The sequence below is a fragment of the Ptychodera flava genome, chromosome 5, assembly GCF_041260155.1.
Source record: "Ptychodera flava strain L36383 chromosome 5, AS_Pfla_20210202, whole genome shotgun sequence".
In the NCBI taxonomy this organism is placed as follows: Eukaryota; Metazoa; Hemichordata; class Enteropneusta; family Ptychoderidae; genus Ptychodera; species Ptychodera flava.
In genome coordinates, this window is record NC_091932.1 from 44,758,802 (window position 1) to 44,902,980 (window position 144,179).

Sequence of the window (144,179 nt, forward strand, 5' to 3'; positions counted from 1 at the left end):
ACGATCGTTTCTCCCTCTGCAGAGTTTCTGTATCCCGTTCAACAACGCTGTACCTCGATCACACGATAGTGACGCTATGTAGCTGTGCAGTATTGAAACTTATCATAAAATGGCCACCTCGTCTAACAGTAACACGTATTGTCGGGATTATCGTACGGAAAAAAGACTGCAAAAGTAAGACTTATGAATCTTCATCAGAATTGAACACATCATGATTGTACACGAGTATCAACCGTGAATGCACGTTGAGCTCGGCAGTTACACAAGCATGGTACGCTACATGCATAGCCCTACGAGTATGGCGACAGTGTCCGGCTTTGGCTACGCCGCCTACCGGAGGTGGGAGGCGGCGTAGCCAAGCCGGACACTCTCGTCATACTCGTAGGGCTAGCTACATGCACTGCCGCGATGCCGATCGTATGCATTCCAAGGCCTATCCCGGAATTTGTTTCACAAACAACCTCAAAGGAGAGCAAACATACTTCTATGGACAATGACGAACACGTTTCTTGGCGAAGCAAATTCAAAACAGTGCAGAAGTACATGAAGTAGGTCATGGCCTTGGACTCTGTGCACGAACCTGATTGGACACTTCAATACCTTTGACCCAAAGTTATTATTCATCAGCACTTCCATGCCATGAGGCTAGGTAGAGAACGTATGTACTCATTTCTGGCGATCGAGCAGCGAGGGAAACAATCAATTACCAAGGATAAAGCTAATTTGCTAAACGATATTTTATCTTGAATAGTGAGTTGAATGAGTAATAAAATATCATATTTTTAATGTTCAATACGAGGTTGAAACACGGAGGGACCGTGGTTGAAACCAGTGCTATCCAGCTGTAGCCAACCTGGACAAGCACATTTCACAGCGCCCTCAAACAGTCGATTGTTTTCACTTGTCATACGCGGCGTAACAGAAAAATTAAAACTTTCATAACTTCATTAATATCCAAGCCACGCCCACCAAAACCTTTTCAGTTCTAGCCATTTGAATTCTGAAGATGTCTACCAAATTTGACTGAAATACGTTCAGCCGTTTTTGAGAAAATGGACCAACAGACAGACAGACAGACACACAGACAGACAGACAGACAGACATCGCTGCGACATATGCTCACGTGTTCACACGTGAGCAAAAAATCAGACCTCTAGCTCTATTGGCTCGCTCAAAATTAGATATGCGCATAATTAATGAGGTACAATATGTGGCGTCATAAGGTGTCCCATCATACCATACATGAAGGCTGTAGCACTTGTGGTTACTGAGTTATGGACAAATATGTATATTTGAGGTCAAAGGTCACCGAGGTCACGTGACATTTTGTCAAAAAAATTGTATTGCTAAGTTATCCCTATATACCAAAAATCAGACCTCTAGCTCTATTGGCTCGCTCAAAATTAGATATGCGCATAATTAATGAAGTACAATATGTGGCGTCATAAGGTGTCCCATCATACCATACATGAAGGGTGTAGCACTTGTGGTTACTGAGTTATGGACAAATATGTATATCTGAGGTCAAAGGTCACCGAGGTCACATGACATTTTGTCAAAAAAATTGTTTTGCTAAGTTATCCCTATATACCAAAAATCAGACCTCTAGCTCTATTGGCTCGCTCAAAATTAGATATGTGCATAATTAATGAGGTACAATATGTGGCGTCATAAAGGTGTCCCATCATACCATATATGAAGGGTGGTAGCACTCGTGGTTACTGAGTTATGGACAAATATGTATATTTGAGATCAAAGGTCATCAAGGTCACATGACATTTTGTCAAAATATCCGAGATGTCTGCGTGAACGGATGGACTCACGGATGGACGAACAGACGGACATGACCCAATCTATAAGCCCACTGGACTTCATCCGTGGGGACTAAAAATTGTGTCACTGCATCCTTTTTGCAATATGAATACGATGAGAAACTAATTTTTATTTTTCGTGGCCTTATACATGGGAGTCTATGGAGATCTGCCTATACATGGGAGTTTATGGATGTGTAAACTAAAAATATGCAAATTTCACCACAATTTGCCCAAATTTGGGAAAGGTCATTCCTATGCACTTCCATACCAAGTTTCAAATCAATCGGACTTGTGGTTTCAGAGAAGAAGATTTTTTGACCAAAAATGGGAGAAAATTACAAAAAAATTCATGAAAAATAGCAAGTCCAAGATACTGACCCAAGATATGCACAATCATTTCATGTCAGCCCAAAGTACTTACATGCCAATTTTTCATGTAGTCTGCTCAGTGGTTATTGAGTTTTTTCAATTTTGACTGTTTTTACATTTTTTTCACTTAATTTGCATATTTTTGGCAATGACAACTTCATTTGAATAAAATCTCATCTACAGCCCATCATCCATGTACACACCAAATATCAAGATGAAATGTACAGCGGTTTTGGAGTTTTTGATGTTGACGGACAGACATACAGACATACAGACATACAGACATTTCCCTAGCCTATAAGAATAGCTTCCATTGCCATATATACATATGGCTATGGGAGCTAAAAAACAATTGAGAAAATTCTCTGGGAATGTAGAACGAACAAAGAGAAATGGACAATAGCTCAATATCAGGTGTGCACATTCTATCACGGACAGTCACGGTTTTACACCATCGCTCATTTACATAAAAACACACTCCGCCGCATGATCTTTTCCTGTCTTCTCTTTGTCTCAATCCAAATGGATTGGTGTACCAAAACCATCAACAAATAAATCTTGATCACAAACCTGTTCATCCAACCAAGTTTCCGTGAAAGCAAAAAACATGAATGACATGTAGTTTACAATTAGCTTGCAGTTCATCGACCTTTGCACGTAACGAACGAACATTTGCTAGAAGTACAGTTGGTAATGGCAGTCTGGATTTTCGCTGTCTCAGTTTTTGTCTTACACCACCCTTCCTACCTCTTTTCCTTCGCTTGTGAGTTCCTGCAGTAAAATTGTCGTTCCCGTCTGAGTGTATCGTTGTACGTAAAATATCAACTGGAAAGTTAGCATTCAAAACATTACAGACACCTGTTGGTCACACAAGCTCAGCAAGATTTCCCGGCTGTAAACAAAGGGAAATGCACCATGACCATGGCTGTTCTGTGTCTTCACTCCGCCACATCGATGAAAGTGTACAAACAGAGCCAGGAACACCAAAAATACACAGAACGAGTTGCCGTCCAGTCTCCAACCATTCATGATGAAAATACGTATGAGAATGAGGGAAAAATATCACTCACAAGGACGAAAATCCAACAAAAAACGTAGAGATAGAGCCACAGTGTCGCCGCTAGTGCAGCGCCATGTTATGTAATGATTGTCATTTTTTATCATTATTCGTTATATAAATTATCCTTTTTACCTCTCCAGTGGTATCAAAGTTCTTCATCTACAGATTTCCATACCAAACATCAGGGTTCTTAATTTTGAACATAACATTATGAGTGTTTCATCCAGGATGGCATCAACAAGGGGGATTTTCCCCCTTTTCCAGAAAATTTTGGGGGCATTTCACCAGTTCATGTGTTCTACTTGTACCTCTAAGGTGTAACTGGCACCATTACATGGAAGGGGGGGCAGTGCATGGTCCTTGACAAATTAAATAGGGGTGCCAACATTTCAACAGAGGGGGAATCCCCTATCCCCCTGTCTAGATGTAACACTGTATAATATCATCTACATATCAAATTTATATCATTAATAATAGTGAATCATTGTAGTTTACCTCCTAAAAGCATAGAGGCCCTAAAGACTTGTTTTCTTTGTTCAAATTATCGTCAACATTACCACATTTTATCATTTTTAATTATGAATTATCATATTTAGGCCTAATCTCCCAGGAAAATGGCTTTTATGATATGAACAAAAATTGCCCTGGAACACTGCTGACAATTCTCCTGAAAATACTAGAAATTCAAGTGACTGTAAGCTGTAAAAAGTAAATTTTAGCTCATTTTTAAGGGTTTTCGGCCTTCGGCCGGGAGGGGTAACACCCCCTCCCGGACCCGCCCCCGACGACAATTACCGCTTTGTGGTCATGGCAGCTGCAAGCTGCCTAAATTTCCATTCTAGCCCCCTACTTCAAAACTTAATGAAACCCCTGAAATTGTCTCCCAATTGGGATCTTGATTATATATATATATATATATATATATATATATATATATATATATAGATATATAATATTACATATTACCGGTACATGTATGTACCGTATTTAGACATGCATAGCTTTTGTAAACAAGTCATCATTGATGACACAGTCCCCACTTGTTAATGGGTATTTCAAGTACTCTTCCTTAAAGGTATACTGTCACCTGTTCCAATTTTGCCACAGTTACCATGGTAATAGAAATTCTAACCAATCACAGATTTTAAGCGGGTGACCGCTTTTTAAAAACAGCGCCCTCACATGGGCATTTTGAATACCAAGGAACGCCCCTTTGACTATTTATGGGCATATTTAGATTAGAGGTGACTGTATACCTTTAATTGAGTCTGTCTGCTTTACAAAGTTTACTCATGTACAGTGAAATCTACAATCTGGCATGACAAAAAGTGTGTGTGTGTGTGTCTGGGGGGGGGGCATGGGGGTCATCCAGTTTTCCATTTTCCATGGGGGCTTGGGTGGTGGGGGTGGGGATTCAGTCACTTTTCGATGTTCACAAAAAATAATCCACACCCCCCAGCCAAAGAAACTGAACAGTCCCTGTGTCCATGTATGTGTTCTCCCATGTGACCCTTGCATGACCTTACATCCTTCAAGTTTCATTCATCCAAGTGCATCAGTTTCAGAGCAAACTCTGTAAGTCCATCAAGCCACTGAACTTGTGTACATCTAATTGCTTCTTTGCTAAAATTAGTGACTTTGTCCACCTTCAAACTGAGAAAACATGATAGCAACAATATATAAACAAACTTTGCATCGACCAATGTACGAGGTCAAGTAGCCAAGAAGTGGACTAATTATGCAAAAAATGTAAACTCTGACTGAATAGTAAACAAGTAAATAAAAAATAGAAAAATAAAAAAAAATGGAAAGAACGGTGTAAAAAGAAAAAATAGTGACAACATCACTGTTCGCTCCATATAGTTATCAAAACAAGTCAACAATTGTATGAAACATGGACATACATATACAGACAGACTGACATACACAGACTGGCACAGAGTGATGACATTGACCCCAAGTGTGCCTTGGCCCATGGAGAGTGATAAAGATATAACAAACAGCTGAATGTAATGATAAAATAGTTAAGTATAGGCCTATACAGGCACTGAAGGTGAATATGGTTACAGCAATTTGATTAGTTTCTTTCCTTTTCTACTTCTGTGATAATATTTAAGACAATCAATCTGCAAGGCAGTTTATGTATTGACAAATATGTATCTTTTACAAGCACACAGTAAACTGTTCTTGATTTTTCATTTACAATATTTGACATAGACTGAAATACATGACATGCAACCAATGTTTACACTTTGCCCATACACCAGATACATGGAGAAATTTCAACATACAATCATCAACTCAGAAACCCTACAGGAAAAAGTAAACATTGTTTTCTTCCAGAACAGCTGGTACATCCACATCTGGAACAACTTACAAACTTAACCAATTACACAAGGATGATGACACAAGAGATAAAGTTAAACTGTGGTGAACTTGACTATTCCTTTCAAATCCTTACCTAACTTGACATCTTAAACTAAAATACACTGCATGGTGAATTGTGTACAAAAATACATCGGGGTGGACCATTTGATAAGGGATGGTGTCTGGAAGATCGATGAGACCTGTACATTATCTTTTTTATCCGATCCATTGTACATTCTTTTTTCCCCACTCTCTCACCTTTTCTTTTTGTCAAACCTTCTCTGGCTGAATTTTTTTTATTGGCATTTGTTAGGAATTTTTTCAAAATCTGCCAGGATTTTTTTGCCGCATTTCAACACCAAATACAGTTTACCATATCAAATGCTTACTAAATCACCACATTATATACTCTTAGTTCCAGTAGGTATAAAATTACCAAAAAAATCTTAAAAATACAAAATGAAAGATATATCCCAGTAAAACTGAAAGTTTCGCAAAGTTGCCCCAAAAATTCAAATTCCGGATTTCAACTTAATTTCAATATATCTTATTAACAAAAACCCTAAGGACTGGTTTACTAAATATCAAAGCAATCAGACTGGTAAATTTTGAGAAACAAATTTTTTGACCAAAAATGAGAAAAATTGCCCACAAAATACAAAATTGCAGATTTCATCCTAATTTTAAATATATCTAATCAACATAAACCCTAGGAACCTGTACACTAGATATCAAAGCTACCAGATCAGAAGTTTTTGGAGAAAAATTTTTTGACCAAAAAAGGCAAAATTGCCCAAAAAAAAAAAAAATTGCCAGTTTCAACATACCTTCAATACATTATATTGAGATTAATCTTAGATACCTGTATACCAAATACATGTATCAAAGCTATCAAATCAGCAGTTTTTGGATAAAAAAATTTTTATCAAAAATTGGGAAAATTGCCCCAAAATTACAAATATGACAATATCAATACAATTTGTACAAGCATGACTGAAGTCATTCTGAGGAACATGAATATTAAGTTTCATAGCATTCAGACGAGCGATTTCAGAGAACAAGATTTTTTGACTAAAAACGGAAAAAATACCCTAAAAATACAAACATGCAAATTTCATCCCAATTTTTGCACACATAATTTAGAATACCTAAAGAAATCTGCATACCAAGTTTCAACCAAATCTGACCAATGCTTACTGAGTTTTAGCCATTTGTAGGATTTTTCCTTTTTTCCCCTCATTTGCATATTTTTGGCACTGACATGTTCATTTGAACAAATTCACATCTCCACCCCTAGGTGCACCTGTACACCAAATACTAGGACAGTAGGTGCTACGGTTTAGGAGTTTTTGATTCGGACGGACTAACAGACATACATACATACTTACATACATACACACAGACGCCATTTTTCCACCTTATACGAATACCTCCCATTTGCATATATCTATTCATATATGGAGCGTAAAAGTAGTACACGTCAACAGAAATCTGCAACCAGCATGGTAATCTTCGCTGACATCAGCCGCCACGTTTCACCTATTGATGAAATTTTGTAATTGGCTGAGGGTTCCTCCTTCCTTGGCACTGCCCATGGTGTACATCTTGTCAATGATAGCCTGGTAGATTATGAGATTCTCTGGCGTGCCCATGGTGTACATCTAAGTCATCTTGTCAATGATAGCCTGGTAGATTATGAGATTCTCTGGCGCTACCCATGGTGTACATCTTGTCCATGATAACCTAGGTAGATTATGAGATTCTCTGGTGCTGCCCATGGTGTACATCTTGTCAATGATAGCCTGGTAGATTATGAGATTCTCTGGTGCTGCCCATGGTGTACATCTTGTCAATGATAGCCTGGTAGATTATGAGATTCTCTGGTGCTGCCCATGGTGTACATCTAAGTCATCTTATCAATGATAGCCTGGTAGATTATGAGATTCTCTGGCGCTGCCCATGGTTTACATCTTGTCCATGATAACCTGGTAGATTATGAGATTCTCTGACATTGCCCATGGTGTACATCTTATCAATGATAGCCTGGTAGATTATGAGATTCTCTGGCACTGCCCATGGTGTACATCTTGTCAATGATAGCCTGGTAGATTATGAGATTCTCTGGCGCTACCCATGGTGTACATCTTGTCCATGATAACCTAGGTAGATTATGAGATTCTCTGGTGCTGCCCATGGTGTACATCTTGTCAATGATAGCCTGGTAGATTATGAGATTCTCTGGTGCTGCCCATGGTGTACATCTTGTCAATGATAGCCTGGTAGATTATGAGATTCTCTGGTGCTGCCCATGGTGTACATCTTGTCCATGATAACCTGGTAGATTATGAGAAATCAAAACTAACAAATTAATGAATTTACATTCTAAAGAAGTCATCACTTTATTTTGTGTGCTTGATAAGCAAACTATACTAAGCAATTTTCCGAGGGCTGTCAAAAAACGTACCTCCTGAATTAAGTATTATTGAACTGAGTTTAGTTTGAATCACACCATATTTAAACACTTATAATTACTTATAATCATTCTAGGACGTAAAAACAAGGGGCCACTGTGGGCCCCTACTCCTGTCCCAAGGGGGCCATTTTAGAAAGTTGGGGCCATGATCACACATGTAAAACCCTTGAATTTTCTGCTGAAAATACAATAGTCTATCAAGTCAAGAAAAGGAGAATACGAGAGATCGGGCCACCTGTAACCAACGAAGCCTACAGCAAAGTTGGGCCCCGTACGTACGCAACAGGCCCAACAATGGCAGCATCCATTTTGAAATGGTTTGGACTAAAAAGTGTTATCCCAGCCAACATACAAGTGAATCAGCAAAGTACAGCTGATGATGAAGATGAAGTAAAAATTGTATCGAAACACAGGTCAATCAGTGTGGAACTGTGTAATATAAAAGTAATCACACAGCTGATTAATGACATTAATTTTATACCACCAAAATCAGAACTATATTTTGAACATGAATTTAAAATCAATGTTACTAACTGGAACGAATTTATCATCTTCCATTTAGGTAACTATCGACTGTAAGTTGAGAGAATTTCAGTTTAAAATTTTACACAATATCCTGTATACGAATGCTAGACTGAGTAAAATGAACATACCCACAGTTGATAATGCTCTTTGTTCTTTCTGCAAGAACAAAGAAGAAACTTTACTCCATATTTTACATGATTGTCAACATGTGCAACTATTTTGGGAAGCATTTTTATGGGGACAAAAATTAAAATTGAGAGTAAGACCAAAATATGGCAGATCATACTAGGTGATCCCAAACTTTCTAGTATAGTGAATTTCCTACTGCTTATTGGTAAAAGGTACATTTATATTTGTCGTTGTAAAAAGACCTTGCCTAACTTTACAGCATACAAAAGATTTGTGAACTCTATACAAAAAACTGAGTATCACATTGCCTTGAGAAAAGATAAAAATTTTTGGAGAATTTACAGTACTAATATCCACCAAGACCCTAGCACAACAGACATACACAATAATGATGTATGATCACTACATTATTGATTTCTGTAATGTCTTTTTTTTTTCTTTTTTTCTCAGATTTAATGAGACATGTATTTGAAAATTTTGATAACTCCAATAAAAACGTAAAAAAAAACCCGATTGGTTTGATTCAATTGTTTACGTAACTTATGTGATGAATATTGATGTCGGACTTGAACAACTGTACAAATTACTATGGACTGTGATTTTGACTGTGGAAACGATCATGATGATCAAAGCTTAGCGCACCGGTAGGATTTCTCCGAGTGGCCCCCGATTTGCACTGGTCGACAATTATCAAACTGATACAACACGAGACTCGAAAGTGTAACCCGTACGACCTACATAAAGTGATCGATACATTATTTTTAAACATAACTTGTATGATTAGCAAATTTACGATCATTGGTTCTGACCAAAGGGTTTTACACAGCGGTGTTGTTCTATGATATGTCCGACCTAAACTATGTTGCTCTTCAAAACGATCATCTGGCCGGCCAAGCATGAATGCTTTCCTTGCAGTCTTCAACGTTTCGCAGGTATGGACGATAGACGTTGCAAACGCTTCAATTTAAGGGACTGCCCGATCATCCTGGGTTCATCAACTATTATATAGTACTGGCGTAAAAAATCTGAGCGGCGACTAGCTTTCACGATAACGTGGTGGCCAGCCGTTGTTTACATTCATCGATCGTACACATGCGCACGGCTCCAATACACCATTGCCCCTACATCAGTCCTTTCTACCCAGCTTCCTATGCACCACCATATATGCTGTAGTAAGCAAAGGTCGAAGGGTAACTGAATCGTTTTACATGACACACTATGACTGAGGTAATGACCTTCGGAGAGCTACGTAAATGTATGTACTAAGTGAACTCTGCGTGATCGACCGACCCATTCATAAAATGTTGCGCCCTTAGTGGCGCACCAAAGGTAGAAATTTATTATTATTATTAATTCTTTATTTCGGACAATGAGCATGTCCATATATATAAATGGTTACAGGATTGGCAAAAAGAATGATACAAAAAAGGTTACATCAAGAAATATTCATTTATGGGTTAGACCATAAAGACATATTTCTGAACACAGATTAGAAGACTGAATTTATCCATCTTTTCCTCAAGTCAGAAGTGAAGTACACAACTCATACACCTTACGTATAATTAGGTTCTCACTCATAGAAACCCTTTTCATCAAACTATTGATTTGCTTTCTAAGCAAAGCATCAAAAGTGTCAATCCTATTATATACAAACATAGTACTAGCACTGCTGCGTCTGTCATATCGTAGAAGTATGCGACCAGCATTATTGTAAGCAACTTTCAATTGTTTCAGGGCGCTTTTATTATAGCTGACCCATAAGTTACCACCATACAATTGATAGCAATATGCTTTAAAGAGTTTACATTTAACACTCTGAGAACACATAGAAAATTTTCTCAAAAGCATGTTAGCAGAGATATAAAAAGATCTCCTCTGACGCTCGATATCAGAATTGTCACTGAGGTATTTGCCAACATATAGCCGAGGTGCTTTTTCTTTTCAACAAATCGCAGTTTAACTCCATTGAGATAAACAGCCGGATATGTTCCATCATACATCGCTTGAGAATTATACACATACATACAGTTTTCTCTGTATTGAAAACAATATCATGAATATTGCCATAATTGCTACATATATTTAAAAGTATCTGAGTTCCTTTCACTGACGGGCTTATCAGACATATATCATCTGCATACATCAGATGGTTAACAAAAATACCACCGATGTTGCAACCAACCTTAGAATATCAATCTATGGCTAAGATGATCCATATACACATTGAAAAATTTTGGGGACAATACACCACCTTGCTTCACACACCGTTTTTAACAGTAAAATGTGTTGAAATACAGGAGCCCCATCGAACAGAGATTTCCTGCGTTCTGTACCAGGTTAAAAGGTATCTCACATAGCAAATAGGAACATTACGGTTGATCAGCTTCTTGAATAATGACCAGTGATTCACACGATCGAAAGCTTTAGAAGCATCCATAAAAGTAACGATAACATTGCTACCATGACTTCTATAATAGCTAATGACCTCTTTCAGGACAAACATACACATATCAGTAGAATGACAAGTTTTAAAACCAAATTGGTAAGGTGAAGATCCAAGAAACGACTCAATCTTATTCAAAATAACTAATTCAAAAACTTTCGAGGTAATAGTAGACAGAGCAATCGGGCGATAGTTGTTCTTATCGCTTACATTTTTGTTCTTATCCTTAACAATGGGCACTAACAAAACTTCAGAAAATCTAGGAGGACATACATTATGAATAAGCATTGAAGTGAGACACATGCTCAAAAGTACAATTAACTTATTACTAGCATATACAAAATGCTCAGATGAGAGAGAATCTGGACCAGCAGATTTACCTTGTTGTAACTTGTCAATGGCTTTACGAACATCACTAGGTGATACAAAACTCATTTGATCAAGGTTGCAATCGTCAACCTTATTCAACACGAATTCTTTGTCTCTAACCGAGTGCACCACATTTAAGAGATCACTAAAATGGTTCCGCCACATTTCAGAGATATTGACATCACCACTGCAGCCATCTACAGTGTTGGGTCTAGGCGGAGTCTTTGCATTAATTCTGTTGATGGACTGCCAAAATGCATTACAATTACCAGTAAACAAACTATTCGCAGCCGCATCAGCTTTGATTTGCTCCTCATTACGTCTGCAACTTCTTAAAGCATATTTAAATCTCGCATGCGTACGACGCTTGAATTCAAAAAGGGGCCCATTCCTCGGTTTTCCACTTTCACGCCATAGTTTAAATGCATCCCGAGCAACAGAATGGACGTCTTTGAGGTAATCATTCCACCCTGTCACAGTATGATCAACATTATCACGAATACATGGTGAAATCTGAAGACCTGCTGAATACAAGCTATCAATAATATCATCATAAAACTGAGAAATACACCGAGCATGATTTGTGTTGTGGCAATGAACATCCTTACAACAAAGGCTATCAGTTGGAATGTGAATCTCAGCAAGAAGCTTGTCAGAGATATTACGATATTCATTACATTGATTACAGTTCACCTTAGACCAATTTACAGATTTCCCAGAGTACTGCTTATTGTTGTTATTAAGATTTTCACATGACGGCAATGTACCAGTATTGAGAACTATGCTGAGTGGGAAATGATCAGAAGATATAACATCATATAAAACAGACATCGAATTAATACACTGGTGAGTAGAGAGTGACGAAATACAGTGGTCAAGCCATGAAGTGGTACCATGTACGTCACTGACATAAGTAAATGGATTATCTCTCAGTAAAAGCTTATCAGAGATAAGATAGTCGTACTCATCACAGAAACTTTGCAGAGTTGTACCAAATAGTGAATCCGTATCGGCATTCCAATCACCGATCATCATACAACTATAACAATCACTAGATTGAACAATGGCGTGAGCCTTAGCCAATCGCTCTATAAATTCGTCATGATTTTCACTATTACATGTCGGCATATACACATTAATAATAAGCATTTGACAATTGGCTATATTGAGCTCAATGCCTAAAATTCTGCTATCATTAAAGGAACGGACTTTAACAGCATGACTTATCGATTTGCGCCATAAAAACGCAAGACCGCCATACGGTCTACCTATTAATAAGCTCTCACTAGTATCAACAGCAGATTCACCAAAGTAATCAAAATCCTGGTGAATCTTTTGTAGAAAGGATATGTTATCACTTGTCAACCAGTGTTCCTGTAATAAACAAATGTCGTGACTATCACACAGATCACGAACTGCATTCAACGAGTTCTTGACAGAGCGACAATTATATGATGCTATACGCAGATTCATTGGTTAGTTTCTTGGTTATAGAACTTTCGAATCAGCACTCCTTCTGGCCAGACATCGGGATTCAGCAGTTTCTGAAAGTTCCGCGCATTAACAGTTACACGAAAAGACGCGTACGATCCATATTTCGTTGCTAACTGTTCACAGTTCATCACGTCAAGTTGAGCTGTATCGGCAATATATCTGACAACTTGGACGGGTTTCGTGTCAGGTTTCAGTCTGCTGACAAACAGTGACTTACTTTGCGAAACAGCTGGAAGACCTGAATGCTTCTTACTGCCAACTATATATTTGCGACGTCCTGTTGATGCTGCAAGTGCAGACTCAGCTGACGATCCGGAAGACACAAGCTTACTGCTAGGTTTTGAGTTATGTGCTTGGTCATCGGGTTTACCGTTGACAACTGCCTCGGCATAATTTGATCGATTACGTTTACGTCGAACGTACGACACCATGGTAAACCCATCATCTGTGTTGACAGCCGCAGCATTATCGATACTGTTTTCGTCACAGTTTTCCCTTGACTCACACCTTGGAATTGGATTGTCACTGGCATGTACAGCGTCATCTTCAAAGAGAGCATTATCAGAGTTCACATTTGCAACAGGTGGATCCTCAACAGGCGTTTCATTACCAGAGCCATTCATATGCAAATTTACATTTCCAACAGTGAAAGCATTGTCCGCTGTATCTACTGCTTTAGCTTGATGCACTGAATTTCCCAGAACTGGATTGCAGACTTTGTCCTTTATTTGCCGAATATCATCAGACGTTCGCAAATAAAGACTGGATATATTATTGACATCTTCTTTGAGTCCATCAAACTCGACTTGCATTCGATTTATCTTTGATAACAAGGTTGATACATCGATGTAATTATAATCAACTGGAGGTAGCTTAGACAGATCTTGAGCCACGAAGACAGGAATATTCTCAGGATCAATTTCTAATAAAAGCGTCACAATGTCTTGAACATTCGATTGCGATTTATTTTGACCCTGTCGTCTCTTCAGGCGTCGAGAGATAAACTCACCACATACATCATATAGAATTACCTTGGCTTGTTCAATTGCGTCGTCATTGTACGCAGATACACACAGTTTCACAATATCATCAACTGGCAAAACGTCCATCTTATTAACAACAAAGCACAAAAGTTCGTTAATGATGACATTACCAGGAAAATGTGACTTCTGATGAGTGTTGAGATGGAAGCTGGAGCTTCGCACCTTCTGATGACCAGTAGTCCCGCTTCCAGAAGTACCAGATGCTGGAGGGTCAGACGATACACCAGTGCCGCCATTGTTGCAAGACAAAGGCGGCTCGCCACGGTCATGGTCATGGTCAGGTACAGGAAACCGCTTTTTCTTGCAATTTTGGCACAAATCCAAGTCACCTGACAAACTCTGACATTCTGGCAAGTTCCACAATCTTGACATCGCAACATTACCGTGATAGTGACTGATAATCACGGAAAAAGAAGACCAGTAGCGGAGCGACTAAAAGAGCGTGTCTTCACTGAATGACGTACAGTATAGAACCAATCTGAGGGCCATACCAGATTTTTTTGCGCAAATTGCGCAATGGCGAGTCCTAGAATTAACTCTGATCAATACGTCATTAAAATTTAAAATGTAAATATTAGAATATGAGATGATTGTAGACCTGTCTATTGGAGAAAAATATTACTTTGCATATTGTTTCAAACTCACAATTGTGCAGGTTCAGTCCAAGTTGACTTGAAATGTATCCATATGAACAATACTTTGGTATTACTTTGTAACACAAGTAATTATATACTATAGTGGAGTAAAGACATTAAATTAAGAACCACACCTGTAAGAAATTCATCTTTTCATAAAATCTTCAGCCATAGAAAACATTACTTCCAAACATTCCTCTGGTATATCACCATCTTATCTGCCACACTGTATCCTTTCACACGTCAATTGATCACCACCCAGTGGCACTACTCTCAAATATGACGTTGTTTCTTCCCTGCAATGTTAATAGATTACAATGTTGTCATACTATATTTGTATATGAAAAAGTTCTTCTGCAATCATTGGTTGTATCCTTGTGAAGAGATGTGATACAAATATAAATGTGGTAATGGTATAATGCCATTAGTTTGTGGAAATTAAGTCAATATATACATGCATGTGTGCATTAACGTTTTCTGGGTTGGAAGCAGTGGCCGACTGGTTTTGTGTGAGGCCTAGCAGCTAGGTGATGTTGCCGTGAGTGTGTGGGTTTGAATCCCGTTTGGGTTATAGTAAAAATTTATATTTCTTTGTAATGTCATTATTTCAATGCAGTAATGCTTGCTTAGATCCTTGCAACACAACACAAATGGAATCAAGATTAACATGTACAGTAACTGACAGTTAGGAATAGAATGTGAATATCACTTACCCATGTTCTCCCTCTCTTCACAGTGTCTGAAATTTGAAATGATCTTGCACTTTTCAGTGTGTCATCTTTTCTACCACTGAGACAGCACGTACCTGGCATTTCCAAGAATCAATTTTCCAACTAAATGGCCTACAGTTGTACACCTCGTACTACTGTAAGAACTTCCCCAGAGACAAAATCACAGAAAATATAGGTTCAGAAGCTCAAGAAGTGGATTTCAAAGTCCCTTTCTTAACTTTTCGTGGAAATCGATGAGTGAAATGCACAAATGCTACGATCATGTAAAACAAACCACTGGTGTGAAGGTTGCTGTCTTGGATCGTGTGCTCCCAAGATGCATCACTCTTGTCTGCACTAACCTATCTTGGCTTGGTAATTTTTGAATGGGATTTCCCCAGACTATTTAGGGGCAGCCAGATCAGAGCCCCACACTGCAGGCTTGGTATTGGAGACTACATTCAGTACAGATCAAATTGTAAGTTGCAATTTTTTTGTATTTTGTTGCTTTTTCACACCACTTTTAAAATTTTTGATAGAGATTGTAGCTTTCAAACTGTAATAGTAATACAAAACTTTGGCATCTGCACATATTTTCCCTCTCAGGAAACACCGATTTTGTTACTAGCTTACATGCAAGAATCCTTGAAAGAATTTTATAGAAACTGACAGAGTTTGCATTGACATACCGGTACATGTATTAACCCATATCCTGCAAAGTTAATATTTCACCATCAGGTCAAGTTAGTTGAAACCAGTGGGGCATAACATGTCCTATATGATGCATTTTCACAAAATATTGAACATTTGAAGGTCTCTGTAAACAGATATACTGTGAACATGATTTCTAAAACTAAAACTGCTACGACAGACCAAGCCACAGTTTTGGCTCGATATCAGTGATCACTTTTTACTAACATGGCTGGCTGTCTGGCAGATTGGGAAGTGATAGTGAAGAGGGTTAATGGCAATGCTGGTAATTTCTTTTGTAAACTTTGCTTATAGCATGTGAGAAATCATTTCTCTTGACCTATAGAAAGTAATCTTCTGGAATAATCCTTGTTCATAAAGTGTTTACATGCCGGAAAATGCCGAGAGAGTTTGACCGGTTAAGAAGGGCTTGACTACGCAGTTTCTGCGTAGTGAAGCTTCATTACGTATTCATGGTGACCCCTGGCCAGCTGTCAATAACTTTGGGGGCTTTTGTCTTTTGGCCTGCTTTGCATATGCGTCGTTGGACACGACCTGCCAATCACCCAGGTAGTCAATTAAACTATTAATTGACTGTTTACCGACCCAATTAACACTATCCAGCAGTATCAGTCATATTTTAATCGCGTGGCACGGGTGGGCACAACGTAGGAACGCGTGTATTTCTGTGTGTACGTTTCACTTGTGGTGTTGTTTGTACCATCGTGTGTCCTTGTTTCACCTACAGCATTACCTTCAAGGTGACAGGCTTACTATTAATGTTCAGTATCATTGCACCGAGTTCTGCCCACGGTGAAAACCACCTGTTTTGCCTACTAATTACTACCCGTCGCTGCCCGTCCTGAATGTAGCCTATCTATAGCTACAGTAATCACATAAATCATTTATCAGTTTTGATATATACTCCTAAATTGTAAGTTTGATCAAATCGAGACCACATTCAAGGGCTGTGCAGACTGTCCATGTAAGCACACACAGTGACAAGAAGGCGGCAAACACCTACTCACCAAGCACATCGAATCGGCGAAAAGAAGCATAAAAAGCTGGGCTTATCGCCAAAACAAAAGCGCCAAGCGCTAACAAAAACCCACACCAAGCGGCCCTTTTCAGGGCCACCAAATACTCCAAAAAGGGAACTACCAAAAAATACGATAAGATGACATAGAACACACAAACACTTAAAAGAAATAACAACAATCGTACACATAACAAACAACTGAAACACAACATTAAATACAAAATAAACAATCACAGTAACGTAACAGAAAACATGGCCGTGGAAATAAATCAGCTATTTCCAAAGAAAAGCCGACAACAACATGAAATTCAACAACAACCTATCATCGCTCAAACTATGAAACTCCGAAAAATAGTACTAGGCAAAAGCCTTAAAATTCATTCGGACACCAACAAAACCAAACAGAATAAAACCACCTCAGGATTTCAACAAATAAAGTCGTATAATGTGACTACGCTACATCGTGAGACACAAACAATCGCAACAACACCAATTCAAAGAAAAGTCAAATTGGACTCCACCATGGATGTAAAAAATAGATTTTTTACATCCATGACTCCACGAACAACAAAAAAACAAAAACTTGAAAGCTATCTGAAGCTGCTAAACTCGCACTTCTAGAGATACCCTTTCAAACAAGGAAACAAAACATGTCGCGTGCCAAAAGAATCGCGATAAACCAGCTTGCAAACATTGGACAAATTTTGGGAAAATAACCCTTCGACAAGGGTCGGTTTTTCGTTATTGTCAACACAAACGATTACGTACTCGAATGCGAAAGGCAATTACGTAACACTCAGTATTATACACAACGAACAAGCACATCAACCAGGATACTTGTAAGTATCTTGATCCAATAAACATAAAATCCGTACCACGCAGTGTACTTATTGCCTAAAAATTCACAAACCTCCGCAAAAATCTAAAAGACACACCAGTCAAAACAAAATTTACCGAAGTAAAGAAATATAGAACAAACAAACCGAACCACCAAACGGACTCACAACGTGACCAAAATTAATATACTTGCCTCGCTAATCGGAAAGCAAGACCACTAAAATGCATTAAAATAAATTTTCACAAACACAAACTAAGGAAAGAATCTACACCGCGACTGATGAGAAACCACACTCGGGTTTCGAAACGCAAGCGTCAAAGGGCGACTCTATCAACTTTTGTAACAACATAGGTCCGACTGCGTCTCGCCATAAGCTTTCCCCACACAAACAAAACATTACCGTACACACTAATCCAAACTTCTCTACAAATATCCAAAGCGAAACAAACATTTCATTAACACAAACAATCGGATAAGAATGTAGGAACACATTTTCGAAACGAATCAAACACAAACTCGACACAAAAACATTTAGGATAGTTAGGTGGGGAGCCTGTTTCACATTTTTTACATCTCGCTATACTGTCTATGATTCTAAAAATAAAGTCATCTGCCACTTTTTCTGTATACGCGGTTTGGCAAAACTCATCTCTTCAATCGAAAGTCGGGCGATTTCATGGTTCTTTGGGGCACTGAAGTGTACGTCGAGCTTAAGGAATGTAGTTACATTCGCGATGTTTTATTCGAAAATTATTTATTCCTTCAAGGGCAAATGCACATAATTTATGCTGTTGGAAATACTGGCCGCTCATAAACAAGACTATAAACTCAATATATGTGCATTTTTACTTATATTGTCAAAGTACCACCGACACCCACAAAAAACCAAATGGTTCAGTCCAGGTATTTGCAACTCTGCCATCCGACTGGTCTACAGGAAATCAACCATAGGTGTCTTTTGGCACGCGTATACGCCAGTCACCTAGGCGACGGTAATCTGCACCACTTATCACCATCGGGAAGGTACTCCTCCCCATATACCACTGGTGATCCCACCCTCAAGGCACTGCGTCATTCGACCAAGCATTGTTATTGTAATTTCCTGCATAAAATTAACAGCGAGGTCAACCGGTCAAACTCTCTCGGCATTTTCTCTCATGATATGCATCTTTTAAATATGCATTCTCCCTTCAACCTGAAGGAACACAATGATTTACCCTGACCAGTGTGCCCTCTAACAAACATGTCTTTCTGGAAACTTTGCCTCAGTTTGGCAAATTGTGGAAATTTTTTGTGTCAGTCTTATATCCTGTAAACATGTAAACCAAAAAAATGCTTGCATCACAGACAATTTGTTTGCATCATTGCGTGTCATATTGGCTTAGAGGGCACACTGACTCCAACGTGTACAAAACAAATTGTGTGTGATACAGTGCATGATTTCTTTGTTATACTTTTATCATACAATACTGAAAATCATTAAAAAAGGATTCTGACATATATTTTGTATCTGAGGGTTCATAGACTCAGCTTCAGCTAGCAAATAATGTACACTGCTATATGCTCAACATTAATAAAAATGTCTTTTAACATTCACTAAGTTTCATTACTTGGTATTTTGAAGTGCTTCATTTATTAGCAGACACCGAAATGTCTGTACTGATTCCTCTGCTTGTGAATATTTTATAAAATAATAAATAGAATTATGTTACCAGGACTGACTCATGGTGGCACCTAAGGGATAGATATTTGGACTTTCAAACTTTTATACTTCTCTAAAGTACTGCTTATGGGAGCTCATTTAGAAGCTCTTGGTGTTAAAAAACTTTCACCATTTTAGTTTTTGTAATTCAAAATATTATTTTGCCCCATAGAAGGCAGCCATCTCGAATTTTAAGTATCGGTAAATTTTCAGTATTTTTCTCTTGTTCCAAACTCTACATGATGACCCTATTTTTTGTCCTTGATTTGGTAAGAGAATTGTCAAAAGTCTCATTGAAGAAAGTTTGAGCAAAGTCTTTCACGTTTGAGGTGCATACTACCTTAATAAGCAGCCATGTACAATCATGGATGGAAGACAGGATGGACGCAGGCTGTAATTATTATTGGCCAACCTTAGAGCACCAAGCCCAATCTTTGTAATGAAAACTTAGGAGGCCCTTCTCACCTTTGTGTTGTGGCTTGACCTCCTAGGGTTATGTAGATTTGTAAAACTGCTGAGTGTGAGACCATTATGCATAAGTCTTGTCATATTGGCAGGCTATAAGTGTGTGTATAGTCACTTATGGTGCTCCTAACACCCTGCAATCATTTGTAGGTGGTGTCTCAGTGTTAAAGGGGTTGTAGCTGTAATTTTGATGATTTTATCACTATAATTGTTTTGTACATACTCAACAACACACTCAAGGAGTGTGGTAGGGCGAAAATTAAAAACCTCAAAAGATGCAGACTTTAATGAACACTGGATGAAGCTGCTGCTGGGGAGCATACAGATACACATCGCAAGTTCTTGCTGACACCACTCCCAAAAGCATGTTGAGTTACTGACTATTCAACTTATCAACACAGCATCACTGGGTGTAAAATCCACTGTCATTGTTTACATGTGAATTCTTGTCAAGACCTGAATTCATTTGTCAACAACAACATTGCAGTCTTTGTACAGGAGTTGACAAGATCAACTCAAAGTTCTATATGAAACTTTAGTTGACGTTAAAAACATAACAGTGAAAAAATCATCAAAACTTACAGCTGTTAGCCCAGGTATCAGGATAGCAGATGTGCAGAGACTACTAGTAACATCGTATTTATTTGCATGTAACGGTCGTCTTGGTTGCTACGTGCAACAGTTAACTGTTATGCTTAAAGGTTGAACTTGAACCGTCCATGGACAGCAGAGAAACTGTCTATGGTTGAACACACACGCATAATTCAACTCCCTCGATGCACCGTGTTTACCTAGCCCTGCGTACGATGCTGTGTTCCGCTACAGCTATTCGCCCCGCGGCCCCGCTCACCACATGTGGTGAGCGGGGCGAATAGCTGTAGCGGAACACACAGCATCGTACGCAGGGCTACATGTTTACCATGCTGCGATCTGTGCAGCCCCACCACTCCATTGGGTCCACTCCATAATACAACACAGCCGAGAGGTTGGCAGGGCCACGGATCGCAGCAACGTAGCCATACCGGCACCTCATCTTTTCCGTAAAGGTCAATAACCTCACCAGGGAAGGCGTCATGAATAGATAGTCTCAAGCAACGTTTGTCCAGAGATGCTTTTAAAGCTACCAGTATATCCTAATTAAATGCCGATTGACGATTCATACTACACTAGGCACCTTACCTTTCTTTGATTATGGAGGCCAGGATTTCAACCCAATTGACGTTGATCAAGCTGCCTTCACAGATCCAGGTGATCCATCGCACAGTAACAAATTGTTTGTGGTTCTTTTTTAGCTCCATCAATAGCTACAGATCAATGGCCTTACTCAGTCTTTCTTCTTGGCCATTCAGTCTTTGCCATATCGGTTAAAATAGAACTTGTCTTCATATTGCTGTATACTTCCAATAATATCGTACAAAGTGTTGCCAGCATCTGTCCAGAGGTAGTGAGCTATGGCCAATAGTTGCCGATTTAACATTTTTTACATTATGACACGAAAGGTCTGCACGAAATACATTCTTTGGTCGGGTCGGGTCTAGCTGGGCTTGCACGAAATACATTCTTTACATTTAATACATTTTTTACATTTTTTACAGGAAAGGTCTGCACGAAATACATTCTTTACATTTAATACATTTTTTACATTTATGTCACGAAAGGTCTACACGAAATAAGCTTACATTCTTTGGTCGGGTCGGGTCTAGCTGGGCTTGCACGAAATATATTCTTTACATTTAATACATTTAATACATTTTTTACATTTTTTACACGAAAGGTCTGCACGAAATACATTCTTTACATTTAATACATTTTTTACATTTATGTCACGAAAGGTCTGCACGAAATACATTCTTTGGTCGGGTCGGGTCTAGCTGGGCTTGCACGAAATACATTCTTTACATTTAATACATTTAAAACATTTTTTACATTTTTTACACGAAAGGTCTGCACGAAATACATTCTTTACATTTAATACATTTTTTACATTTATGTCACGAAAGGTCTGCACGAAATACATTCTATGGTCGGGTCGGGTCTAGCTGGGCTTGCACGAAATACATTCTTTACATTTAATACATTTAATACATTTTTTACATTTTTACACGAAAGGTCTGCACGAAATACATTCTTTACATTTAATACATTTTTTACATTTATGTCACGAAAGGTCTGCACGAAATACATTCTTTGGTCGGGTCGGGTCTAGCTGGGCTTGCACGAAATACATTCTTTACATTTAATACATTTAATACATTTTTTACATTTTTTTACACGAAAGGTCTGCACGAAATACATTCTTTACATTTAATACATTTTTTACATTTATGTCACGAAAGGTCTGCACGAAATACATTCTTTGGTCGGGTCGGGTCTAGCTGGGCTTGCACGAAATACATTCTTTACATTTAATACATTTAATACATTTTTTACATTTTTTACACGAAAGGTCTGCACGAAATACATTCTTTACATTTAATACATTTTTTACATTTTTTACACGAAAGGTCTGCACGAAATACATTTTATGATCGGGGCCGGGTCTAGATGGGCTTGCACGAAATACATTCTTTACATTTAATACATTCTTTACAATTAATACACTTTTACATGTTTTACATGGATGACATGAAAGTTCTGCACAAAATACATCATAAGCTCGGGGCAGGTTGTAGATGTGGCTTGTAAAAGTTCAAAATGTGCGAAAATTGTCTTAGCACAACGTACATTCCCGCTGAGCGACGCTTAGAACAAGTTTGACACGACAAAGTGTTACATAATCTATTGTTATTCAGCACCCATTCACACCTATGGCCATGTCGAAGTCCAGATAGTTCAACCACGGCCCCTGTAACGTGTTTCACGTGCGGACATTGTTACGACAAAATGTATTAATTGTACAGAATGTATTTCGGGCAAGGCCCGCCTAGACTCACGATAAGGTCGGACTGCCCCTCCCAACCAAGTCCTGATAGTTTGTGCGGACATGTTTTGAAGAAAAAGCATTTAATGTAAAGAATGTAATTCGTGCAGACCTTTCATGTAAAGAATGTATTAAATGTAAAGAATGTATTTCCTGCAAGCCCATCTAGACCCGACCAGACCTTAGAATCTATTTCGTGCAGACCTTTCATGTTATAAATGTAAAAAATGTATTAAATGTAAAAAATGCATTTCGTGCAGACTTTTCATGTAGGCCTACTAAATGTTAAAAATGTAAAGAATGTATTAAATGTAAAAAATGCATTTCATGCAAGACCGGCCCAAAATCCCGATAACTCCCGAGAATTGAAAGGCCCGATAGTTCGGTGTATTTCGTACGGACATTTGTTGAAAAAATGTATTAAATGTAAAGAATGTATTTCGTGCAGACCTTTCATGTAAAAAATGTATTAAATGTAAAGAATGTATTTCGTGCAGACCTTTAATGTAATAAATGTAAAAAATGTATTAAATGTATTAAATGTAAAGAATGTATTTCGTGCAAGCCCAGCTAGACCCAGCTATAGACCCGACCTTTCTCGACATAAATGTAAAGAATGTATTAAATGTAAAGAATGTATTTCGTGCAGACCTTTCATGTAAAAAATGTATTAAATGTAAAGAATGTATTTTTTGCAGACCTTTAATGTAATAAATGTAAAAAAATGTATTAAATGTAAAGAATGTATTAAATGTAAAGAATGTATTTCGTGCAGACCTTTCATGTAAAAAATGTATTAAATGTAAAGCATGTATTTTTTGCAGACCTTTAATGTAATAAATGTAAAGAATGTATTTCCTGCAAACCTTTCATGTAAAAAATGTATTAAATGTAAAGAATGTATTTCGCGCAGACCTTTAATGTAAAAAATGTAAAAAATGTATTAAATGTAAAGAATATATTTCCTGCACACCTTTCATGTAATAAATGTATTAAATGTAAAGAATGTATTTCGTGCATGGATAAATGTAAAAAATGTAAAACGTGCAGAATTCTTGACTACTGGCCATGGATGTCCAGAGGTAGTTGTGTATCAATCCAAATGCTCCCGCCACGCGTCCGCACATACACGGTCGAGGTCAGGTACATGTAACTGCAGAGATTGCAGTTGTGACTGGTGAAGTTGCCGGCTTGAGATTGCACAGCGCCGCCAGTGGTGGGACGAGAAAGCGGTCAATCGTGGCTCTCGAGTCTCTCGATGCCGCTGTACAGAAACAAATTCCTGTACTTTACGAAGATTTCGTACCTGTAAACACCAAAATGCGAGATCAATAAAGCTATTAATTGTGCATGCCCGGAAGCTGGTCTTTCCTTCCCTCTAGTGTACTAGTGGCATGTGATTTAAGGTTTGTTTTTAAGTAAAATGCACGCAACGGGAAAATTGCAATTTACAAAATTTGTAAAATTCGTCAGTAGGCGTGTGCAGTTTTCTATTTAATGTACACATGAAAAAGAAAAATATGGATACCAAAACAAGTGCGAAAGTGAGGTTAACCAATCGAACAGGACCAAACAAAAATTGTGGGACTGTAATATTGTGTTTACCTCTGCACGCCAACACTCACCGGCATTTTCGAGTGTGTTACGTCAAAATGACAATTACTGGTCAAAACATTGTATTGAATAAAACCTCTGGACAGATGTTACGCCAAATTTTTGAATCTCACTCTGTAAAACATTAAAATGAACATACTTTTCTCGATATAAAAAACATTGAGTACATTTTGCCAGGGAGTTAACTGTAGTACTATTTTTATGGTTTATATCGGTGCCAAACTCATCAAAGTATTACAACTCGAGAATTTTGCAAACTATTCACTTCTATTATTTGGAAGAGGATGCCGAAATAAAGTACTTGTAGACAGAATTGTTGATTATGAAAAATCGCCTGTCATAATTCTCGCGATACACCCCCTCACCCCTCCCCCCAAATTTCAAAATCCAGCCCTGAGGATCGAGTTGCGGATAAAGCGTTCCATGGGGAACGGGGTATGCTCCATATCGATCATCATCCGTGAAGTCGCGTTAACTATGTGCCATGATCATGCAATGGATCTTGAACAATTTATATTTTTGATATACCGGTATATCATGATACGCAATTATTATGGAGATCTTGGTTTGAAATATTCGTTGTTCTAAACCTGCCAACAGTTTAAAAAGTTAATATTTTTGTCGTCAGATTTTCGCACTTCAAAACTTTTGCCTAGGGTAGAGGGTGTGATGTATAGGGTCAAATTAAAGCCGTGAGTTTTGTCTGCTTCAATCACCCTTGGTTCCTCACTCCCCTAACAGAGGCTAGTGAGCAATGCGTTCATTTTATTAATTATAATAAAGAACTATTATATATTAAATGTCATTATGACACGCTTTCACTCCGTCAGTGTGTGCCTATTATGTCTCCTCACAATATTTGTGTATTGTTTCAAAGAGAGAAAAAATCCTTATCTGTTAATTTCCAACCCTAATCCCCTCCTATTTTTCTACTGACACCAACGCGGCGGATTATCGGCCTGACTAAACAACTCGGTAAAAGCTCATCCAAAGCTAATGATGACGATGATCATGATGGTGGTGGTGGTGTAGGTGTTGATGTTGATGATGATGATGATGATGAAGATGGTGATGATGATGATGAAGATGGTGATGATAATGATGATGATGGTGATGATAATGATGATGATGGTAATGATAATGATGGTGGTGATGATGATGATGAAGACGTTTGATGATGATGATGATGATGATGATGATGCTTTGATGATGATGATGATGATGATGATGATGATGATGATGATGATGATGATGATGATGGTTTTGATGATGATGATGATGATGATGATGATGATGATGATGATGATGCTTTGATGATGATGATGATGATGATGATGATGATGATGATGATGATGATGATGATGATGATGATGATGATGATGATGATGGTGATGATGATGATGATGACGATGGTGATGATGATGATGATGATGATGATGATGATGAGATGATGAAGATGGTGATGATGGTGATGGTAATGATGATGGTGATGATGATGGTGGTGGTTATGACGTTTCGATGATGATGATGATGACGTTTGATGATGACGACGACGATGATGATGATGATGATGATGATGATGATGATGATGATGATGATGATGGTGATGGTGACGATTAAGATGGTGGTGATGATGATGACGTTTGATGATGATGATGATGATGATGATGATGATGATGATGATGATGATGATGATGATGATGATGATTTGATGATGATGATGATGATTTGATGATGATGATGATGATGATGATGGTGGTGGTGGTGGTGGTGGTGGTGGTTACGATGATGATGATAATGATGATGATGATGATGATGATGATGATGATAATGATGATGATTTGATGATGATAATTTGATGATGATGATGATGATGATGGTGTGGTGGTGGTGATGATGATGATGATGATGATGATGATGATGATGATGACGACAAAAGAATATCTGTACGAGTCATCTGCTTTCTGACCAGCTTCAAAAATTTCTCCTCTGTTGTCCTGGGAGTGGATAGCAATTTGAGGATTTTACTGTAACGGCAAGTCACGTTTCCATTATGTTTACGAAAGGATCACGGTTTTGCAGTTTTCAAATAAATCTCAAGATGGCTAGAAGTGGGCCGAGAGTATCATAGTGTAGAATATTACTGACAGCAGCGGTATATCCTGGTACACGATATCAGAAGGGCTTCATTATTTGCAGGAATCTGGGAGGGGAAGAGTCAGTGAAATTTAAGCTGAAGAAATGAATTCGGAAATTAGCCTGTAAATTATTTTTATCTAAAACATGACCACCCTCAGTTCATCGATTGTGATCAAATAATATTAAACTGTAATTTGCTTGTCAACTATCCGATAGGGTTTTCTGGTGTTTATCATACCACGTAAGCAGCCGTTTCAACCATAATTATAAAATATAACCATTTCACATATTTGTCCTTGTCAAGGCTTGTGCAATATAACCAATGATAAACAGGTTTGCTATACTATGAGCCCTGTCCAGGGGAGGGGCTATATAAAAAAATACGTGTTTACGGTAACCTGACCTACCCTAGAAAAAACCGCCGACCCTGAACAATTTTTTTTTTTTTTTCGAATTTTTCAAAACTTTCGAGTGAAATTTTACGTACCGTATTTTATGGGCCTAAGCCGACATAAAGTAAAATCAAAAATATTTTCTCCGACCTACCAACCCTAATTTTCGGAGGAAACCGGAAAGACGCCCATTTTTTACTTGACCTCAAGATGACAAAAGTGTGTATGATCACAGTTCCTCCACTGTGGTATGACTAGGAAATTCTCAACAGAGAGACAGAATGAAAGATAGCGATAGATTTTTTTCATGTGGACAACCAAGGAAGACAAAGATGTGTAAGACGAGACGTGGTATGAATGACATTAACAACTATTGGAACTAATTTGGGATAATTGGATCTTCATATTTTTCAAATTTCTCAAAAGTGTTAGGTGCCCTATAGATGAATGTTGCAATATTACAAATTACTCATAAAACCAAGTGTATAACTTTTAAAAAAGCAGATGATTTTACATTTGCAGATGAAACCGACATTTCTTCACAATTCAATTCTCCAAAATTAGTTCCAATCGTGTTATTTGCAAAACTGGTCACAATGGCTTCTCTTGATATAGAGAGTTCAACAAGTTTACAATGTAAACTCTTATAATTGCCTTAAAAGAAATCAACATTTTGAAAAAAATAACAAACATTACTTCCACTGAGAAACTTAAAAATAAAAGTTGAGAGCTCGGTTTCGGAAAAAACTTTTAAAGACAAAAATAATCGCATGCAACTTTTATTCTGATTTCATTACAGATTTTTACAAGTTGAAAAGACTATACTCTAGACTCGTGCCATCAAAGATTGCAAACTCTACATTGATATACGCACAGTGCGTGCTATTCTACTTACAATTTGTTCAGGCCATTAGTGACATAGTGACACCAATAGCCAATATTTTATATCCTACCATAGGCACTAGAGAAACAAGGTCAATGATCATAGTAACTCTGCTAAAGCTTGCACTCTTACGCTTGTTGTTTGTCCACCATTGCAATCGGCACTGTTTCAGGCAGCAATTTTTCTGTAGTGTTCGCAGACTTTTAAACAGAATAAAACGATGTTCAGTGTGCATACTTGTCTTTCATTGTAGCTGTGATTGCATCGCTATATACACATGTTCCATAACTCAACCTCTCCCCCGATTTTCAACCACCCTCTCCCACCCCTAAAAATTAACGCTCCCTTAGTCCTCCGGATGAGTCAGTGAGGCAAGTAAGAAAACTATCTAAGTCGTCCTTTGCGACTGCGCCTGATGTGAATATCTTCACCGTTTCGGATAACCGTTTTAATTTTGTTTTGTTTTTTGTTGTTGCTGTTTTTGTTTGTTTGTTTTGTTTCTGTTGGAATCAGGCCGGGTCGCAATAAGCTGTTTTTTTCGATATATACTATTATGAAGTTGATTTCAAGCAAGTCAAATGTATACTCAGAAAATATTATGACAGAACCCCATGGCTTCGAAGGGCACACTGTTAAAAGGTCGTATGGGACCCGTACGACCAATGTGAACACTGTATCCAAGGTACAATGGTGATTGATGAAAGTTAAAACATGTTTGTCATAATCTACACCATATAATTTAATTGTTGCAGCTATGATGATGAGGTGCACCTAGATATCATCACAGGTGCTCAAATCAACCAGTGATCGCGAAGCCCCCTGTAAACGTACATAGGTTGGGGGCTTCGCGATCACTGGTTGATTTGAGCACCTGTGGATATCATGCATGAAATGCAATTTTTGTAATCAAGAAAATCGCACAGACGCAGTTCCGACTACTGTTTTCCTTTAATCAAGGTAGGCCTATATGCCATGCTGTTTTTTTTCTCGATGGTCTATGACTGACTACATTAAAATTTGGAATAGCACAAGCGCTGAAGGCGAGGCGACTGCTACTATGTATTATGAGTGTTCTTTCAATCATTGTTTTGAAAAATAAAAATCACTGATAATTGTCGCTTATATCTGTAAACGCGTCTGAAAAATGCAGAATGAAAATTTGGACGCAGAATTTTGAATACAAGTCATTACGATCAAAATGAAAACAGACAGGAAAATTTGCATGGCCGTTTTTCTGTACTCAACTTAGATGCCTGATTGCTCTTGACGAATTTCAAAATGACTTTTCCAGTATGAAGTCGGGGGTAGTACTGGAATCACCGTTGTAAACCACTGGCCTACTCACTGCGACAGCTGGACTTCATTCACGATATCGTAGCGAGCAAATTTAATTAAGCGCTATCCCGCGAGAATAGAATACACACATCTGTACGTACAAGTGGGCATAATCGATCATTATATTCGAATGTCACTCGATCAATGAGTTACACAATCTTTTTACTTGCAAAATATGAATATTCATCGCCTCCTTGCACGTTCCAAACATGACCATGTTTGGTAAAACTTTGATATGACTCGATTATTTTTCTCCCAGGTTCCTTTGCTGTCCAAGGTAAGCATTTCGATCCAGGTACCAGAGAATCCTCGGGTCCAAAAACTTCGTGAACGACACTTCCATATATGGTCATCATCTGTTGATAGCTGTTTACCTGAACGTCACGTGACCTTCGGCAACCATGAATGACTCACGGTGTCGGCTTAGAGTCGCCTTTTTAGGGGACCGTTGACATTTGTTTTGGAAGAAAATGCAGACCTGTGCATTAATGAGTTTGATTTCTTTTGTTGAAAAACTTTATGGAGCTAAAAAAAGTGCATGACAACGCTGGGGTGTCGAGTGCCTGGTCCGTCACATACATTAACAGTTCTGTGCATGTGAGACGTACATTCTCGGCAACGCTGTCAGTGTCGGTACGTATGTGTGGTCGCGCTGGACATGCTACTGAAGGTCTGTGAAGCGACAGGTGATCTAACAGGTTGGTGTTATCAATTGTTTGGGGGAAAAACTCTGAAAATACGCCACCGTGCCTAAGTGGGCAGTTTTTAACCGCCGTTTGATTCATAAAGCATAACTTTCATAGCAACAGTGCTAAACCAAAGGCGCAGAGGGATAGGCCTACGTTGGACTGGGCGTCATAACATGTATATAACCTGTGTATTAAAATACCGGAAGTATTTTATTATGGTGGCGTTGCGCCGCGTCGTTGGAAATAAAATTCTGCGTCCAAACTGTTGGCGTGCAGGTGTACCAGGGCTGTTACCCCTACTGGGACCTGTGCAAACAACTGTATGCGTTTCTTACAGAGGTTAGGCCTAACAAACAAGTATTATCATGAGTACGAGGTATAGTAACTGTGGATGTGCGCCTTCTGTTGCCATATTCTGGACGTGTCCGCGGCACGCGTTTCAACTCGGGGCAATTAACCAAGTTGAACCGTGTCACGTGCGTACACACAGTAGTTCTGATCGCCAAATCTTAATTTTCTTAGTATGATTGCAACTGCAGTTTATCTCAAAATAATAATTCGAATACCGAGAGCTGGTTGCAAGCGGCGACGAGACATTGGTTTATCGGGCTTGTCTGTTTGCCATGATATAAATCTTATATCAGAAGAAGAGAAGATATGACATGCTTTATCTTTAATAAGCTTCAAACGGTAGACCCTCGAGAGTCTATGTAAACCAAGCAACAGAAGTGCAATCTGAATTTTTGACATGGGCGATTGAAAACTACTTGACTTTCAAATTGCATATTCCTGATAATTTGTCCGCGTAAACTGAATATGCATGGTCACAGTTTCATCACAAATATTTCAGAGTAAATTTTTATCCTATGACGTAAACTTTTCAGAGCTCAGGCTGAAATAATCAGGGGGATTACTCGAGCCCTCAACGGTCAGCCAGATATAGAGGAATCGATTTGTTACCATGTAGCAATCAATATTAACAACAACAACAGTAGCATGCAGCAGCAGCAGGCAGCCATGATGTATGTATGTTGTATGTATGCATGCATGCATGCATGCATGCATGTATGTATGTATGTATTTATGTATGTATGTATGTATGTATGTATGTATGTATGTATGTATGTACGTAATTGTGATGTATGATACATAATTTTGAAATAATATGATACGATTATATATATATATATATATATATATATATATATATATATATATATGTCTGCATATATATATATATATATATATATATATATATATATATATATATATATATATATATATATATCCCCCCGTGTGTCTCTTTGTACGTATATGTGTGCTTGGACATATGTGTATGAGTGTGTAATATATATACAGGTACATGTACGTAAATGTTTGTGTCTCTGTTGTCACAGTGCCATGACCTTCTCTGTAGAATATGTGCACCCCACCGCCACCCAAATCCTACACTGTTATTAACAGTACATTACAAATCAAGTTGCAGTGGATTGTTCGGAGAATACTATACTGTTTAAGTTTTCGTTATTGCGAACAACAGAAGATTGCTTGTAGCCACAAAGCTCTGCCAGCAGCTAGATCCTGCCGCATGCCGTGATGCCCACAGAGGCAGTCACGTGACTTATCAGCTGTAATAATAAACATTGCCGGTTGATACCATAAATAAAAGGAGGTGTCGCGTACAGTCGCTGATTTAGTATTACTCATTTCCGCGCGAATATTGCCGTAAAGTATTTTTGTAAATGACCGTAGATTTCACAAAAATATGTCATGGAAATGATTTTCGCCATTTATATCATGTCCGCGTGACTTTTTTTGAATGATGACGACCCGCAGCTTACCACTCGCAAACATCCATTCGACCAAAACATTGTACGTTGCTTCCGGCAGCTCAACACGCAGTTTTATTTTGATTTGATCCGACGGCAAGCAAAGCACAACATCACTTTCCATACGACAAAGGCGATCAGCGCACAGCTGCAGAATGCCGTTCTTGGGTCTGGACTGGCGTGCACCTGGTCAAAATTGGGTCCGAACACAGAAAGGCTGGGAAATGCTCCTCGCTCTCCGTGAGAATTTAAACACTCACATCAGAAAACTGGCGAAAGATCGGTAAGCGCAGACGAGTTTCTATCTATCATATTGGTCTAAAAATATTGCATGTACATATTGCATTGTGTTGCGTTTGTGTCGTTTTGAGATGTGCGCCACAAAGCTTGGCAACCCAGCCAACACTGAAGATAGATGATGCACTTATAGATGTGGACGCGATGTATGGAATTTAGTTTTATCCGTGATTCGGCATATTTTCCAGTCGTCCAACTAAATATATTACCGCAATATTCACGTTTGCAAAATACGCTCTGTCATAAAAATCAACACTAACTTCAGAATTTGCCATTTGTCGTTCTCGTTACGATAACTCTGGTATGACGGACGATTGATGTATGATGCACAGGCTAGGACCATTTGGCGACGCTCAACGCGTAAACGGAAGCCTGGAGGAGCGCGAGCTCGTTTCCATGGAAACGACCACAGTAATTTCAGGGGCGCCTTGTGCAAGTACCTGTTTTGTGGCACGTTACATAATATCTATGCACGGTGTTAATTACAACTCTCTCGGGCTTTAAATATGTCAATCAGGCATATTAGAAGAAAGCAAAACCGGATATTTTTCTTATTAGTTTTAGAGAAGAGAATATTAAATGTTAGTAAAGATACGTGGGTGGTCGTACTGTTTTGTGTATAAATGTGGTGATTGATAAGTTGTCTCTAGAAAGATGGATGTGTTGATGGAAAAATTGAGCAAGACTGCTAACTGGAATGAGTTTTCTAAGAGTTGGCTTTAAGTGAGTGAATTGATCACTATACTGTTATCTTTCTATTTAGTTTTTGTATTTCTCTGTATCTCTTACATCCTTGTGTTTCTCTTGGTAGTGACTGATTTTATTGTTTGACTGATGATCTGAAAATGACTTGTTCAAAATTTCAATATGGTGCAAAACATGGCCAGTGGAAGAATTGTTATTACATGAAATCCACACGAGGAAGAATAATTAGCATGTTCCACAATTTTAAATTCATTTTTATGATTCAATATTTTTGGGTCAAATATTATGACTTTTCAATAATTTTGACGACTGTATCTTGCATCTGAAAATTGCAATTTTTTTTGTAAACAATAGCTACACATTTTTGTTGTCCTGCCGTTCTCATTAAAGTGGTATAATCCATCCCCTCCTTTCTTAAAATGGTTTTTACCAGATGATGTTGATGGCGTGGAGTGTTTAAGTTTTTATAATCTTATAGCCATCAATGACTGTCATGTTTTCAACTTGACTGTTATTGTCTCATTTACTCACATGTCAAAAAACTTTCAATTGCCTGTATAGTGATTTATAGATCAATGTTTTTGTATTTTAATTTTATGAAGTGAGCTAGAGATATCAGGCAACTGTTGGTTACTTGTGTTATTGGTGACACCACAACATTGACAAGAGACCGCCACTTTCATGATGTGCCACTATTCATCTATGGCATGCATAGCAACACAAAATTGTTATAATATAACTATGGTACACTGGCATACAATGTTTGTTTCTCATTACCGGTGTCAGAAAGTTTTCAGGGACCTTGACATTGTCAGAGAACTGAATTTGAAGTTTCAATGGCATGGTATAAATTTTATAGTTGATTTACAAATTTCGGATGTATGATGTCAGCGTATTTAGACTTTATTGAAAATAATGAACATGAAATTACAAGAATAAATTCTCTCAATGTTTCAGGTATCATGGTTTATATTTACATTATTTGTTTCTGAGCGGCGGTGGCTGGGACTAAAAATAGACCAGGGTCATGTTACCAACATCCTGTCTTGAAAAAAAATCACATAGCATTGAGCTGATAGCTTACTGAAACACAAAGATGCTGTGATGCAAGTGTTGTCATGGCGACCAGATTCACTCTCTGGCCCTCATCCAAGCAAGCATCATCACAAAGCTGAGTTATGATAGCCAAAACTTTCACCCAAAGTGTCTTGAATTCCTCCAAATAATACAGCTGGCTTTAACATCATTTTGTTCCCAGAAGATATACCGGTACTACTTGCACTATCGTAAAGCAAATTAGTCAAAAGTAGTGTCATGTTGACCTCTGTGACTTGAAAATGATGTCAAAGATCCGAAAGAAGCTTTTCAATCATTCTTAAATTTTAAGAATTTTTGTTGGACCAAAAAGGGGTTTTTCTCACTGCTGTCAACAAAGTTCAAGGCTTTGCAATAAAGTTTTAACTGTGGAAAGTGATGAAGCTTTCCCACTGGCTGTGATATATCAGTAACTTTACATATAACTTTGACTCAAAGCCAACACCAATCCGATGGATGAAACATTCCAGGAGTTCTTCTCATCATCAGTTTTTATCATCACTTTTTAAGTTTTTTGGCAATTGGCCATCAGATATTCCATCAAAACAAACGACCCGTGCTGAGCAATCCGTGTAGTAGACGGCGAAGTGTATTTGTGTTTATGATAAATTCCATTAACCCTTGGAGCGCCAATGTCAATTTTTGCTGCCTTTAGAAAATATAGCCCAGTCAATTTTTTTCAGATTTTTGCCAAAAATTTTGATAAGAAACTGTAGACAATGAAGAGTGAGGTCCAATTTGTCCAAATTTATCAAAAAAATTGCAGGAAAATTCATAAAAATTGGTAAAATGTTACACTAAAGTTTTGGTGGGAAAAATTACAGCATTGAAAGGGTTTAAATATCACAAAACTTTTGTCCATAGTCCAAACTTTGTATTTGGGCCTGTTTTATGATAAATTTCATTAAAATATTACAAAACTTGTGCTAAAACGCAAAACTTTGCTCTTTCTTTGCTTTGCTTTGTTTAATAGCAAAGGTTGAATTGAAGTATAAATTGTCAACAAAATATTTAATTTCCATTTTTCTAAAGCTTTCTTATGAAAGATTTTATGAAGATTTTATGTAAATAAATTTGTTTTTATTTTATGTTACCCATAATGCTGTTAAAGTTACCAAAGAAATTTTCATTATTCTATCTTTTATTTAGAACCACACCAAAACTTAATTAATTTTCTGATCTTTGCAATATCAGACCAATCACTAGATTCCCTTTGTACAGCTTCAGTACTTTGTAAGGAATATTTATGCTCCCTTTAAGTATTGGTACTTTCTTGTTAAAACTATTTCATGTATGAAATACAATCACTGAAATTTATCAAATCAGTGGAAAAATGAATAATGCCAAGTCTGCAGTACTCTATCCTTCCTTTCTGGTCTTAAAATGTAAAAATTGTGTATAAGGCCATTTTCTTTACCCCATGCACTTACAGGTAAAATCCATATTTTTTTTGACATATGTGGTATTCAAAGTTCAACATATTGGTGCTAGACAAAATATTAGGCTGATTTTTTTTGAAAATCAGCCCCGATCACCATTCAGCTCAAATTTCAGTGAATACAGCCAGCCTTGACAGAGTGGATGATGAAACAAGTATATCCATACCAATGAATGTAGAGTCATGTAGATTTCATGAAAATAGAAACCAGATGATGTCATCGACACATGATGATAAAATCTGTGAAAGATGAAACTTACTCTCTTTTCATTCCAATTTCTATAGTTCATCACCACACCAGCCATGATCAGCAGAATTTGTACAACTTGAGGTTTAACACCATTAAAACAAGTACAATCTCAAGTAACCATAAACTGTGATGTGTGCATCATTAGAATTTGATCTGTCGTCTTGATCCTATTCAGTAACTGCCTGTATGAATTAAGTTTAAAAAGGCAGTGCAGATACCATTATGATTTGTTCATTAACTTAATAGGTGTACGTGTGGGAAAAAAAAACAATTAGTATTTTGTGTGGTTACTGACAAGATCATAATTTGTAAAAATAGATACCTATTTCCAAAGGTCATGTGAGGACAGCAGCTTGACATCATCATCCTCTGATACCCATAATGCACTGCTTGAAAACCATGACTAATGAAAGAGTCAGCCACCTGTTGTCTGTGAGTGTGTGATTTTATCCTCATGCTATGTGAGTCATCCCCCCCTGAAAATTGTGGTATAGTCCACATTCTTAGCATGGGTCTTTGACTTAGGATATTCCATTTACGCCATGTTGGGATTTAGGATGTCCATTCAGTGTGTTGGGACTTTTGATGTTCTGTATGCTCCTAGAACAACTAAGGTCCTGTAAGGTCTGTGCACAAGGGCTAGGGTGTTTTATTATTATTATTATTATTATTATTATTATTATTAGCCTTTATTTAAACTCGATAAACTGTTCAGCCTTTGGCTCTTCTCACAAAGTGTCGAGTAAAACAACATTTACACTATTTACATTAAAAAATACAGGAACAAAACTTTATACTGAAAAAAATACAAAATGTAAAAACACTTCAAGTAAAAAAAAATAAAAAAATATAAATTAAAGTTAATTTTTTTCTTAATTTACATTCTCTTCCAAACAACTTTAATATTAGCTGCTGAAGCATGTATCATACATTTGGATAAATATCCCATTACTCAGTTTAAATATTTGTACAGAAATAGTACAATGACACACCAATCCCCGTCACTCCATCACTGCGACCAATCAGTGAGATCATTGAAAAACCATTCATGTACTGTACATTTGCTTGGTAATTGAGACTTACCAGTACATCATCCATTGAAACAGTTCATCTACAGTGCTGTTGATTGTATGTCTTTGATATAAATATATATATGTATCGGGATATGACTTCAAGCAGTGAGAGCACTGTAGGAATGTACGGCATCATCAAAACCAGAAAGTGGCTCAGGCAGTATGGAAAATGACATACCGGTACATACATACATACATACATACATACATACATACATACATACACACATAACATACACTGTACATACATACATACATACATACATACATACATACATACACATGTAACATACATTGTACATACGTACATACATACATACATACATACATACATACATACATACATACACATGTAACATACACTGTACATACAAACAGACAGCATTAAAATACACACATACATAACATACACTTGTATTGATTTCTTTCTTGTGGAATAAAGAAGATTATCATTATTATTGCACATACATACATATATACATACAGACAGACAGACAGACAGACATACAGACAGACAGACAGACAGACAGACATACATACATACTGCATTGTTTATTTTTCTTTAGCTTGTTCTTTCTTTCTTACTTTCTTCTTGAAGTTTTTAGCACATTCTATCTTTTTTACCAGGTTGTTATTAGTGAACACAAAGATCGTATCGGCAGAATCGAGACAAGAGCTACATGATCACTTTGTAGTGGAAATCAACAGAAAGAAAAAAATCCCAGCAGTAAAAGATAACAAAACATCAACAATGGATAACACAGACAACAACAGAGAAGAGACACAGTATATGGAAGGTATTAGAATGATAATATCTTGGATGTTATTTTGAATTTTTTTGTTGAGTAGAATCAGCAGAAAGAGTAATTTACTTGGCCGGTGGATTTATCCTCTCTTCCCTATGATGAAATATTCACTATGACTATCCTGTTGTTATTTGTTGTTAAGGGCCCTGTCATGCCTTGATGATTTTAGCCAGCGTATGCCGACGTTTCAAACTTTCTCTAAAACGCTGGCTTGCTGAACTAATGATGCATTTTCAATTTATGGCGTATATATAGCATATTCATTACGTACTCATAGGTTCAAAATATGTTTTGGGTAACTAGACAACTATCTCGAAGCGTTTCGACTTATGATTAACTTACAAGTAGCATAATATGTGAACGTGTGTCAACGAGCCCATAACCTACGTAAAACTTATGGCCTGTGTGTGCTGGTATGAGCCATACGCTGGCATACACCAAAAAGTTTTGTGCATGCACAAAACTTTTTGACGACCTCGCCATATTATGACATATGCCGGCGTGCTTCAGCGTGCTCTTAACTTAATTATACAAAACTACCCAATATGTATTCAACATACGCCCAGCATATTTGCCAAATTTTTTTACGTTACACTGGCTAAATCATCAAGGTGGTACAGGGCCATAATAGTAATAAATAACAGCTGCTCAAACTCCACTGAAAAGTAAGGAGATTGCATAAATTTCACATCAACCAATTTAACCGTTTGAGTGGTCAGTGCTTTGGCCCAAAACCAATCACCATGTACTTGCCTGTACAAGTACATACTAGCATGGATAGACAGGAGCTGGATACATGTCAATACTGAAGAATTTGAGAAATTGTAATAGAGCTTTCAAAAAGTAATGTAAGCCAATAGAATGGAGTATAATATTCAAAATACCCACAATGCAATGGTGTGCTAGTATACAGATTGTGTTTATCCTGTAATGCTATAATTTGCAGTGAACTTGCTTATTTTTAAGACATTCATTAGACACTTTGAGATAGTTTTGAATATGTTGTACCTGCTATTCACAAAGCAGTCTTTAATTCACAAATGCCAATTATTCTTACAAATTCAAATCAGGGATGAAAAAAAATGTGTTTTGTATTTGATTGTCGTACAACCAGTTTCAAGTTAAAGTCATGGTCCTACAGTCTAGGCCATTGGTCTGGTTTATCTTCTTTTTCATAAAGTTTTAGAAGTGTCCCTTATCCAAACCTAAAAAGTTTGTAGTCACAAACCTCAGATCAAGATACTGACCCTTGATTCAAATCCTCCTCCCGTACAACAACAACAATAACAGATCATCTTCATCTCTGATTTAAACATGAAAAGATAATAATTTAGGATATTTATTGTTTTTTTTCCCCTCCAGGTCCCAACAAACCACTGTTTATATTTGTTCCAAAAGGACCACGTGATGTGAGTACGATAATCCATCCCATGAACAACTTGTATTTTTCTTCATCCCTACTAATTGGATGTTTCCAATATAATTAACAGGAAAGTTTTGTTTGATTTGGGTTATAGACAGATGTATATTATAGCTTTGTAAGTACCAGTGAATCTTGTGGTATCACCCCTCCTCCCCCCCTCCCCCCCACCCCCGACTATTACTGATAATGTATCCAATTATCCGGTATTGTGGTGCCATATGTTTTCTACATTTACAGATTCCTTGGACATTGTCAAAACTGTAAAATAATAACAAGAGTGCATCCCTCCCAGCACATAATGGACTCAAGCAAATTTTGCACTCCATAATGCATTTGGCTTTGCCTTGTACATTATGCTGTGCAAAGTGTGCTTTTAATCTTTACGGCCCTGATACCGGTTTGCGGCCCGAGGTCGTACGGCGGAAGGGCCCTAGCATGCTCGGGCCCGTATGCCGTACGACCAAGGGCTGCAAAAGCCGTATCAGGGCCGTAAAGGTTTTATCATATACCTTATGGAATGATAAATATGTAGTTTACATAATATTCAACATTGTATAGGAGATAAAAATGCGTGCGATATCAAAAATTCATCGCCATTTGTGTCTAGTTTTCATAAATACGATGGCCGCTTCCCGTCGCGGATTGACATACATAATGACGTCATTTGTTTACCTGCAGAATTCTAGAACGCGCAAAGCAATATGCGTACTATTACGTGACCAACAGAGATCAAGGCTGAAATCGAGGTGTAAGAAGGACAAAAGCGTGATGTCAGTTTCTTGTAATTTATACTGAACAGGCACGCATTTAGTATACACAGGATTTCACTAGAATTTAGAAATAAAAGCTGATGTTACCGGCGCGGCTCCACTGTCGCCACGCGCAACTACTATCTGAGCGAGCAGACGTTTTCCTTATCTCGCGCTGGCTGTGTGTACGAATGGAATTTTTGCGGATAGCAATGCGCGTAGTAACAAGAATCAAGATAGTTCGGAAATGCACGCGATTGCCCATATTTGGGCACCGGGCCGGGGCATGATATGTAAAAAAAATGCACGGATCTGAGGGCGCTTGCTCCCATAGTTTTACACAGGCACGTGAATGTAGGTATATGATAACATCTATTATTGGCCAGGAGGGGTACATTATTACATTAATAATATCAGTTCAAGATAAGGTATAGGGTTACATGGTTTATTACCTTCTCGTGTCTATTTATAGACAGAGAAGGTATTAGATTTGAAAACCAGTATGCTGGTGTCAACTACTTCCGTCTGTCAATACTTCCGTCTGTCAAGATCCGTTGACGTCATGCTATTGTGATGGGTCATATCATAAACTGGTGGGGGTGTTCATGGTTCAGGTTGAGGTGTAGGAGACGATTTTGAGCTGTGACAAAAATCAAATGGGACTTAGCGGCATAGCCAGTGTTAAGCCTTTCTCCAAGGTTTCTTAGTTGACTACAATCTATTACAGACTACTGAGCTGACGTTAGGGGTACTCACTTTGTGTTTGCTCACTCTGTGTGCGCTAGTGTTTGGTACTGAGTTGCGTGGATATCCCCTCATGGCCTCACGTGATATGGGCCTGTTGCATAATCTGCAGATGTTAGCCAGTCGGCATTTTCCTTGCATTTTTTCTCATTTAATTTTGCAAAATATCGGCGAGTATCTCAATATTTCAAGATAACTCTTTCTTGCCAATCGTTTCCTGGAGTTTCAGAGTCATATGAACGAAAATGAGTGAAAGTTTTAGACAGGAAAATCGGACGTCGGCCATGTTCAATGTTTACAGTACAATCAGAAATTTATGTGGAGGAAATATAGTAACTAACAAACACTGTTCATGATGCCCGCCCTCTAGAGGCAGACCTTCCTATATGAAGTACCACATTTGATGCTTGTGGAAAGCTTGACCACACAAAGGAGCATTTTAACTTTTAGAAAATGACAAATTGAATAAGAAGGTATTCTGAAAATGTCAAAACTGAGGAAAAATGCGCAAATATTCAAATAAACAGGTTAACTGACTGGTCAGCTATAAAAAATGAAAATGTTTATGATCAAAAGTTTTTGAGATGCGCACATTTTAACAAATACAGAAATTATTAACATTATAAATATAAGACCAAACTATTTTTTCAGGGATGGGAGAGGTTGGAAATGAGGGGTGAGAGACAAAGACACTCCTATTGCTGCATGTGGATGCAGCCACACCATTTCATTTACAGCATACTTATTCACTGTGTTGTGTTCAAGTTCCATATTGTACTGACTGTCATACAAGGATAACATAAGCAAATCAAATCAAATTAGAAAAGGATCAATGCTGTTGTGTGGATTTGCTGAACATGGCTGATTTTAATATTTCGCCCTATATATTTGGTATCCAGCAAAGGCATATTTGATGTAAAGTCAAAATTAACACTACATTGCTGACAATATATGTTACCATTTCTGCATGAACTTTTCTTTTTTAATTTAAATTATAGTATAGTAGTACTTCGAACAGATTAACAATTATCGTGATGTCAACCCATAATTTTACATCACAAAGACTGTAATTCTGCCAATTATTTTTAATTTTTCAGTCATTTTATAAATTTTGCACTGCACAAGATGATTGAACAAATTGCAATGTTTGAATTTGTAAACTCAAAGAATAAAATCCTTTGGTCACAGATTAATTATTGTTTGAAAAGAAATTTACTCTTAAACACTTTTAGCATATATTCTTTACACGGTCATGTATTTCAAGGTAAATATGCCTATCAAAACAGTAATTTCTTCACTTTCAAGTTTTTTTCAATACTATGACAATTATCAGCCATGAGTTTTACAAACACAATACCAGATAAGCGTTTTTCATCATTTCCACAGGACTCTTTGGAAAATCCGTTTAAAACAGTTAAAAGTGACTTAAAATGATCTCTTGGTATTCCGGTACATTTAATTTACAGATGCCAGGTTGTGTATTTCACATGCACTCAGGTCAGTAGGGAAGTGCGTCATTACTATTTTGGACTGTTAATTCTTATTTCTGAATTATTTAACTTTTTTCCACATTGAACTATCTTTAGGCAGTTTATACTGTAGCTTAGAATTTTTTTGATTGATATATTTAATCATCTTTTGGGTTCTTTGGGTCCATATCCCACCTCATGCCCCTACATCATCAACTATTTACCAACAACTCCATGCCAACAACCAATTACCTGACCTGGCCACACATTAGAGAAGGTACAGCGTCATTGACGGTATTATTATGTTACCAACCATGATGTCAATATTTAAAAAAATTTCCATCTCGATATTTCCATCAGTTATTTTTGTTTCATGTGAAAACTATTCATGTTGTATCTGCTCACTGAAATATGTTAAATTCTGGTACGTCAGTAGAACAACGTACATAACTTCTCACATGAAACTGATAGCAACTGTGTCCCTCTAAAAGCCACCTTGGTGACTAGCGCCCTCACAGTTCATAGCATAGTCCAGTACCTTTTCCCTGTGCCGTGTGTGTTTGTTTATCTCCCATAATTCAAGAAGGTAGTCACTCAGAATAATGTGTTGCAATGTTTTGTTCACTTCAATGAATCTACACACCATCTTATTCAATCTGAAATCTTTGATTTTCTGTTTGTGATAGTTTGCCCATGGTTTTGTCAACCTGGCAGAGGTGATGATGAAGTTAGACTTTGGTCTGGTTGCTAGGGATCCCAGAAAATTCAATTACGTTTCCAAGGTAAGGGATAACTTATCTGTACTAATGTAAAGATTTATCAAATTTCTCTCATCGCCATGAGGAAATTTGTCCTTGATATGATATCATGGATTGGTGCATATACAAAGTCAAATAAGTGTTGTCCTTCACTTCAGTTAGAAATTGGACAAGATTGTAAACATTTTAAATGTTGTGACTGTGAATGCCAGTACAAATATCTGCATTGATAATGTTATCCTTGTGACTTATTTTTATCTGATAAAATCTGGTTTAAACTGATATCTAATAATTGTGATTACTTTGAAGGTCATGGAATTAATCATTACACTACAATTCAGTGATGTCAGTGGTACGACACAAAAACACATCCTCAATGTCATTGGTCAAATGGTCAACCATGGTACGTAGTTTTAAAATCTCCAAAATATTTTCTAATTCAAAGTCAACCATTGCAAACCTCACAAACGAGCGCTTTATGTTTTGACCTGCACACCCCCAGTTCCTCAAAGACAGGTCCACAGTCATCAAAAATAACAAAAGCTTTGGGCAAAACCATGGTGGTTAAAGGTCAAATTCAAAGCATGTAATGGGTATGTGTTTTCACTTGATTGCCAATAAATATATGCATACTAAGATTACATGGTATATCAATTGACAAATTTAAGATACAGAATTCGGATTTGTGCAAATATATTCTTCATTTATTTGCATTTGGCTTTCGTTTCTGGCTAATCAGACCAATATCAATTTACATGAGGCCTAGGCTATTTTCAGATTTTAGATATTCATACATTATTTCTATGAATGAAATGAAAAGTTAACAGCTAAAGGTTTGTCTTGGATGTTCATTTTGTATCAAACTTACATTTAGTTTTGTATGGATTTTGACAGCTGTTGAAGAAATGTCGCAGAATATTCGCAGAGTTGAAGAGCTGTTAAAATTGGTGGAGAAAGCCCTTATTGATGGACGACTACGACATGTTGGCAGTGCAAAAGTCTGGGAAAAGAAGCTCGCTACAGTACAGAAATGGAGGAAGGAATTGTCCAGTGTTGAATTCCCTGCAGTAAGTGAAACATTTGGTGATTTTTGTAACAGTTGCCCTGCCACCCCTATTTACAAATGGATGAGTCTGACCACATACCATAAAATAATAAAGTCATATCAGTTCACTTGTATTACAAGTTTGTCCTGCCACCCCTATTGAAAAATGGATGAGTCTGACCACAGACCATAAAGCAATAGTCACATCAGTTCAATTGTATTACAAGTTTGTCCTGCCACCCCTATTCACAATTGGATGAGTCTGACCACAGACCATAAAACATCAGTTCACTTGTATTGCAAGTTTAATAAACAAAGAGTTTTAAACTAATAAACTTGTTACACATATAGCATTTACAAGAATTTCAAGGATGTTTTTCTAACTTTACCTTTTCTAGTATTTGGAGATTAATTGCTAGTAGACATTAGATGAAGAAAGTCTGCAATGGAGTGCTTTCTTGTAAAAATGAAGATGGCAAAAAATTAAAACAGCACAAACAAACAATTCTCTGCTATTTCCATTTTCCCGTATACAGATGGGGTTGGTGGATATATATCAATAATGCATCTCTGTGTGTCTGTGGCTGGTAGTGTGATGCCTTTGATAGTTTTTGCTTTGGAAAGTAGTTAACCCTTTGAGTACCAAAGTCGACTTTTGTCACCTTTACAGAAAATAACATAGCCTGCAAATTTTTTCAGATCTGAATAATTTTTTCCAGATTTTACCCAAAATTATGGTCAAAAATTGTAGTCATTGAAAAGTTATGTCCATTTGATCCAAATTTATCACAAAATTACAGAAAAATTCATGAAATCAGTATAATGTTATTTCGTTGACAGGTTGAATTTTTCAGTTTATCATCAGTATCACAGTCATTTTGCTCGATCATATAATATATGATACATATATGTATAACATCAATTCATGCAAATTTGGTATTTTGCCGAACAACTTTCTGAGTTAAACAGATCAAAAAAGACTATGAAAATGGTGAATTAGTGGAGTAGGGTATGCCAGCTCATAGTAGGTAGCCATATTGGAATTAAATGTCACACAGTGAGTACAGGTATTATTTCTGATATGAATGGGTAAATTTTTCTTTAATCAACTCAATAGGCAGGCCAGGAGAAAGTATTTCAAGTTCTGATAGATCAGCTGTACTATGAAAGATAAACATCAACAAAATGAGTTGATCACAAGATTCAAATCGGAACACTTTTCTGTAATATTTTTTCAGAGAGAAGATGATGGTGACATGATACTAACTGATCTACCAGATGACTGCTTACGGCATATCATACACAGAATACCGGATCACAGAGATTTAGTTAATCTTGGTGCAACAACTTATAGATTAAACAGACTAGTCAATGAAGGCAGTCAGTGGAAAGATTTGTGCATTTACCATTTCACAGAAAAACAGGTTTGTTTCTATCCTGTGAGGTTTTTTTATCCTTCCATACATTTTATTTTGGTGCCAACCATCAATGTTTAACCTCAAATTAAATGCAGGTTGCATGAAATTTAGACAAAAAACGATAGTTCCGAGTTGGTATGCTTGATTGAAATCACCTTGTAAGTGCGTATGACTTTGAGCAGACATGCTCTGAAAATTTGACATACCGCAATCACGGTAGTTATAACACAAAGGTAGTATGCATCTCAAAAATGGAAAACTTGATGAACTTTTGGTCATACTTTCCTCAATGAAAAATTCGACCATTCTCTTACCAAATCAAATAAAAATTAGAGGTCACCATGCAAAGTTTAGTACTAACGAAACAAACTACCTATCATTTACTGATATTTGATAATTATTATGGCTGCCATCAACCTTTAACTCTATAGGGAAAATTTAAACTTTCAATTTTTGAAAAACTAAGATGGTGAACATTTTTCTTACATCAAGAGATTTACAATAAGACCCCACAAGCTGTGGACCAGAAAAGTATTAAAACAATTTGCGAATCCGAATATCTGTCCCAAAGGTCCCATTTACCTGAATACTATTTGAAGGTGTCTAAAAAGGAGTATGATGCACACTACTAGACCATGCAATGCAATGCAATGCAATGCAATGCAATGCCATGTGCTCATTATTTACAATATATCTGTACTCCCTAGCTCAGATTACACGTCTGCAAGTGACAAACATTGGATCATTTGCAACTTACAATCAAATGTGGCATTGACACACAAACTTCTCAAGAAAATATTTTTGTCAACTTTGCAAGATCTCCAGTATAAGCGCAAAATAAATATAGACCAACAGTATTGAAATAACATGCTTAATGATATTCAGATCAAGATGCTTTTGGAAGTCATTCACTTACTTTCCTGCCTCAAAGAGAGCCATTTCACGAACAGATTAAATTCTATGTTTATCTCTAAATGTTATCACACAGATCACACACAAAATATAATATATTATCACATGCACAAGCCAAGTTTGTCGTCTCCGAACAAAAATACGGGATTTATTCTCTGGTCGTCTACGTCACGACAACCCGCGTCTATGTCATCAATTTTGGTGCGTCGGACCTTTTTTTTGTCGATCTTTGGTGTGCTCGTAAATATGTAAACAAACAACATGGCGGCCGATGTTTCTCCCACGATCAAAAGTCATGTAATGAAATCGATATTTTCACAGACTACGACATTACTAATCCGAACAATGTAAACACAAGAGTACCCCCTGTATATTCTGAAGGAATTACATGAATAATATGCGGAAACAACGAACTCGAAGCTGGTCGCGTATACCATGGGTTCCGTATGCATTGCAAACAGGGTCAGGCGCGACGTTTACAGTGTTCGCGCCGTCGAGATTCAGTCGATATTTGTTCCTGAAAAATAGCGTATCTTCGTCTGTGATAAATTTCTAGGACTATGCTATCTTTGAAATAGAGTATAACTTTGCGGAAGGTAGCCTACGTGTAGACCGAGAGCTGTCATTTGCTCCACACACGAACGAACGTGAGCGCTAACGCACACGACGGACGACTGCAGACTGGAAATGATTGACAACTTGTGCACGGCGTACTGATATTTATTCCTAAAGTAGTTCAAAAGTTTAAACACGGAATCGTCATGGAAAATTATTTTATTTTGCAAAGAAAATAACGAATTCTTGGCTTGTGCATAGCTATATATATTATTCCCTAATATTTTTCTTCGTTCAGCTCAGAAAATACTCGTGACGAAATGACCGTGTCACCACTCGTCTCCGACTCGTGGTGACACAGTCATTACGTCACTTGTATTTTCCTTTGCTGAACGAAGAAAAATATTAGGGAATAATATCTAATTATCAAACCTGTCTTCAATAAGTCATCAAAACCTGATATAGCTTGAAAATTAGAATATATCCTCACTACTTTGTGTTGTTATATTAGTGTATATATATATATATATATATATATATATAATATATATATATATATATATATATATACATATACATATATATATATATATATATATATATATATATATATATATATATATATATATATATATATATATATATATATATAAAATATTTAAATGTTATGGTTCAAATTTGTCATCATTTGGTTGATAGATTTGGTCGGCATTACCGGATTATGAAGATGATTTAGACTGGCAAAAGATTTACAGAAAACTCAACAAAAGACACAAGAAACAAGAACAGTATGCAGAAAAACTCAAGCTGTGCAATCGATGTCACTGTGTTTACTGGAATGTGAGTAATACTTTAAAACGTATCACGGCTATTACACTGTAAAATGACTAACCATTGCCGGCCAATCATAATCATGAAAATTATTCATATTCAAGTGCTGTAAAATCTCTTAGAAATGTAGCAAGCCATATCAAAAAACACTGCTCACAATTTTGTCAATGCTCCCATGTTTACAGAAGCAAGAACTATATTTTATATCCTTAAATGTAAATGTATTTATTAGTTTCCTCTGACAGTAGGTGTGTAATTTTGCATGTCATATTTAGATAAATTCATCAATATTATTTGTTTTTGTTAAAGGGATACTATACCTATGTACCATCACTGTCTGTGCTTGTGTTCTCTTCAGAATATTGTAGAATTATTCCTGAAAACTGAATCTTAATCAGGAAATCAAAGACATTATGTGATATCAATGTGTCATTTGTTCATATTTGTTACAAAACTCTAGGACTTTACAAATTAGAAAAATACGGTAGTATTTATATATTTTAATATTTGATTTAAAAAGTAATTGATTAAAAGCTTACCTTTTGCAACGTCTTCGGAGGATGATTTCTGGATCCATGATGTCATCCATTCCTTCATTTTCTTTCTTTGTTTTCTTGTAGTTCGGAGGTCATCCCTGTACTGGGACAGAAAATGATGAATTTGCAGATGTTGAACACTTACAGGGTGCCAGAGATATCTCTCCACAGGAATTCATCAAAGTCCTCTTCTGAAGGTAAAATCTTTATGTCCAAGAATTCAGTCTCTGTTACAGCAGTCTCTGATTTACAAACAAGACTGTGAGAACAGACTGTAACTGCCTTGACTGTTCAACCATGGCTTGGAGTCAACATAGTACACAACGAGAACTCCAAATATGGATATATTGTAGCCATATTAGGGCATAACTTTTACACTAAGATAAATAAAAAAACAGCCTGCCAGTGAACTTGTAAGTTCACCAAATATGGACATTACCAAATATGGACATTACCAAATAAAGACTATATAATGTATTGACAATACTATACAGTACATTGGATATGAACATGAAGTACGCTCAAAATGTAAGCTCATGTCAGATTTGATGATGTCAAATGTATGGTAACATTTTCAAATTGTCTGTTTCATTCTTTTTCAATCTTACATTTTGTAAAGATATCATCTTCAATCTATTAGTTTGTTTCCTGTCAGATAGGTCTTGCCAGTAAATCTGTTAAGATTCAATGTTGCAGGATTTTGTATTGATTATGTAAAACAATACTGTGTTTGAACAAGCACCTAAATTGTATCCGCCTGGCTGTAATTTGGTGTGTATAATCACATTTGACTCTAGGTTTTCAGGTAACTTTTGTTTGTGTACAAGTGAAATGAAATTTTCAGGCATTTCCCCCATTGAAATGTGACTTGCTGGTAAAAGCAATGACATACATAGGTGTAGGATGAATTGTGTATAGTCAGACTGACTTTTAACAATGTGATTTATAAAGTTAGTGACAACACAGAAATGCACTAGGTGTGCCATTGTTAATGCTATACAGACCTGAAAGATACAGGGCGAGGTGTTTGATGCTCTAACATTCAAATTATGTACAAAGCTGTAGAGTTCATGAATGTGCTGTGTGACTCAATTGATCATGTACTACGGTCTGTTTGGGTTTTTGGTATTGCCACTTGTTACCACGGCAAAGGAAAAGTAAATTACAGGAATGAAAATCTGGATATTTATGCAACCCTGTTGACAAGTTGCAACTTGGGAATTGTGCACACACTTACATTCATGCACTGTGTGACATCATGAAAAAAAAAGAAAGAAAAGTTTGAAACTCTAGAGGGCGCTATGCCCCACTTTTCTCACAGCAGAGCTGTCTCAAGGACCCTCCCGAGGGTAACCTTCTTGTTCAACTTTTTATGGAAATTACATTATCATAATTTATAATTTATATTCCAATAACACATGAAGTGCGGATACTCCAGTTTGGATGAAGTTTAGTTGGATCAACTCATATTTGAATCATGGTTTCAGAATGCAGGCTGATATCATGTGTTTAATCTGCAAATGTTCTAGGCATTTCATAGCATGTGCACAAAACTGGCGACTAGTTTTTCAATCAGAGATAGTGCAAAACCTGTCAGTCACACTTCATTTCCCAAAATGTCTTCAGAAGGGAATGCCTGCACTAGATTAGCAGTCTTTTAAAGAGTATCCCTGTGAAGTCAAGTTATATCAATCTGTTTTCACAAAACCAAATCCGTTACTGACTGAACAAACTCTTAGACTTTGTATCCTGTAGATCTTTTTATAGTTGTATCAAGTGCCTTGGTAATGGTCGTCCATTGGAACATAATTGTTGTGAGATAATGGCTACACAGACAGATAGCTAAAATTTACTTCAAACAGATTTTTAACAGACTCTGTTTCATTATCAAAAACCATCACCAAGTGGTATTTTTGAACAAAGAACATGATAAACTTAGGCAAGTGTTTAAATCTCTGAATGATTGTGATGTCATTTTGTACATTTACAAATACTGTAATAGTATCATAATATAACATTTATTGTATTTATGAAAAAACATGGGAGAGGACAAAGTGAAAAAGGCAGCTTTCTAGTTTCAGTGAAAAGATTGTCATTTATTTTAAAACAAATAAAATATCTATTGCACTCTAAACTGTGTTTCTTATGTTTCCTAAAATAGTAAATACATGTATATGAAAACATCAGACCTGTAATTTTGCATGGTATCATGTTGTTTACAACTTTGTTGTCTTCAGAAACTTGTCACTTTGCTTGTTATTGTTGTTCAACAACTTTGATGCCATTTCACACTCCATTGTTTGGATATAATTTTATGATGTAGATTCTAATATAAAAATTTGTTCGGATATTTAACTTTTAAGTATTTATCACTATGGCTACAGTATTTTCCCTTGTGGATCACACTGGTTTATGACACGGATATCTTGAAATATCATTTCAAACTAACGACATAAAACATTTATCACAAACTTATTTGACATTCTGTTACCAAACCTTTAGATTTGATATGAAGGTTATCAAAGACTGTGTTAGTTGATTTCATCGATGTCATACAGTTCCTGTTTTGTCGGGACAATTTCTCCAAATATGGTATCACAATCAACCTGAAGTGAAAACCAAATTACTCAGAAATCAATGAGAAGTATAATTCTCACTGTGTACATGTTAAAAGTGTCCATCAAGCTGACAGATGAATACCTGCATGCATCACTTTATTTGCGTTTGTTATCTTACTAGCATATAAAGTCACACCACAACTTTACAGTTCTCAATGGCTTCCTCATTGGGGCTAGATTTGCCACTCTGCAGTTCCGTTATGAACTGCATAAAATCAGGGCTCAAATAACTGATCGCAAACTCACCAATGGCCATGAATATTTTTAAAAATGGCGACTACAAGGTTTGGCGATCGAACTGGCAAAGGCATTATCAATAAGCTATAGATTACAATTAACAGCAGTGTATAGCGTATCACTGATTGTTTTATGTTGAAGAGACTCCATCTGTGAAGACAATCTATTCAATTATGCAATTCTAACAGTTGCCAAATTAACTTTTTCAAGGGGGTTGGGGTGGGGAGCCCCTTCAAGAATCAGACACAAACTTGATAGTTTGTCTTTTGATGAGTGTAATACATAAAACTCTTTCCCAACACCATGCAACCATAGACCCTCGAGGGTCTATGATGCAACACACTGCATACTCTCACATTTCTGTTTGTGATATGACTATTAATATGGATGAAATTTTCCACCAGTCTGATGAATTGACTACTGGTTGCACAAACTGGCTAAAAGTTTTGGCATATGGGTAACTGAATGACTAACAAAAGTGAGCCTTGCATGATCACCATGAGATCACATTATACAGCTTCAATCAGATATCAGAGACTTATCTCAAACACTATGAGAGAAGCACACCACACATGTACACAGAGACACACTACAACTCTCCTTGCGAACAAGTATTACTCAGGAGAGAATGAATGACTTGCGATGTTGGAATATGACTTTGTGAACGCAAAACACAATGACTGTTTTAACTTTGAGTACAGCCTTACTCTCTCTTTGTATTTGATGATAAACATTCATTTGAAATTTGCACAAACACTTTACAAAAGAAGGGAAATTTTTTAATGACAAGTCGTGGTGCTCATTGTACAGCAATCAAAAAATTTAACCCTTTCACCAAAATGGTTTGGCCCAACACCCATTGATATCAATGGTGATTGTGGACCTCCTGACAGGGAATTGGGGGATGAACAGGTTCAGAAAAAGTAGGCGATGTAGGCGGTTTAAATATCAACAGTCCCCAATGAACATAGCAGAAAGAGTTCTGTTATCAAATCCACACAAACATCTCACAGAAATAGTACAGCAGAGTTTTACAGTTCAGCATTTTAAAGTAAATACACATACAGACTATGCTTTAAGCGTTGCATTAAGTCAATCACTTTCAAATTTGTAAATTTCTCATAATTAAAATATCAGAATAGATCAGCTTACAGTACAGACACTGTTGTAAAGTCTCTGAAGAATTGCATATATACATCCATCTTACACTTGAAGATGTTGTTCGTTAGCAAGCCAGTGTTTGCAGAGGTTGATAAATTTTTTACATCTGTTTGACAAAAATATTTTGTATATTTCTTTCTTTTTGTAAATTACCCTGCCTTTTCATTTTTGGAATGCCATGTCTGAAAATGTCACGTTTTCTCATCTGTGCCATTTCCACTTGCATCATCAACTTTATTCATCAACTCTTCAAGTTGCCTTCTCTTCTTCAGCCTCTTTTGGTGACCTCTTGACCTCAAATGACCTGGTAACAAACAAACAAAACAAAATCTCACGGTAAGTACATGTAACATACCATCAGCTGGTCCATCTTTTTTTTTAAAAAAACCTAAACGTTTCTGCAAAATGGCAATTAAAACAAATCTACATAGCTGATAATGTGACGTGTGAACAACCAAACTTACAAATCAACTTGTCTGAAAAACTTCGTCATTTAACTAGGAAGTGTCTCACCATATTTCCGTTATCAAGATACCACATTGATCTGCTCACTATACCATATCATTACCAAAGGTAAAACCAATATGTGAAGTTGCCTTCATTTCCTTCATAGCCGTCAAATGATGTAGAAGCTATTATAGCGCCCTCTTGAGTTTACACATGGAAATACCACAACATACAGTACCATGCATAGTAGACATTTAGGGCATTGTGCCCTGTACAAGTTACATAACATTAGTTTTTACAATTTGTCTAGACACAGGTAAATAAAGATATATCACTTTATTTGGTGCAAGCTCCTATGACAAGAGGTTCTGTTTGCTTGATTTGGCATTCTGCATCCTTTCACAATCGCCATATACTGAACTTCTATTTTTAACTTGGTGTTTTTCATCCTCCAACGGTTCAATAATGCCTGATGCAATGTGAGATTTGTACCTCTGTCCTAATATCCATAACAACTGAGCTAAGTGATTTCCAGAAGAGAGTGATTTTGGCAACAGTGAATAACACTGGATGCCACTTGACAAACTGCCTGGGGTAGCTAGAGCACTATTTCTGTTTTTTATATACTTCAAAAACAAATTATCATCAGTAGAAATTCATTTGTTTAACAGATTATTTATGGCAATGCTAGTAAAAAATTTCAAACACAAGAGGGAGGCCCTTTAAGTTGAAAAAAGTTTGAAGAGATATTTTAAAAATCTTCCAAAACTAACCCTGCCATTGTTGCTGTCCGACAATCAGTTTTCCATTGCACACGTCACAGATGTGGGAGGTATTGGTGTCAATGTTTGGGGCTTCTTCATGAGGAAGAGGGGGGATGGACGGTGTCTCACCCTGGAGGAGGAAAAGAGAAAGAAATTCAATAAGCTGACTTATATCAAGGTTGAAATCTTCATGGATATGTATCAGTTGGAAATGTTTAGATTATCTGATGAAATGTTGCACAATATATTTGCAGATTAAGATGGAGGAATTTTTGCAAGTCACATGCTCATGACACATGACATGGGGGGTGTTAGGGGTTAGTGTAAACGTGGAGCTCATTCATCAATGTTTTACCTGTAGGTCCGCTTGGCTTGTGTAATCAGACACACATATATCGTAATGTGTCAACAATTCAACAATCCTTTCAACAAACACTTCACTCTTGTTCCTACTGACTGTGAAGCCAGGCACAAAACTGAAACACCATTTTTTCCCTGAAGATGAGGCCTAGAAAGATTGAAACTTCTTCACTCACCAATTTTGTAAAATGCAATTACTGACTAATTATAGACTGTTTCAGCAAACGAAGATATGTCAATTGTAATTTTCAAAAATTTGCTAGGAAGGTTGTCACAGCAAACAGCAAACCATGTTTTCATCTGCACACTGTTATACCACCACTGTAAATCAACTTAACATTTCTTAAAACTTGTCAAATGAAGTTTCAGTCACTGTCCATCTTTGTCAGGACAGTTATTCTACACAAGGTTATTTTCATTTTTACTCAGCATTTGCTGTGTACATAAATTAATCATTATTAAAATCACCTGGCAAACTGCTTGTACTATTTCAAAGGCTGGTTGTAACACAGTCTCTTCCCATTGGTCAACGTCAGTTGTATCTAAGCCATAGACAGCCGGCACATTACCACCTGGTCCTGGATAACAATTTAGTAAAACAAGGAAGAAAATCAAATTTGTGAATTACAAACACTTAAAATTGAAATCAATAAAAATTGTCAAGGAATGCATCAGTAAAAGTTTTGAGAATTAATATAAAAAATAATTCAGTTTTTTTATCCCTTTTTGGCTCCAATTTTCTCCGTTGTTGGCTCAAATTTTCTCCCAATATCAGCAAATTCAAAAATTCTAGAACGTTGCTCTATATTCTGTACATTGAGACCATTGTCTGAGATTTATGTACTTGGCTAGCGTCCAGCTTGGGGTTAAAGTCCAATTTAGCCAAGACCTTGCAGAGCAAAGGTCAGTCGTCAGTCAGTGGCGTTTCCGGAAAGTACTTAACCCTCATTTCATTTACGCAGAGGTCAAGCAAGGGTTCCAACTGCTTGTGTCCAAAACTAAGAATTACGGCCCATTCATGTCGCTAAAATGCCACTGACCAATCAGTGAACATCTTGTGAGATCGAATCAAATGACCGATTGTTGTTTACCTTCATTCAGGTTTTGCAATGAGTGAGCCAGTAAATGTATGAACACCTTGTAAAATCACTTTACTACTAAAAATTAGCAATTTACTATCCTGCCAAGTTCATATTACTATCCTGCCAAGTTCATATGTCACCATCAGGTCAGTTTGGTTAAAACCAAGAGATGTAACATGTCTCATTTGTGGCAATTTAAACAAAGACTTAACAATTGAAGGCCTCTGAAAACACAGATACTGTAGACATGATTTTTACTGACTGGCCTCGCTGTAACATACTATGCCAATTAGGTGAAAATGCATGTTATATTTTGACCTATCCCGCCCAATATGGCTTTTTACCGACTTGGCAGATTTGGAAGAGACAGGACTGGTAGTAACAGCGTCAAACATTTTTATCTTCATCTTCAATCAGGGATTTGAGTGAAAGGGCAGATTTTTGAACAGATTGTTTCTATCAAAGTTATCCTACACCTTCACCCAGCCATCCATCCAACTTCCAATTTGCTTTGTATGTACAGACTCCACACACTCAAAGTCCTGTAAAATTCAAAGGCTTTCACAAACCTTTTCAGCAATTTTCAATGGCTTTTGACGTCTAACGACCATTTTCCAGATATCATTTTTACAATATATCAATTTTATACATGATTTTATGGTTTCATTTTTAAGACAGACAGATCATCTTGCCATTTTTTGAAAATTGAGTGTGGACAATCAGTTTTCAAGGACTTTCAAGGATTCCACTTCATTTCCATGGATTTTTCCAGACTTTCCGAGAGGCTCTAAAGACATTTCCAGCAGTGTACAGACCCAGTATATAGGTCTGCAGTTGCATGAGAAAAGCTATGGGATGATGCAACAATTTTATTATTGTGTTGGACAAAGATCGCGATTTGTTGTGATTACAGAGAGATAGCTAGATTTGCTGGACAAAGATCCAAATTTGCATCTCAGAATTTGGTGGTGAGAAAAGCAGAATAAAAATGCTGACTTTACTTTTCAGAAATCTGTTTCTGACCCAACGGTTTTGCTTTCTGCCGTATCTCCTTGTAGCAAGCTTCAAACCATTGACGCCTTCCACTTGTAAAGTCCTGCCTTCATCGCTGTCTTTATCTTCCTGGGACAAGATCAGGTACTTGTGAAACTCCTTGAAACCTATCGACTGAAAAATTCCGTGGGTGTACAATTCCTTGCTGTGATACAAAAAAAATCAACAATATTACCCATTGATGTGAGTACCGGTACGATACACAGACTCTGCAATGGATTGGACAACATCACACTATGCATACAAAATGCTGATCTAACCAGGTATCTTCACTCATTAGCAGTTTATCAAGAATGACTCGATAAATCTCCACAACATAATCTAATATTGTAAATCTAATAAAATCTAATCATGTTTATCCAAATAAATAAAATCAGCATTCAAAGTTAGTGTTCATTATAAATTCAATAGTTACACAGCTCCTTCCTGAAATGGCATAAAATTTATCTCAAGTTAGGATTTTAACGTCTGTCTGTTTCTGATACTGTATCCTTTTGGAACAAAGAGGATCTCACAAACAGGAAACTCAAGTATCTAAGAAAGTTGAAAATTCAAAATAAGTCTGAACTGACAGCTATGAATGAAATGAAAAAAATGTCTTCTAGAAAGAAAGAAAAAAATTAATGAATGAAATGGTCATTGCACCATGACAACCAAACTATGAAAGCGTCAAAAACCTTGTTACCTGACAACAAAGATATGCAATCTTAAGGTAAATATGAGGAGCTGTGATTTCATCCATTACACTGATAAATGACCACAAACGACCTCTGCGTTGATGACCCCTAAATCACCAGACTTATGACATCACTGACCCACTGACCAGCACAGCCACTGACCAGATCAGACAGCTAAACCCCTTACCCACTGTGCATGTATAAGACACATAACCTAATAACTGGTGTGATAATGAGCCTCCATTACCCAGTGGTCAGTTGACATAGCTTGGCAGGCCAATGCATAACTAAAAGCATGACAAGATACAAACCTATAACACCCATGATACATTAACCCCTGATATTACAGGACACACTGGTCTGGGCTAAGGACTGGCTCACTGACCAGTGGTCACAGACACAAATGACTGCCTTATCATTGAGCTACACATGTCCAATAACCAAAAGACCATTCCAGTTACTGAGAAACATGCCAAGTAACCAAATGGCTGTTTCGGCCACTCAAAAACATGGCCAATAGGTCTGAACACAGAGCCACTGAGTTCTATTGGGCATAAAACACTTAACCCTTTGAGCGCCAAAGTCAATTTTTGTCCCCCTTATAAAATGTACCTCAGTCAACTTTTGTTAGCTTTTTGCTGAAATTTTGATAAAAACTGTGGCCAATGAAATGTTGTGTTCATTTGGTCCAAAATTATCGAAAAAATTACAGAAAAGTTCATAAAAATTGGGGAAATTTTGCACTGCACTTTTGATAGGAAAAAATACTGCAGTCCAAGGGTTAATACTGATTGTGGATTTCCATCAGATTAGGGTCAAAACGTTCCAAGGCTACAGCTTACCTGTCAGAGCTTTGCTCTAATCTGAGCTGGTTGTAATCTTTGTGGAATTCAGTCAGTTCTTGTAAAAGACCTCGTCTCAACATGTCATCAACCCTCTTGTCTAATCTTTCATCAAGAACTGAAAAAAAAAACCACACAACCATTTAACTGCTCATCATCAATAAGATAATTTTTGTCCCTCATCACGATGATAGGAAAATTTCATGGCCAATTTTGTGATTTGAATCTGCTTAGAACAAAATAACAACCCACTTGCACTGAAACTCAGATTTCAAATATTAAATAAGTTTAAATGTGGTGACCTTGGCTGTCATACCCAGGTAGGGATGCATTATCATTGTGTGCCATACTAATATCTTTTACTTCAGAAACAAAAAACATTTAATCCTGAAAAACACATATAGTTTTACATATCTGTGGAAATTTGCCATTCATTTTTTGTTTCCTGCCAAACAACAAAGAGTAAGTAATTCACAATCCTTTTATCTCCTATTGATATAATAACTGAACAAAGAAGGCTGTTGTATTACTCATTAATTGAACCCTAAATAGCTCAGCATATTTCAGAGTGAACCTTTCGCAGTATGTTGTACAAAACCCAGCCCGAGCCAACATTCATACCCATTTTTTCAAACTGCAATTCTGTTTTCCATTTACAACAGCCGCTCAGATTTCATGTCTGAAAATTATTTACATGGCAAAACTTGGAGATGAAAATCTGTAAAAAACGTCTGTGAAATTGGAGCAATTTCAATGACTAAAATACGGTAATTAGATTAGACATAGATTTTGAGATTTACAGTTTCTTTTCCAGGTACCAGCTATGACACATCTGCTGACAATGAAAACTTTATTTTATGGCCAGCTGATGCACAAAACTACTCCCAATAGCTGTCAATCAAATGAAATACAGAGAACACATCTCTGGAATAACAAACATTTTGAGGATAAAAGCAAACAGATGCCGTCATCAAGTGTTAAAAGAAAATATGACAAGCATTGAAAACACATAGCAGTATGATTTGGGTCAAAATTAAGATACATTGTAGTCAATGTGTAGCAATTTCTCTTTACAAAAACAATCTTTGTATCTAACTACAACAATGATACTTGTGTGATTTTTTCAATTTTGAAACAAACTGTTCAAGTATTGGTAAATTCCATAAATGACCTTCACAAAGGTCAGAGGCAAACTCTGACATTCTGAACTGTGACAATTACAAACATTCATCATAATATAACTTTCAATACAACCTGAACTGAAACTTTATTTTATCTCAGTCACTGCTGTGATTATACAGACTGTTTCAATAAAGACATAATACATACAATTATTTTATGAATTTGCAGTTAATGCTACACAGAGCATGCTGTAACTTTAGTGAATGCTGTGTGTTATTAAGCATGACATCAAAACTGGTCCAATAATCAAATCCATTCGAGGTAAAACATCACCAGGTCAGTAAAACATTTATTGTGCCCAGTATAAAGTCTCACCATCCGGAAGTCTAATATATGTCCGCAATATCATATTTCGACTATAGAACTTTTTGAAAGATATTATCAGTTTACTTGCCAACCATCCCAGTCTCATTAGATGCTAATGCAGTGTATACTTCAGAAATTCTCATTTTTATGAAAAGAATAATACACTGTAATTTTTGAAAGGGTAAAAACAGGGTGTTGATTTGAAAAATAATAGCATGCATTCTGTAAAATAATTACAAAAAAAATAATTGGTCATATTTAGGGTCCCCTCACAAGATCAAACATTTTCTCCATGAAGCCTGAAATTCTAGCTTGACTAATCCAAGAACAATGACAATACATCACCGTACAACTTTATTGCACTAGAATTCACTTCAAATTGAAAAGTGTGGAAAAAGGCATTTGTAGTGTATTGTGGCTAGTATGTGCCAATACCCTACAAGCTCCCATAATGCAGTATAAATAGAACACTACGTTAGGGAGGCTTTAGGTTTGATTCTCAGCCTACAATGCTCATTTATTCTTGTATTCATTTTTGAATTTCCTTTTTCATATTTGGATTCACATTCGTCTTGGAGTCACTGAGTGTAGAGTGGTATTTGTAGCCCAACTTTAAACTACTGGTATAAAATATGCTATGCAATTTTCATAAAATATTGGGATTAAATATCAATTTTGTGCTTACATGTAACAATTTATGTTGCATTAACATAAATTATGCATATGCAATTTATTTAAGGACTTTGTTTCCTCATCTTATAAACATTCTTTAATTAAAATTGGTAGTACAATAGTTTTGAAGTTTGAAGTTTTTTGTTGTATGTTTGTGTTATTAGAGATTTTTCCTGCATTGTTTTAGGGAGCACTTGGCTGACAATTTCTACAAATTGATTAATCATACCACATGTGCCTTAGACTGATTAAGGTAGGTAGGTGTGTAAACAAACAAACACAATACAGGAAAGAAACAAAACCAATGAAGATATAAAATGAGTACATGAAGAAGTACAAATAAAAAAATATGTGAATAAACTGACGTGATACATGATCAATTATTTTAAGATTATCTCCGCCATTAAGTTTGTGTTTAAATTCTCTCCTCTCATAAAAAGCAACGGTATTTTCTATCCTGACACTGGAAGGAGAATGAGGTAGGTTTTTGAGTTGTTGACTTATATTTATGTTTAGGTACTATGTAAGAGTAACACTTAAATTTTTAAAATTTAAGAAGTAATTACCTTTTATAGTCGAAATTTTAGCTATTTATGACACTTTCTGTCAGTGACTCCAATATCAATATGAAAATGAATATTAAAATGAATACAACAATAGCTTCAGCATCATTATTGGCATGTAGTGTTCATTGCCTGTAAAACATTGGTCATTCAATGATCCTTGAGACTGCCAGCTGTCATGCAACCTGCTTCCTTTGTTTTTCAGTTTCAGCAAAATCACAATGATTTCTTTTCCACAATTTTTTTATCAGCGAATTTTCCCCCTTTTGACAATACCCTTTTAAAGACATTCTACAGGAAACATACCTGTTTGGTCACATTGCAGCCATAATATACAAGGGTTTTCATATCGTAAAGGACCCCCTAGTACACTTCCACCTGTCTCTGACCTTTGAACTTCCAAAAGTTGACTGTGTTGCACACCATATTCCGCAAAAACTTGTAGACTCCTTGAAGAAAAAGTTTCAAAACAGAGATGACTGGAAAGTAATCATCGATATGCAAGACAGCTAGTGACTGGCTGATTTAGGTTGAACTGAGAATGAACACAAGCAACTAACCAATCAAATACTGTTTACTACAACTTAGTGTCTATTCTATAGTTACAAGTAAAAGTACATTCCTGTTGAGAATAAATAAACATTGTAAAGCAAAACTTTGAAAAGTTATATTGTTAAAAACGTATTTCACAAACCCAAATGAGACAGTGTCTCATATACATGTTTTCACTTATAATGTAAGTAATTTTACAAGCTTTTCAGCAATTTTCAAGTACTTTTTCAGGTCCCAATACACACCATTTTCCAGATATCACTTACTACAATGTATCATTTTGCACATCATTTTTATCATATCATGACCAATCATTTTAATAGTGTGAAAATTTTGGTGAATCATCCATTTCCAGGATTCAACTTCATTGTCAAAGATTTTCCCAGGATATTCCTGGAGGCTGTAAAATTCAGGGACTTTCAAGGATTTTTTCAGGAGCATAGTGACATTGTGACATTGAATGTTGGAGTCAAGGTGTTAATGTCCAGCTGTGTAAACAAAAACACAGAGTGGATTTATCTGACCTTGTTTGTGTTGACAACAGTACAGGAAAGTGAAAGGAAAAAGTAATTTTATGCTATGCTATGCTTCGTCAACGGAACCAAGATTTCTATAATAACTGCAGTCTCCACAGCAATGTCTGTATTACTCTAACAATGACCCAAAAAATTACTTTCAGAGAAAGGAAACAATGTCTCCCTCGAAAGTTTTGTCTGACAAACAATAAATACAACACAAGATTCTCACAGTTATTAAATAACTGATGATCACAAATTTGCATTTGAAGAACCACACAATTCAGTGTCAACTGGAATGTCACACGTATTCACAAAAAGGATATTAGTTACAGAGCTGTAATCGGTAATCGTAATCAGCAACAGAAAAGGATTCAGATGTTTAGGATGGTCCTTACAATAAAACAAAAGCCTTCATTATCATCAAAAGTCCACACATAAACTCTAAAGTCAACATAAAATCAGTTTTTTATAATCGGCCATAAATGGGAGGCAGTCTGTATTTACAGTTTGGCAACACCTTTCTGGCACTAAAACTATTTATTAGATCTCATTAACTTCCTCAGTCCGGCTTTCTTATTGAAATTTCCGTCATCATATTTAGACCAGGAACAATATTTGGGAAGGTGAAAAAATTGTTGTGATTATGACATATATCTGCATTCGTTTGATGATGAGGAAATTCCTTTCCTAGTCACTTATCTCAGTTATACACTTACATAAAGCATTGCTTACTTACAGTAGATCCTCATCACAGACAAAAACACAAAGACTGCATCCAAAAGTTTCTAAGCTAAATAACCACTTATTTCAAAAATGCCAGTATAGTTGTCTCATGCCTAGGCAACAGATAGATGAGCTGTACATGTACCTAACAGATACCTATCCATCAGGACTGTGTTTGTTAATCTTGACTTTGAAAATATACCTCTAGCAGGGACTACATAAAGCAGCTTCAACAAACGCACAAGTTCATTTTGTTACCTTCAGCAGTGATTGTAAAATGTGTTTATGTACCTCGTCTTTCATCTTATTCTTGAATTGGCTGTAATATCTCGAAGACACAGGTAACGAGTTTTCGAAATTCAAAGAGATCTTCATTCTGTTTTACTTTCTCTTTAACACATCACTGGGAAAAGTCAACACCTCCAGGGTCTATGCTTTAACCATGTGATAATTAAATGCTTATCCTGAAGAGCATTATTGACGCTTCCTTCAAAGGTCATTGTCCAAAGGACATTGTCCAAAGGTCATTGTCCTCTGTGTGTGGAGGGATTTTTTTGTTCATTCATATCAATGCCAAGGTCCTCATTGTAAGGGTCACTAATTAGTTGATGGGAGCACTTGCAACTGTTGTAATTTCCTTTCATAGCACAGCTTGCAAACAGAAACAGTGTCTTTGAGAAGGAATGCAAGCTGGTAAATTTTCCAAGGGTCAAAGTCACATAGTACAAAGGTTATGCTTTGCCTGTAACAAGACAAGTTCATATTCATGAGGGCAAGCAGTAGCATGGCTCTGGTTCCCACACAGCCTACTGATGTCTAAAAAAAGAAAAACAATGGTCTTTTGTGTGAAGTACAGTCGGAACATACCTGGATTTTAACTGTCCCTGGCAATACTTCAATGCTTTGAATATTACAAAACACCAGAGTGAAAAATTCCAAATGCTCTCACAAACTAGATAACAGATTTCTAACTTTCTAGCCAAAATGCTGCAGCTCAATAACAAGTTGACGCTGCTTTACACATTTATAAAAAGAGAGAACTTGTCAACGATTTCTTTTCTTGTTCAAAATTCAAACATACAGGGATGTTAAATCTAGACCCTGTCATACCTCGACAATTTAGCCAGCGTATGCCGACGTATCAAAATTTCTAGAAAACGCTGGCTTAGGCTGAACTTTACGATGTACTTTTCAATGTTGGGCATATACATAGCGTATTCATAACGATTTGGACGCATACATGACATATTAGTAACTTATATAGAACGTTTCAATAAATCTTATAGATACCAATGGATGCTTAGCGTGTTGCAAGCGTTCACAACTTATGCCCAACGATAGTCTAACTTATGCATAGCGCGGCAGCGTACCGCCAATGATCACGTGTCATAGCCTGTAAAAAGGCTGCTGTTCAATCTATCTCCTCCAGTCACCTCTTCTTCTCCTGGCTCTATTGGCAAGCAACTGGTACAGTGGCAAAATGATGAGGTCAGGCTGATATTGGAGGACAGCTAGTAAGTATTCTTGTCCAAAGCCTTGCCAGATCTTCCATCTCTCAGATGACATAGACACCTGCTCACCATGGACTCTTTAGGAGTACTGACCAGTTTCTCCAGTGAACCCCATTCTAATACCACTTCGTCTAAATGCTTTTGATATGCCATCATACGGTAGCTGTAAGTTGGACACATGTTCTGTGGTCGTCCAGAACACGTCAAATACGTCTACATACATCAATATGCATTGGAGGGAAGTTCAATATAGGTTCCAAGCATGTTACCCATAGGTTAGAAATGCATCTTGGGTATGCTTGACAATAATCTCGACGCATTTCGACTTATGAGTAACTTAAAATTACAAGTAACATGTGTGAATGTGTGTTAACGAGCGCCGCGCATTTGCAACTGATGGCCCGTGTGTGTGGTCCGTATGAGTCATATGCTGCCATGCGTCAAAAAGTTTTGTGCACGCACAAAATTTTTCGACGACCTCGCCATACTACGACAAATACCAGCATGCTTCAGCGTGCTCTTAACTTATACAAAACTAACCTATAATGTATTCAACGTACGCAAGCGTATTTGCCAAATTTTTCATAAGTTGTCATACGCTGGCTAAATCGTCAAGGTGTTACAGGGCATTTTCATGCATATAACAGCCTAAAGATCTTTACTTTGTTCACCTCAATTTCCTGTAAACAGCTCCTACATCACCATAGTAACAGTGGGTTGGGGCCAAACCATGGCGTTAAAAGGATTAATCTGATAAATTATGTTCTGACAAAGAGAAATATTGAGACGTTTTCATACTGGCATATGGCGCTTAATCAAATCCTGTAAAATCGATGAATTTAAATTATTAATTGGAACAACAAATAGAATGTAGAAAAATACACAATATTACTAATTACAAAGGAGTGACGTTTCACAAGTATTTAATCATAAAATGCTGCTTTCATATGAAACATCCAAAAAGCAATAAATAATATGAATAAAAAGAATATAAGTTTTATCCATCAGAACATGCTTGACCTTTGAACTTTCATGTTTCAAAAGTCAGGTATGTGTTGATGGATATAACTATCTCCCTTTTTATGCACATTTTAAAGAATTTTATTGCAGACAAAATTCTTTTTATGATTCTGTACACAGTACACTATAAATCATTGTACACATTTTCATCACTCCTAAAGCTAATTACAACACTGTGTGAATGAATGAATAGATGTATCTACCTCCATAAAGATACAAGAAAAAAGTGTATAGGACACGAACCAGAAATATGCATAAACTTGAACTTGACAAGTGTAGATGAAATAACAAACAAAACTACACAGACTCAGGGTAATGACCTGGGCTGGTAAAAACGTTTATTGGCCCTTGCTTACCAGGGGTGATAAAAAATTTATTGGCCTTGCATACCAGTAATGGCTTGAACTGTATCATTATTTATGAAGTGTCTTTAACTTTGTGAAGATTAATTACTCTTTTGTTCTCAGTATCTATGCAGATCACGTATATATATGTAAAATTAAAATACTGTGCCCTTGACCTTGGCAAGCATTTTGAAATGAATTACGAAGCATCAGTGTTTGGGTGTACTAGGACCTTTGATGATCTGGTTTTTATCACAACATTCTAAAAGCAAGCTAAAACCTGGAGAGAATATGAGCCATTGCATTTATATAAAGTGGGTTCATGAATTTGAACACAGTTCTTGTGTGGATTCGAAAAGTCTCATTGAAATGATGAAATTGTCCCATTCAGACATTATGAACCTATCTGTACATTATTCAGTCTCATTACACATCATTGGATACAAAATTACAAAATTTCATTGCCTCGATATAATTTAGTACTTGTAATCAGAAACACACAGAAAGAGTGATAGTGTAACCTTTCTCCATTGGAAACCCCACATAAACTGTAGCATAACCTTTCTCCATTGGAAACCCAACATAAAATAATTTTGTGAATCGATGCCAGAAACATTGCACGATGCAAGTACATTTCATTGCAATAATTTCTGACAACGACGAAGGAAGCTCAGACAAGATCAGCTATGTTAATTTTACTATTAAGGTAGTATGCCCCTTGAAAGTGAAAGACTTTTGCTCAAACTTCCCTCAATGAAACTTTCAACCATTCTCTTACCAAGAAGTCAACAATAAAAATCATAGGTCACCGTGCAAAGTTTGGAAGTAGAAGAACAAATTACCCAACATTTTGCGATAGTTGAAATTCAAAATGGCCGCATTCCTGTGTTAACGCTACGGGGGAAAATCATATTTTGGATTTTCAAAAAAACTAAGATGTTTCTTTTGTTCTCTCAATATACAATCTCGTTCTTTTACCGCTCCCATGATGCAGTGAGCACTAGGGTATACAAAGCATACGCTACTCATAGATCTTTTTAGCCTAGGGTATACGCAGGGTATGTTACTCGCAGAACTCTATGGCAGATTATACCCTGACCTATATTATAATATTTGTTGCCAATAGATAGAATATACAAGGACCATTATTTGGCATTGCAAATTTGTGTCATTCTTGTATAACAATCCGTTCTACAACACAAATCAGTATGTTTTCGTTGTTTTGAGCGTATATATGGTGTAAGATGTACCCACAGCAATGCACTGTGGGATAACCGGGGAAAAGTCTATAGCCAGGGCCTGTAGTTGTTAACTTTTGATGATTTTTTGACCATTTTTGTTTTTTGACGTCTGACTACATTTTCTTGTTCTACTCCCTGAAGCATGTTGAGATGCAAAGTATTTAGCTTGTCAACTCAGCCTGTACATTTGTAAAACTGCCTTCTTTAGTTGACAGGTGAATTCTGGTTGTGACTAGAAATCAAATGTAAACAATAACAGTGCATCAATTCCATTTTATACGTATAGATGATGTGTTGGCAAGCTAAGAAGGTGCTTTAACTTGGTTTGGAGAGTAGAACAAGAATTTGCAATTAAATGACATAAAACACTAAAATAGTGAAAAAATCATCAAAAGTTATAACTACCAGCCCTTTAGTGAATATCAAAATGTACATTGTGTTCATTTCTGCCAGAACATTTCATCCAGGATGGCATCCACAGGGGGATTTTCCCCTTTACCAGAAAATTTGGGGGGGATTTCACCAGTTCATGTGTTCTACTGGTATCTCAAAGGTGTGACTGGCACCATTTCACTGGGGGCTGTCCCCCTTTGACAAATTACTAGGGGGTGCCAAGATGACAGCAGAGGGGGCACCCCATACCCTAGTCTATATGAAACACTGATATAGTGTCATGACAATCTATGTTTCACATTCATTGCAGTGTCTTCCCTTTCAGAAACCACAAACCATCATCTTTTTCTTTCTTTCTCTTCATCTCAGTTCTGACACTACACTTGTTTCACTTCATATGATGACATCAATGCTTTATACAAAGCCTTAAAATAGCAGAAAAGGTTAGGGCAACAGGTAAAATTGACGCAAAACAAGATATTTAATAGCATATTAAATTCATAGAAAAAGAGTACCTTCAGCATACATAGAATTATTACACATTAAATGTCAATAGCCATTGTGGGGTCCTTCACACCTACACCCACATGGCATGTGTCCTGCTGCTCATTGTACCCTGAACTGATTCAAATTTTTCTCTGAAACTCATAAAATTTCCTCTAATGTTTTAAAGAAAACAACGTCAAAGCTTTGAACTGTATAAATAAATTGTGCCATACATTGTTTGGTGTCAAGCGACAGAAAGTGATAAGTAACAGAAAAGAACAGATACAAAGACTGAAACCATACATGTAATGAGATTCTCGATATTTGCTTGATTATCATGTTTATAAGTTCATAGATTACATGGTTAGGAAAAAAGCAAGTTTCTTTGGCATTGTGAATGGTGAAATATATAAAGAACATTTCATGTGAGTTCAAGGAAAACATCACCATTCAAGCATCAAGACTGCTGTGTTTACATCTTGCAGAATTGCCATCAAAATAATATTATATTGGGCTCAGCCCTTGTGTTCGCGCCAGGGGTTAAGATTGGCAATGTTATTTGTATTGATTCATGATAAAATAGAATTAATTGTTACTTCATATACGTTTGTATGACAACTATGCCCAGTTTCCCTCTGATGAAAGCAGTTCTCGTACGTACACGACGTCAAACCCTGCAGCAGTGCAGGTATAGATTTTCTGTAATGTGTGAAAATGTTGGACAAAACTTGGCAATTTTTACCATGATAACAGCCTATTGTGTTAAACAAGGGACATATTATGCCATCGTTACCATTGCAATGGTAACCGCACTGCCCACCTTCCACTTGCAAGCTGAAAACTAGAGCGTTCCGTCTAAAAACTGGCAATTTTTGAATCTAGTTATTGACACAGGGGGCGCTTTTCTAAAATTCAATCCCAGCATTCTTTGCGTATGCCCTGTTCATATGCACGACAGTTTTCTCCCATTTTCTATTTTTTATGCGTGATATTAACGATATTTTGTATCAGCGACAAGGTGGATAATAACACTAACTGGCTAACAAAAGATATATTTTATAAATGGCATGTTATAAAATAATAATTTGCACGTTTTGTATTTGTTTATTTACGAGTACTCAAAAAAACATGGCGGCGCCCATGAAGGTAGGGTACACTTCCGGTTAGTCGCATAGTATATTATGAATATGCGCATGCGTAGTCAGTAAGCCACTGGCGCAACTATTAAAAAGAGTCCAACAATGTCCTAATTGTTTGAAAGATGAGGTTTTTATTTCAAGCTCCACTGCATGTAAGGCTACTTTTGATGTATTTTCAAGAACATTCGTTTTGATCGTAAAATAGAAATTTCTTGTTCTTCTCTTGAAATCATATTGAAATGCCCAGTATTGATCATGTCAACACAGTCTGAGTGTGTATCATGTCCAATGTTATTGTTGATAACAGAAATCTGATCCAGACTAGAATTCATTTGTCAACGATAACATTTATGTTTTACGCACTGCACTGTACTGCAAAAGCAAAGCTGTGTATATCAAAATCTTTTAGAAAATAGAGAAGGCATTAATCCATTCCTTTCATAAAACAAAGTAATTATAAGTTACCAGACAGAGTATAGCCATTGTCCTTTACACTGTGGAGCTTAAAGGCCTCTGAACTGACCATCAGATTGTACTGGCCATGGACATGTCAACATCTTGAAGGATGTGAGACACAAATTATGAACTTTGTATTGGAGTTAAAGGGTCTCCTTCAATAGTACGAAGTGAGGGAAGAGTTACACAGAGTAAGCTGCAGCTCTGACGACTCATTAAATATTCCTCACCTGAGTATCTTCCTTTTATCGTTAGGGTGAAACTTGGTGGCCATCTTGGAATCAACCTCTTCAAGTTTTTGTCTGAGTTCATGACCGCTTACTTCTTCAAAGTTGACACAGGACAGGAAGTTTCTAATCTCTTCTTGTTTGTTTGAAGAAGCAGCAAGATTAGAGGTGTTCACACCATCAGAGGGTTCAGTGACATTCATTGTTTTATCAAAATGCAATGATTCATCTTCGGAGAATTTTGGTAATTTGGCATCAATTAAATCAAGGTCATCAATTTTGCTTTCATTTTTCCTCTTTTGTTGAACTTTCTCTCTTTCTTCCTTTTCAAAAAGTAGTTCATCTGATCCTGGAATCTGCTTACAAAGAAAAAAATATATGCAAGTTGTCAGACAATGCGAGAAAAAATTCCAAAACTAAAGATTTTTTTTTAAATTCAGCTTTCTCAAAAGGAATTATGTGACTACTAAATCCCCACATTACAGCAAATGTTTCCTGCCTCAGTAACAAAACTTAAGGAATGAATCACATATTTGTTGTGGTTAAAGATCTCATGCCTGAATACTTGTTACGTTTGGTGATTTTGTTCGGAGATTTTTTTTGTACAAGGCGATAGAATTTCTAACATTCTAGACTTTAAAGCTTTACCGCAAAATCAATTGTCTGAGACAAACACACAGACGGTGTACATACCAGGGCTATTCAACAGGTTTTGACAAAACTTAGGTTCCGGAAACTATTATAAAAATATAATATTCAAGATAAATCCTTTAAAAATACAATTTGATTCCAATCCTAATTTTCCAATGAGGAATTCTTGGTATATACAAGATTATTTTGCATTATGGAGACAGTAAACTACCTCTCCCCTAATTTGAAGCGAGTGTCCATTGATGAGTTTGAAATATCGGATAAAACTTTCCGGTGTGATGGAATGCAGAAATAAAAACCTCAATACATCCTTGAATTTTTCCATCCGGGTGGTCATCTATACAGAAGACTTATCCCATCACAGAGTATGTGGAGTTTTCAGCCAAGCTATTCAGACACCAGCCGCCTATTGATTATCTCTTATCCATGCTCTGTTTATTTGAAGATATTTCTATTCTACTACAAATCTGTTCAGACCGACGAGGTGTGGCCACCCATTATCAGCCATACCAAGCCACACAACAAAACAAGCTTAATACTATTGTCTGCCGGCCAGTCGACTGTTTGCTTTTAATTACTTTCACTTTCTCACACTCACCCCAGATAAACTCCTTACTCTCATACTTTCACCCTAAATAAACTTTCCATGAAACAAGTTTGTGGTTTCAAAAGAAACTTTTTTCTGCAGCCAGTCACAACATGTACCTGTCTATTGTCACAGTTTGTGGTCTCTAGATAGCCATTTGCAACACTTCCAAATTTGAACAATTCCTTATGCAGATGAAGTTATTTGATCCTAATTGTTACAAAATGTTTGTTATAAATATACTCTGTGAGCTGTAAAAAGGGGTAAAATAAGTAATTTATTAGATGTTAACTGTAAAACCAAGGACCATATTGTATGTTAACTGTAAAACCAAGTACCATATTGTAGACCCATCTGAAGATTATTGGGCCCAATCTTTCTTGTAGTTATCTGCTCATCTTAGGGGGTCTCAGAAATCAATAAACAGTTAAATACCTTTTAGGATACTGTTCAATTGTAGTTTACAGTCTAGACTGTAGACTTGAATTATACGTACATTTTCAAACTTGTTTACTTCTGTAAGACTTTCTATATAGTTGTGAAGTTGAACACATATCTTGTCAGGAATTCGAAATCATCTCCTAATGAGGTATTGATTATTGGATTTGAAAATGTACAAGAAATTGGGCCGGTTTAGAAAGTTTTGATCAGTGAACAGAAACCAGCTGATGATAACAATATGTAGTATCAGTAAGCTTTTACTGAAATGAATGCCAAATATTTGGCTCTTAATCATAAAATACAAAACAGGTTCTGTTAAAAGAAAGGCAAGATGCAAACAAATATCACCATTAAATAGCAGTGTGTTTCAATTTGAAATATCTGTAAAAATACCGCAAATATGAATGAGAAATTGCAGTTTTCATTTTTTCACAACACTTAGAAAGCTTTGCCAATTGGGCCATTCTGACACTTAAATAAGTATATGAAGCTGTACTATTTTGATAATCTGTTTTGTTCATTTGCATATCAGTTATTCATTCACCTTTGCTCAAACAATTTCTAGTTTACAAACATCTTTGACAAAAATTGAAGACAAAGAATGAGAACTGTCTGAATGTAAAATTTTGTCTTTTTCTACTCTCTTCATGATGTCATGATGGGTCTGCAATTATTGACCATTTTTTACATTTATTTGTTCACTTTGAGTATCAGTCATTTCTCAAACTTTGATTTGAACAAACAATGAATTGAAATGCTACTGGAAACATCTCTACCAACTTTTAACTTGTCACAAAAATGGAACTTATTGGATGTAAAATGTTGGCCATTTTTTTACATTTATTTCACTCTATTTGAGTCCAATGATATTGCACACACTTAACCCTTTTCCTGCCAAGTTCATATTTCACCATCAGGTCAAGTTGGTTAAAACTAGTGAAGCAAAACATGTCCCATATGGCGCATTTTAACAAAGACTTGAAATTTTGAACGTCCCTGAAAACAGAGATACTGAAAACATGATTTTTCCAGACTAAAGTTGCTCTAACATACCAAGCCAAGTGGGTGAAATACATATGGTTTTGGCTAAATACTGCTTTTTACTGACTTGTCAGATGGGGAAGTGATACTGTCTGGCAGGAAAAGGGTTATATTTGCATCAAAATAGAAATATACTCAAAGATTTAAAGCCCCATGAGCTGTAACTTTTACCTATTTTTACCTACTTTTTTATTTAGTAAAACATGTTTAAACGTCAATAAAATATGTTCAGTTCTTCCAAAATGATTTATTTACGTAAAAATATAAATCGTAAATTATCTCCCCCACCTTTGCACAGACGCTAAAAAATCAGCCGCGCCAAGCGCCAGATGTCAACAACATTGTATTCCAGTCTGGACCAGAATGGAAATTGGCAATATAAAATCGCTTGTTGTTGGCCTACAGTACGTGTTGTGATCCAAAACTCATTTGTGATTCCGCGTTATTTGGTAGGACAATTAACTTAAGTAAGTCATCATTGAAAACAAAAATAAGAGACGATGTCAAAAGTTACAGCCTATGGAGCTTTAAAAGCCCTGGGGCTTGTTATTTTTGAGTTTGTCATTTATAACCATTTTACTCTTATTGCTTATTTGCATATCAGTTGTTCTTCCAACTTGCTTTCAACAAAATTTTATCTCAATGCTGTTAGCAATAATATTATGCAAATGTTACAGACAAGGACTGAAAGCATTAGTAAGTTCAGAATATTTTTACATTTTTAGTATAAACGTTGCTTATTTGCATATTAGTCATCTGATCAACTTGGATTTGAACAAACCAATACCTACATCAAAATAAGCTTTCCATATAAATTTCAAAGTCAAAAGAGCGAATACTTTCAAGTTTAAGACTTTTGACCAAGATCTACATTTATTTAGCTCACTTACATATTAGTCATATGATCATCTGACATTAATCATGACTATAAACTTGTACATCTGCAACTGCATAATTACAAAACATCTGAGATAAATTTTCCGACACACAGTGATTTTTACATACAGAAGAAAGAAAAATTAACATCATTTGCAAAGCACCAAATTAGAGGGGTTAGAACATTCATACAGCAAAACTCAGCAATACACTATTTGAAGATAGCTAATAGTACACTCACCTTAGCATCAATGAGAATTTTCCAAAGCAGAGACTCTATATAGTAATTGGTTCCACCGACAATAATTGGCAGCTTTTGACGCGACAACACATCATCTATGTAATCATTGTTAAAGAATTTGATCACACAAAGCATGAATACTAAATCGTCCCAAGCCATTCAAACTTTGGCAATGTGCCAAGTGCTTTTTTCCTTTTAAGCCATCCCCATTTGTCATTTTTTGTACAGGTCTTTGAACCCAAGCATGCATTTGCTTGTTACAAATGGAAATCAACCATTCACTTACAGTACCACTGAGAAGGTCAGACAATATGGGGTGGGAAACGAAAGCAACATTTTTTCTCTTTCTTTAGCAATCTTTAGCAATTTTGTTAATACTATTGAAGATATGTTTTAACATTTGCTAAATTTTGTTATTTCGTATTTCGGCATACTTCATTATCTTCTGACACTAAAATGTTTGTATGTATCTCTCTTTTTTTGAAGGCATAATACAATAAACTAATAACATAAGAATAGCTGTATTTTTCACTGGAATAATCTTTGTTTCTTTCTTTTATGTGTGTGCTTGTACAAATATTTCACATGTTCACTCAAGTATCTCATAACTGCTTGCAAAATATAAATGCTACGATAATATAGTCAAGTGGATGGAAATGACTTCAATGACATTGTAGTTGACAGCTGACATTGTCAGTTCAACTTCCAGAAGTCTGTCGGGTGTTGGAGCGTACGTGCATCAAAAGCATGTTTAGCATACAAAGGGAACAACTCCTCTGTGTGTGTGTGTGTGTGTGTGTGTGTGTGTGTGTGTGTGTGTGTGTGTGTGTGTGTGTGTGTGTGTGCAGTGTATGTTTCTCAGGGGTCTATGAGTGCACACACATACTTCAATATCAAGCACGACTCACATTAAACTTAGGACAGTGAGAAAGTCAACAATTGTGAAAAATACAGATATTTTTTCCATTGTCAAAAATAATCAATTTACTTGATGTTAAACGCTTTTCAAGAAATTACAGCTTGTCTGATTGTGTTTCAGACTACAATATCAGAGCCATTTGAACAACGCCTACCACACTGACTATTGTGTAGAACAAGTCTGACTAATTGTAAGTTATTTGAAAGCTATCATCACCAGAATGTGAAACTGAAAAGAGATGTGAAATCAACAAGTCAGAAAATGACCAGTTTTAAAGTTGAGATAAGAAATAAATAAATAAATTTGATAAAAAGTGAAATATGAAAAACTGTACAAGACAGATAGTATTATGAATGTCTATCAGCTTTGTCAGCTTTTGATACAGCGTGCCATATAAGATTTCAAGTAATGAATGAAATATCATATATCTTAACTAAAAAATGTTCTACCCATTCAAACATGCTCCCCTTCCTTAGGCCATTTTAACATGTAAATTAAACTTGTCAGAAAATTATATCTTGTAAAGTATCATAGGATTTCACTTCATTATGCTGTCAGCTATTTTTAACTGATCTTTGAAGTTAGAATTAAATCTCCTTTGAATTGAAAGATTAAATTTGTTCATTAAATACTGAGTTTTTTAGGGCTAATGATTCCATGAATACTTTTTCTATTTAGACATACTTATATAAACCATAGGCCACTCAAGTGTCCATGGGCATCGATGCATTAAATTTAGAATTCCAGAGTTTCCTTCAATGTAGACTTGGTTCAAGTCTGTGATTTGTGAATGTTTGAGTGGAGTGAACTAACGCAATGATTTGTATTTTGCTTTCATGTGAAACGCGCGCGTGAGTGTACGCGATGAGTGGAGTGAACGCTATACAGCGGAGTTTCACCCGGAATCACAGACTTGGCTTTCTTGCACGATCTGCGTTGCTATAAATTATTCATGAGATGACGTTTTCTGTACTCATAAGATGACATCACTAAATTTTACTCATTGGGAGGAGTTACCAATTGACCCAAACGAGACGTGCATAAAACTCACATGGCGTTGTTGACAAAATGTCGAGTGCGATCACTCCCACAAAAGTCAGCACGACCTCTGTTGTATCACCGAAAACGCGTGAAAATATCTGTGTTGTTTGTGGGGCCCATGTTGCAAAATGCGAAAATCGTCGCCGGTTATTCAAGGATGGAAAAAGACACTGTCCTTACAGTTGTAGCCTGTTCTCTTACGTGCCCAAAGCGATGGAAATCAAAACAATGTGGGGCGACTTCGTATGTCAGTGATTTTCCGCTGCCGTTTGGTGCGCAGACGAACACATCTTTTCCCTCAATGTAAACCTCAACAAGCTGTCTTTGGTAATCTCGCATGATTAGCGATGGTCGACCGATCAGTAGTAAAACGCAGTCGATGTAGGAACTTGATGCCATTATTCGCCCAGATATAGCGTACTCGATGTCTAGCTTTGCACGGAGAAGACAACAAACTTTCTAATGCCTGCAAAGGTTTATTAGCATGCGTTCTTCTTATTGGCCAGAATAACGGCGGGGGCTGTCAATCATTTTGTATTTGCTCCATACGTCACTGTGTACACAGTCCGTCTCACCGCCTGTACTTTGCAAGAAGTCCAAGTCGGTGAATCCGGCAGAAACTAACTCACTACTGCGCAGACTCAAACGTGACGCATTCAATCGCTGGGAAAACCTGGCGAGAGCTGCTAAATTCCGGATAGGTTTGTACGAAATAGGAGAGACACATGAGAAACTATTATAAATGATTTAATTTTTTTAAAATTCACCGACTTGAACCAAGTCTACCTTCAATGGTACTGAAATTGCTATGTCATCAAAATGCTTTTACACAAAAAATGCAAATATTTGGCATGCTTGATTGACAAAATCAAACAAAGTGATGTAATGTTTATTTGCCTCATTACTGTTCTTCAAGTTTTCTCACAATCACTGACCACTCTACTGTGTATACCTATATGATAGACCCTTCAATTGCCACGACAATTCAACAATGTGTGAAATTGCAATGAAAACTTGAAGATTTCAATGCAACAGAATACTATTCATTGGGAAGTAGTGATTCTTATCCAATGATGCTTCCTTGTAAGAAATTAAGGATTCAAGTTCGCATTTCTTGTTGTATTTCACAAAGAATTCATACTAATTTCCTGGTTGTGTTGCTATTGACTACAGACCTGTTGACAAAGTGTCTGGCTACTATTAGGCAGTGCTATTAAGCTCTGTACCAGCTTGTAAAATCTCCCCAATATGTACAAAAATCCCAATTCTCACGTAAGCTTCATGATTACTTTTCATATTTCAGACTGCAAACAAAGAATAATACACAGGGATCATGTCATTGTGGGAGTAAAACAAGTCTCTGTTCACTAGCGTCAAGTTTCATCAAACACTTTCAGTTTCACTTCATGAAAACGTAGTTCACGAATCTTTCACTCCACTGAATGCAACATTGTCACAACTGATTGCAAGTTGAAAGAAATCTTGAATTTGAGAGAAAAATCTACTAGTCTAAAGACAAACCCATTACCTTTTTTTTCAAAATAGAGAAAATATTCAGACCTATAAAAAAGAAATCAAACAGTATACAGAAAAGCCTCAATTTTTCACAAAATTTTACTCTTTCTGTTCCTCAACAAACTATGGAGGAAGTTTTTGTGTGCCTGCAACTTCCGCCTAGAATTTCATGGGATATTTCAATGGGTGCTGGTATTTTGCGAGGGAGGAGCAAAGTCACCCTTCACTGCAAATTATGCGGCGTAAAGAAAAAAGACAACTAGATTATAGAAAAGCAGTGTTTGTCATTGAAGTTAACATGGAGGTAACAAGGAGATTAGCAAATAGGCATGCTTTTAACACACAATTCTTAGTTGTAAGGGGATTAAAAATACATAACACATACTTAACTCCAAACTCTCTCTTTTCAAAATGTACCAGAGGTACTTTCTGGTCAATGCAGGACGACAAAGAGTCCAATTTTGTCATCTGTTTGGGTTTCTCACGATAATAACCTGAATACTGAGTGTTGAGCTTTGTCTCAGCGACCACACAAATATTAACAGGGCTTGTAATATGGTAGTATTACTTTCAACTGAAAAAGTCAATTAACTATCTATCAATATTGCACACTGTCATGACCAAGACCTGCATAGTTATCTTCTATCTGTCAGTTTGAACTTTTAGATAGCATAACTGAAGAGTACTGGATCCACACTGCAAAACTTCACATATCATCATAATGTTAGGGGTGCCAAGTTGTTTCATAAGGCTATGAAGGCCCCCTAAGAACACCTGATTATTTTCATATGAAAACTGCGCCCAGTTCCCTCTGCAAAATATCCATCTCCTGATCAGGACATTACCATTTCAACAATTATACTTTTGAGATATTCGGCAGGAGTCTATTTCAATATGTGACTCTTTTTTTTTGCAATCTTGCACCAAAGCGAGATCAAAATCTCTAACAACTGAAATGTCCACTTTAAGATTTCTCCCAGACATGCAGACTGCACATCTTCTTTAAATATTGTAACAGTCACATAGAAAAGGCAACAGCTAAATAAATAGGCCTTGTAATCTTAGACTTTTCACTTGATGTTCCTCTTTCAGATCATTAAATTTACAGAGTGACCAACACTTCCTTTCCGACAAGATCAGTCTCCTGATAACACAGTTTGTACTCAAAGCAAATCACAAACACAGAAATCAATTGTCAGTAATCCAAAAAAACAAAGCAAAACTTGATGAAACTTTAAAAACAGAAAATTTCAACAACTTTATAATTGCACCTATCAATGCCTTTTTGCAAAACTTTGCATGAACAAGCATTGCTAAAGACATAAGGAATACCAAAGTAATAATATTCTGGTAGATCCATCGCAATGGGAAAATGCAAACATTAATTTGGAACAAGAAAATAAATATCCCCAATGGTCATGAGCTCCATGTGCTTAGTACGCTAATCTGCATCTGTTACACATTCAAAAACATGAACTGTTTGAGTTAATATTGTCACATTTATTATTTTAACTTACATTTATGTTTGAGCATGGTGGTAGAAGGCGGGATTACTTCAATGGTTAGGGCATTAACTTTGAAGGCAACTCAATATGCCTAGCCATATAGATTTTTAATACTTGACATTGTACAGACAGTGTCCAGGGGTCCTTAAAGGGTCAATAACATCAAGTAGTATTCTCACTTACACATAATAATGAAGTTTCCGCCTGATGAGGGACTGGGTTGAATTACACATTTACATGAACCTATGAATAGGTCATTGACCTAACCCCTTGAATTTGACCTCTACATCTGATCCCCAAGCACAATGTCAATGTTTACACTGGCTGTGAGATATCTGATTTTCCAACCGATTACTTGCCCCTGGCCTTGGGCTGGACAACCAACTTTTTAATTTGCTGGGTGCAGTATGTTTGCAAACTATCCTCTCCTGGACAAACAAATTAGATGGCTGTGAATGAAGTTGTCAGCTGATAGTAGTCAAGGTCAAAGCAAGGTCAGAGGTAAATTACACATTTCAAGGCATAAAGGTTATGCATAGACTAATGAGAGGCTAAACTAAGTTCACTTTGCAAATGCTGTAGAGGTAACCTTTCTCTTTTTTCTCCTGACTTCATTCCAATAAATAATGCCACCAACTGTTTTTAAGTACTACACCCTTATCTGACAATTATATCTTCATCTGGAAGGCAGATGGCGGTATAGCATCATTTTGGGATGTCCTGTTGTCACTGTTGTTATTACAACTGCTTCCTGGTGTATTTCTGAATTTCAGCATCATTGCTGGGCATAAGGCAGTGTCAAAGTCATTGGAGAGCTGACAACAATATGGGAATCATTTATAATTAAAAATTTCAACTGAAAACTAAAGGAGAGCAAATCCATTGAAACTTCTGAGTGCTGACAATGGCAGTGCGTGAATGCATTCTACAACACAGTGAGGTATGTAGCAATAAAACACTACTGGTAACAGCACAGGTACCAACTTTCACCTGTTTCCGTTTTACATCCTTTGACCCAGCAGCCTGATATACTCTAAGGGATCCACAGGCCCACTGTACCAGCAACATTGCAAATCCAATTCTGTTGAGTTTGAAAATGTACTATGAACTTGGCAGAGTGACTGACAACTTCAGCACATTGTGGCATGTAAAGTATTGGAAAACACAGTGTCAGCAATCTGTGGCAGTTTTATTGAACAAAGCGAACAAGTTTAAGGACGTACAAAGATTTAGGAAGGGCCATCTTCCCAGTTTGATGGTGCATGCCATTGCAAGATAAAGTTCAATAACATATTGACTGACCAAAGAAGCATTTTACAATGCATTGTACAAGTTTCAATGAAACACTGCAGATATCCAATGGGTGCAAGATTTACTTTCCCTTGGGAGACTTGCGCTTTGAAAAACCAGCTGTATGAGAATCCCATTAAAGGCTTGATTAACTGAACTATTGATTTTTGGCCAGTCCTCGACATTCCTTCGTCCATGACATTGCAAGGGTCAAACATAGTGCAACTATAACTGTACCTACACTCATGATACTTTATGGATTCAAATGATAATTTTTTTGTTAGTATATTTTCCTAGTGATGGGAAAAAGTGACAATTTATCCACTTACAGGTGCTACTTTGTACATGCTGATAATGCAAAGAGCAAGCGCTGTCATTGCATGAAAACTAGACTGTCCAGACAAAGCGGCAGAGAACACTACAGCAGTGTTCAAACCATTAATCTAATATTAATGATCACCAATTCTAGACAGGCATGCGCTTTTACATGAAGGAAGTCATTGGGAAATTTACAACAGGGAACTACCTATCATATAATTTACCATTGGAACAAAACAAACTTCTGCAAAAATTTCATCCAAAAGCTTAAAAGTCATAAACTACAGCACATTCTGCGTTACAACTGAAGTTTAGTCAAGTTCATGTCATTTTTAAAGGTCAAGGCTAATCGATGTCAATAGATGTGGTATTTAAACAATGACTCATGGTTCTATCCAATTTTGAATTTACAACAACAATTATTTTATCAACATTTTCATTTTCTGGAAGTTGCAAAGATTCATGCCCTTACCACGGTAGAAGGCTAAAGGGCAAAACCTTGGGTACCTGGATGTGAAACAGGGGAACTTACTCTATCAGAGAATATTAGATCAGAAATGATGAATCCGATACAATTCTAAAAATCCATGAAACTAGGAAATTTAAAGATTTGAGGTATACTTAGCACAATTGTGAAATGTAAATTTTGACTCATCTCAAATAATTTAAGATGCAATTGCTCAACATCAAAGTTGATCTACACACTGTAAACACTAGGTCTTGGTCAAGTGTGTACTGATGGTGTGTGAGAAGTTCAATTTTAGACTCTGTATATCATGCATTCAAGTATTGTTTTTAATAAGCTTCAAAAATAAAGATTACACAGTGAGAGATTTCGATCTTCATGTCTTGATCAGTTAAATTCATCTTGCCAAACTTTTTTTCTGAAATGATAATAGTGATCATTCATATTTATCAGGATCAGTACACAAGACATGCTTTCCGCTAATATGGTCCAGTTAGCTAGCCCCTACCAGTTGCAGTGGATTGACCTGGCCTTACCATGGAGGTGAAAAAGAGACTACCGCCAGGGCCTTACTGTACTTCAAACTCTAGTATTAAAATTCTCCATTTTTGGCATGATGCCTATGCTGTTATGGCTTATATAGCAAATTGTCCAGCCATGTAAAACAGCGATATGAAGATCAAGTTAGTTTCATAACTGAGTTACACTTTCAGATAATATTCATTGTTAACTTGTGGCGTGTGTGCAACTTTAGATAAGCATTTTGAAGCATTATTAGTAATTACTACAGCAAAGCAATAAATTAGCAAATTTACACTGTTTATATTGGAACACGGTCGCTCTTTTGGGAAGATCATATAAAACCACAGAGAAGGAACCTTTCCCTGAAAAGACTGTTGGAGGGTCATTCAATTAAGTTAACCTTTACCCAACATTTGCATAAGACTGGATAGTACCCGCCCAGTGGTACACAATCATGGGTCATTCCATTCTCTGTAGAGGGTTACATTTAAATTGTGAAGTCCTGTTGATTTTTTATGACCCTTGAACCTCAACAATTTTTAAGCAATAACAGTTTTTGTGTTAAGTGTAATATTCCCTTCACCAGAACGATTTGGAAAGGATATAATAGGAACAGCCTTGTTGCGGAAATCTACCACTGTGTATCTGCTCAGTGGATCTACATAATCAATGACATGGTGGGGACACTGTTTTCTTTCTTCAGGTGTTACTTTGTTGGTAATGATGTCCAGCCCTTTGTAAACCTGGAGGTAGAGCAACCACACAAAATCAGTAAGCAGACCAGGGAAAAATTATTCTTTGACCTTTTAAATTGTGTGTTACCTCCATTGCGATATTCATAAATATATGTATACACATTTAAAAATAGTTTAAATACCACGCTTGTGTGCTAAGTTTCCTGAAATAGTTTTAGGAGAGAAATAATATTCGAAATCGCCTTTCCTAAGAAGAAAATGAAGAAATTTCTTGTTACTTGTACATGCATCTTTAGAGCGAACTAAAGAATGAGGGGGCTGCTCAATTAAATTATCAAATTTGCCATGTTTTTGGAGTGAAAGCAAGCACGAAAATGTCAACTGATAAAGCCTGGCCTTATTTTCAGGGTTATGATACATACAGGCTCTCTATTCCAAAAGGGGCTTTCGACAAACTGCAAAGATGTTAAATCAAATATACTGATACACTCCCAAAATATCGAAATGTCAATGGACTTCATGGTGATAGTACACATGAAATCTCTAGATAAAATACTTTATCCATGCGAGATTGAAGAGACACAATTACACAACTCAATAACTTGAGTCATATCAGGAACACATACGCACGTGTATTGTTGTTCAGTTTAAAATAAAGGAGGACGACGAATTGAGTCCTCTGTAGAAAGAATGGTGACGAGTCCATTTACAACCGTCAGGGGATGAGGCAGCGTCTTGCCTCTGTTACACCCTTGGCGTTTGTTTGCTAAAGAGGGAAGTAGATAGAGCATTATCTTGTGCTCATAAGATGAAGATGATTGGGACTTTCTTCGTCAGCGATCCAGACTGCGCATCACAACAAAACATCAAATGCCATAGGTTTATACAGTTTTCGAGCACGTGGTCATGCACAACTATTCCGTTCATCGTGTTCTGGCAGAACTTGAAAAGCCTTGATCACCATACCTGCATTGAATCTGCACTTATGATTTCACCATTTAATCTGCGTCCTATTTCCAGAGCTAGTTTGGATTTTCCCGTGCCAGTGGCTCCCAAAACCACAACCACGGGCACCCGGCCGAACCCCCTCATGGGCGCCGCCATTTTTCCTACCCACAAGTCATTGCGCACTACCTAAGCTATTCAAATACAGCAATGACCCCTCAACTTATAGGAAATTATTTTGGCAAACCATAAGTCATTCATGGATAATTTTAATATTACAACAAAGGATGACCATAATAAGTTGCCTAGCTTATACTGGATACCAAAGCTCCACAAAACACCTTACAAAGCTAGGTTTATCGCAGGATCTTCAAAATGTTCAACAACAGAGTTATCGAAGATACTGACTTCTGTTCTTTGTACTGTTAAACGGGGACTTCAATCATACTGTGATGTTGTCTTTTCTCGGAGTGGTATAAATCAAATGTGGATATTAAAAAATTCGAAGGAACTCTTGGACAATTTGAAATCAAGATCTGTTTCAAAAATAACATCTATTAAAACTTTCGATTTTTCCACATTGTATACCACAATACCACATGATAAATTGAAAGAACGCTTGAAAAACATCATCAACCAAGCATTTTTCTACAAAAACGGTTCACGCCGTTACAAATATGTGGTATTAGGGTATAATTCTACATATTTTGTTAAAAATACAACTAATGCTAAAGTGTTTTATACCGAGAAAGACATTATCAGTATGCTTGATTTCCTCATTGACAACATATTTGTTGAATTCGGAGGACACATTTTCCAACAGTGTATAGGAATTCCCATGGGCACTAACTGTGCTCCCTACTTGCCGACTTATTTCTGTTCTCATACGAGGCAGAATTTATCCAGAACCTTATCAAGCAGAAAAAGGTCTCTGTAGCTCGTACTTTCAACCTAACATTTAGATACATAGACGATGTTATTTCATTGAATAACTCTGAATTCAGTAAATATCTCGCTATGATTTATCCTCCAGAATTGGAGATTAAAGAAACTACAGAAACGGCCTCTTCTGCTTCATATCTGGACATTTTACTTGAATTTGACTCCAATGGTCACCTTTCTACTAGGCTATATGACAAGAGAGATGATTTCAACTTTAGTATAATTAATTTTCCACACCTCATCAGTAATATTCCACTCTCACCTGCGTATGGGGTATACATTTCCCAGCTTATACGATATGCAAGAGCATGCAGTTCATATGGTGATTTTGTAGAGAGACATGGCCATCTCTCTTTCAAACTGTTAAATCAAGGTTACACCAGAGCAAGACTTGTCTCTACATTCAAACGCTTTTTTGGCAGGTATCGCAAGCTGGTAGATAAATACAATATCTCTCTTCGACAAATGATCACTGATGGCATCGGTGACATTGGGCCTTAGTTAGTGACCACTACCTATCTGACTTACAGATTGATATATGGCGGGTGCCGCATGTGGGGCAGGATGCGCTTACTATTTTCGAAACACCTGACATCACTTCTAGGTCTTTTGGCCAGAGGTCCATATATCTTTCTTTCATGGATTTGACTTTGTTTGTACCGTCTATTTACTGTCTGTTCTGTGCTGTTTTGTGTCTATGTTTACAACTATTGTCTTACAAATATTGACCTAGTGTTATTGGATTATGGATTGGTATGATTGCGATTATTTTTGAACCAGTCATATTAATATTGACGTTTCCGTTAAATATATATTGAGCAAGCAAGTTCTGAATGTCAGGCTACCTACAACATGCAGCCTAAAATCAAAAGCACGCAGTTCAGTGATATTTCACATTTGATTACGGTCTCTATGTGGTTTTATGAACTGTTCAACACTTGCCGAACTCCGCTATTAACCTAGCCAGGGTTCACAGAAAGGACAGCAGCTCTCTGTACGATACACATGACCCTTCCGTGCTCTCTCAACGTCGCTTCATCTTAAGTTTCGTAGAATAGTATAAATCATCTTCGATTGACTACTGTATGTGCACTGAAGGGCATGGGAAAAATTTGCTAGCTGTGTGCGATTTGGGGCGGTATGACATTCCAAACCTGTGACGACTGTTCAGCACAAGCCATATGGAATAAAGTCAGCATCTTGGACATTGTTGGTAACAAAACTCTCTGGAAACGGGAAATTTTGAGAGCGGAGTTTTCAATACTTTTAGAAATTGTTAAGGTTGCCAACAATACTGCCAAATTTTGCCATTTCACGATATTCCTCCCAAATTTCTCGTCTGCTGCACATAATCTTCTCTTTACCCTAATAGTTAATAGAACAGTCCGGCTCATTAATATTCAATACATACCGACCTATTGACGCACCTGTCAATCAATGCGCAGGTTTTTCGCGCGCTTTATGTTAATTCATACACCCACAGACATAGTACTACAGTGCACTGCAAACAATAGAACAAAGGACTGGGAACTTTAAATTCCCTGAATTTTTTCTCCAGTTGAAAAGAAAACTACAGTCAACGACATTTCGCTTTTGGAACAAACTGTAATTTTTTATTGACAATTTTAAATATACAAAACAAGATTACATATTCTGGCTGGAGAGGAGCAATACCTAATTTATTGAGTCCCCAGTGTTGTCACAACAAAATATAATAAAAAAGAATGAAACAAAAGTAGTAGGAAAGAACAAGGCCCAGCTTGTTATCTACTAGTTTAAACTCCTCCAAGCTGGCAGTCGTATCCACAAATGAGCCACAAAAATACAACTCATTGAAACAATGGCAGTGTTTTTCGCTTTTTATAATAAACTAAAATATATAAATCTTTGAGATCCATTTACAAATTTATACAGTGATAAAGCATATGTTTTTGTCATAATTAGGCATTTTTATCAGTTTTGTTAGAAAGTGAAACATAATATATACAAAGTTAGCTAGTAACTCCAACATGACACACACTAACTGAAAAATAGAATATACAAATTTCTTGTTTAAGATCCTTTTTTATTATTTTTTTCAAAGTTACTTCTGTCTAAGGTGTCTCAGTCTTTCCAGAAGTAAAGCATTCCGCCTCCTCTCTTTCTCTTTCTCAGAGATCAAACGTTGTTCCTCAGCATGTATTCGCTGAATATGTTCTGTTGCCTTCCGCAGAATAACAACTTTCGGTGCCCTTTCCTGGCTTTCCAGCTCTGGAACATGGTCACGCAGTGTAAGGAAGCTGGTTTTCAAGTCATTACGGCGCTTTCTTTCCAACACATTATGTGTTGCACGTTTGTCGTTGTCCTCAGAGTCAGAGCTTGGCCGGCTATTTGGTCGACTGTTTGGCCTGCTATTTCCTGGTGTGCGGCGACCACCGTTGCTCTGCTGCATCAGGGATTTCAATTCCGCCACAGTCAATTCCTGTTTGGCTTTCTTCACAGGCACCGTAGTTGATACAGAGCTTGGCCGAACTCTCTTCAATGTGATATTGGCAGTTGTCAGTTGAGTGGTGGTAGTTTCTTGCGCAGACATGACCCTCCGTTTTGGTTGGTGTAATTTATCTGCTACTGTCACAACATCTATTTCTTCTTCTGTAAGAGAAATGAGTAAAATTCTTTGTAAGTTCAAGCATCCAATAGGGAGAAAGCTTGGTATCTGTTTTGGCGTGATCACATGTCAGCGGGTCAAATGCGAGGACTGAGGACTGATAAACACAACATGATGAAACATGTCCAAAAATTGCAGACAAACTTGGACGACTGCCAGAAGTACTCATTTTTACGTTCTTCAAACGTCTAATTTATTGAGAAATTAGCATGTGATATATTTATAGTCCTGCTACCAGTTTTACAAATTTTGCATCCAATACATAACTAGTAAAATCTTTTAACATTGCCAGATGGATGCATCTAGTGGCCTGGGGTTATAATCAATATTTGCACAATTAATTGGTAATTATTTGGATCTGCACATCAGACTATAATACTGAACTGGTATACAAATATAACCTTTTGGAATGAATATCTTTGTTTGCACAATTTTGAACTTGTATGTCATACAATTGTAATTTTTGCTTGCTATTTAAACTGCATCTCGGCCACTTGAATAACAGGTGCAACATGTTCTAAAAGAAAATCGCTACCGGCAATTTCCTGGAATATGATATTTGTGCACCGCATTGGCCATCAAACTGTGATCTTCATTTCATAGGTGGATGTCTAGACTGAATACTTTCTGAAATATTTCAAACATCTCGATATAAAGGGCTGAAATTTTGAAACTTGATACATTGGTAGCAGTTGGTCACATGAAGACGTTTGACCTCCGTGAAATCGGAGAACCTTTTCAACTGTGAACTGCGCATTCTTGCAGAAGTTTCGATAACATTACGCAATATACACAGCATCGCAGATTTCGACAGGCACACTTGAATAAGTCGCGACATTTTACACAAGGCGATATTAACACAACTACCACCGAAAGACCGACGTTTGAGGTCATTCATATGGTCTACTATGGGGCCCTAGCAACGTGCAAATATTTTCTCAGCATACCATGCCGGGCATTTGATCTGTGCGCTGGACCGAGGCAGACGACCAATTATGAATATTGCGAAATCCTACATTGCTCAATCAGAGGCCAATCGCGGTTTTTATCGCAAGACGGCGTACGATAAGCGTCGTGTGGTAAGCTCTACGTGGAAGGTCGGGCCACTGAATGTTCGGGGTACTAACTAATGCAATACGCTATTTGCAAACCTAGCTCGGTACTGATATATCGAACAAATAGTCCCACTCCCCCGGGTAACCGAACCGAACCTGTACGTAGTGTGAACGCATCGGGCCACCAAAATATATCTACGGAGTGAAAAGCTCGACAAAGACCGTTTCCAAAGGTGTCAATATACAAATGCACCAATGAGTTTCATACCGCATTCACAAACATGCTCGCTTTGTTTCAAAACTGACAGCGTCCCCTGTAAAGCTGTGATGGTGCAGCTGTGGACAATAAATACGAAACTGGCAGGTTACCAAGATTTTCCTGTGATTCAGTCAACGGAAGCTCAAAATGTAGTAAGCCACAACTCACCGCAAAAGCAGATGAACTCAGGTTTAGAAGGCACTCATGAGTCACCGGGTGACAACAAAGGGAATGAATGTAGTAACAAACTTGTTCGGGACGAGTTCTACGAGAACTTGCAAAATTACACCAAATATACGCGGTTTACATAATCAATTTGCGATGCTAATTTTCGGGTATTTCCTTTTTACGTAAACGGATACAACTTTTGTTCAACCGGCATGTTGCAACAAGGTAGCTGCGTGAAAATTAGCGGAACGGTTGAAACTACGGTACGATGCCCATTCATAATTTTGACACAGTGATTGAACGCTCTACGACACGTGTGATAGAATAGCCTATGTCAACGATGCTTACCAGAGTCTGACGGTGTCTGCATTCCAAGCTGGTCTTTGGGGTCGTTGAGGGGATAGGGAAACACGGCAGTGGGATCAACACAGTCGGCAACATTATAATCCAGAGGCGGCGGGGTGAGACACGATGATACACCCGCTGATGAGGTACTTTTGCCGGTCTTCGTTTCCTCTTGTTGAGCGCCGTTGTGACCGCCGCTCCACATACAGTCCTGTATCAACTTTGATTTCAAATTGCCTTGGTCGGGAAACACAAATGTCTGAGTTAAGTTGTCATCGTCTAAAGTGTCCGATACTTGTTGTAATTGTTCAGCAATTGCCGAGGGTAAAGGTACCAAGGGCTTCGCAGTTGTAGGCCTACCGGGGCTTCGAGGCGGGGTCGGCAGAAGCTCGAATTTCTTCCATATATCCTCACTCGGTGTTGGCGTACCGGCGTAGAATTCCTCGTTTTCTTCGTGCCCGATGAAATAGGGCTGAAAGTCGTCGTAGTCCATTGAATGAAATTGTTGTGTTTCGGCTCTCATTTCTGGCATTTCCTGCAGAGAAAGGCGAAAGCGGGTTCTGTAAGACTAGACTCCAGAAAAATTTCAACCATTGGCCCACAGCGTTCAAGAAGACCATATATGTACGAGGAACATGAACGCAATTACACACGGTATACGCACAAAACGGGAGTTGGTTCAATCAAAAATCAAAACGGTTTCGACTTTGAACACATGAGTGAACTGTACCAGGAAGAACACGCTTCAAACGATAAAAAGTACGAGCAATGGTCGACGCGCAAATTCAAATATGCAATGACGACCTACAAGGGGCAGGTGCAGAGAAAAATTTAAATCTCCCAACTGGGTACGATAGACATGTTTCATGATATCAACCAGACGGTAACATGTTTCTGTGAATTACGCCGGCATAATGTGTTATTTTCGCAAATGGCTAACATATATACGTAGAATAATATCACTCTAAATGTATACATACCTATAAGAGCAATTTTGGCTGATTTTCCAATAATGCTTGGGGGGGAAAGGAAAACACAGAGTCACAGAGAGGGTACTCCCTTGTCCCTTCGAATGTTGTGTAGTAGGCGTAATGTGAAGTAGACGACCGGAAAACCCGCTAAATGAACTGTTACATTATGAGTGAGAATATTCATAGCATATATTTGCGCTCAGAAGGGTCAAGTAATGCGGTTCCGGGGGATCCACTATCGTGAGCAATATGAAATACAGAAAATCGCTAGAAGAGATGGATTTTCTTGAATTATTTTGTAACATTTTGAGAAAGATCGACGTATTCTACAGATGTTAGTAGCCGTACATTAAAAAATATCGACATCAAAATTGCTTGACGATTGTCTTGTTCGACAGGTAAACCATAATTTGTACGCTTCACTGCCGCAGACGTGAATTTCGCGCTTGTCAGTACCCCGGTACAAGGTCAAATTTACGCAAACGGCAATTAAAGGAAAATTTGCGAAAAACTTTACGAATAAACGTTTGAACACTTTTAAGAAATTAAACTATAGTAATTAGATACATTTCTTTTGGTTTTTCAGCGTTTTTAAGGACGTTTTCAATCAATTACATCGGGACTATATTTTTACTGAAACGCGCATTGACGATAAAATTAGCATAAAAGTTCCCACTCAGTTTCCCGCGCGAAACGAAGAAGGGGCGGTACATGTAAATTAGGCGAACATTTTTCTCTTATCATGAGCGTGAGCCAATAGGCAGACGTCGAATCGATTCATATATAACAAATTGTATTGAAAGACATTGCATTGAAATAGTAGGGGTGGTCGACCTGGAAGAGGGACGAAATTGCACAAGTCTTTGCAACAAGCGTAAAGGCGAAAGACCACCGACAATTGCCCTATCTAATTTTCCTTGAGTACAATGTCTTCTTTCCTCCAAAAGACAACCTTGGTCTTACAAAGAATCGTATTTTTCTCTCACTCGAACAGTTATGAAATAAAACATGAAAATATGGAAAGCTGTCTGTGTCTGTGATTGCATCCACCCCACCCCTATTATAGTTCATTCATAGATATTGTAGCGAACAGTCGCGTGTGGTCGGAATATTTTACGTTCCAACTGTGATATTTCGTTCACGGTGTCGAAAACGTGGAAAAGTAGTGTTTGGATATTTTTTTAATTGCAAATTTTGACATCCTTGTGAAAATCCCAGAGCTACTTGAAGAAGCGTCTTTCCTAATGTTATTAACCAACGTAGTCTACACCACTACGTTTGTTGTCATGCGGTGATGCTACTAACAGCACACGTGCAATTAGCCACTAGCCTTTTCATTCATAAAAAACACGGGTACGCTGGGCTAGTATAACGCCATGTGTGAATTTGGTATTAATGTATTACACTCGACATGCAAGGAGTCTCTCTCTCTCTCTCTCTCTCTCTCTCTCTCTCTCTCTCTCTCTGCTGATAACTCGAAAGCAGTTCTTACTGACGAGCATAAATACGGCTCGGAAGATATTTGTTACTACTTGATAAGTTGATTGTATACTTTGTTTGTAACCCTGTATACATGGAGTGAGTAGGAGATACAGCTTATCAGAAAAGCAAGATTTTTCGATGTGTACACTCGCAGGCACACACCTATATTTACTAAATCTAGCGTTATCTGGACAAAGTTGACGGAAATAAAAAGCGACTATTATCACAACTGCCAAGGGGTGAGAGGTTGTGACACGGACCATTGTAGGTTGTGTCGGTATCGTTGCATTCTGAACCAGAATTCCTAGCGTCGGCCGGCTGGGCTCAGCAATAGTGTTACTATCTCCTAACACGTATGAAAACCAGGCACCAGCTGAAACTGAATTCGCGGAATGTATATATATCTTCCTCTTTCGGTTCACACCGGATATTTTGTTTTCCGCAACGAAACCAATATAACGCCCCGTTTACGCAACTGATAAAGAAATGGATTGTATGCGACGTTAGAAAAATAAACAATGTCACTTCACCGGATAATTTCTACTCGTACCTGGCGTTTTGAGACGCAATATACCTCCCACAGATATGCATTGGCTCGATGATACTAATTAAACACCTCCTAAATTAGTTAAGACGATGTCAATGAAAACAGATAGCGCTACCTTGCCCTTTCTAGGCTAATTGTTGGAGTTGTAAAACGAGAGCAAGCGGAAGTGGGACAATTCTCCTACATAGCGCAACATTTGCCCTAACATACCGGGGATGATTTCGTTACCTCGGCAACCATGAACGCCATGTTAACGTCAACGTTCGAGCTGCACTCTACCGTTCGCGCTTTCCCGCGTAGGCCAAACAGCAGTCGAGGATTTCATACTAGGCCCCTACCACGCTAGCAAATGGAAATGAATGAATGTTATGTGTTTATAGTCGATAGCGTCACCCATATCAACAATTCCCAAAATAATAAGTGTTACCACGAATCTCTAGTTTCCGATACATTTTATTTCAGCATAGCTGTAATGTTGCCGGGCACAGACCAGGCCGAAAGTTCACGCCCTACATCAATTGACCTCCATCCGGGGACTGCTGAGATCCAGTTGACTTGGACTGACAATATTTTTCCGGAGGAATACTAAAAACCACAAAATTGGAATACGTCCGCTAATCAGTGTGTTAAAAAGTTTTCAATTACTTTTCAATTTGCTTCCGCCCTCACTTGAACTCGACAGCTGATGTTGTGATGTTGAAGGGTTCAGACGGGACGCCTTCTTTTCACATTCCTGCCTAGAAGCTATCTCCCTCCCCCTTAGGCCAGCCACTTTAAAAGCCCTACGCAATGCCAATACGTTGCTCGTTTGCAGTCAAATGACGCTACCGGAGGGTATTTCATGAACTCATGAGGCGTTACGCAAGTACAACCACGCTGAACATGCCGTGGGAAAGCGGCCTTTTGGCGTTCATTACACTGTTACAGATCAAAATCTGGGCCGGTCGGCACGCGGTAACTTAGAAAGCGCGAGACCTCACTTGGAAAGAAAAATATGACAATAAGAATTATAACCATGTAGGCCTACTGCACATACCAAACTATGTGTGTACGGGTGTGCGTGCATGAATGCGATGTGGAAATGAACAATTACACGCCAACAAACATACACTCATGACACTTGTCATACAGGCTTTTGATCTTGATCTATTTACATGACCAGGAAAGTGTATGTAAACTGCTCACATTGAACCAAAATATCCTTTCCCTTCCGCCCTAAAGGAGAGAAAAAATTCTCAGCGATATTCCGGGTTCCTGTCTTACGCGGAAGTTTCTGTGTGTAAATCGTACCTCCATTAACATAGGTGATCACATTAAAATTATGAACCCGTCTTTTATTTGAATAGATTGGTAACGCTTTAAAAAGAGTCAAATCTAAAATTTCCTTCTCTGTGACAGTTTCGAGCTTTGTCTCCCTCCCTTTATCTATCTTCCCTCCCTTTATCTCCCTGATTCTCCATCTGTTTCAGCCTGATTTGCTAGCTACATCACACGCAATATTTCACCGTTATGTTGCTATTTTCAGCTTCGTCACAATGACTCTACCAGTAACTGTGAAAAGTTTGGCGTCACGCGGCTATTCCTGACATTGAAATGATTCAACTTATCAAATTGTAGCGTACAAAAACTACTTTTTTTATTTCAAATACCGGAAGTTCGTACGTTTCAGGATGTTATGGTAAAAAAATTATCTAATTCGATATACATGTATTGTCGGTCAGTTTTTGTAATTTGTAACAGCGAGGAACATCCAAGTACTTCCGCGAGCCGAGACAGACAAATATGAAATATCTGGCAGAGTTTTAACGGTGGAAGGGATTGTACTGTTTGGCGTGGATATTAACTGCAAGAATAATGTAGTTTTTACCTCATCGAGTTTTAAAATCTACTGAAAATTGTCAAACTGAATCGCAGTTCCGGTATGTACGGTAGCTCTGAATTTTTCTTTCGTTTTCATGTAGCGCTTCTTTCTCATGGGGAAAGTGATTTTTCGCAGTTTTAGGGCATGGTTTACCTCCGCACGTTTTTGTAACAGTTTCTCTATTTTAATATCTGTTCGGAGGCGGAGTGCGTAAAGCAAGGTTCAATGACCGCTTGCACATTTGTCCATTTCGCTGGAATCGTAAACGACACTTCTATAAGAAGGTGCTAAAAACTTGAAGGAATAAAACAGGGCAAAATTATTTCAAATGTCACCGAAAAATAGCAAATTTATTTAGAACTGTCTGTTAATCGCTCTTTTATCATTCTTGTTCTCCGTCCTATAACTTTTTATTTCCGCACACTTCATCGGGCCATCTGTTTTAGAGTTAACTAAATATACACATTCGTAAATCACCGAAGAATTAATATGAGTTTCACTTCTTGAGTGAAACAAACCATGCCACTAGTTATCTTTATATAAGAGAATGTGATAATATTTTCTTGTGACGAGAGATGTGGTATTCGCAGTGGGGCGGAGATGTACAGCTTTCTGTAGTGAGTTTTGTCCTGGTTTGACGTGTATAATGTTGCCTGACACGTTTTAGCGTGCAGGTAAAGCGGGACGGCATTTAGATTTCTGAAAGTATCGCGGGACACGCGGTTCGCAGTGAGTTTTTCATTTTAAAAAGTTATGATCTTCTCATATGTGCAAACTTGAAGCGGATCAACTTTTCTACTGATTTTAATCCGGTTACGAGGTTGAAGTGGACTTTCATACTTTGAGGTTTTCACATTACATTTTATAAAGATCCAGTGACTAATTCTGTTAGTGTAAAAAAAATTAACAGAGAAACACTGGCATGATCTACCCGACGTGTTTGGACAGATTGGGGTTTAAGATTGCAATCAAAACGGAAACTCTCCATTGAAAATGTCGGAGACAGCATTTGGGAAGTGCCTAGAAATATAAATAAGGAAAATTATAAACTTCGTGATTTTAAGCGACATCTGTCCTTTGTTGGTCTTACACTGTAAAGGCGGCTGGTCAACCATTATTTTATTTGTATAATGGTTTAACAGTCCAATCCCGAGAAAATTCCGGTAGTGATTGAGAACAAAATAGATGAGATGGTACCAACGTGGGCATTTGTCGCGGAATGCTGACTGCCAAATTCCGTTTTGGAGGGTAAACTGTAAAGAATAGGACTCGAGACAGGATTACGGATTGAGCTCTCCGCCTGAGTAAGCGTTACGTCAGAATCACATCCGTAACATCCGGGAAATTCATTCACCGGTGATCGTGATCGGAATATTGTTTATTTCTGTTGGGATAAAGTCACCTCGGGGCAGATCAAGAAGTGAAGATAACATAACCTATTGCAATCAAATATAGACATTAAAGGAAAAGATTATTTAATAGTTGAAACCAGGCATAGATTTCCTCTCATTCGATTTAAAAAGAAACAACTGTATGGCAGCGCCATTTTGAGTTGGTCATGACACGAAGTGCTTGGCAGTTCGGTTAGGTGACCATATGTAAATATTTACACGACTCACCCGTTCTTGTCTTGATTAAAATAAGGAAGTGAAAAGAATAAGCAGAAGGTCAAGACTTTTGCCTCCGAGGCGCACATTATCTTAAGAAAGAGGTGGATGGTTAATTTTCAATACTCAATGTCCACTTCCCGTTTTTTCTTTATCTCGTCCAAACAACTTGTCGAATAATTTCCTTTTGATATTTGTTTAGACGTTGAAGACATACCATGAAATTTGAGCCGGTACTTTCTATATCACAGTTGGCTTTCGTCAGTTTTGAGTATTCTCTGCGGACGCGGAAAAAGCTGGAAATGTTATCAGCTAAGAAACAGGATAAAATAGTTGCCAAGATGTTTCAACTCCGGACAGGTCACCGGAAACAGAAATGTTTTAAATTAATTCGCCATTTCCGGTTTACAATTCTTCACAAGTGACAGTAAATGCACTTTGGCTCGCCGTGGTGACGTCAGTTTGTTCAAACCTTCCCATACTTCCCCTCCCCTCCCCTCCCCCCTCAGGCTGCTTGTTGCACAGTGGTCACCATACAGGTCTTCCACTCACGTGACAACATCCTGTTTTTATGTTTCCTGAAAGTCAGGCATGGTTTAGTTTATGACTGTATCACCGACAGACACTTCGAGTGTTCAGTGTATTAGTACGTTACCATTGGACAATCAGGCGCGACCACGATATCGCCAAGCGACTTCCGCTAAAGTCTGTAAACCTGATTTCTGATTATTCAGCCAAACGTGGTTTTTCTCTGCTTATTAACCTTTTGAAAAAAGGCTAGTTTAAATTTAGACACACTTGATGAATGACATTGCAGTCTTTCTGTTGTGTATTGTTTGTTTGACTGTTGGAATTTATAACACCCGAATTGCGTTGTTTTATTCAGTTCATTTCTTTTCTCACTATTCTAATTGTGCATTCTGGATGACAAAATTCCTGACCCAAACTCTATTTTTCCCAGGAAACATCAAGGCAAACGTATAAGTGGGTCATTTCTTCCATTCATTTTTTTCCATTCCCTGTGTTCCCGACCATTCAAACCAGCCCTTTTCTTGTCCATTTCTTTTGTCCGCTTCGAGTCCATTCTGTTCCAAATGAACACAATCTAGTTTTCAAGCCACAACCTTTTCTTACATTCCAATGATCGTTATTCCAGACTAAAAAAGTTACCATTCCATGCTTTGTACTTCCACGCTATCATAGTGAACCAGTCTTTTCACCTCCAGACAAATGACCGTTTGAAGTAATCATTGCCTCGGGAGAAGCTTTTCTTGGATTCTCAGAGTGGTTCCCGCCCTCCTTTACTCCAACTGAAAGCATTTTTGTATGTACGGTTTGCCTGCCTAGTCCACTGTATAGGAATTCACACGCTATCAAAATCCCATAGAATGTCTAAACTGACCTAATGGCATGAAACGGGTTATGTAATAATCGCGCAGTAAAGTCATATATTGTTTATTATCTATCGTTATCAATCTAATTTCAAGATTAACAAAATAAGACAAACTTTATGAAACTATTTGGATACAAACCACTTCCTAGATGTGTGTCGCATTTATGAAACTCTTCTCGCTGTGACGCTAACTCATTGAAACCGGCATTCCTGTAGTCTTTGTGTCTATTGTTTTCTTTGAAAAAAGAGTTGTCCCAGAGATTTAAATTAGCCTTCACCTACCCGGTAGGTCTCGCGACGTGAATGCCATGTTTATTCTCATTGTTTGCGAGACAATAACAAACATGTATAATAATGCATCCGCTTGTCCAACAGAGCGTCTGGAAACATCGACACCGATCGATTATGTCTTTCAAAAATCAGATTTTATTTGGTTTCAGCGTTATTTGTAACGCGTCTTTTGCTTTCACGCCGATAAACAAATAAACCTATTGATAAGTTTAAATTCTTGTAAAAACTTTTTCGCTTAAAGTAAGCGAAGCTCACTCAATACAAAGACGTCTTGTTTTACCTCTATGCTCAATCCAGTCAAACCATTTACGATAACACCTTTTTCTCCATATCACGCGCTTCTTTACTAAATGTGTTCCGGCATTCTGGAGTATGATTGCTTCATTTTTACGACCAAAATCTTTGGCATTAAGTTGAGTGGATGATATGAACTAGCTCGATATGGAGCCCTGCACAGACCGCTAACATGAGAAAGTTAAGAATTAGCCAGGCTTACATCTGTGACTAAGAGATATATCAAAAATGGACGGAGAAAATGGAGCTAGGACGGACCATGTAAACTTCCACTGGCAGCGTATCATGGCCACGGCCAAAGTCGTAATATTACTGTCTGTTTGAAAATGTAACATCATCAGATGAAGTATAAGCATGGTGTAAGACTGAGCTACACATACACAAATTTTCACAGAGGAGCGCCATAACGAACACGTATACAATCAGTTACAACAAAGCGATATTGTGCATCGGTTGACGCTTAATTTGCATATAACTGTACAGTTTTAGCACGGCTTACAGGTCACGGAGTCTGTTGGAGTTGACGTGGTACCATGGCAACCACTCGGGGATCAGACAAAGACAATTTGCGTCATGGATAAGTTTCCTTGAGAAGAAAATCAAACAGTGTTGAGTGCACTTGTTATGTGTCTCTCTTGTATTTGTGACGTTCTGAAATACAGTGACAAAGATGATGTGTAGCATGGAATCCGTTTGGTCTACCCGGATCTACAGCAACTGCCCAGATGACCGTGAGACCTTTTCCCCGGTCATTGGTATGGCAGAGTGACCTTTGAGTGGCACACTTTCACACAAATGAGGAAGCCAGTTTAATTTATTGTTTTAGCGGAAGCCAGTTTAATTAATTGTTTTTAATCTGTTTCATGGTGTACACTCATGCTTATTGTCCTATGACAGCGTGTCAGTACGAATTACTCCCTTGAATGAGATTTAGCGAGATACAAGCCCGCGTAACCAGCACACGCATAGGGGCAGGGGCTACTTGACTCTGCTTTAGTGAATTGCAAGTGTTTTAGGGAAATCGTGTGGTTTGTCGAAGCATGGTTTGCAAAAGTAATAAACTAACTTGTTGATTTTTACGGTCTTTTACGGAACATTTGAAAATGATATACAAAATCATTAGACTTATCATTGTAGCAAAGGGACGATTAGACAAACATAACCCGAGACACATTCTGCAATGCTTCCGGTAATCTGTAACTTCTAGCTGTAATTCAGCATCACCTCCTCCTCCGAGATACGCTTACGGCTTTATATTAATATCAAACGAATAAGCTTCTTAGCCCTTGAGATATCGTCAACCTAACGGCTACACACTGTGTCAACATGCGGGTACTATGGTGGAGTTCAAAGATCTATGTCACAATTATGTTACCATCACGATTGAAAACTAAATGACTTATTAATTGGCTTAAAACCCGTCATTACCCCTCCATTTAACCTCTATGGTTGGAGGATGACACATGATCTTTGAAAACGCGGAGTTGTCAGTATTGAGAAGAATTTTTATTAGCACAGCCTTTAACCAAAGTGTCTACATGATTCGAAATCGGAAACAAATAATATGTATTTCGATATACAGAATAACCCATGCTCTACCAGCTTGGTGCGAATATATGATAAATCTTGATGGCAAAAAAGTTCTATACTAGTATATCAATTCTGAATACACGTTTTCAAGATCTGACGGTAAGTCTTGGAATTCACGGTGTATCCTTTCATCGGTAAAGGCATTCCCACGTCACAACTTAACCCGAATGATTGCATTTTATGCCGCAGGGACTGCCTTTAAGGAATGAACCACGTAAGAAGACGCCCAGGTTACTACAGGACAAGCTACCCAGTGCCGTACAACGCGATCTCTCGGTGTGTACCGCATTTGTTATCTTTGAAGCCAAGCCACATACAACACTGAAGCGCCCTTGTTCTCTGTGAATCAGTGATTGACAACTTAAAGTGTGTGTATGACGTGAAAAGAGGCTGCCATTATTTCCACGATTTTTGCTTTGATGGTTTATTTAAGGAACAAACACCCACTGATATAAGTGAGTCTCTTATACTCAATAGAGGATGTCTCCACGGCACCATGGCAACGAAATGCTCCGTCCATACAGCACCGAAGCATTTGGGACGTCTTAGGCGGAGATTAACGTTTCTGCTGTAAAGTTCATTCTGAACAAAAAGACAACCCCAAGAAAACTTTCGTTCCAAACTGATTATGTTGAAAAGAGTGAATTTGGACCACAGAAAAAAACACACGAAATAGTCATTATCATGAAGTGACCGGTGAAAGCTTTCATCATTGCCTGTCACTGCCCTGGCATGCGAAGAGCGATTCGATGTTGACGTGAGTCGAACAAGACATACTCACCGCTTCTATATTAAGGTGCTACGCGCTTCCAAATTCAAAGGCTTCAATTTTGCTCACACCTTCGAAATCAAGAATACATATCAGGGGTCGTCGTGCAAAATTTGGTACTTTGGAAACAAATTACCCAATATTTACAGACACGTGAAATTAAAAATGGCGAAGTCCCTCTGTGAACTCTATGGGGAAAATTGAATTTTTGATTTTCACAAAAATAGGCCTTACTCCATGAGCTTCATAATGAGCCCTTACAAGTTGTTGACTAAAGACGTATTGTAAAAGTTTTAGAATCCGAATATCTATTCCAGAGGGCACATTCTACCTAAACAATCTAAGATGATCACAACAAAACAAAGAAACAGCATTGTGCTCTTCAGAGGATGTCAAAAGATCACAGATTTACGGTCATGTAAGACGATGGCAGAATGATGATGCTGTGTTTTATTCTTAACACGTATTACAGCTGCTCCATCATTGTCGCCCTTGGTTCCTGATTGGATAATAATACAGATCACCCGCCAAAGGCTAGTGACCTAAAGACTCGCGTCAAGAATTCAAAATGATTTTTAAGGTAACGTTTTCCTGTTGATTTTAGCGCCAACTTAAACCGTACATCCAAAAGTCAGTGTCAAGGTCAAACAAAAGGTGGTGTCCATCTGTTGTGCTATATCGGCACAAAGCTTAAGCCCGCTTTATTAACGGTCTGTTCGACGGCCTTGCTATTTCTGAACCCGACCTGTCTTTGTAACAGACAAAAAATAGGCAAATAAATATGAGTTTCATGAATGGGAAACACGTGCATTATAACAAAAGTAAAGTAAAATTTAGGACGGCGATCGTGTAAAGACTACAGTGAATGGTTTTCTTCCGTTGGATGTCTGCTGAAAGACAGACATTGGCATTATTTATTTCAGATATGCTTCATTTTGTTTTCAGTCATGATTCTAACAGCGATTGTGTTTTGTTTTTAAAGGCTGTCAACAAAAACTCCGCTGATACAATATGACAAAAGATAGAAGACCTCATATACACGTGACCCTAACCCTGTCAGTAGAACTCCTTCTCTGGAAAGTACTCTTCTCAATATTTTGTGATCTTCAAGTTGTGCTGCACGAACATGCAGGTCAAAGTGCACTAATCTCTTGTACCGGATAATTGTGTGCAGTCATTTATTCAGGTCAATAAACACATTAAGATAATAGTTAAATAATACACATATTTTATTCGAAACTTTCAAGAAAGCACGGCATTGAAATATTGGTAAGAGTGGCAAAAATTCTTTTTCCCTTAGAGTATATGAGAGCACAATGTTACTTGTTATTTCATTAAACACGAGCAAAAATCATGCAATATATATACCTCTTATAAAATTGATCCGTCGATTTTTTTTATTTTTTTGGTTGTAATTGTCTGCTGTTGGGATTGTTCTGATTATTTTACCGTTGCCGACTCATTTTATTTCTGGTTTTGAATAGTAGTCATGCAATCGAGTAAGAAATAAAAGTATTGCTTTCCGGTCCGATTGTCAATTGTCCTTGCCGGTCAATGAACAAATTTAACGGCGCAAATCAAGAATCTTATTTAATTCAATTAGCATATGGGGACAATTATAAAGACACCCTGGTATAATCGACGTTTTTCCTTTTGTTTTACAGGAAAGACAAATAATCCTTTTTGTTTTCTCTGTTGAACCTATTGTTAGACGTGGTCACAGCTGGTCACGGTGCTTTAAAAGTCACATGGACCAGGCAATGGTGTACATGAAGCCATTGAATGTCTACGTTGAATTTGCATTGTTATTTATATGAACGTAACGTACGATGTCAAAGAGTAGATATCGTAAAACAATAGCAGTGGCAGGCAGCACTTTGAACTCTCATTGGCTGAACCATGTCGAATGAGGTCTCAACACCCGATCTCTTTGTCTTCCAGTAATCCGATATAATATGCAGACAGTTTGTATACATCGATGCGTAAGATATGAATGACTGAAAACAAATATGTAATACAGTAACGGCATGCAACCATTTCACCTCCAGGCTGTTGTAATATTAAATAATCCCGATAGTATAAGCTTATTGGAATCCGCCAGGTCCTGCGTTTGTCAAGGGCAAGGTAGAACTGAATGAGACCAACCGACGCACTATCCCTGGTTCCCCTCATCGTAGGTGAACAGTCACCCAAAATTGCGTTTTGCGTGTGGCATGATTAGCACATTTTGTTCATTTACAGAACAGGCGATATCAAGCAGTTTTGGTTCAAGACTCTGCAATATCACTCCAAGCGAAGCCCTACCCAGTCGTACCCGGTAAGGAAGGTGTTCATAATCACAGTGGGTTGCCTGGTCGTTGTTTAAAGTAGCACTTTAAAACCATTCAGCCGCTGAAGTATCATGACTTTGCAATAATGTGTACGCCCTGTGATTTACGAGTTGTCCGAGTTTATGGTACACGCGAACTCAGCCTTTGGCACACAGTTTGTGACCTTTGATGAACTTTACCACTTCCATCGCTAGTATATTATTGAACTATGACACATGTATTTTACTACAATTGAGACACTGAGAACATAGAGCATCAAACATAATCTTATCGGACTCGGGGAGAGAAATGGACATCATACAAATTTTATGTTGCCTATTTTGTTTGTGATATGTTTGGAGTTTATACCAAGGTGTTATTTCAAGTAAGCAGCGTTTCTGAAACGCCAAGGTAGGGCAGTCGGGGACAAGTATCATAGTAACCAAAGCAGTCGTGTTGGTGGTACTCTTACTCACTACATGGTGTGATTACTACTTCTGAATTACGACTTAAGACGAGTAAAAAGCTACTACTATCTCCATGACTGCAAATTCTACTGTCACTCACTGGTGTCACTGTCACTTACTACTGTAACTTATTGCTCTCACTTGCTACTGTTGTTCCTACTGTATTTATTTTTACGTACCATTTTTTAGTTTCTCTTTTACCGATAATGTTTGAAAATGTACCATTGCTCTCGAATATTTGTTTAAGATGGAAAAGTTACAGGCATATGAAAAATGCAAGTCGCCTAAACCTTGAACCGCTAATAAAACGATATTTTAAGAGAAGATTTTCTTCTTCTTCTTCTTCTTCTTGTCATTATTAGTATTATTATTATTATTATTATTGTTGTTGTTGTTGTTGTTGTTGTTGTTGTTGTTGTTGTTGTTGTTGTTGTTGTTGTTGTGGTTGTTGTTGTTGCTGCCGCTGATAGTGTTGTTGTTGTTGTTTGCACTGCTGCTGTTGTTGTTGGAAACGCCCGCGTGATCATGTAATTGCGATTGTCTTCGTCATTCTATGATCGTAACACATTTATTCAACATCCAAAAGTTTGCATACTGCAATATTTAATGTCCATAATTGATAGCCACTGTACCATAGATGTGAGAAGTCACATACGAAGCGCAGGTAACGAGACGTGTGACGTCATAATTGTCAACTTTTGCTGCTATGACAACGACATGATTTAAAATTTTCTAATTCCACAATCAGCTTTTGATTAAGAAATTAAAAGCGCATATTCCTATCTCCCTTAGAGAAGTCAAGCTTGTCCTGGTTTAACTTCTGAGAACTCTTTAAGAAACCATTTTTCCTGATGACGCAATGTTTGAAGTGGCTCACCTCAGGCTGTCTCTATACTGGGAACTGGTACTTAAGGCTTACGTCCTCAAACCCACTTACAAGAATTAAATCACGAAATACTAGAGATTAATCGGGCTTTTTGCTGCAGACTCTATTTTTAACCAGAGGGTGTTTTGACCACGATGTGTAAACCGATCCTTGTATATTCATGAAATGTTTTGTGTGATAGTAAACGTGCAGGAAGAATATTTGGCGAACTTTGATAAATCAAATAGACACACAATTGTTGAATACAATTCTTAAGATGGATTTAATTGTGCCGAGTGTTTCTATTGGTTAAATTTTGCCTATTTTGTAGGCAATCCCATCCCATCTTGTCGCTTTTCTGTCTTTTTTTACCTACCCCTCGACAGATATGACATGCCACGGTCAGTGTCACCTTGGTCAGTCCCTTGTTCCGACGAATTCGCGTTCGCGTTCTGCAGCTTTGCGCTCTGCAACAACCCTTGAAAATATTTAGCCCGGAGGAGGAACATCAGAAAGACCTACAGTAGAGAAAATATATTACCCCGAGAGGAATTTTAGTTATTTGGTCTCCATGGAGACACGGGCGTCGCATTGGGGCATGTTCCCATGGTCGAGAGCAGGGTACCAAACACTTGTTCTGTAGTCTTTTTTCACCCTTTATTCTCCCTTTCGATTTGTTTCAAGGAATCGGCGTAAACGGATCGCGACTCAAGGAGAAAAATGGCGGGAAAATCTTCATTCATCGGTTATACTGTGAATGTATTCTGTGACCCCGCGTCTTTTGTGGGTTGTCGTTTGCTATCGCATGAATAGCTTGAAAGAAGTAGAGAGTTCAGCTTACCCGGGGTTCAAAATCCGACCTATCCCACGCTCGAATGTCATTTGAACAATGTTTGACTACCATAAAGTAAACCCTTTACAACTTCGAGTTGTCTTTGTACTTCAAATTGAAAGTGGGCTGCCCTGTGCAAACTTGAATGAGAAACTTTAACGTCCCTCGCTCTAGAGGGAAGAACCTTTACGACAAATTTTGGCAACGCCAAGGTTGAACCAAGAAATAGCGTTTTCGTGTTTAGTTTGAAGTGCTTGTTTTGTTTCCCTGACATTATTTCCGATGCATATTGGATTTCTAAGTGTATCAGCACAGGCGTTGTAAGAAATGGAAAGGGTCCGCCAGGTACTTTTGTGTTCCTCTCATTCAACGCCCCCTCCCCACATAACTATAACGCGTAACGCCCCTTTCTTGAGAAAACTAGAGTCAGCATTTTAGAAATGGTTCCTTAGACGGAAAAGAAAAAGAGAAAGAAATGATCTAGAACTCTTGTAATCGAAGGATAAAATGCTTGAATTCGAGTCAATGAAGTCACTATGGGCCTACTAGTCAGCGATCCTCCATACCACAGTTTCGAAAAAAGTGATTTTTTGTTTTGGTCCACGTTTTACCGGACACTTGAATTATAGACAGTAGAGGGGGGGAGACTACTGTCTATGCGTGAATGAATGCGATTTCTGGCCAATAGCAAGGATAATCTAATTTGTTGTCAGACTCACCTTTCTTGACAAATGGGTTAAATACTTTTTTTTGCTTTTACAACATTTTGCAGAAAAGTTTGGGTATCAAGTTCACTGCAAGAGAATCGGACGGATACTTAACTCTGTGTGAGCAAATCAAATATTAACTCTGTATAACATTCTGTCCATAGAATGGGACAACCTTTTCCACTTACACACAGCGTGTACCGTGACGACAAAAGCCGTACCATACATTGGCTTATACGAACACTAAGCATATGTTAAGAGTTTTTGTAAGTTTGACAAATTGCTCTGATTGATCGTCAGATAGTCTAGATTTCGGCCGAGTTTTTAAAGAAATGTCTTTACCATTGAGCTATCACGTTTAATCAGACAAAATCGATCGATGTGTCGGGTCGCCAGTTTAGCTTTGATTTCGTTCTCAATGAACTTTATCGCTGGACCCTGGCCAGGAGCGGTCGTCATTTACAAATGAGGTTATAGCATGTGTCGTTACACGTGATATTTTAGTTTACTGCCTGTCTGTCGGCTGCCAAGTCTCCGAGAGTAGATAGTAGCGATTGAAATTACCCCTACGCTATGAATATTGTGAAATCAAGTGACGTCACTGATATACTTTCAATTTCAGAGCAAATGCAGGATTATTGTCTGCGAGTCGACCGGTGTACCTGTTCAATGTCAAGACCATTATTAACATGGACCCACTGCAATTCAATGTTTGCAACAATGTGTTGAAACAAGTTCAAAGTCGTCACGTCGCAGCTAATATAGCCAGGATAGCAACTGAGGCTCGCAGGTAAAATAGTGCTGGGCAGTGAGCTACCGAAGCATGAATGAGATAGATTGGGGTCACATGACATTTCAAATAACATTTGATTGGTTGATTGGTTCAGTCTGTGCACTCTGCTAGAGGGCATCCCATTCGCGCCATTTTGAAGTTTATCATGACCCGATCTGACCAGCGTGTACCTGTGACCCAGACTCGATAATGAATTCGCGCCTTTTCATGTAACGGCTTCCTGAGCGGCTTTCGCGTGACGGATACCGGTGAAAGAGGAGTTGTGGACTGAGAATTCTCTGGAACCAATTTCAATGCAGTCTGTGAACCATACTTTAACAATTTTGGGTTATTTGTTGAGACCACCAGACACCAGACAGAATCAAATCATCGCCGTAACTCAAGCACACAATTTGCAATATGGTCAAACAGTAATGAGCATTTGTTATTATGATATTTTGTGATATCTTGTCCTACAATTTGGCATGTCTTTGCAAATGTTAACAATTTAAAAAGTTCACAGAACAGTAACACCACAGTAGGGCATGTCCGCTCGGCATTCGGTCAATACTTTTTACACGCTAAATACATACTTCACCTTAGCTCGAGTAAACATTGACTTTTAGTTAATAATCACCATGACGTCACGCAATATTTGCCGGAGATAAAAAAAAAAGTTTGACGTTGGTCGGAACTATTAGGCCTGAGATTCCGGGGCCGTCGACATGATCCGAGCGGACCAGCTAATTCAAATGCAAAACTTTGGTGCTTTTGAACAACTTTGTGGCTTTGGAAACAATCCATACAATTAAGATTATTGGCGTAACTGCCATCGCGGCCTACTTTGCAGGAAGGAACGCATAAAAGAGATAATCGCGAACAAAGCCACCATGGAAATCGTTGTCATGGAAACGACATATTTGATGCAGTGGTATAATAGAAACAACCGTTACCCTTTGGCGGTTGGTTAAACTTCGATAAACCTTTACAGATTCGGTCTACGTCCGGTAGCGAGCGGAACACTTCTAGGTCGCTCTAGAAATCAAGTGACCAAATAAACGTTCTATTGAATGAAATACAGCCTTTCCTGAAATCTGGATTTACAACAAAATGTAAAATTTAATTAAAATTTTCAAAATAAGTTACAAACACAAATATTTTAAAGAGTGCTGAAGACGGGGTTACCTCTGTAGGAGTCTATTGAACTCTCTGCGGACAGACGAATCATGGAGGATGTGGGCTGTGAAAAGGTTGCAAGAAATTTCTATAGCAACTGAAAGCTATGCAAACAAGATCAAGGTGCCCTTCCGGTCTAGGGAGCGGCTCATTTCAAACATTCAATTGAGTGTCCAGTCCACGCCTTTTCAAGTGACCCCATCGTTTGCTTTCATTTCTCTTGTAACCATCATAGCTGTATCACATGTCTCTCACGTCAACATAGGACAAGTGAGTCGCAAACTTTGTAAAATTTGATAGCAGACCACTCGAAAATGAACCGAAGCTCGAGAGAGAAAAAAGCCAGTTTCCCCATCTTCCGTCCTTTTCAAAGGATACTTTTCAACATTTAAATTTCCGATAATCTCCGGTAATCCCGTAGCATTTTATTTTGCTGACCGCAAGGACGATTTTAATGTTCCTTGTTCAGTGGCTTGTCACGGCTCGCTTGCAACGCTATGTACACTTTATCATAGCATGTGATTGAGGCACTCTGATGGTGGAGAGATTGTGATGGCGGCACTGTGATGGAGGCACTGTGGCCTGGATACGTTCATTTGCGGCTGTGAAATGCAAAGTCAGCATTCAGTGCTCTGCCATTTCTTACAACGCAGCAAAATCTCTTGCAATCATATCCCTGACAACCACTGAGTCGCGCCTGGACCATGGACAGGCATTTTTTTTCTATTTTTCTCTTTTTATTTAAAAAAGAAATTCAAAAGATGCCGATAAACCGTTTGGCCTTCATCGTTCATCCGGGCATCGGAAGTGGCTGGACGTAGTCGCTGGTTCTGTATTTACCAAGACCAATTTTCAGGGTGTACCATCCTGTCAAGCAGGTTGCAGGACTATCTCCGCGAATACTCAGCTTTACAACAACTTTTCAACTAATGTTCCTGATATTTGAGCACGCAGAATGACTCAGAAAGTTCGTTACCGTTTCCTGGTGGGCGTGATTGCCGGCAAGCGTTCATCCGGGAACTTTGATTCGTAACAGCAGGGTTTATGTGGGTCAAGGAATTTACCCTTAAGTCGTTTAAAGTCCACCAACACAATAGCTCTGAAGCTTCTAGACACAAGTCAGTCTTTAATTGGCGTTCAATTGAATTTGACTATTTTCTGGATTGAATGCTTCTGGAGCAGTTTATTTCAACTCGTGGATTAAGGAGCAGACGACAAAAATCAATAAATAGTTTAGGCCTTGCAAAACGTCATTGTATTGTGGCGGTATGTGTGGCCCTAAAAGACCCCAGCGATTCAAAGAAACGCCTATCAAGGCAGCTTTTCAAACGTCTAGAACTATCACCTTACATGACATACAATTTTGAACAATTAAATCGAATTTGACACTTTTCTAATATTCTGTGCAAATCTAACCGAAAATATAGTTGAGCTATATACTCGATTTTTCTAAACGTTTTTCACATTGCCATGAATACATATTGGGTGTCACTTAACTATCATTCATTCATGTTCAATTATGAGGTTTGCAGTCCCTTTGTCGTTTTCAAGAATTGTGAGAATCACACTAACAGGTTATGCAGATTACAAGACGCCTAAACAGTGAATGGGAGAGAATACTTCCATGTTCTCAGTGTAAAGACAGTAGGACCAACATGCCGCAAAACAAAGTGGGAGTTTTTCGATCCCGGTGATAGGCTTGGTTTGTTCTACGTGATAAGAGGATTACAAGGGGTGTGTCCATTTTGTTTTCAATAAAGAGAAAAATGCCGCAGTTAAACAACTATGCTTCCTAATTGATACAATGATAAGACTCTTCGCCATTTTGATATGTGTGTGTGTGTGTGTGTGTGTGTGTGTGTAGTCAAAAGTAGTTAAACAGTTTAAATTCACTCGGATGGAATAAATACAGCAATAATGTAAAGTAACGTCATGCAAGTGCAAGCAATAGATCATTATGGGTTCTCTATGATTGTGTCATATGAATGATGAAGATATGACATCAGCAGGATTAGTTTATAACAATTAATATACAGCAAAGAAATAACATCATCAAAATCTCCTAGGTGTTCATCAGTTATTTACCAAGGCGACTGTTTCGGGGATTTGAAAACAATACAGTCAACTGCCTTGGCTCCCCAAGCAGTACTGATCGGGTACCACCACACCTTAAGTTATTCTGAGTCTGATGTTATATATGAGTCTTTCGGTGTTACATTGGATTTTTCAAAGAGTTGAGGATGTTTTGACATAGCTTTATGAAACTGTCTGATAATTTTAGGTTGTTGGCCTCCTTGAGACAACATCCAGTTGTACAGGCTGGCACTCTTGGAAGAAAATCTTCTATTAGAAGTGTTGCGCGAGCAATGCGAAGATATTCTGACAATACAGTTCCATAAGAAATATACGAAGGGATGTTACTTTCGCGATCTGGCATTCGCACTATAGAAAACTTGAAATCATCGCGCTTGTCAAAGAGTTTATAGACGAATATTCCATATATATATATATATATATATATATATATATATATATATATATATATATATATGACTTAGAACTTGTGGTGGTTACTCTACAGCAATTTGTTTTGTAGTTAACTTCGCATTTGCATTATCAATGCTTTCATCAGTTGATTTTTTACTTGTTTGTTGGTGGTTTTTTGTTTGTTTTGTTTTGTTTGATCGATTGATTGATTAATTACGAACTTTTCTCTCTCCAAGTCATCCCGACGTTCCTGGTGTAATTTTCCCCAGGGAAGGACATGCGGGTAGTATGGCTGCGCATGTCATCATGTACAAACAAAACGTGACAGAGTTGTCTCGCCTTGGTATTACCGGTCTGCGTTCCTAGCCATCGCGTTGCTAGGAAACCAACCCTTCTGATCAATACACCTATAGTTAAACGACATTCCTTGTCGTAAATATCATTCTAAAAGGGGGTTCTAAACAAATTGGCGTGTTAAACCCTGAAGGATACCCTAAACACTGTCTTCAATGTCTAGTGGTACAGTTTGTGTGTCTTTTGCGATTAACTTCTGAATGGAGTAAGCTCAAAATCTTATCACCGGAGATCGGTGTCAATCTCGGGGTCAATGTCACTTGAGTGTTTCCTGTCAATTGCCACACTCTTGATTGATAGGCAATTCATAATTGTGTTTCTTTAAGATTAATTAATAACAGGTGTAAATGATGTTTTAAGTTGGATGGGAGTTTAATGACAGCAAAATGAACAGATGATAATTTCGTTTCTATGTAGCCATGTATACAGAAAAATGACAAATTGCAGATATCAAGTACAACTTTGGTTCCTTACAACATGATTCACAAACGAAAGAGAGGACTGTTTCTTACCAGTCCGAGGATCTCTACACATCACCGTGGATATTTTCACAATCACCTGAGAACAGTTTGTATATTGTGGAATGGTTCTTATTAAGCTTAGACCAAGGAGAGGCGGATATTGATGAGTGACAGGTGAGAAACATAAGTCTGTATGACATCTGACATGTAGTGTGACATGTTCTTGTGAAATTAGCCATATATGCATCCCAACATCACTGACACGAAAGCGTTTTGTTGGACTTCTGTTTATCGTTCTGAACAGGAATAGCCCAAACTCTCTCTCGCTTGGAGTGAGTTTTAGTTTTATGATTAGCTTCAATCTGTAGCCGGAAAGAATGTCAGCAAGTGTTGTCTTCAAGTTTTAGACGAACCATTGAAAAAAGAAATACTCTTTGAACGACCTAATTGCTCTTTCTTGTATCATAAAGAACCGTTTGTGACTGGGTATGCGGATCGGAAAGCCCATGCGGCTTTAACAGAAAAGTTAACCTTTTTTTCGTATACCACAGGGGCTGACTAAGGCCTACAATATCTCAAGCGACAGTGGTATCATTCGTTGTGCAATACGCAACGTTTATATTTACATGCTTCGATTGATTTGTTTTCAGAAACATTTTGTTTAAAAAGACCGAAAGAAAAATCAGATATTACAGCAGGTTCCAATGCACCATGTTGGAATTCCGATCTACACTCGACGTCGTCACTGGCTGCGTACAAACACCTTGTGAACCTTCAAAGAGAACCGCTATCCACTTCCTTATACATCAACGATTAGCTTTCATCAGCTTTGTCTCCAACCATCACCTCGATTACGAAGGCAAAGCTACCGCGACAACTTCGTAGCGACAAACAGATGACTCTGATAGCTAATTTATCAAACCCATAGATTGATAGATAGAGGGCCTATCAATTATGAATAAATTTTTACCCAGAGACCTTGAAACTATATCGGTTTGATTATTAACCACTGAATATTACCCTATCGTTAAATGCAATAAAGTAACTAATTCCGTTAGTATGTCTAGATTACGTGAAAGAACCAACAACAGAATGTCCTCCTTGGAGAGAAAAAAAATCAATAAATTGTCTTAAAAAAGTGAAGTTAACCGATGAAAAATGCGTCAAAATATAGAAGGAACAGAGCAGCGAATGGGAAGCGTGTAAGTAAGACAGACAATTCTCCAATGCTGACAGTGTTTTACAACAACCAGGTGAACAAGAGATCCAGTCCGGAGGCGGTGACCTCATTTTAGGAGATATGTCCACACTTGAACTTGCCAGGTTGCTTCTCTTCCCTGTCACTCACTCACTCTCTCTCTCTCTCTCTCTCTCTCTCTCTCTCTCTCTCTCTCTCTCTCTCTCTCTCTCTCTCTCTCTCTCTCTCTCTCTCTCTCTCATACACCGTTGTTGTAACACCTATGTAGATGCACCTGTCATCTCACACTGTTGTATCAGAAGTTCTCGGTACGGCTGTAAAACTGCAATAAAAGTGCTGACAAGTTGACAAGTGTCACAATATCGGAAACAGGTTCCTTCGAACTTCAGGACTGTCCGAGGAACAATTTGCGATTTTTCTTTCACACTCTTGTATTTAATAATGAACATTAATTGTTTTTGCTGCAAATGTCATGTATAATAAGCGTAAATGATCCCTGAAAGCACTGAGTAGCAGCGTTCGATCACCCTTGCTCTATACTATCATGCTTTACTATATTCAGAGCATCTCTCCATTACAGCCTACTCATTTCCGCCCTAGGAACGATCTTAGCGCCTGCGGCAATGCTCTACAAGTAGACAGTATGAGAAATAGTGGAAAAATAGTTGATTACTTCGTGCGACCTTGACAAACTTTAGGCAGGATGTGGCTGTGGTTTGAACGGCCAAAGTAACCGACCAATGGCGTGTCAGACAGGTCGAGCCCCTGGCGTACCCTTCACCATGACAACAATCAGATTATTGTTGAGTCGCGTTTAGGTAGCTTTCATACCGGCGATAAGATACGAGAAAAATGGTGCTACGTGTTTATTTAACGATCTATTGATTTGTATTTACAAGTGTAGGCGGGTGGCGGAGCGCTCCAGATATTCCCACGAAGCTGCCTAGTCCATTGATGCGTGTGATTTACTGTAATGGCATTCCAGATGCATCATTATTTTACAAGAAAGACCTGTGGTCTACGTCCTATGTAGTCCTGCATGGATAGAGAGGGCGATAGGAAAAGGGTAATAGAATGGGGTAGTGCCATGGATGGGGGAGAGGTGACGGAGAGATAGGAGGTGGACCGGGACATTGATAGGGTGAATTAATCGCAGCTTATTTTCTCTTGGCAGTCACAAATTTCGGAATCGTCATAAGTTTCGTCCAAAAATTTACCCACTCACTTCTTCTTCTTTTGTTCACACCTTTAAGAGTGTATCAATTACTTTGATTCATTATTTATTTGGAGCCTGGGAGACGCAAGAGAGTTTACGGATTTGCGCACACACACATAAGCTTACAGTCTGTCATGAGCGTTAAACATTCCCGACAGCTCAGTCACCCCTCGCCTATTTACATGGACGTACAAAGCACGAGGTATTCCTCATACTATCGTGCCATTTCACATCCTCTCGTTTCTATCTAATACAAATGTCGTCAAGCCTACAATCACGATCTTCTTGTTTTGTTTGAATGAAATTAGAGCAATGAGGCATGATAGTGGCAGCACTACCATGTGTAATTACTCCTGTAGTGTATCTAGAAAATAGATCCGATATTTCTCTGCGATTTCGAAATTTCTATATTGCTTTTCTTCCCGTTTACTGATTGTCCAGTCAAGCATTGCACATCAAATGCAAATAAAGGGATATAGTAAGGAAACTTGGTAATTTCTTTGATTTAGTTCACGCCTTCAAGAAATACAAGCTATCACTGTATACCACCTGTAGAATTTATGACCAAAACGTATTTGATCGATACAGGGTCAACAGGAGAAAGAGTGATCGCATATGTTTGAATTGTACACGGAAACTATTAAATGCCCTTACTCTGCCCTGTTTACCCAGATATCTGCAAGCTAAGTCTACTCGCAGTAGGAGCACCAATTCATACACGGTCATTTATTACCATCGGTGTTTTACAGATAAGCACGATGAAAGTACCACTGACACAATTAGGATGCCACGTCAATGCAAACATATATTATAACTCTCGCATCGCCGAATTCGTTTTATTATAGTCCTTCCTAATAGAACTAGACCACTTCTCGCTTAGAGATGAACATATTTCATTTGGAATACTTAATCTTGGAGAAGTAGGGCACAAATATCGCCGAGACATGTTAAACATCGTTGTACACATTGTCGTTTTAATTGTAGCATGTCTAACTGTCCATTTGTCTGCAGACAGTTTCACTTCTCCAACGTCTTGATTCCGACCAAACATTTCTTCCTTCTTTCGTCTTCGTTATTTCACGGCAATTACACTCTGCTGTAATCAAGATGCCGTCAGCTAGCCGACAATGGTATCAGAGACGTATCTGTACAGAATACACTGCCTTCGTGAACTACTTTATACATGAAAAGGCGTATACCTCCAAAACCAGGCACCGTTCTAGTCCGTACTGGGATGAAGTCCAACTAAGTAAAGTGTGAATCAGGTCAAAGATTTCGAACTTTGAAACCGGTTCAAGTGAGTACTTAGATTTAACAGAAGATGGAATGTCGATCTTCCCGCCAAAACGTTAATAGTCAATTTTTACAGTGACTAATCGATACAGGCAAACTTAGACCAAACTTTAACTCCGCCTAGAGACTGCAAATACACTGATATGATCGATATACCGCCACTGTAGAATTAAACCCTTTAAATGGGTCAGAATGTGCCCTCCCCTCTCCTTTCCAAAGAAGATCGGATTAACGGGTCGTCGCCTCGTTAAATCTGCAGTGAGATCCTTGCCGAGGAAGTCGCTGAGGTATTTCATGGTTCATTCCAGTCTCTGAGATGGCATATCGCCAACAAAATGCGTCCATGGTGTTGTTTCAACGGTTTGGGGTGTCCGTTTATTTCGCCACCACTTCACCCAATTATTGATAAGAAGTTGAAAGGTGGAAAGGTGAAGCGGCAACTCTTTACTGATAACAAACTGACGCGCTGAATTCGCAGAATCCATTGAGAAATTCTTATTTCTGCCGGATATCACTCATACTAAAGTCCGGGTACGCTCACGAAGAGCTTCTGCTACTACAGTTTGTTTTCTCTATCGTACCGTAACGAAGCTGAAGAATTTTCATCGAACGGTGACGAGAAAGATTAAGCCAGTAATCTCAAATTTTGTTGCTATGGGAACAGAATGAGAGAAAATTCCGATATCGACCGACAAAATATGTCTGTGCAGTGTTCCTCAAAATACAGTTATCACCAGTGCTTTATTTGCACAGAAATTTCACTGAATTATTAAACCTGTTCAAAATTAGTGCGATTTCGCAGTAACTCAATAAAAACCACATAACACGGAGTATACATTGACCATACATTCTCCACTTGCATGAAAATGTCTGTCGATAATTGCAAAGTATACGCTTCTCTCTCCCTTACTCGCATAATAAACTACCGTCTGTAGACACACAATGTTTTCACTGAAGTCGGTGAAGACAAAAACGTAAGATTAATACAAATGGAATGCACAATATGATATTGAAATTATTTCAAATATTCGCGTCGAATCAACGTGATTTTTTCCCAAAATTAGACGGCGCTCCCCGGGCGGTCTATTTCTCAGCCTGTGATGTGACCGTATTTGACCTACAAGCCAGCAGACGATATCTCTTCGCGCTCTCGATAATTGGCGATTTCCTCTCTCACTGTAAAGTACGCGTCATCGAACACTCTCGCTCTTCAAACAGTATCCAGTATTGCCAGTATAATGCTACAAGTTGCTTCCTCGGGCCAATACTTGCGCCAACAAATTTAAACGACCCTGAAGCGGTCGCGGCCCAGCGAAGGTCACCACAAAAATTGACAGGTCGCAGAACGCGAGTGCCAACCGCGTCGAGGAACACACTTGACTCTTCACGGGTACTTTTACTCTCTTAATGATGAAATTCACGCCATGGAGTGTGCATCTATGGAGATGAAAACACATTTGTTGTTTTGTTTCTTCCATGTTAAACTTGCCGCGTGTTTTCTTAAGAGCTACGCTCACAATACCAGATAATGGTACTACGACTGAAGGTTACAGCCCGTCCAAATACCAGCTACACATCAGCTGGTTCGGCCTGTAGCTGTCCCAGGCACAGTGACCTTTTGTTCACCTTGCAAAGCGCTGGCAAATTGCCAATACATTACAACGATTGTCCGGCTCTGCAGAATTTATTTGCCCTGGCTAAAATACAACTTCCGCAACACCTAACTTTGGCCACGGCGGATAATAAATTAAAAACGCGCATTCCTAATATTTCTTTTCGGCAATTAGAGTGACGAATCGACTTTTTTCCCAAGGAAAAGTTCAGGGCTGCTTTTCGAGTAAAGAAACCGCAAGATAGGTTCAAGGACTTGTTATCAAAAGATGGTGAAATGAACAAGTTTTAATGGAATCATCACGTGTGCGTTTATACCGCTGCCACTGCGCACGCCTAATACACGTGCGTAAAGGGGGCGGGGAGACGCGCTGCCATCTAAACAATTTATAAAAAAATAATTGGCAAGAAATCTGATAACATAAAATATCAGTTCTTGGCATTTAATTTTTCAATGGTCTGAACTTTATCATTATCAACTACTTACAGTAAACTTTGGCCAATTGGACAAGGTTAATCGCGTGACCTATTCTTCCAGGTGCGCACTCATACCAGGTAAACGGACTGTACCAGCACAACCTGACAAGCGGTCAAAATGATAAAACGCTTTTATCTTTTGTTACTTACGGATAATCAGAAGTTTTAATCGGGTAAATGCCGGGACATGCTGTGGTCAATTTAATAGTAAAAGCAAATGCAAAGTCAAGATAAAGTCATGTTGCATCTCGCTCCAAATTTTGGACAAATTCACAGATACTTTGAGTGCCGATTTTGTGACCTGGGAGCGGTCAGTGACCCTGAGTTCTGGCATCCACTACAATATATCAATGTGTCTCGATGGCATTTCAATTACGCGTCAGTCAGTCGGTCGGCATGATCTTCGGAAAGAAGCCTCCATGAGTTTCAGTGACCTTGAAGGCACCCTAATGGAAAGCGTTGACAAGGGACAATTGGCGATCACTCGGATGAAAACAGTTTGTGTGATTTATACAAATAAATGGTTGATACGCCTGACTTCCGAGTGAAAGTTTCGCCAGCAACATGGCGCATAGTGTTAAGCTATGTTTAACTGATGGTGGCGACAAACAGCGTAACATTCAGAACTGTAGAGATACTGTGTTCATGGTCAAGATTTTTAAAAAATCCTAAAAAAAAGTTATCAGGTAGCATTACCTTTATCCCACCACACCACAGAGAGAAGTGAGGAGACGTTAGAAGGCCATGAACACGTCTTTATTGGCTACTTGTCATCGTCGCTCAGTTTGAAGAGAAGAAATTAGATCTATAGTAAAGTGTGAATTGTCAGACGTTTATGATGTGTTATATTTTGCCTTTCTGCAAGCTACTGCTTGAAATACGATAGTAGTAAGACAATTTTTTGTATTTCTTTCATTAAAGCGTTGCATGGCAGCTTCGCTATGCTGCCGTTACTGCATCTGAGTATACACGCATGCCTTCACGAACGCCATGGTGAATTTTCGCCCGTCGGCATGTTGAAAATCCATTACTACAAACTGTCTTTCACTTCCTCAAGTCTGTTTTTCATTGTACGCAACTCGAATTAAAACTTATGTATTTTAAGTGAAAGTGGGAAGTTTAACGGGAAAAAGGGAGCCTGGTTGTGGAATTTGAAATTTCCGTCCCGTGGTCGTTGACAGCCTGGGACGACTGTCAGTCACAGAAGTAATGGAATGCAATGATTTATTCTGCTTCTCTGAAGATACTATAACGGTTAAAAAAGCCAAAGGAATGTCCATGAAGCTAAGCATAGCTTGACAAAGCCATTGGAAGAGATTTAGCAAACTTATCAAAGCCCCGAATAAGGCGCAATTGTTGTGTCTTTTCAATTAACACGGGCCACTTTTAATACTTCCGTTTTCGAACAAAGGGTCTGTACTCTTGAAATCAGTGACCGTTTCTAGGACAGTCTGGTCTGAGGCGTCCTTCTTTAGTCAGGCGAGCAGTTTATTCGGTTATCATAAACTACCCTGGCAGAGACATTGTACGCCCAGTTAAGGCACGCGACGAGATTTGCTAAATTCCAACTAGCCTTCTATAAATCGACTTTTCCGTATACTAATATTTAACGCAAGGGACGAAGGGCGATGACGATGTCATCGACGTCCAGACTAAACGCCACATACCTAGCGATGACAAGTACAGTAGCTGTATTTCCTTCAGCTTGTTTTATCGTCTTACGTGTGATGCAAGGAACGACAGGCCGGTTTATTTTGGATAGAGACAATACAATTTAATTCAAGGAGGCATACAAGACAGACAAACAGACATACAGACAGACAGATAGACAGGCACACAGATAGACAGAAGGACAGATATGCACACAGACGTAGAAGCATTTACTTGTAGGTGAATGGCCGTACACACAGAATGTAACAAGGACGTATGTAATATTTCACTAAAAAATGCCAATCTTCCACGAATAGTTTTATGAAACTAGATACGTTGTGAACAGTGGACCAACCGGGATTAAACTCATACAGAGTACAGTCCCTCAATTACAGAGACTGCCTGACTTTATGTTGCTTGCCAGGGGCGGGGTAGTGAGGGGGGGGGGCAGTAGGAGTCCGATCGTTCAATGCCTTCTGGCGCATAATAGTGCATTCACAAAACTTTGAATCGTACCTCCATGTATACGCAATGAATGGTGTGAAAAGTTTTAGATAAGTGGGGTCGCCTCGCTAAAGTTTGGCTATGGCGTTGAATGCCTGCCAAAATTAAGCTATGCCATTTGTAATTACGACATGCCATGATGAGATGCAAAATGCGAATATTTGGACATGAAGACTTGACATTCGTAATTACGACATGCCATGATGAGATGCAAAATGCGAATATTTGGACATGAAGACTTGACATTCGTAATTACGACATGCCATGATGAGATGCAAAATGCGAATATTTGGACATGCCATTATGCGATGCAAAATGCGGACATGCCATTATGCCATGCAAATGGCATAGCTTAATTTTGGCAGGGATTCGACGCCTTATGGCGTTGAATCCCTGCCAAAATTAAGCTATGCCATTTGTAATTACGAAATGCCTTTCGCAATTACGACATGACATGATGAGATGCAAAATGCGATTATTTGGACATGAAGACTTGACATTCGTAATTACGACATACCATTTCGCGATGCAAAATGCGAACTTGCCGATATGCGATGCAGAATGCGGACATGACATTATGCGATGCGGAATACGGATATGACATTATGCCACGCAGAATGCGGGCATGAGGTTAAGCGATACATGATGAGGAGGCGAAACTTTGAATAAGGCCACATTTTCCAGCAAACTAGGTAGTCACCTTATATCTTCGATGCCACGGTGTATTTGGAAACATGGCCTCGAATGAGAGAAGCCCGAGACTTAGCTGCAGTACTGTAGCTCGAGGTTTTGCCCGGATATTTGGGTCGAACGGCAAAACCAGAGCTACACAGATAGGCCTAAACCGTACAGAACGTGCACATGGTTGCCGAACGGTATTCCGTTCGAGCGTCTTAGAAGGTTATTCGGAGAATCTGGCCTTCCTTTAAATTTCTATGCCAGTCTACCCATTTGGTATCTACCTGATGTCTTGCTATTTAGCCAAATTACTGCTGTTTATATATCGGGTTTTTGTTTGCCGGGAGCTGGTTTCTCACAAGCGACGCCATGTTTGAAAGGAAACGCCACACTTTTGCACATTCACGTTTCTTTGTACGCTTATGAGGGAGCTTTCAGTAATTACAGGGGGTGGGTGGGCCGGGGGGAATTTTGGGGAGGGTCACTTTTTAGAAAACCGTCTAAGGGGGAGGGTCATTTTTTTAAACCTATCTTGGGGGGGGGCTGTCACTTAAACAGAAGCTTATTTTACTGCCAGACCTTTGATTGTCCATGTGATATTTCCTGAACAGGAAATTACTGACGAAATATGGAGACCCTCCTGCAAATGTATGACCCTACGAAAATGATTGCATGATAAATTGCAACCCTCCCTCCCAAAACCGCCGGCCCTCCGGGCTGTGATTTCTATCGCTAACATATATAACCAATTGTTATTTAAATTTGCTGATATTGTTTCAGTTATTCCTGGGAGAGAATATAAGGAGGGTCAAGATTTGTGTATTTTTCAAGAAAAACATTTCTCGGCATGAGGACTATTCTTCTACCCTCGGAATGAATAGCCTAATTTCCTTTGACACTGTGCAGTTACAGGCGTCGGATAAAAAGTTGATATGAGACTTCAAAGTCCGTCCATGACAGGAAATCATAGCAAGTACTTCTAAACAGCTATGATTATCAGTTACATAGAGAACGTTTCCCGTACGTCATAAAATTATTTGATGAAAACAAATATCTGTCACGTGATCAACGCTTTCGTCGTTTCCGTGCCTTGAAATATCAATTCATATGTAAGGACAACAGAGAATTTTGATGGATCATTTGCCGAAATTCTCATCAGCAGTTGATCTAATATTTAAGAGATAATTCACAACTGTTTGGAAGCAGTGGAATTAATAGGGGGGGGGTCGATATTGTTTGGGATTTATTTACAGATTAATTTACCTTCTAAGTCGATCTATTGATTGATTGATTGATTGATTGATTGGTTGGTTGTTTTTTGGCTGTTTCTAGTATGTATCGTTCCTGTTCGAGTTTTGTGAACTACTTGTACTAACAAGCTACGACCCATGAGCGTAGCAGAATCACTGTTCTGAGCATGAACAGAGGTTAAAGGTATTTATATTTAATTTCGAGAAATGAAAAATAAATGATACACAGCAGAGATAATGTGCGGTATGCGGTGGTCGCCGGGGGTGGTCGTCACACCCCACGAGCGCACTTTGTACCCTCCAAGAACTCACCATGTTTATTGCATTATTCCCCCTCTTACAACGTATGGTCAAAAGACAGCGGACTTACAAGACCTATAAGACTGCATTACATGATTTAGAGAATATACACAAAATATACTGGTGTCGACATCGTGGAGTTAAAGACAAAATACACTGACACCAATACATACGCATTCAACACCTATCATACAAACGAGGCAACGAGCACAGTCCCGCTATTCATAGAGGGACAGTGCCTCGTGTAACTCCATTAAGGTGCGGAATTGAGTTTTATCGGTTTTTGAAAGTTTTGTTGGAAGTTTGGAAAGCTAAATTAAACAGTTAAACAGTAGTAATTTGGCTAAATAGCAGACATCGGGTAGATGCCAAATGGTAAACCGCGACCGGCAAGGAAAGGAAGGCTAAATTCGCCAAATAACCTTCTCAGACCGCAGGCATAATTGTTGACCGGGTAGTTTGTATCAAAGGTGTTTGCTGTGAGTTTTTATGCTACTTTCCGACGTCCTGATATGCGCTATAGCCACAGGGTGTTGTCTAAATGTCCGTCCCCAGGGGTGGGTAGGTGTTTCGTTGTATTGCTAATAAAGATATATTCTACCAACCTTTGGTGTTTTGGTCTTAAACTTAGCACTGCCCTTGACAATCTTTTATCAACATGCTGTATCTATTATCTGATGAGTTTGAGTGCCTAATTGGCCAAAGTAAGCAAGGGTAAATTACTAAGCTGTGGACGCTGTCACCAGATTATCACCGGATTAAATTTGACAAAGTCAACAACTACTGGCGCGTTCGTTGTTGACTTTGTCAAATTTAATCCGGTGATAATCTGGTGACAGCGTCCACAGCTTAGTAATTTACCCTTGCTTACTTTGGCCAATTAGGCACTCAAACTCATCAGATAATAGATACAGCATGTTGATAAAAGATTGTCAAGGGCAGTGCTAAGTTTAAGACCAAAACACCAAAGGTTGGTAGAATATATCTTTATTAGCAATACAACGAAACACCTACCCACCCCTGGGGACGGACATTTAGACAACACCCTGTGCTATAGCCTTCCCTGTATGAAGGCTACATATCAGAACGTACGGTTGGACCTGTAGCTCTGCAGTGGTTGTCTAGCTCTGCGTGGCAGGGCTGTGTGTTACCGGTGTTGTGGTGGGAGGCTGTATAACGCCGGTAACACACAGCCCTGCCACGCAAAGCTATGGTTTTGCCGTCCGACCCAAATACCCGGGCAAAACCTCGAGCTACACAGCCATGCCTCTGGCTACTCTCATTTGAGGCCATGTTTGCAAATACGCCGGGGCAGTGAAGATATAAGGTGACTCCCTAGGTTGCTGGAAAAGGTAGCCTAATTCAAAGCTTCGACTCCTCATGTCGTTACAAATGGCATAGCTTCATTTTGGCAGGGATTCAACGCCTAACGGCGTCGAATCCCTGCCAAAATTAAGCTATGCCATTTGCATCGCATAATGGCATGTCCGCATTTTGCATCGCATAATAGCATGTCCAAATGATCGCATTTTGCACCTCATCATGGCATGTCGTATTACGAATGTCAAGTCTGCATGTCCAAATATTCGCATTTTGCATCTCATCATGGCATATCGTAATTACGAATGTCAAGTCTGCATGTCCAAATATTCGCATTTTGTACCTCATCATGGCATGTCGTAATTACGAATGTCAAGTCTGCATGTCCAAATATTCGCATTTTGCATCTCATCATGGCATATCGTAATTACGAATGTCAAGTCTGCATGTCCAAATATTCGCATTTTGCATCTCATCATGGCATATCGTAATTACGAATGTCAAGTCTGCATGTCCAAATATTCGCATTTTGTACCTCATCATGGCATGTCGTAATTACGAATGTCAAGTCTGCATGTCCAAATATTCGCATTTTGCATCTCATCATGGCATGTCGTAATTACGAATGTCAAGTCTGCATGTCCAAATATTCGCATTTTGCATCTCATCATGGCATATCGTAATTACGAATGTCAAGTCTGCATGTCCAAATATTCGCATTTTGTACCTCATCATGGCATGTCGTAATTACGAATGGCATGTCGTAATTACAAATGGCATAGCGTAATTTTGGCAGGGATTCAACGCCATAGTTTGGCAGTTTGTTGGATGGATAAAGAAAACGAGAAGTTTGATCTGTTGTGAAGGCAGTGATGGTGCACGTTCTACCGGCCGGCAATGGACAACGCCCTTAGGGTTAGCAAGGTTATGGTGCTTGGTACTCAACTTATACGAGTCCATTTGACGGGTCATAGATACGTTAATGAAGCGATCAAGCAAGCAAATACGTCTATAAGTTGACCATCCTGTGGTTTGACCCTCAGCCAATTTACTTTTCATTAGGTGTATATGCTCACGATAAAACCAACTTTATTGAGGATTTTATATCACAACAGATCAGTAAAATGTCTTTTGTTGCTAAATGACGCCGGCGTTAAAGTTTTAGTACTTTGCGAGTTTGACTTTTCAGCTTTCACGGGTGAATAAAAAGCTCCCGACCAGAAAAAAAAAACGCGTGATAGTTTCAAAATTCATATCGCACTTATATTACAAATTAATTGCCCCTCTGACTAGAGAATCTATTGTAGCCGTTGTACTTTGAATGAAATGAAACAGTATTTGTTCACATTCAGGACTCTGACTGGACAACTTTACCATTCGTTTTCCCTCAGCGTCCTCTGATGTCGTCTGGACGACAGTTTGACCTGGGTCTACGCATGGGGTCATCATTGACTGTTCGGCTGCCTTTGAGAATGGTGTAAGGATTGATTGTTCAATACATCTTCTGACATTCCGTTCCAGGAAAACTGGGTATCGACTGGAGACTGGCTGAACTGGATACCAAGGAATGCCCTAACGCACCCACCCAGTGGGAGAACAGACATAGACAATGGGACGTGTATGGGAGACGTACTTCCTTGCTCTTCTATCATACTCTCTTTGAATGACATAAAGCCAGGAATTTGCCCTTCTGTGCCATGACAGGACACTTATCACATTATTAAAACTAATTTTATGCATCTGTGGAAGTCTTTCCTGTCAATCCTGGATATATAGAATATCCAAACAAATTGCCTGCTATAGCTTTGCCCATAACACCTCATTGAATTAGAGAAATCGCATCAGGAATACAATGTACACGTTGTACAGGATATAGCTTGAACGCCATCGTTAGAACTCAGCCAAGTACAACAGTTGTCATCTGAGGGTAGAGAATTATTCAAGAATTTCTTTTCGGGCTTTAAATATTGATCAAAGTTTGCATCGTCACAAGATTGCAGAAATTTTCTTGTTAGCCATCTTTGCGAGTTCAAATCGGAGAATGACCGAAGCTTTTTCTGTACCAAAATTCAGACAATTTTTTCCTTGATTGCTATTCACGTTCATGCTGTAACCATGTAAGTATTCCCTTCAAATATCTACGTTGTGACATTTACCACCGTATTGCTGCCCGTGTCGGTCAGGTTACCACACAGGTACTCTGAACAAAAACCGCACACTGAGGAACCATAAACAAAAACCACACACGCACCCTTGACAAATTTGTGACAAAATCCAGGCATGCAGAACGTTACCGTTCATTAAATCAGTATAAATTGACAAAAAGAAAGACGAATCAGCCAATGCTTGCCCACACATGAAGATATAATCTTGATATTTAAAAGAACCAATCAGGCGCCCAACAGCGCAGCCTGCCAATGGTAAATCTGACCAATCACGATCCCCGTCAAGTCATACGTGATACGATCGAACTAGAAATATCGGCATGGTGGTACAGGGACCAAACATTTTACTACATTTTCTATGATCTTATTGCACCGATCTCTATGCAATGAGATCATAGAAAACGTAGTGAAATTTAATCATTCAGCATTCATTTCGAATTGAAATGCTGTCCCTCTACGGACCACTAACGCTAATGTACATGTATCTTCTTCTCTCAATTACTTCTCATTTACTGAAACAATTAACCTTTAGTAAAAAAACGACCTTCCCATATTTGACAACTACCAGCTACAAGAGAGAGAGAGAGAGAGAGAGAGAGAGAGAGAGAGAGAGAGAGAGAGAGAGAGAGACAGACAGACAGACAGACAGACAGACAGTAGACAGACAGGCAGACAGGCAGACACAGACAGACAAGCAAAGATAGATACAGAGACAGACATACAGAGAGACCGGCAAAGACAGACAGGCAGAAAAAAGAGAGAGATAGGGACGGGAGGGGGTGTGGGAGGGGAGATATGGGTATAGCGAACTTCTGAAAAGGGAAACTTACAAAAGATGACAAAAAGCTTTAAAACGAACAAGAGAACTTGAAAATTAACAATGGCTGGTGGTAAACAATTCCGTGACTGTGAGATTTCTCAAGGATTGGGCATGTAGTCGGCAGTTAATTGGTTTTCAAAAACCGTTCTGGCAATGGACCCTGTAGATGATGAAAGTGACCGCAATGCGTTTGTAAATAACCGTGACCACACAAGGTCAAGTTAGGCTCGATTTATTCGGTGATTAACAGTATCAAGTTTTCTATCGATCAAGGTTTGAAACTAAAAATCCCTACCTTATACCAGTCAACAGCCTGTGTGAACTGTGCAACTCAAATTATTACGTCACGCAAATCTCAATATGGTATATCTTTCACTTAAGATTTCGCCGTGTTACAATATCTACAGACCCTGATGTATTGCCTTACAATAACGTTGAATAGATGAAGATTTCATTTATTTTCGCAAACATGTTATGTACATATTCTTCGCTTTCACTCTAGTACAACTTGTCCCAACGTTTACCACTACCACAGTAACAAGTTTTACGGTGCTGCCCGATTATCTGAGTACATACCTCCCATTCTGCCTACCTACTGTACCGTCTGCCTTCTCCATCCTATACCTTACCACGCACCTATACGGATTGTGATGTCGACAAACTAGTTAACACTTACAAACCTATATACACACGTACATCTACACACATGCATCTACACACGTGCACATACATACATACATACAGACAGACAGACAGACAGACAGACAGACAGACATACATACATACATACATACAACGTACATACATACATACATACATACATACATACATACATACATACATACATACATACATACATACATACATACATACATACATACATACATACGGGTGCCAAACAAAGTACAGATCTCTACCCATTCTTCAACGCTCCTCTTTGTGGCATGATTGTCGTTTGCTGTCATATTTCAAGCCCCCCTCACCCCCATACTCTGTATGACTGTCACTGTTATTCATGTTTCTCCAGTTCTACAGTATCTCTTTACATTTTTCTTATCGATTTCCCTCGCAGTGCCTTATGTCCTTCACAGTTTCCATGTAGTGTGTCTTCCCGTCTCACAGCATATCATTTTCTTCACGGGTGTCCGGAAAGACACCGATATCCCACAAATAGTTGTATAAGACCCCAAAATTAGAGATAGGGAGAAGAAGGGTAGTATGATGTAAAGTACAGTACGACGTTCGAAACTTCGGAGGGACATTTCGTTTAGTTAGTTTTAGTATTGGCAGGAAAGTTCGACTGATCAAGTCATGTTGTACACGTCGATTTATTTATTGAATGCTAAAAAATTGAAAAAAAAAAGTCACAGTAACGTAACTATTTCTCGTTTGAAAGAATGTCATTAGTTCCAATCCGGTATGAATTCTAAGAAACATAGCCTGTTGCTCCTATTAAAAATTAGTCTTATTTTAATTCAGCTTTCAGATACATTTTGATTTTAAAATATTGGGATGAATTGGAATGGCGCCTGTCTCTTTAAGCCTCTTTTTACGTGGATATATGGATCAACATTTACTTTCTAACAATATACACTGTACAAAACATAATCCAATCTTTAACCATGGCAAATTCTTATCGTTAAAAAGCTGTCGGTACAAAGTCACGTGGTTTTAAATGGAAATCAACTCGTATCATGAAAACATTCTTAATTTCAGTACAACCGATGGTGTCGTTATCAGTGGCGTTATAAATTGTGTCCACTCGTATTCTTCTTTCCAATTTTATCAAGTTGTATGTTCTCTTGTATGTTAATATGCTAATAATCTTTGAGTTCAACACACGTTGTAAAATTCATTTAGAGTGAATGTTGTGAACATGTACGACTGTGAGCGCTCTTTGGCCAAATTCAAGTCAGGGTGGGGGAGGAGTGAATGATGAAAGAATCGACAAATTAAACAAATTAACCCTTTGAGCGCCGAAGTCAATCTTTGTCACCTACATCAAAATATACGCCAGTCAACTTTTTTCTAAATTTCGCTGAAATTTTGATAAAATCTGAAGCCAATAAAATTTGATGTTCATTTGGTCCAAAATTGTCAAAAAAATTACAGAAAAATTCATAAAATTGTTAAAATGTTGCACACTACAAATTGCAGCGCTCAAATGGTTAAAGGAATAAGCTATCTTTAGTTTTATCAAGAACTGTTGTTGTTGTTTTGGATAATTAATGAGTGTAAGGAATAGATGTTGTGTTAAAATTAAAACATTTCAATTGCACAAAATCATTACTGGGTGAGCGATTGGTAATCTTACCGGGTAAACGACAGCAAGTTTGCCCGAGGCTCTGGTTTGTGCAATAAAAGTGGAAGAGGCGTATTGAATATGACAGCATGGTTTCATAAATGCAATTACAATCACAAAACACATTCAGACGAGCTCGGTTTGACGAGGCTATGACCTTTGATCACTGTTCTGTACATTCACTACTCATCTTTTATCGTAAACATGTTGAAACACTTACTATTCGTGTTTTTAATTGTACATTGTGTTTTGCAATTGAATTTAAATTAAGTGCTGATTTTATTTCCTCTTTACAACGTCTCTATACAAATCTTACTTAAACCGTTCAGGACCTACAAACTTCAATTGCATTTTGACGAAACGGGGTAGAACTGTATTGCGAAGCTCGACAGTGCCATTCCATCCAAAAATGTCAAAAGGTATACTGACTGAAAAGATTTTCTCTGGTCCTACATTTGAAAGTTATTACCTGACGCTAACGAGATCCAGTCAGTCACCAGTGGACCATTCAAGCGACGCGACGAACCCTTGGGATTAATGAAATTGTTGAGAGAAAAGATCCTGCGGTTAGTTGGGTTTGTCGGCCCACTGTTTGTCGAGCCTAGTCTCAACTTTTTACAGTCGAAGACGATCCATCTATTGTTTGTTTTCGATGAGAGCTCCACAGAGTATTAATTAGGTTTTTAACATCTTAACTGCATCTATCACCCAAAGGGGTGCCATGCATGTAACCGCCAATAGAGCCTACTCTTTAACTTGTCGGCGTGAATGTCAAATGAAAAGAGTAGGGCACTGAGAAAGTCAATATTCAATCAAGCTACTAGCTCTGTATATTCACCCCGAATAGTCTTCAATAGGCCAGCAGAGTTTAACTCTCAGGTCTAAAGTACCTTGATTACAGTGCCATAAACAGAAGAACAATTGCCCCTGTTTGTCTATTTAATTATCTAACCGTCTATTTGTTTATTTTATTTATTTATTTGTGTAACATAATCGTCATTTATTTAGCTGACAATCCATCCATCTATCCATCTATCTATCTATCTATCTATCAATCATCTATCTATCTATCTATCTATCTAAGATCTACATTTCCACCTACTTATACCCACCCTAACGGCCATATACATCTTCCAGATCAAACTTAGCAGGAAACACCAGGAGAAAACACGTGGAAATAGTTCTGTATTTTTTGTTTTTTCATTTTCACTTCACATGAACTAAGATCACATTTGTCCTCAACACAGTGACTGCACATGAGGCTTCTCAGATCGTTTCTCGCTCTGACATCACGTGATTCAACAGTACAAACAAAGTCATACAATTTTTAAGTTTATAAATGTCAAATATTTTAGTTTTCCTTATTTTGAAATTTATAAAAGTTTACAGATCGTCATCTTTATGTGTTTTACGATCTCATTTGCCCTTGCAAAGTTTTATCAAAGTCAGTGTAATCTGTACAAGAAGATCATTGATTGAATGTAGTGGACTAAAACAGACTGAGTTTTCATTTAGCACCAATGCGTATTCATACATATCTTGTAATGATATTTATCGGACATTGAAGTACAGATGACAAGGTTTTGTTTCCTTTTCGAACAAACAACAACTTGTTTTCATACAAAAAACGAAAAAGAAACAACAACAACAACTTGACTCTAACCAATTTAGCAACGCTTGGCGAAGGACTATTCCAACAAGGACAAATATTGCGACGGTTTTGTTGCTATATCGTATCACACCGCATCACATCACATCACATCACATCACATCACATCACATCACATCACATCACATCACATCACATCACATCACATCACATCACATCACAACGCATCATATCACATACATCACATCACATCACACCGCATCACATCACATCGCATCATATCATATCACATCATGTCAGTTCACATCTCATCACATCTCATCACATCACATCACATCACATCACATCACATCACATCATGTCAGTTCACATCACATCACATCTCATCACATCTCATCACATCTCGTCATATCACATCACATCACATCACATCACATCACATCACATCACATCACATCACATCACATCACATCACACCGCATCACATCTCATCACATCACATCACATCACACCGCATCACATCACATCACATCATATCACATCACATCACATCACATCACATCACATCACATCTCATCACATCACATCACATCACACCGCATCACATCACATCGCATCATAACACATCACATCATGTCAGTTCACATCTCATCACATCTCATCACATCACGTCACATCACATCACATCACATCATGTCAGTTCACATCACATCACATCTCATCACATCTCATCACATCTCATCATATCACATCACATCACATCACATCACATCACATCACATCACATCACATCACATCACATCACATCACATCACATCACATCACATCACATCACACCGCATCACATCACATCACATCACATCACACCGCATCACATCACATCACATCATATCACATCACATCATGTCAGTTCACATCACATCACATCTCATCACATCATATCACATCACACCGCATCACATCACATCACATCATATCACATCACATCATGTCAGTTCATATCACATCACATCACATCACATCACATCACATCACATCACATCACATCACATCACATCACATCACATCACATCACATCACATCACATCACATCACATCACATCACATCACATCACATCACATCACATCACGTCACATCACATCACATCGCATCATATCACATCACATCATGTCAGTTCACATCTCATCTCATCTCATCACATCACATCACATCACATCACATCACATCACATCACATCACATCACATCACATCACATCACATCACATCACACCGCATCACATCGCATCATATCACATCACATCATGTCAGTTCACATCACATCACATCACATCACATCACATCACATCGCATCATATCACATACATCACATCACATCACATCACATCACATCACATCACATCACATCACATCACATCACACCGCATCATATCACATCACATCACATCACATCACATCACATCACATCACATCACATCACATCACATCACATCGCATCATATCACATCACAGAATACTTCTGCACATCACTTAATATCACACCGCACCTCAACAAATTCGCCAAAAAGCGTTTTCAATCCATCGAAACTTAATATTTTCATTTCAATATAACCTCGGTCCAGACATCAGTGTGGATATTGAACATGATGTACCAGCGCATTCTGTCATCGATTCATTTACCACCCTGCAGGTACCAGCTACAAACACAGGGACGTGAATGGTCCGTTGCTTCAACAGCGGGCACCCTTTGATTCACAACTGCGCATTTGATAACCTTGTGTGTACTTGCTGATTGTGGTTAATTACATAATGAAAGAAAGCGAATCTAAACTTCAAGGATAAAGTCGATTCTTATGATGAAATTGTCACGTTTGCGTATGCCTGACAGACGTGAAGATATGTGCTTAAGTGTTACAAACGAAATGAATTGGTTTTTATTCTTATTCGTCTTTACATATTCCCTTTGATACATTCAATAGCTGTAATACATGTCCAACCTTCGGCCAGTCAGCTTTCCTTCTTTTGGTGTTTTTGTTAGGTGTATCAACTACATCTTCTTTTACTACTCCCAAGAGGATGTGGAATTACTGTCATTCTGTTTGTCATTACAGCGCATACACTCTACGGAAGGGATTTGAGCGTCGTGCTAACAGTGGAAGTCAGTTACGGATAGATATGGAACTATTGACGATGAGAGAGCACCTGTAAAAGGGTATTGACAATGTGATACTGTCTTCTTTACACGTGTCTGTAAGATAGTACTAAAACTAGAATAAACTTTTAGTATGATATATAACATTCGTCAAAGCATATAAATAAAATGGCAGCGTAGAAACCATAGACCCTTCAGGGTGTGTGCTTAAACTTCACCTATCACTTTTAACAGTTCTTTTACAATATCAAGAATTAAGGCCAGAAGTCACCGTGCAAATTTTGGTTCGAGAGAAACAAATTACCAAAGGTTTACCGATGTTTGAAATTCAAAATGGCCGCCATCTCTGTGTCAATTCCACGGGCAAAAATTGATTTTCGATTTACAAAACTAAGACGGTGAAAGACTTCTCAGAAAGTAGATTAGTGAAAGTTCTACGGTAGATACGGAGATGTTGTATCCAAATATGACCTGTCTGTTTCTCAAATGATGAGTGACAGCATACCAAATTTTGACTCACAAAAGTAATTTGGTGAATTCACCAAATAACAATGAATTTGTCGCTTTTGGTCAATCTTGACGGGTGCGGCTAGCTGGCAGGGTACGCTTACCCATTCCGGACACCTGGTACCACCACTATTTCGTGGTTCAAGATGGTCCCATTGCCTTTGTCATCATCTATATGTTCCTTGGACCTGGTAAATTTCATAGTTTACCTTGAATGATAACGATTATTGGACCTGATTTGATGTCTATTGAAGAGCTTCAAAATAAGCCTTCCCAAGTATTATCAGTACCCGAGGCGCATTCTACTGTAAATAAGAAATGAGATGAGCTATTGCATCTATCATCTAGTCGATTACATAATTATCTAGATATTAAAATCAGTTATTTTGGCAATACAGAGGAGTGTACAGAGTCTTGTCGACGCCTTGAAAATGTTGATTGGAACTTGCTGTCAGCCGCCAGCGTCAGTACAAAAATGAAGTATTCTCCGTCGCATACAATTTTACCATATCTTCCGAGACAAATCTTTATCCGATACTTGTCAAGCAAGACTTTCGGATTTTTTCAGTTTTGCCAAGATGCAGTCAGCACATGGGCATGCAAGGACAGGGTGTAACGTCAAAATAAAAAACAACTGCAATAATGTGATGTCCGTCGAACCGCCGCAACAAAGTGAACGTTCATCGACTTGTCTTCCAGAAATGTGTCCTAGCTTGGCTTTAAAACAAATTAAGGTGGAGATGTGACGTCAGCATCATCTTGTTTCATAGTTTGACATTTGTAAGGTGAAATGTACGATTAATTTGGAAGAACTTCTCGACTTAATCACACCGGATATCGCCACAGCATATCATAAGGTCTCGCTCTTTCTTGATCGAATTAAGGAAATTCATGGACTTCGTTTTACTCATTTCCTTGTCTTCCTTAGATTTAACATTTTGATCTGTGTTTTACTCACAACCTCATTGCCGTGTATGGTTTGCGCAGTCTCAAATATATGCTATACTATGCAACCATGAAACAAATGAGAGAAAGATGGATCGACGAACGGACGGGGTGGACAGATAGATAGATAGAGAGAGATAGATAGATAGAAAGATACATACATACATACATACATACATACATACATACATACATACATACATACATACATACATACATACATACATACATACATACATACATACATACATAGATAGAGATGAATAGATAGAAGAAAGAAAGATAGATAGATAGATAGATAGACAGATAGATAGATAGATAGATAGATAGATGGATCGATGGATCGATGGACGGACGGACGGACGATAGACAGGTACATACATTCTCAGATAGAGATAGGAAGATAGATAGATAGATAGATAGATAGATAGATAGATAGATAGATAGATAGATAGATAGATAGATAGAGAGATGGATGGATGGATGGACGGATGGATCGATGGACGGACGGACGGACGGACGATAGACAGATACATACATTCTCAGATAGAGATAGGAAGATAGATAGATAGATAGATAGATAGATAGATAGATAGATAGATAGATAGATAGATAGATAGATAGATAGATAGATAGATAGATAGAGAGATAAATAGAGAGAGGAGAAAGATACATACATAGAGATAGATAGATAGACATATAGATAGATAAATAGATAGATAGATAGATAGATAGATAGATAGATAGATAGATAGATAGATATATACTATAAGATAGATAGATAGATGGATGGATGGATGGATGGATGGATGGATGGATGGATGGATGGATGGATGTTGATTGGATCGATCCATGAACGAACGTCCATCCATCCATCCATCCATCCATCCATCCATCCATCCATCCATCCATACATACATACATACATACATACATACATACATACATACATACATACATACATACATACATACATACATACATACATACATACAGGGGTCATTTTTGTCGTTCACGAATTCATGGCTAATTTGAGTTTCCTTTTATGTACTCGTGTTTAGCATTTTATCTGTATTATTTTTCCTTGACCTCTGTTCCAAATTATTTTTTCTCCTTGACATTGTACGTTTTCACCATGTTTCTCTCTACTTGGTATGATACCATCTGGTATTCGTCACAGCAGTCTGCCTCACTGTCGGTCCGGTGAGTTATTGCCTCTGTCCACCTTTGTTTTCGTCTGTCTGTATACACCGAGACACTCTCATTTGTTTATTTTACCCCATTTTTGGATTAGTAAGAATGCTATAGTTAACCAATATTGCATCTCAAGAACATTGAAAGCGCAATGTGGGAAAATAACTGACGACCTGCTTAATTTGCATATGATGACGTGTTGGTATACCACTCAACAATGACTGCACACATGTTTGGGTCGTGATGCACAAAAATAGCATTATAATTTTGTTGCTGGATTTAGAATAAATATGAACAGTATACACAAAGGTATGCAGTGGAATGTGTCGGTATGATTCATGATATGATTAACAGTATGAGTGAACTTTTTGATTTTGACCCGTATAATTATGTTTTACTAATAATATGAAAGAGAACACGACTTGGAGTACATGTGTATCGACGTGTACCTGTTGTGTGAAATAAATACATATCAAACTCGAGTGCACATAAAAGAACATGATCTTAAAGGTAATATCCGAAAGTGCTTTACAAAACTCTTTCAGTAAAATCGTTTTTAATCCTATATTTCAATATGAATATCAAGGAAATCTGATCTTTCTGTGATCTGTCTACATATCAAGTTATTGTACAAATGAATAGGTCATTAAATTTTCCCTTTACGCATTGGTACAGCAGACCGTGTAGTAGACTGTGTTACGCGTTTCCATTTTAGAATTATAAAATTAGGTAAAGCTTCGTTTCCATATGTTTTATTGACACGTGGCTTTCTCGTATGGAAACGTGTTTTGGTAAATCTAGCGGCTGGCATAAATAGTAAAGTAACGTTGTCATGGATATCTGGTCAGCTTAATCCGATTTACTGTCAAATAAAAGCACCGACAATGATGATGACGTCATGAAATATTCTTTGTGGACGCTGGGCGCAAAACAAAACAAGTGTAATTTAGAATTTATGAAATACCTTCTCAATGATGCAGACTACACTTTTCTTACACCCGGTCATAATACACATTGGCATATATATTCTCATCTACGACCGAATTATGAATTATGTAGTATATAAGATGTTACATATCATCCAAGAGAGATGTGTAGGGCCTTGTTGCTTTGAACGACGTACGCCACAAACGATAAAAACAAACGAACTGATTACAGAAATATGACAGGTCAAGTATTTGTAATATTACTTTGTTAAATATTACCAAAAGTCCGTAATCAAGCATACATACATACATACATACATACATACATACATACATACATACATACATACATACATACATACATACATACATACACTGTAGTAGTATATGTTTGACGTCAAAGGGTCAGCAGCTGTGATTTTTGATGATTTTTTCTCTATATGTGTTTTGTATGTGAAGTGTAAGTTCTTGTTCTACTCCTGGACGCAAGCCATACATGCAAGCTACCCATATGCAGGCTTGGTTGACAAGCTAAAACAAAAATAGTGAAAAACGTCTTCAAGCCTACAGCTACTGACGTGGGAAACAGATTGGCGCTATATATATTTCAGTAGATGATAATATATTTGCGTCAGTTTTATGTCTGCGAAAATTACGCATTTAAAATTAAGATTGTTTGTTCAAACCTGAGGCCAGAAAATGTACAGATTTGATCAGACCAGTTGTTGGAAACGTCCTCTGAAACTGATACGGGACAGCGAATAGGAAGCTGTTACGGCAGTTCGCGAGACAAAAGTTAATTTTGTATAAGCTCTGATAAAGCAACGCTAGTCAGGTAAATGTGTATAGTTCGAAGTAGGTTACGAGAGACACAGATGGCTGTCGCGTTCTGTTGCTGGAACCGTTGGACGCCAAATACAAAATCCGGATTATAAATTAATGATTTCTGCTATCTGTAACAGATGTTCGGCCTTCATAACAATTAATTGTTACATGTAGTTCTCCTTTGTTTTTTGTTACAAAATCACAATTTCCACTGCTTTATTTTGTTATGGAAATAATGAAAGCTAATTTACGATTGATCGTTAAAACTAAATGTTCAGGAAAAATCTTTGATGTGATAATTGGGATCGGAACCTCATTTCTGTAGCTCGTACAATACGGATACCAGAGTAGAGACATTCTATTTGAATTATAAATACCTTACAACTTATGGTTTCTGTTGCCAGGGTGACGATGACACCGATATGTTCAAAACTTTGAGGACACATGTTGGACCATTGGCTGGTGAACCGTGACCAAATGTATTCCAAGCGGGATACCTACAATAGAAATCAGGTCGTAGAAAGTCTCGTAATGTTGGATTTTAAATAATGGCTTTTTCTAACGGCATAAATCAAGTGATTTTTCTCTCTATTGATATATAATAGAGCAAAGAATACAAGATAAAGCTATTTTGTATGCTTTAAAGGTTCGACGATCAAATGTACGAATTAGGTTGACTGAGAAGTTTTGTAAGAGAGGTCATTTTCCGCTTCTCTGGTAACCTTCCTTTTCCTTGTAACATCGTGTGTATACTGGATCCTAATGACAATTTCTAAATCGTATCATATCGCATTGTATGTTATAGTGTAATATTGCATCTTATCACGTCACATCACGTCACGTCACGCTGTGTCTTGTCACGTCACGTCACATCGCGTCACGTCACGTCTCAAAATATCACACTGAATCAAATCATGTCACATCACATCATGTCAAGTGATGTCACACAACATCTCATGATATCATATCTCATCCTGTCATATTGTTACATCATTTCACTCTTTTTCATCAAAGCAAACCATAACGTATCATATCATATCATATCATATCATATCATATCATATCATATCATATCATATCAGGTTATATTATATCAGATCAGATCAGATCAGATCATATCAGATCATATCAGGTTATATCATATCACATCATATCAGATCATATCAGATCAGATCAGATCAGGTTATATCATATCAGATCAGATCAGATCATATCAGATCATATCAGGTTATATCATATCATATCATATCATATCAGATCAGATCAGATCAGGTTTTATCATATCATATCAGATCAGATCAGATCAGATCATATCAGGTTGTATCATATCATATCATATCAGATCAGATCAGATCAGGTTATATCATATCAGATCAGATCAGATCATATCAGATCATATCAGGTTATATCAGATCAGATCAGATCAGATCATATCATATCAGATCATATCATATCATATCTGCTATGTCGTAGCACACTTTATTACACCTCACGTATCATTTGATGACCGTGATTGCCTTGGACATAGCACCATGGCATATTAAGGAAGTTATAAAAATAGTTTAGGAGACTCAACTGCCCGCTCGACGAGGTGATCCTTACCACACAATATGGTTACTATGTCACGTGATTTCATCTCCGCACTAATGGTGACCTGCCCTGAGCTAGACCGTTACAATCCACATGAAAATTTGCAGGCATTTCCTCAAGATAAAATGAAGTGCTTGGCAAAAGACTAGCGTATAGATTTTGAAATATAGAACATGGCCAGAGTATGGAAGCTAGAGTGAGAGGAGAGAGGTGGGTGGAAAGGGACACGGAGGCTGTGAAGTGTATACTTGAAAAAGTGCATTCCAATTGAGTATACACAGTAATATTTCAACTGCTTGCTTGGCCAAGAAAAATGTCACAGAACAATATGGACCGGAATGAACGTAGATCATAATTAAAATGTATTCAACAGTTACATGATAGGGGATGTCAGTCACGACGTTAAAGCTTGTCTGCCGCCACTTACACTTTTCATTCTGTCGTCGTGCCCTGTAGATATGAAAGAAGTTTTTCACAAAAGAAATGTCCTTGCAAATGAGCAACGCAACGGAAATGTCCTCCGTCCTAACAACGGGTCTATTGGTCCGTAAACTGAAAGAACAACTTGCACAATGCTCAAAACGGATTTAGTTAGGTTCCTATATGCGGGCGGATGCGTTGACAGTGAAAACACAAACACAACGCTGCCAATGGACTAAGATTTGCGTCCTTTCACACGCCCAGGACAATCTAATAAAAGTCTTCTGATCTACAACAAAAAGAGAATTATTAGATATCTGTAGAAACAAAACATCTCCAAGCAGGTGCGGGCACGTTCGTCACTTCAAACCAAAATGCTAATCTACTTAAGTGAAATAAATCAAATTCTAGCAAGTAATACGTCAAATGTGACGTCACATGATTTTCACCTTTCTGCATATCATTAAACATCATATCATAGAGGATGGTATGCAGGCTGAAGGTGACCGCTTCATTTTGTTGTCAAGACACTCGGTTTGATAAATTTTCTCTTAAACTGAAAGAAACGAAATCGTACTTGTCGTTCACTTCTCCGACTGAGCTGTGCAGACGACAATACTTTTGAATTCAAAGGATAAGCCTAAGAAGACACTACGTTACTTGGGCATCGTAGCCAATCAGATCACATCTCTCAAGGATAAGTGAAGATCCTTGAAATGTGTAGCAGTACATCCGTCACAATATTTACCGGTACTCAATAAATAGTTTGTCCTTAAGAGTGTTGTGTTTATCACGATCAATCCAATAGCCCTTTGACGTTCATATTTACAGTCCTTGAAAGATGTCGCCGCTTTCAACGAATATAACTTGAATCTGCTTATCCATCAAAACTAGATGATATCGTTCAGACTTCAAATTCAAGTCGCAGTAAGTTTGGCATGTTGCCCATTTCCATTTCTGGGTGCCTGGATTTAGTCACTATGGAGACATTTCAAGGTGATCGGTGCCTGGACAACTCCCAGGGAAACGCCACCAATACCCGTCGAAAACGAGAGTAATATGATAACAGTTTGGTTAACACAAAAACAAATCTTAAGAGATGTTACTACACGAATGTCGTTCCGTTTTCCCTATTTGCTCATTGTAAATGTGCAAAGAGATAGCATTTCTGATCCCTGAGCGGAATTACTATTATTTAATAGTTTCACGATAAAACACGGTTATTTGTCTGGAGAAAGAATATTGAACGATCATTTTTCAGTTATCATCAGTGGCAATTAGAAATATAAAAAGTAATATAAAATTAGGGAAATTTGATACTTCGTGAAGAGCGCCTTTGTATCATAACGAGTCTTATGTTCATTCGGTGTATTCTCGTGACTCATGAGACGAGATCTGAAAACAATTTAGTATAATTATTTCATTTGACTTGAGTTAAATGAAACGTCTGTACCTTAAATATATATATATATATATATATATATATATATATATATATATATGAGATGTCATTTTCATATATATGAGAGGTCCTTTTTACATATTGTATATATATATATATATATATATATATATATATATATATATATATATATATATATATATATATATATATATATATATATATTATATATATCAGATGTCCCTTTTCCGTTATTAGGTAGTGGATCGGTATAATAATTTAATAAAATATGCATCTGGATCGGGAAGTTTTCAAGAAACGCGAAAATTGCGCAAATCATTAAATTTAGATATTTTTGACGCCGTGGAGATAATCCTGAGATAATCCTGCCTGAAAGCTGTAACATTTGAAGGGACTTTACATATTTTAATGTCATTTGCAAGTAGCAACTGACAAAATACCAGTGATACACGAGACACAATAGCTAGCCTAGTTTTCAAAGGCCAGACCTTTGCGTAATCGCACCCTGGGATACGTATCACTTGTAGAAAATTAGGCTTTATCCAGACAATGGCGACTCAGATGCAAATGGCAGCCGATATTGTGTTGTTTGTTATTTCAAATCTATATTTGATTTGAGTTTTGCGAAGGACAAGATCGTAACATTCAATGCCCCGATGTTACACAACACTGCCACTGCCGAAACATAAATAGAATCTAGACACAAGGTTAGACATAATCACCTGGGATCTTTGCCAATCTTTCGGGTCAATTTGTAAGACACGCGTCCCCCCGCCATTGTGTCCTTGCAAGGACGTGCTGGTCGGAATAAGTCTTGACTTGTACGCGGTCTTGTTCTTCGAGGGGACTTCAGACGTTCAAGCGCAAAGCTGAGAATTCGTAAAGTCACAGGTTTAGCGGGCAGTCACCACTAGGGCGTTGACACCGTGCTTTTATCCAAGGTCGCAAAGAACTACTACAGGAAAATAAAATTTATCCGATGCGTCGCCATATGTTGCAAGGTCATCCAATATACCTGCTAATTTTTGATTTAAAATTTCCAGTTCGAAAGTGTTTGATTTTCTTCAAACCAAAATTGAAACTAGGAATTCTAAATGAACTGTACATCAACCGTACTATTCGTGATGTTTTTATCAGTGTTTTGACCACTAAGGTAGCTTGTTTACCTAGCTATCATTCCGTAATCCATTCCTGCTTTACAAACGATTCTTTTACACCTCTATCGGGATGTACGTCATAAAAAACGTCAACGAAATTGTCGGTTTTTGACAAAGATGACTAAATCGGGAAAATAATCGCTTTGCTGGAACGAATGCCTAGAGAAATATCAAGAATAACAAGGTGTACGATACTAGACCAATCCTCGAATATGTAAATTACTGTGGGTGTCACATTAAACGCTGTAGGTGATTGACACCCCGAACATGACCATGATCTCATTTCGTCTGAGTGAAACATGTTTTTGTGATGTTATTAATCAACAATAGTCTGGTCTGCCGTGGCGTAATTCGATTTTCTGCCCAACTCTTTCACGCTGACTGTCACCTCTATGATTTCACACTGTTCGGGTGTAGTGGCACGTAAAACATGGTTAACACGAAATGAAACGACCGGTTCGGAGAGCTGCCGAACCAACATACACCTTGAACGGAAGATAGAGCAATACGCATCTCAAAATGAAACATAAACAGATCGCATCAAGAGCGTGAGTTGATATTTGGGTCATTAAACGCGTCTGAACCACTTTAGGAAAGATAAGAGTAATGAGGACGTTGGCATGGCAACGATTCTTCAACCTTTAGAAGATGCGAAGTCGCGAAAGTGGGCAGTTTTGTTAGCCTCCGATGCACATGGGCGGTAGGTATGCCAGAAAATCAGTTTTACAGTTGAAGGTCGTCTATGTTTTGATTGCGCAAAGTACGATGTACCGTTTCAGCATTGTGGAGTATAGGAGACGGCAGATTGTGAACACGCCATTAAAAAAACGAAGTCCGGGTGAAGAAACGACCCACTTATGCTTTAGATGGGAAAATCTCAGTTTCGATGCAACATAAATTATGCAAAGCCAAGTAAGCATGGCAGATATGATTTTCAAGTGTTTAGGAAAAGATTACCATACGCAGTGAACGTATCCAACATTATCCAAGGGAGGACGGAGATCACGTGACAGGATCACATTAAAGCAAAATACACAATCTTTATTGGTGCCAAACATAGAAACCAACACCTCTGATTTCACAAGTACATTCAAGTGTATCGATGGCTAGATAGTAGCGATAACCATCGGAATTTTATTTTCTAATGGTTAGGATCAAAATGTAAATATTTGTAAGCTGTGAAAAGCTTCCGGATGCGATTGCTAATAGATTGTCCAGCCGGCTAATCTGATCGAGGTCAGTCGTCTTGTGTCACTTCGGTCTCATTAACATTTGTGCAGTGGCGCTACCTTTGTGTACACCGTCTATAGGCTTAGCTTAAATGGAATTTTTGGCCGGTGAGAATTGATGAGCCGAGCCAGTCCAAACATCACTCTGCATCATTTTATAGTCTACTGACGTTGACTTGTCCAAATTTTGATAGCCGGATCATATCTACCAAAGTAACGGTGCAGTCACTCGTTCCCTTCAACCATTCAACCAACGAAAAATCGAAGAAAAAAAGGTAAAATTTAAGAAAAAGAAGAAGAGGAGGAGGAAAACACGACCAGACTTTAAATTTCGGCGATGGAAGTTGAGTGTCAAGAAGAGACCTTGGGGATAGAACGCATTAAAGATACACACAATCAGCCACGCTGTGATCCTCCAATTGAATCAAACACAAGGGACCGTTTGTACTTTTACGTAATATACAGACCCAGTTATATGGGACACGCTTTCTTCAACCAATCTCAAATCCGACTGCATTTTGTTCTCCTGGACCTGACCTTGGGTCACACGCTTATACTGTCCGGCCATTGTTGTCTAAGGCAGACCAATCGGTTTGCATGGTAATTTTGAAAGTGAATAATTGCCTCATTTTGGAATAAAGTGCACGAGGTTTATTTGGAGGTGGAGGCATAAAGTTTACAAGTATTTCCAGAGATGGGAAACACTTCGCATATTTCGATGTAAAACGAGAGTTATCAATGTTTCCTTTAGTTTTACTTTCCTTACATTACGTGGTTGTTACACAGTGAATTTATTTGCATCCGATAAATTCTTTTACAGAGCTAATGGGCTATCAAATACAATTACAATGCGTTGTTTGAAGGAATTTCAAGGAAAATACGGGAGTCTATGTTCTCCCAATTCTGGACTCATTTTGTTTATCTATCTATCTATCTATCTATCTATCTATCTATCTATCTATCTATCTATCTATTTATTGTAATATATGTCAAATGTTCCTGCGTACGATACAGTGTCATGAAGTCAGAGTGACTGGTGGAATATAGAAACATTTCAGAGCCTGGACCCAATGTGTGCTAGTATTAAAGCTTTCTGTTATCAGTCCAACCACAGGGGTAGATGTGTCTGTGGTCTGGCACAGTCAGATAGAACCTATTGGTGGATTCACCATCGTGTTACAAAATTAGTGCGATGGCTGTAGTCAAGACCATGTTAAACAACATTTTCCGGATAACGAGCAGAAATTATTGAACAGAGTGCCTTGCGGAAACATGTTACAGTGCCAGTCCCATGGGACGGTGAACAAACTCAATTCGGCAACATTTTTTTAGTTCTTCGGGGCAGTATTGAATGACTGTAGAGGAATTTTCATTCATTGTTGTCTTAAATGGTCTCCCGCGTTGACTGCTAACAGGAAGGGGTCTGTCTCTTGCCAAGACCATGCAAGATGTTGCCATCATCTTATTGTTATGAGTCAGTGGTTATAAACTATGATGGGAGAAATTTATGTTCTAATATTACGTTTTAAGATCCATCGTATAAAAATCTATATTATCCTATGACTTTATGCATTCTCACTGATTCGTGACAAATTCTCCCAATGCAAGCTCTTACACTTCAAAAAATGACATATCAGCGTTTTAACTAATATAACAACGAATTGCCGAGGCGGAGTCATTTACATCAGGTCAATTAGCTAATTTAACTATTTCCACAGTAATTAATTAATTATCGATTTGGAATCTTCAATGGTAGCTAACGTTTCTCGTCAAGGTATCCACAGTGCTTTCTTAAGACATTTAAAACGGCTTTAAACTTCTGCACTTCAGCTTGTCAGACATTTGTGATCTAAAACAGTGAATAATTGCAAAACATCGGAAAGACTGCGCTTTAGCGAAAACTTTCTGACAAAAAGCCAGAGTCGTGAAAACCGTCTAATTTGTGCTGTGCCTTGGGCAGATAGCTTACTATGCTTAATCGGCAATTATGTACCAGATTCCACAGATTACGGCTTGATAAAGAAATTCTGTCATATACGCAATGACAATAAGAATCTCCTAAAGCATATATAGTGCAAGGCTGGAGCTGTTGTCATGGCTAAGGGACATGCTTATCAATCGCATGGTGAAACAAAAGTTACAACCTTAAATTTCATTGGCAATACTTCACTATTAAATCAATCTTAGGCCATTTTCAAAATTAAATAAATCTGTCTAAATAATAATCTCATTTGTTTTTGAAAAGGGCGACTTTCTGTATAGAGTCAGAGTGGTTGAATATTCTGCAGCTTGCCTCAGGAAGAAATAGCGTTTGTTTTCCAGAGTATGTCCCAGGCAGGATCGTCGATGTAAGTGAGAACTGCGTAGCGATAATAATCGTAGCAGTAAATCGAGTATATTTTTCAGATGTGGTCGATTCACTTTCAAGTCTTGCTAACACTTATTGGATGCAAATTCATAGCCGAACACGGTAAGCGGTTGAACTCAAGGGCAAACTTCCAGACAGGGAAGTGGCATGAAGACCCGTTATACCTAAACCCTTATAAAGCCTGTGCCAGACTTGATTGTACTTGTTTGTTGGGAACACGATTGAAATTCTTAATGGCACAGCGGGACAGTGTCTTAATTACGTTAGGAAAGCTCCTGTCCTTCACGGACTAATGGGTAACGAGAAAAACTCCAGTCGCGAAGACGACATTCCTATGAGGTCGCCTGTCTGAGTCTGCGCGTTGGAATCCCAGGAGATTTCGGCACAATAATTCCCTCATCGTTTCATCATTGGGGTCTCTTCCCACCCACAGACCAATTCCCCTCCTCGAATCACCGCAACATCCCTTCTCCTTTACACATAGATGTGAATTGTAGATTTTCTGGTTGGCCAACACTGTTGGTGGCGTTTCCCGCCAAGGACGCGGCGCGTACAACCATCTCAATATGCACGTTTCGTTTCTTCTAGAAATTGTAAATTTTCTTGGAATGGTTTGGTGCGCTGCGTGTCCTTGCCAGGCGATACCCAAAACGAGGTTCAACCATTCACGCCTCAAATTGCCCGGTTCATATATTTTTATGGTGCACTGTTTTGGAAACCAGAGCGCCTGAGAGTTTCAATGGAAGTGTGTCAATATTACGATGATGTCGATGTACTTCCCACGACTTAAATATTTCTACATCTGTCGCACAACTTTATATCTCCACTATAAAACGCAACTGTGACATTTACGCGTTCTGTGATTGAAACACTTGGCTAATCCGTTTAAGGGAAAGACGATTATGTCAACATTTCTACTTGATCGGATATAATACTATACTACGTGTTAGAGTCTCATTCAAAGTAATTGAGATGCACACATGGTCAGAATATGTTTATGGACTCACCGTACAACGTCTATTCGTGATTATTTCTACAATTCGTCAGGTTTTGTCTGATGAAAGCTATTGTAATCGTCCTTGCCAGCTTTTGGGTTTTGAAACTATAACTTGAGTGAAAAAGCGTTTTCGTCAACGTTTGTGAACGCTTTATTTCACATTTATTTTAAAATGAATACTCTCTGTAAAACTCTGTTAGCGATAGCTTCTGACATTTTCCAGATTTCATCCGTTTTGTAGAGTTTCTTATTCTATTCGTAGAACGATGTCGACATTCAATGTGTTTGTCTTTACAATTCAGCCTCTTTGTTGTGAAATGTCCAATGTTATCACTGACTACCCAATTTCAGTCCGGACTAATATTTACTTGTCAACAACGTCATCGCACATTTTTCACAATGCATTCTTCTGACAAGACCTACACTTTGTATATGAACCCATCACAGAAGGCAGAGGAGGAAAATGCAATAGCTGTTGGACGTTATTAATGAAAGTATTGCCATAAGTTAAAGCTATCTTCGATCTAAAAGTGTTGACGTTTATTCTTCAGTAAGTCAGGTGGCGATGACAGCAGATATTTGAAAACTGGTGGTGACAATATTTTAATAAGTCATTCGTTCTTAAATATTGATACTGATTTAGCACTATGGATATTAAATAGCTGCTTTATGATTGATATATTTGTAAAAGGTACACAGTAAGGATTTATATTGCACTAAATCAACAGCTCTGTTGATCATAGATAATTGGAAATCAGACCAGCACTGCCATCCGCTGGAGTGGCTGAAACACGCAGTATTTCATCACCGTGCTAAGCTTTGACATCATCGATGTAATCGGGTTTATGATAATGAGATAGAAACGACGATGAATGACGAAAAATAAAAATATTCAAGTTAAAAAGGATTTAACGCAAACTCTCCAAATTTATTACTCTCTTTAATAGCTTTAAATAGCTGTGTGACGTCACCGTGTTGTTATGAGACGCTGTCTGTCCGGTGGCTGGATGCCGATACATGTTATTAATAGCCTGAACAGAAAAGGATGTTCATTACAAGGTTTCTGAAATCGACACTGCCATAGATATCGCAGTTCGATGTTTCGCTACATCGCATGATTATCATTTTCTATCGCGCTACTTCAAGATCCAGTAGTCGGCAATGTTGGTACGGTGCCGTGTTGGAAGTACTACTGTCAACGGTGCCGTGTTGGAAGTACTACTGTCAACGGTGTCGTGTTGGAAGTACTACTGTCAACGGTGCCGTGTTGGAAGTACTACTGTCAACGGTGCCGTGTTGAAGTACTACTGTCAACGGTGCCGTGTTGGAAGTACTACTGTCAACGGTGCCGTGTTGGAAGTACTACTGTCAACGGTGCCGTGTTGGAAGTACTACTGTCAACGGTGCCGTGTTGGAAGTACTACTGTCAACGGTGCCGTGTTGGAAGTACTACTGTCAACGGTGCCGTGTTGGAAGTACTACTGTCAACGGCGCCGTGTTGGAAGTACTACTGTCAACGGTGCCGTGTTGGAAGTACTACTGTCAACGGTGCCGTGTTGGAAGTACTACTGTCAACGGTGCCGTGTTGGAAGTACTACTGTCAACGGTGCCTGACATTTCAGAGAAATCGAGGTGGCAACCCAGGGTTTAGATAGGAAACCCGCTTTTGGTTCTTATGATAGAAATATGAATTATACAATACAATGT

At 38.0% G+C, this 144,179-nt stretch overlaps 3 protein-coding genes and 1 long non-coding RNA gene across 6 annotated transcripts; 2 read left to right on the plus strand and 2 right to left on the minus strand.

The window, feature by feature from the left end:
- The first annotated feature begins 29,850 nt into the window (after positions 1–29,850).
- On the plus strand, positions 29,851–50,204 carry LOC139134078 (F-box only protein 32-like). Of its 2 annotated transcripts, none has more exons than XM_070700982.1 (9): positions 29,851–30,146; positions 37,452–37,621; positions 38,993–39,039; positions 42,702–42,797; positions 43,083–43,176; positions 43,668–43,840; positions 45,057–45,242; positions 47,403–47,543; positions 48,155–50,204. In XM_070700982.1, the coding sequence occupies exons 2-9, from the start codon at positions 37,576–37,578 to the stop codon at positions 48,263–48,265; spliced, it is 894 nt and encodes a 297-aa protein (XP_070557083.1). In that variant the 5' UTR covers positions 29,851–30,146; positions 37,452–37,575; the 3' UTR covers positions 48,266–50,204. The 2 variants fall into 2 exon arrangements, with proteins under 2 accessions (XP_070557083.1, XP_070557082.1); XM_070700981.1 differs by lacking the exon at positions 29,851–30,146 and adding an exon at positions 31,807–32,249.
- LOC139134077 (tRNA dimethylallyltransferase-like) lies at positions 49,995–81,877 on the minus strand. 2 transcript variants are annotated; one of them, XM_070700980.1, is made up of 10 exons: positions 81,718–81,877; positions 80,659–80,799; positions 72,481–72,576; positions 68,648–69,000; positions 60,341–60,483; positions 57,312–57,429; positions 55,741–55,937; positions 54,126–54,235; positions 53,307–53,427; positions 49,995–52,390 (listed from the first exon to the last, which is right to left on the minus strand). In XM_070700980.1, the coding sequence occupies exons 1-10, from the start codon at positions 81,853–81,855 to the stop codon at positions 52,278–52,280; spliced, it is 1,530 nt and encodes a 509-aa protein (XP_070557081.1). In that variant the 5' UTR covers positions 81,856–81,877; the 3' UTR covers positions 49,995–52,277. The 2 variants fall into 2 exon arrangements, with proteins under 2 accessions (XP_070557081.1, XP_070557080.1); XM_070700979.1 differs by having other exon boundaries at positions 68,648–69,003.
- On the plus strand, positions 77,734–101,017 carry LOC139134079 (uncharacterized). The gene is made up of 3 exons (XR_011552711.1): positions 77,734–77,961; positions 78,234–78,400; positions 97,338–101,017. It is a non-coding gene; the product is annotated as an uncharacterized lncRNA (long non-coding RNA).
- On the minus strand, positions 84,224–88,267 carry LOC139134076 (myc proto-oncogene protein-like). Its single transcript, XM_070700978.1, has 3 exons — positions 88,093–88,267; positions 87,116–87,647; positions 84,224–85,269 (listed from the first exon to the last, which is right to left on the minus strand). Exons 2-3 carry the CDS (start codon positions 87,642–87,644, stop codon positions 84,722–84,724), a joined length of 1,077 nt encoding a protein of 358 aa, XP_070557079.1. The 5' UTR covers positions 87,645–87,647; positions 88,093–88,267; the 3' UTR covers positions 84,224–84,721.
- Positions 101,018–144,179: the final 43,162 nt, after the last annotated feature.

Coding starts and splice junctions, on each gene's coding strand:
- LOC139134077 (XM_070700979.1), bottom strand. CDS start 81,855: ATGGCGGCGCCCATGAGGGGGTTCGGCCGGGTGCCCGTGGTTGTGGTT. Junction 72,577..80,658: donor ACAAGGCTGTTCCTATTATA/TCCTTTCCAAAT, acceptor AATGATTACATA/GATGATGTGTTGTCGCGTCA. Junction 53,428..54,125: donor TAGTACAAGCAGTTTGCCAG/GTGATTTTAATA, acceptor TTCCTCCTCCAG/GGTGAGACACCGTCCATCCC.
- LOC139134076 (XM_070700978.1), bottom strand. CDS start 87,644: ATGCCAGAAATGAGAGCCGAAACACAACAATTTCATTCAATGGACTAC. Junction 85,270..87,115: donor GCAGACACCGTCAGACTCTG/GTAAGCATCGTT, acceptor TTTCTCTTACAG/AAGAAGAAATAGATGTTGTG.
- LOC139134078 (XM_070700981.1), top strand. CDS start 32,122: ATGCCGTTCTTGGGTCTGGACTGGCGTGCACCTGGTCAAAATTGGGTC. Junction 39,040..42,701: donor TTCCAAAAGGACCACGTGAT/GTGAGTACGATA, acceptor TGTTTGTGATAG/TTTGCCCATGGTTTTGTCAA. Junction 45,243..47,402: donor ACCATTTCACAGAAAAACAG/GTTTGTTTCTAT, acceptor TTTGGTTGATAG/ATTTGGTCGGCATTACCGGA.